Here is a 144,179-nt window from a genome sequence, read left to right on the forward strand (position 1 = left end):
TTTAATATATAAACATCAATATTAATAATCAATATATTTATTTGTCTTTGTTTTGTATCCCAGACCCGTTACAAAAGAAACACCTGAATTCAACGTGTCCACATACGTCTGAGTTAATTATAATATGAGGATAACGATGTGTTTCTTTATTCATGTTGTTTTTAATTTGCAGCTGTTTTTCTGATAATCTGTCCTTTTTATATGATGAATGAACTCCAGTGTTTGGTCCAGGGTCAGTTCATATCACGTCCGTTCACATATTAAAGTGGACGTTTGGGTGAACATTTTCCCACGTTACTGATTCCAGGGATTTGTTTCCACTTCAGATGAACTTTCACCTGTTCTTTATAAACATCTGTGGTGGATCAGACTCATATTACATGAAGCCTTTTTTCAGTTTCCCAACGTTTTCAACCTGAATTCTGTCATTTTTTCTTAAGATGAAACATGAAAACTTCTTATTTTTCTATTTTGTCATTTTGTTTTCACTACATCTGAAGAATAAAAACTCAAACCAGAAGGAACCCATCGATACAAGAAGGATTTTAGTTCCACATTCAGACAAATAATAACCTATAAATAATAATCCAAATTTTACTTTTCGTTTTAGTATGAAAGTTAAATAACAGAATGAAAATGTGAAAAACCCGAACATCCATATAAAACCTGGAATATCTAAAAAAAAAAAAGTGCAATTTCAATATTATGTCTGATCTGCTTATTAACACAGTGGATCAACAAATGCAGAAAACATTCATTAACAGGCAGAATATTGTTAAATTATACATATAATTAAGAGATTTCATGTTGTTCATATTTGTTCAGGTTAGTCACATTTTATTTTTAAAGGATAGTTTGTACATGTAAAAATTTTCATCATGTAATTTTACTTTTTTCATATTAAACTGAATAGAAAATGTGGAGTTGTCATTATTTATAGGTTATTATGGTTATATATTATATTATTGTACCTATCGCGTTGGTCTGTATGTGGAACCTGAACACCTTTTAGCTGGTAATATTTTCATTGTAATTTTTAAACATTTGAGCCTGATTGGACCATTTGGTGTTAGTTTTGGCCCATGGGCCTTATGTTTGACACCCCTGCTGTAAATCAAGACCTTGTACACCATTATAACTCCACCGAAACACATTCACTACATAATAATAATAATAATAATAATAATAATAATAATAATAATAATAATCATAATAATAATAATTTTCATAATAATAATAATAATGATTTATATGGAATGTAAGAAATACAAGTGAAGTCTGTAAATGTAGAAAAGCATCATCAGGACATTTTAATGGACACATGATTCATAAAAGTCCATTTGAGACATTTTCATCCACATTAAAAACATGATTCTAAAGTCATACGGAAGAAATAAAACCCGTTTGAGTTTCAGTTGAAGGCGGGTCAGAACTGGAGTCCGACCGCTCAAAGCACCATAAACCCTGAGGACGGGACAGAGTCCATGTCTGCGTCCGTCTCAGCGGTCCTTCGTGTCCACGTCCACAGCTCTGCAGATCCAGAACCGTGAGGAAACGAGACCCGACGACCGCAGACACACGGAAAATAACAGAAGTGCAGAAGGCGGCGTGTGCACCGACTCTGACGCCAGTGGGTTTCATGTCCGACACTAAGAAAAACGAAAAACTGACACAGACCAGACACACGTCACGCACTGTCCCTCGGACCGCCACCGATGTCTGGGATCTGGTCTGTGAAGGACTGGGTCATCCACTGGCCGTCCGGGATCTGGACCGCCGGAGCCGGCTGGGACGAGGACGAGGACGCCCCTGGACCCCGGTCTGGAAGAGACAGAAAGAGGTCAGACTGGGACCAGGACCAGGACATGGACCCGGTCTGGAAGACATAGACAGAGGTCAGACTGGGACTGGGACCAGGACATGGACCCGGTCTGGAAGAGACAGAAAGAGGTCAGACTGGGACCAGGACCAGGACCAGGACCTGGTCTGGAAGAGACAGACACAGGTCAGACTGGGACCGGGACCAAGATGAGGACCCAGTCTGAAAGAGACGAACAGAGGTCAGACTGGGACTGGGACCTGGTCTGAAGGAGACAGACAGGGGTCAGACTGGGACCAAGACGAGGATGCCTCCAGGACCCGGTCTGAGACGCAGCTCAGACCTGACCCTGGTATCTGGTTCTGATAGACCTGATTCCACCCACCTGTGTCCTCAGAGCTGAAGGTGCAGTGTCCGTTGGTCTGGCTCTGGCCTGGGGGGTTTTCAGACCCCCCCTCCACATAGGCGCCTCCGTAGGCGTCTTCGTACCCGGGGTCGTACTGTTCCTCCTTGATGGCCATACGTTTGGCGTCCTCTGTAAGACAACACCTGGGTTTTAACAACAGGACTCCAAATATAAACTATGATGTCACAGGAGGAGGCGGGGCCGCAGCGCTCACCCTTGGCCAACTGCAGGTTGAAGGTGTAGTCCACCTCCTGGACTTCACTGGTCTTCTGGACTCCCTTCAGCTGGTCTCGCAGCTCCCTCAGTTTGATGTAGAAGTGGACTTTGTCCTGAGCCCGAGGGAACTGAGCACAGCGAGCGCTGGACGAAGGCATCAGGTACAGGGCCTGAAACCACAGAGGACTAAGACTGAAGTGGACTAAGACTGAAGTGGACTCAGACTGATGTGGACTAAGGCTGATGTGGACTCAGACTGATGTGGACTCAGACTGATGTGGACTCAGACTGATGTGGACTAAGGCTGATGTGGACTCAGACTGATGTGGACTAAGACTGATGTGGACTCTTCAGTTAACCCAGAATGCTGGTACCCGTGTACTGACTAGAACCAGTATCAGACCATATTTGTCCTGTGCTTCTCTTCTCCTCCTCTCTGCTCCTACTCCTGTCTGTTCCTCCTCCTCCTCTCTGCTCCTCCTCCTGTCTGTCCTCCTCTCTGCTCTTCCTCCTGTCTGTCCTCCTCTCTGCTGCTCCTCCTCTCTGCTCCTCCTCTCCCAGATACCAGACAGTTAATCACCTATACTGATCCAGTAAATTCAGTTTGAATCCAGTTAAATCCATCTGGACTACTTGATCATGACCACAGTCTTGGTAACTTTATCTCTTCCATTAGAACATGTGATAAATGTGTCGGTTCTCACCACGTCACAGTCTGGGATCTTATGCGGTTGCAAACCGAACTCCAGTTTGGTCGGTTTCTTCCCAAACAGTTCCCTGCAGAACATTTCATAGATACCTGGAAGCAAACACAGCACAGTCACCATGGCAACTAAGAAATAAATAACACATTACATTCTTTGTTTTCTTTATATTTTGTTTCATATGTGTACATTTTGTTTTTCCATCTTCCCTGAACTTTACTTCTGTATTTGCTGCTGTCAACTGTAATTTCCCTAACAGTGGGATCAATAAAGTGTTACCTTATCTTATCATATCTAATCTTATCTTATTATCTTATTTAATCTTATCTAATTTTATTTTATCATATCTTATTTTATCTCATCTCATCTTATTTTATCTTTTCTTATCTCATCTTATCTTATTTTATCTCATCTCATCTTATTTTATCTCATCTCATTTTATCTTATTTTATTTTACCTTATTTTATTTTATCTCATCTCATCTTATTTTATCTAATCTCATTTTATCTCATCTCATCTTATTTTATCTCATCTCATCTTATTTTATCTCATCTCTTCTTATCTTATTTTATCTCATCTCATTTTATCTTATTTTATTTTACCTTATTTTATCTCATCTCATTTTATCTTATCTCATTTTATCTCATCTCATCTTATCTTATTTTATCTCATCTCATTTTATTTTATCTCATCTCATTTTATCTTATTTTATTTTACCTCATCTTATTGTATCTTATTTTATTTTATCTCATCTCATCTTATTTTATCTTATCTTATCTCATTTTATTTTATCTCATCTTATTTTATTTTATTTCATTTTTTATTTTATCTTATCTTGTTTTATCTTATTTCATCTCATTTTATCTTAATTTATTTTATCTCATCTCATCTTATTTTATTTTATCTTATCTTATTTCATCTTGTTTTATTTTATCTCATCTTATCCTCTGAGGAACTAAAACACCCTCTGACAGTGAACCCCGATGACCTGCTGGACCTCATGGTGTGAACACACTTACATTTCCCGTTGAAAACGGCGATCAGAGGTTTGAACTTCTTCAGCTTCTCCACCAGGATTTTTCCTCCTTCTCGTAACTCTTTACTGAACAGACCAGAACAGACCAACGTTGGTGGAGGTTTGCACACATGTGACCGATAACGTGAAGGCGGGCGTGAGGACGTACCTGGACAGGTCTTTGCTGCCCGGCGTTGCCCTGGCAACCATGTTAGTGAAGCCCATCTTGTATTTAACGGGCAGCGAGGTGTCGTGCATGTGGTTCAGCTGCTCCTCAGTGAATCCAGACAGAAACAGACACTTCCCTGAAAACACACACATTCGTCTGGGTAATGGACCCGTAACACGGGGGGGGGGGGGGGGGGGGTCAAACATACGGCCCGTGGACAAAAAGCGGCCACCAAAGGGTCCAAAATCTGGTCCAGTGAGAGGAATTTGCAAAGTGTTCTTAGTTTTTCTTCACTGGACGAGGTCAAGGGAGTCACGGATGGACCGCCCACTACTTTGTGATTCATAACTTTTAAATCAGACAACTTTAAAACAAATATTACACATAATTGTAAAGGTCTAAACACCAGCTTAAATATATTCAAAGGGCAAAATTTAGTTTAAAATATTTTTAACTGAAATATATCAAAAACTACTGCGTCACATATGGACATTAAATTAACGTCTATTTTTTGCAAGAATTACAAAGTTCTCAAAAGTTAAGTTCCTCTGACATTTGCATCCTAAAACGTATTCAGTGTATACCTTCAACCCTCTATTTTACAACCTAATAATTGGTTAGAGGAAAAAAATATTTGATCAAACCTAAATAGAAAGAGTTTTGAAAAACGACAGCGTCCCAGATTGACAACAAAAGTAAATATAAAATTTAACTTTTTTTATTTCAATTATCAATATCATACACATTTTTTTTAACAATATTTACAACATACAAATAATATTAACATTATATTCGAATGTATTTTGCATAGATATATGTATTGAATACATGAATAATATAATAGTCAAATATTAATGTATTTGAAATAAATGTAGTTTATTTATGAGTTTATAAAATGAACCCAGAATGATGGCACTAAACTTCATCAATTTCCAAACATTCACACTCAGAAAACCTCTCAAACGTTTTCTCATTTCATAATACATTTTCCTGAAAATATTAGTAATCACCTACCCAAAAATATAAGTTTGGTGTAGATTATTGTCATTTAATTTTTTTGACCAGATGTTAATCTTCCCTTGACTTCCCCCCACTGTTTTTGGTTTTAAATTTAAAAAAAATTAAAAAACAAAAAAATTTGCTTTTCAACTGTACAGATTCATCCAGCTTTCAGTACTTTTTACTTGTCATTGAAACATCTGCAGGTTTTAAATGGTGAAAATGTAACTTTGGGCTGTTTTAAATTCTATACTATTTTATTTTAATTAGATTAGATTTGATTAAATAGAACTTAGAAGAATATAAAACAGTTCATCCACAGTTAAAATGATGCATCTGTTCATATGAAACTCACAGAAATGGTTTCCTGGCCCTGGAAACCAGCGTCCGATGAAAGCGGCCATCAGACCCGGGTTGATTCCAATCTGAAACCCAAACCAGATGTTTGTGAAAGTGTTCAACTCTAAATCCTCTCAGACCTGAAGCCGGTTCAGAGACTCACGATGACGTAGTCCAGGTTATAGTCCAGCAGGTCTGGCAGAGTCTTCTTCATCACCTCCTCCTCCGACATCCCTTTGAAGCGGTCCACTTTCCTCTTCACTTTCTTGAAGCTCTCGTCGATCTTCTCCTGTTTCCCGTCTCCCTGAGCTTCGGTTGCGTTTTTCTTCGGTTTCGGTCCCGGTTTGGCTTTGGGTGCGTTGGGGTCTTTAGGTGGTTTTGGAGCTTTGGGTGGTTTTGGAGCTTTGGGGACCTTTGGGGGTTTCGGTGCCCCTGGTTCCTTGGGTTGAGTTGGCCTGCCTCGCTTTTTGGGTGGAGCTAAAAGAAGAAAACAGAAGAAACCAGTCAGGTCTTTAACACTGGGTTTAATGTGTGATGTTGTGGGTCTGTGGGTGGATCGGTACGTTTGGTCAGGTCGGCGGCCTCCTGCTGTGGTTGTGGGTTCACCATGGCGGACTCTCCTGCAGGGTACGAGTACTGGTGGTTCTGGTTCAAGCCTGAATACTGGGCCTGCAGAGCGTGGAACTGCTGCGTAGACTGGATCCTACAGACGAGGAAAAGCAACAGAACACATGAAACGGCAGTAAAACCTGCAGCAGAACACGGACATGAGGAGCAGAGTTCAACGACGGAACCAGGAAATAAATGCATATTAAATCTAAAATTAAATCTATCTAAAATGAAAAAAAACAAAACATTAACCTTCCAGTATCCAACATATAGAGGTCCTTTAATCATCAAAAGGACAATATGCACAGCGCAGTATTAATGTCAAAATGTTTTTCATAGACTTTTTTGTAACTTTTTAAAAAATCATTTCATCACCTTGAGAATAAACTAAAATACCAAATACTGAATAACATATATATATATATATATATATATATATATATATATATATATATATATATATATATATATATTTTAACCCTTTAAATGTCACGTTTCTAAAGTAAATAAACCATCTTTTTTCATGCAAAAAAATATTTTTTTTTATTTACAATATTCTATATAAACATTGTAGGAGTTTTTTTTTAAATCCTGTCATATGTCAATGATTAACACCAACATTTATTAATAGACATTATTTATTGTACTAGGTCAAATGATAAATGCTAAAATGTGTCAGTGTGCATTCAGTACTCACTTGGTAGAAGGGTGTTAGTGTAGGAATTGTTTACAATGTGCTGATTTTAGTGGATGGGTCACAATTTTAAAAATCATGCAAAAATTACTTTTAAATTCTAACCTGAAACAAATTGAGAGAAAAATAATACGACCTTTTATAACATGAAGTACAAAATGTGCATAATATGCTCACCTGGATACTGGAAGGTTGACCACTCTCAGTCTAATAAATAATAACTGAATAATCCCTGAAACAGGACACCTTTCATTGTTCAAACATCAGTAAAACATTATCTAATGGCAGAAGTGTAAATGAACAGAAGGTGAATTGGCGTGATGACATCAGCTGATGCACATGCGTTCATGTCACTTTGATCACACGGCGCCAATCGAATCAGAGTTCAGCTCATTTTTGTTTGTTTGTTTTGGAGGAGACTCACCACTGCTGGATGTATTCAGGGGAGACGGGCAGCGGTCCATTCAGCTTTTCTTCCATCGTTTGAGGGGGTTGGACTTAATAAATACATTGATAATAATGATTATGTGGATTTTTGGAACATTTGGATCAGTAATTACAGTAACTGGCAGTGTATCAAACTGAATGCATGTGCCAGGGCTTCATGGAACCAAACATTAACACAAGTGAGAAATAAAATGAACATGTCAAAACCAAAGAGTCAAAGAAAACGCATCTGTTTAAATGAGCAGCTTCAGATTCAGGGTCATTTAACCACCATAACATGATGCATATTCTCAGTTTTTGTACTTTTTATATAAATGAGAGAATAGTTTGGACATCAGTTCTGTTTTTCAGCACAGATGTAGACCCACTTATGTGTTTGCAAAAAGAAAAATAAAAGTATGTAAGATGATTTCCCATTCCACACAGCATTAAACCAGCTCTCACTACAAAACCCAGAACTCAGAGACAAAAAAAAAAAAAACAAAAACAAAAAAAAAACAGAATTGTCAGACATATGAAACCTTCACTTAATTAGAGAAAACTGGGAAAAGACTTGTTTATTGTTTCCTGCATTTAGTTCACTTTAGATGACTTTATTTTTCCTAAATGGCCAATTCATTTGCAGCTTTCTCACATGCAAACAACAACAATCCCTAACAGTAGAGGCATAAAATCCTCAATCAATCAATAAATAATAAAATTAATAGTCAGTTTCATCTATAATGGGTGAGATCTGTGTTTAAGAACATAATAGCACATATAATAAAAGACTTTGCGTATCAGTTTATTGGCAGACTGTGGTATAATTGGTTAATAACACTGTCTACAATAATGTATAAATAATCTGCCTCAGATTAAATGAATTTCATATATATATTTAATATGATGACTGTAACACGATTGACCAAAGTGCTGGTTATCTGGTGTATTCGATGTATATGGTAAAGTGTGATTCCACATATATATTGGTACCTGTCCCTTTATCCAGTAGGGACAGTAAACAGAACCTGTAAAGCAGGGGTGTTAAACTCATTTTAGTTCAGGGGCCACATTAAGACAAGTGTGATCTGAAGTGGGCCAGACCAGTAAAATAACAACACAATATGTACATAATGTCAACTCCAAACTTTCTTTTCTGTTTTAAAGTGAAAAAAAGTAAAATTATGTGATGAAAATGTTTACATTTACCAACTATCCTTTAAAACAATGTGAACAACATGAACAAACTGAAATTTCTTAAGAACACAAAGTGCAGTTTTAACAATATTATGTCTCTGTATATCATTTACACATGTAAATTACAGTTTTGGAATTGGGAGTATTTATAGGTTATTATGATAGTATTTTACTGATCTGACCGACTTCAGATTGAATTGGTCTGTATGTGGAACCTGAACTAAAATGATTAATATCTTCAGTGTAATTTTTGCATTTTACAAATTCATCCCACGTGCCAGACTGGACCCTTTGGTGGGCTGGATTTGGCCCCCAGGCTGCATGTTTGAGACCTGCTGTACAGTGAATGTATTGAATGTACAGACAGTGTTTTCCTTTGGACTCAAACCCATTCTATCATTAATTCACATGTTTCTCATTTAGTCATGGACTATATCTATGAGACTACAGACAACCAGCATTTGGACCGTTTCTTACATTTATTAGTGGATCAACACTGGTAAAGTTCCACTGTTTTTGTCCTGGATGTTGTTAGTTGTAGATGTTGGTGATGTGGAGCAGATCCCAGACAGACGAATGAGAGCATGTCTAATGATACGTGAACAATGGAAATGAAATAAACACTATTTTTCTTACGTTTTAAATACAACTTTTTTCTCTGTACAAGACATTAAAACGGGTCTAAAACTGTGTGGGTAGATACGGGTGGTTTTCACATGTATTAATGGTGCAAAGACGGAGAATCGGACACTTTACTTCATCATTTAAATGTCCACTAACTCTGCTGATGCTAATTATTTGCTGAAAGTGATGCTAACTTAGTCCAAAACACACAACAGCAGTTTTCTTTCCAGTTTGATTAAATCGGTTTATTTTATCACAAGACAATAAAAACGAGCATTCTGAAAGATATCTTCTTATTTAAGCGTTTTCTTTTTCTGAGAGGATAAACATTGTTCTTAGCTGCTACCTGCTAACGTTAGCCTCCTGCTAACCGCTTTGCTAACTTAGCACTGATGAATGAATCCGCTTCATTCCGCAGTTTAATCACAAGCAAGTCGGACGGATAAACCCGGTATCAATAAACCCAACGGTACCTGCTGATGTGGAGTTAAAAGCTGCTCGACGTGGTGTAATAAATGTTTACTCTTCCATCTATTCCACTCTCATTCAGCGTAAACAGGCAACAAAGACTTGACAGCGGAGCACCAGTCCATTCAACTCTGACACCGGACTGTACCAAGACTGAGGCCGGGGGGGGGGGGGGTGACGGCGAAAAAGACAACCTAATACTTAAATTAAATAAAAGTAATTGGTTATTTTAGACTGTTAAGAACAAATGTACAAATAAACACATATTTCGACCGATCTGGTAACTTTAACTTGTCAACAGTCAATTTCGTACACCCCTATTTTAGCGTTGGTCCACACCGCTGGACTTTTAAACTCCGTGAGGTTGTTTCCTATTGGCTGAGAGTCTACAGTCAAAACACTGACCCCTGGTGTCTGTTCTTGGGTATTACAACTGAGGGAAACAGTTTTTACTGGTGATGGAGAAACAGAAGCTTTCACTGAATCAGTCTGAAGCAGTTGTGTTGAAATAGTTCAGTGTTTTGATGCATTTGATACAATTAAATGTGGTGACATCTGCTGGATAAAATTATACATTGCATTCACATTAAACAAAAAGCAAAGAGTTGTGAAACAGTAAAGCACTGTTGTGTTTGTTTAATAATAAAGGATCTACAGCACAGGTGTCAAACATGCGGCCCGGGGGCCAAATCCAGCCCGCCAAAGGGTCCGGTCCGGTGTTCTGTCGAAGTAAGCTACCAGTAGTTTATATCGACAGCGACGTCTATCGATTGACACTACCCTGTCAAAACATGCTACCTTACGTTTCGACACGCCTATTTGAAAATGAAATAATGCTTCGACTGTAGAAAAACACTATTATTTACTTATTCATCTGAATATGGGTAGAGGAAGCTCATTTCGACAGGCTTATAACTTCTAACAAATAAAGCTCCCACTACAGGTAACATATTTATACAGGCTCATAACTTCTATACTCAGTGCCAATGAAAACGCAACACTTGAATGTGTTTTATTGTTCCTGAGCTGCATCAATATGTTTAAGTTTCACCTGTATAAGATAATCCCAGACAATTTCTTAACAACCTGAGATGGGTTGAGCTATTGTCACGCTTGAATAAACTTGTCTGCATTCATAAGACTTGTTTTTCTCATTGCTCAGCAATGAACTGCTCAACTTAAGGAATTGTGGTCAGTTAAGGAGTGGTCATGTTCTGTATATAAAGGCAAGCTGAAAAGCACCAAAATCATTTGCAATAACTCAGCGATGCCAAGACTGACACGTGACCACAGATGCCATGCTATGGGGCTCCTGGAGGCCGGAATCTGTGCTCGGCAGGTGGCGCGCTGTTTTGGATGCAATGTGTCCACCATAGTCAGGATGCAACAGAGGCATGAAGAAACTGGCCGTGTTGCCAGTAGGACTCCTGCTCCACAGAACAGACAGGAACTAGTTACGGCTCTGGAGGAAGAGTGGGTCAATATACCCCAGGACAACATCAGAAGGCTTGTGGGGTCCATGAGAAGGCGCATTACAGCCTGTATGAATGCAAACGGAGGTCATATTCCATACTGAATTCTAGAAATGAATTTTGTGACTTTTGGTTTTGGGGGTCCTTGAGTTTCTTTCTTTATCCTTATTTTTTGTCAACAAATTTGGATGTGATTTTTTTATTTTTACTGTATAGAAATGGCCTTTGATTAATCCCAAAGATCTTATGGAATAAAAATCCTCATCGATTTAAAAAAATATAAGAATCTTCAAGTGTTGTGTTTTCATTGACACTGAGTATATTAAATGAAGCTCCTACTATAGAAACACCATTATTTACGTTATTATCATCTCACTTCAATATTCTACGTCTATCCTTTGTGCACATGTAATTGCTTACAGGAATTGTTAACATAGATTTAGTCAGTTAAATGGTAGGCTACCATTATTGGCTTCTGTTAAACTAACTTAAACAATAATCTAAATGCCATTAACACCCACCTGACTCACGTACTTAACGCTATATCATACAATGAGAACTTCCTTACGCTATTATCATCTAACGTCAATATTCTACGTCTATCTTTCGTGCACATAATTGCTACCATGCTTACTGCTCAAAAGGCACTATTAAAGAAATATACGTACAAACTATGACTCACTTCTGCCTGGGGGAGCACAAATCGATGGGCATTTAAACTGTGAAAATGCTTCGGGGCATGCACATGCTAAGTAGTGCTAGGTAGCTCAACTTGACAGGACACCTGCCCTGGGATGAATTTGTGAAATGCAAAAATTAAACTAAGATATTAACAATCCTTTGAGTTCAGGTTCCACATTCAGACCAATTCAATTTCAAGTAGGTCAGACCAGTAAAATACTATTATAGTAACATAAAAATAACGACAACTCCAAATTTTTCTCTTTGTAAATGTAAATATTTTCATGTATTTACACTAAAACAAAGTATAATTTTGGTTTTCCCCTGTAAGTCGCTTTGGAAAAAAGCATCTGCCAAATGCATAAACATAATTTTGCAAAAAAAAAAAAAAAGTAAATAACCTGAACAAATATGAACAACCTGAAATGTCTTAAGAGAAGCAAGTACAATTTTAATAATATTCTGCCTGTTACTAAATGTTTTGTGTATCTGTAGATCCACTGTGATCTGTACGTTATAATGTACATGTGTAAATGATCAACTGAGGCAGAATATTGTTAAAATTACACATTTTTTTTGTTTGTTCATGTTATTCACATCTTTTGAAAGGAAAGTTTGTAGATGTATACCTTTTCATAATGCAATTTTACTTGTTTTGCTCTAAAACATAGAAGAAAGTTTGGAGTTGACATTATTTATATATTATGTTATTTTATTGGTTCGGCCCACTTCAGATCAAATGTAGCTGAAGGTGGCCCCTGAACTAAATGGGTTTGACACCCCTGATCTACAGGATATGCAACTGGAAATGATTGATTTTTTGTTTTATAGAAAATAAAAATATACTTGTATGATTGTGTCATTATATAATACTGTATGTGTCAAGTTATATACAGTTTTTATTACAGCTGCAACCGATTAATCGACTCAAAGTGATCCAAAAAAATCATTCAACCACAATTCTCCTGAATCAAAGCTTGGTTTCCTATCGAGGTGATGTTAGCAACGGGTTGGATATTTGATGGACATTCAAAAGCCATCGCCTTAGGGACTATCAAATTACTGCTCTGAAGGTTTTTCTTCAGTAGTTTCAGTCATGTGACCCAGCGACTCCAAACCAGTCTGAAATTATACTAAAGAGGACCTTTAGGAAACACCACTTAATATTTCTCTCCAGTCTATATTAATATTTTTTAAATGAGTATTATTCATATTTTTATGATTTTTTTTGTCCCCCCAATAGCCTCTCAGTCATGTGACCCAGCGACTCCAAACCAGTCTTAAATCATTATAATTAAGAGGACCTTTAGGAAACACCACTTATTATTGCTGTCAGGTCTATATTAATATTTTTTATGTATATTATTCATATTTTTAGGAAAAAATGTCTGGTTTTCTTCCATAGCTTCTCAGTCATGTGACCCTGCAACTCCAAACCAGTCTCAAATTATTATAATTAAGAGGACCTTAATTTCTCTGCTGTTAAACATTGGTTCCACTGTTGTGTTTCACACGGACGCTTATTATGATGCACAAAGAAGCTTCGATTCAGGAAAACTGCAATAGAATATTTCCCTTCAATCAGTTCGAGTCGATTAATTAAATCGTGAATTTTTGCATTCGCTTCAAGAACCTAATCGATTAATCAGTTGCAGCTCTAGTTTTTATATCATTCAGCTCCTGCCCAAACTTGAAAACGGCCTGGCAAACTATGAAAGATCAAATGGCTCAACTCTTCTTCCTTTTAGCTTTTATTTAGAGGAATATTAGGTTGAAAATCTTTAAACAAAACAGAAATATACAGACATCACTCATCATCAGTCATTTTTGCACAAACAATACGTCACATGCTTTTAAATTTTTTTCTAGACATTTCAGAGTCCTTCATTTATCAAATATTTTAACTTAGTTTTAAAGTAACATATTATTCACATTTTCTCATTTTAACTTAACATTTTAAAGAACCTTTTATGCAAATATTTTAACTTAAAGTTTTTAAAGTACTCTATTACTCAAAATATGTTAACATTAATTTAACTTTTTAAAGTGCAGGACTGTCAAATACACATCCATCATTAACATGATTTCACTAAACAAAAAATACTGTCGTCCATTCATACCAGTAGCCTTCCATAGTTTGCCCAGGCTGAACAGTCAGCTGTGTCTCCTCCAGTGTCTGAAGCCAAACTGAAGCAGTGCGTCCTCTTCCTCACAATCTGCAGCAGGTGTCTTCAGTTCAGCTCATCATCTGGAGTCAGACTAAGGAGGAAGTGCACTGCTTCTGTCCTCCTACAGGGGGCAGGTTTGTGCTGATCTTGACAAACTGACAGACTTAGACTCAACAGTATGTTTTAGATACATGTTTTGTAAGAGTGATAAACACAAAAATATATTTACAAAATAAAAAAAAAAGTGAAATGCTGCAACTGGGAACTGTGATGACATTATATGTGTGTATGCATGTAAATCAGTGTATAGTGTGTGAATGTCTATGTGCCAATGCAAGTTAATCCAATGTTCTACTAATCTTACTTAAACCTCATTCTCCCCTTGTTCTAAATCAATGAAACTTTGTAATGCAGGCAAAACCCTCCTCCTCTCAAAAACCCACAACATTTTAAGGGACTGTGCCCATTTACAAGCATTTTGAGTTTGGCGATCCCACCCTTCATTCAAAGCTAGAGTGATACGTCACCGGTGACGGCTGATACACATGTGACGTAATGAAGCTTCATTTGGGAAATCACGTGAATTTTCACCTGATTGAGCGAGGTAGTGATGGGTCCGGCAACACCAATGCGTCGGCGCATGCATCAAGCTCATAAAGCAAAACCCCATGTCGGTGTGTGTATCGCTTCAAGAAAGTCACGCGACCATACAGGAAGTGTTTGGAACTGACACTGATGCGCCAAACTGTGTTTATAAGGAAGCGCATCTGTCAACGGGATGCATCTGTCAAAAGAATCTCTGATCTTTTGCGGTTCATCATCAAATTCATCAAGAATTCTGGAGCAGCCTAAAGCCAAAAGAAAGGTTTCCGCCATGTGGGACCATTTGGATCTCATATCAGAAAATAAGGGATTTGTTTGAATTTCCTTGTTGTTTCATCCTGTTCCTCTCAGAGTTTCCACTTGATCTATCTGAATTCAAATTCATTTCAAAGTGACTCTTAGTTTACTATTCATATTATTTTTCTGCAGGTTAAATGTCGCATTTGTTGGACAGAACTTTCCTATTTAAACAAAAGCACCTCTTCAATGCTGAGGCATTCTAGGGCCAGGCATGAGAATGAAGTCCAGATCCACCAGGACAAACTCAGCTATACAGCCATTCTACAACTTAGTCAAAGTTGCTTTATTGATTATTAATTCCTATTAATTTATTCTTTACTTCATTTTTAACCATCAAGCTCAAAACGTTGGAAAAGCTTATTTTTTTGAATAAAAATTTGTTAAAAAAAAAAAAAATAAAAAAAAAAAAATCCCAGTCCACAAGCATCCTCATTCACAACACGTTCACTTAGATTTTCACGTTATGATACATGTTTACATTATTTATTGACTGTATCTAAAAATATCAAAGATATTTTAAATTTAAATGAAGATATGAAATAATACAGTATAAAATACAATGACTTAAATTATATTACTGTGTACACTAGGTCATCAAATCAATGTCAGTTGAGTCTTGTCAACTAAGTTGCCTGTAGGGATTTTGAAGGTCCAGCAGGTGTCAGTATTCAGTGACACAGTATCGACACAGTATCAGTACAGTTTGGCAATGTGTCGAAATGCTTCATGACGCCTCATCTACCCATCACTAAAGCGAGGCATTGAAACATCTTGTTGCGAAAGCTCGACACAGAGGTGAGCGTCTGCTTCGAGCAAAACATCACTAGTTTTTACCCCCTCAGCCACTGAACATCTGTGGCTTTGTGCTGCATGCTACAAATGCACATTTTAGAGTGGCCTTTTATTGTGGCCAGCCTAAGGCACACCTGTGCAATAATCCTGCTGTCTAATCAGCATGTTGATCTGCCACACCTGTGAGGTGGATGGATTATCTCAGCAACGGAGAAGTTCTCACCAACACAGATTTAGACACATTTGTGAACAATATTTGAGAGAAGTAGGCCTTTGTGAACATAGAGAAACTTGTACATCTTTGAGTTCAGCTCATGAAAAATGGGAGCAAAAACAAAAGTGTTGCATTTAGATGTTTGTTCAGTGCATATCAGGGGTGGCCAACCCTGGTCCTGGAGAGCTGCTATCATGCATGTTTTAGATGTGTCCCTCTTCCAACACACCTGATTCAAATGATAGGCCTTTCATCAAGCTCTGCAGAAGTCTGATAACGACTGTCAGGTGTGTTGGAAGAGGGAAACATCTAAAACATGCAGGATAGCAGCTCTCCAGGACCAGGGTTGGCCACCCCTGGTGTATATTATGACATTTGCAGGGGGCAAGCCCAGTTTCATAGAGTAAAAGTCCTGCCATGTATTGGTTCTACTTGTTCACTTAACACAGGGGACAGGCTTAACACAGGACCTGTTGATCCACTAATCTTATCAATCCGTTTAAATAATTAGTGTAAAATGCAGTTTGTCATCTTGTCATGGTCATCAGATATGACCCATTTGGATGTTCAGAGACTCCGTAGTTTCCATGGAAACACCGTTATCTTCTACAACAGGGGTGTCCAATCCTGGTCCTCGAGAGCTACTATCCTGCATGTTTTAGATCAGGGGTGTCAAACTCCGGTCCTCAAGGGCCGGTATCCTGCATGTTTTAGATATTTCCCTCTTCCATCACACCTGGAAGCCATTACATCGTTATCAGGCTTCTGCAGAGCATGTTGATGAGCTGATCATTAATTGAACCAGGTGTGCTGGAAGAGGGAAATATCTAAAATCTGCAGGATAGTGGCCCTCGAGGACTGGAGTTTGGCACCTGTGTTTTAGATGTTTCCCTCTTCCAGCACACCTGACGGTCGTTATCAGGCTTCTGCAGAGCTTGATGATAGGCTGATCATTTGAATCAGGTGTGTTGGAACAGGGATACATCTAAAACATGCTGGATTGTGGCTCTCGAGGACCAGGATTGGACACCCCTGTTCTACAACAGTGATTCACCGATAAAACCCATGGAGTTGGATCAATGACAGTGGATGGAGACACTGGGTTTATTTTCAATTAATGATAGGTTTTACGGAAAAAGTCACTTTTTGTTCACTTTTCTGTAATTTGATATAATAACTCTTAAGTTTAATTTGAGCTTTAATGAACATCTACATGATCAGTGAAATAAATATAGGAAAAAATCATGATTTACACAAAAAAAACCCTCAAACTAAGATGATCATTTTACAATAAATGGTGATACATTACTGAAGAAAAGTTTAATATAGAGAAAAATGAATTTGGGAACTGCCACAAAAGGACCACTGGGTCTTTATGGGTTAAGTTTGACTTTAACTTTCTGCATGAATCCTGTTATTACCTCCGCCAAGGAGGTTATGTTTTTGCCAGGGTTGTTTGTTGTTTGTCTGTTTGTTTGTTTGTTTGTTTGTCTGTCCGTTAGTGTGCAACATAACTCAAAAAGTTATGGACAGATTTGGATGAAATTTTCAGGGTTTGTTGGAAATGGGATAAGGAAGAAATGATTAAATTTTGGTGGTGATCGGGGGTAGGGGGGCCCACGGGGGGGGCCACTGATCAGCCTTGGCGGAGGTCTGCGTTCTCCGAGTGCTTCTAGTTGATCTTTAATTAAGCGTCAGTTTTTCACCACATGTAGATTTGACAGCTGTACAATTACAATGACTTTTCCAGAACATGTTGTAATAAATCAGTTACATGAAAATAGTTTAATAAAGATGCAGAACATGAAGCATGGAACAGCAGTGCAGTGCTTTACAGATGGAGTAAACTGTCTGGATCAGAGGTGTTAAACATACGGCCTGTGGACCAAAACAGGCCAAGGAGTCCAGTCCGGCCCATGGGAGGAAGTGCAAAAATTACACTGAAGATTTTAACACTCACAGGTATCAAACTGGTTTTAGTTCAGGTTCCACATTCAGACCAATATAATCTAAAGTAAAATAATAAAAATAATAACCTATAAATAATGACTCCACATTTTCTTCTTGGTTTAATGTGAAAATAATATTACATTACGTCTATAAATAATGAAAACTCCATGTTTCTCTTTGTTTTGGCGCAAAAAATCACATTAAATTATGAAAATATTTACATTAACAATCTATCCTTTAACAATAAAATGTGAATAACCAGAATATGAACAACCTGAAACGTCTAAAGAAAATTAAGTGTAATATTGTAATAATTGTTAATTAATTTTTTGTGCCTTTGTAGATCTGGTTTGAAATCCACATGTAGAAATGATAAGATCAGTCAGAATATTAGTAAAATTGCACTTATTTTTCTAAAGCGTTTCCTGTGTTATTCATTGTTATTAGTTTTTGTTCATTTTTATTCATTTTATACATCATTTGTTTTTTCATATTGTTAATGTCAGTCACATTTTTAAAGGATAGATTGTAATTCCAAACATATTTATAATATAATTTTCCTTTTTCGCACTAAAACAAAGAGAAACAGTAGTATTTGTCATTATTTGTGTGTTATTGTGTTATTGTTTTCCTAGTCTGATCCACTTTAGATCATACTGGTCTGACTGTGGAGCCTGAACTAATCTGAGTTGTAGATGATGGCGTTTGTAGATTTGTGGTGGACGTGTTGATCTGTGACGTTCTGCAGCGTCCGGTTCTCAGCGACAGAGTCCGATGAGCTGCAACAGGAGGAGGAACAGCGACACGATGTCCAGATACAGGCTCAGAGCAGCGAAGACGTACTCCTCTGGAGAAATCTCGTACTTCCTGTGTTTTCCACCCAGGATGAGCTGAGTGTCGAACACCAGGTACTGGATGGAGGAGGAGATGATGAAGATGATGAAGAAGAAGGAGATTAGATCAGATCAGATTAGATTAGATTACATTACATTAGATTACATTAGATTAGACAGAAGTTTATTGATCCTTCAGAAAATTAACCCATAAAGACCCAGTACTTCTTTCGTGGCAGTTTCCAAATGAATTTTTCTCTCTATTTTAACATTTCTGAAGCAATTCATCACTATTTATTACAATATTATCCTCTGTATTTTGTGATTTTTCAGTAAAAAAAAAAGAAAAAAGTATTTTCCAATATTTAATTCACTGATCATGTAGATGTTCATTAAAGCTCAGATTAAAGTTGAAGGTTATTATATAAAAAACAGAAAAAAATGAAGAAAAAGTTACTTTTTCAGAAAAATATATCAATAACAAAATAATAAAAAGTGTGTCCATCCACTGTCATTGATCCAACTCCATGGGTTTTACTGGTCAATCAAAGATGACAGTGTTTCCACGGTAACTACGGAGCCTCTGAACATCCAAATGGGTCATATCTGATGACCATGAAAAGATGACAAACTGTATTTTACACCAGTTATTTACTTGGATTGATAGGATTAGTGGATTATTAAACATTTTAGATTAGTAGATGGTTTTGGTTGCCAGTGGCTTTTTGGGTTTTTATGGGTTAAGGTTCCAGAACCAACACAACACTGAATGTACACATATAGGAAATACTACAAGACAAAAAAGAAAGTAAAATAGTAATAAAGTAGTAAATAATAAAGTACTACTACTGCTAATAATAAATAAGAATAAAAAGGACTTATGTTATAATATGCCCTGTGTGTGTGTGTGTGTGTGTGTGTGTATATACATATATATATATATATATGTATATATATATATATATATATATATATATATATATATATATATATATATATATATATATATATATATATATATATAGTCACAAAAAAAATTAGACCACTCTTGTTTTCTTCAATTTCTTGTTGATTTTAATGCCTGGTCCAAATAAAGGTCCATTTGTTTGGACAAATATAATGATACCAACAAAAATAGCTCATAGTAGTTTAATTTCAGAGCTGATATCTATCCATTTAACATGTTTTCTTGATAACCAAAATCACTTCAGTTCTTACATCAATATCTATGTCATTGTACTGACAAAAACAGTGCTTTTAGACATTCCATGTTTTCTTTTCTGTCTGTTTTAGTCACATGACCCACACAGGCGTTGGCAATTGATTCCATAACCGTTGTTTTTGATGACTTTGGATGGTCTAATAATTTTTCTCGACTGCATATATATTCTAAACTTCTTTATCTGCATACGTCGTTTCAGTAAAACCATGAAAAGAGGCTGAAGTTTAAATATTTTTCTGATCTGCATGAACAGAAATAAACCAGATAAATTTACAATCATTGACACGTTAATATCAGACGTTTCTTAAATGAACTGAGGTCAAAGGTCATGAACACGAGTCCAGGTGAGTAACAGTGAACGTTCACCTGTGGATTCACAGACTGTGACTGGACTGGACTCACCAGTGAAAACAGCAGCGTTCCCAGACAGGCGTAGGTGATGTAGACAAACTGAGGAGAGGACATGAGTATATTTATTTATGTCACAGCTGAAAACGGAAAAAAACAAAGACATAGAAAAGTTTATTTACCTCTGTTCGAAGAATGGCACAGAGCAGAGCGAATGAAAACAGAGTCCAGGCGAAAACCCAGAGGGCGCCGCTCGCCATGGTGAAGTCCCACTGAGGAGGGAGGGGAGGAGCCAGTGAGGAACGAACGCCATTAACAGAGGAGGGGAGGAGCCAATGAGGAACAAACGTCATTAACAAAGGAGGGGGAGGAGCCAGTGAGGAATGAACACCATGAAAGGAGGAGGAGGGGGAGGAGCCAATGAGGAATGAATGCCATGAAAGCATGGAGGGGGGAGGATTCAGTGAGGAATGAACACCATGAAAGGAGGAGGGGGAGGAGCGAAATGAGGAATGAACAATATGAAAGGAGGAGGGGGGAGGAGCCAGTGAGGAATGAACACCATGAAATAGAGGAGAGGGAGGAGCTAATGAGGAATGAACGCCATGAAAGAGGAGAGGAGGAGCTAATGAGGAATGAACGCCATGAAAGAGGAGAGGGAGGAGCTAATGAGGAGTGAACGCCATGAAAAGAGGAGAGGGAGGAGCCAATGAGGAACGAACCCCGTGAAAAGAGGAGACGGAGGAGCTAATGAGGAATGAACGCTATGAAAAGAGGAGGGGGAGGAGCCAATGAGGAAAGAATGTCATGACAGGAGGAGAGGGAGGAGCCAATTAGGAATGAACGCCATGAAAAGAGGAGGGGGAGGAGCTAATGAGGAATGAACACCATTAATGGAGGAGGGGGAGGAGCCAATGAAACCATCATTAAACAAGGAAGAGGAGGAGTCAAAGAAACCGTAATAAAAAGAATGCAGAGGAGGAGCCAAAGAAACTGTCAATAAAGGAGGAAGGGGAGGAGCCAATGAGACACAAACATTAGTTATTAAACATTGTGCAGGATTGTTACTCAGAACTAAATGTGTTAGCGGTCATACCACCGTAAATTCAACAGAGTCCACAACCACGAAACAAACAAACAAACAAAACAAACAAACCCAAATCATAATAATAGTTCATTCATCTATTTCGCCTCGTGTCTTTTGCATCGTTTTGATTTTGTTATAAATGTTGAATCGTTTTCTTTATGTTGTCCATGTTCGCCTTGCGTTGTTTTCATCTTATTGCGTCATTTTCAATCTGTTGCGTTATTTTAAATTTTTCGCTAATGTTTTGATTGCGTCACTTTCTTCTTAATGTTTCTTGTTGCACCATTTTTTTCTCATCTTGCATTTTGTCTTGTGTCATTTTCATTTCAATTGTGTTGTTTACATACAGTTGTGACTTTTATTGTTTTTTTTTCTTGTGACTTTTAAACAAAACACTGAAAAACCTCCCAAACCAAACCTTTTGTGCCATCATTACATCTGAGAATGGCTTAGTTTTGATGTTCTTCACATTGATTTGACTGAACCTGAGACTTTAGAAGCAAAGAAAATCTGATAATCGTCTTCTGATGATGTTATATAATTGCAATAAACATAAAGTCTGAGATGCACCAAAGGTGACAGTTTAGAAACGCTGACGGGAAAACCACGTCACTTTGACCATTTGATAAGATTACTTAAACTTTATCAGCGTACACTTCCTGTTGAACAGACTGATCTGATTCCACAAACATTCATGTCAGAACCATGAGAACGTCCTCTGGTAGAACATGAAGGTCCATGTTTATGAACAAGAAACACTTTTATGTACAAATAAGGTTGGTTTGATCTGCTTTAGTCTGGGTTTTAGTCTGGTTTTATGTCCTTTTAGTTGGTTTTAGTCTGGTTTTATGTCCTTTTGGTTTGGTTTTAGTTTGGTTTTATGTCCTTTTAGTTGGTTTTAGTCTGGTTTTATGTCCTTTTGGTTGGGTTTCATCTGGTTTTATGTCCTCTTAGTTTGGTTTTAGTCTGGATTTATGTTCTTTTAGTTTAGTTTTAGTCTGGTTTTATGCCCTTTTGGTTTGGTTTTAGTCTGGTTTTATGTCCTTTTAGTTGATTTTAGTCTGGTTTTATGTGCTTTTGGTTGGTTTTAGTCTGGTTTTATGTGCTTTTGGTTTAGTTTTGTCTGGTTTTGTGTCCTTTTGGTTCGTTTTAGTCTGGTGGTTTTATGTCCTTTTACTTGGTTTTAGTCTGGTTTTATGCCCTTTTGGTTGGTTTTAGTCTGGTTTTATGTACTTTTAGTTGGTTTTGGTCTGGTTTTACGTCCTTTTGGTTTGGTTTTGTTAGGTTTTATGTCCTTTTAGTTGGCTTTAGTCTGGTTTTCCGAAGTCTTTGACTGACATGTTTCTTCATCCACAATAGGTTTAGTTGCTGTTTCTATTTAATTTCATCTCTGTTTCTTGTCACATTAGTTTCATGACCAAACCATTTATTCACTACATCTGTAAACATTTATTTAACTCCTATCATTACAACGGTTTCATCTTTCCTCTGTCCTGTTTGTCACTAATATGTCCAGCGTTCCCTTGGCTGTAGCCCCACCACCGACTGTGTTACTACATCAGGACAGTTCATGAAGCATCCTGTTGGACTTGTTTTACCTTTGACTGCATTGCGAACAGCGTGAGGGAGAAGGCGACGAGTGCCGTGGCTCCGATGGCCCAGAGGACGGCTTCGGCCTCAAAAAGCCTGAAAAAGAAGATCAGACTCATCAGACCAATGACCAGATTTTTGGACTTGTTGGTTTGATTAAGAGAAAACAGCTTGTCTTTCATATGGTTTTCATTTTGTTCCACCAGGTAATTTTTGTTTTGTCTTTTTTTCTACCTGATCTGAACTTGGAAATTCATTAATTTACTGTATTTTGTTTTCTTTGAAACCTTGCAAATGTTAGTTTTCTTTCCAGACATGACTCCTTCGTCCTGCCTTTACAAATCATCTGAAGGTTTTTCAGTTGTCAAAACAGCATCTCATCAGATTCGATGCTTCATCAGATATGATTGAATTGAGGTATTTCCAGTTGTGTGGATGTGGATTTACTTACGCTGCCACAGATCCGAGCATTAGACCTTCAACGATTGTCTGACGGAGACAAACACAAGGAGAATAAAAGGAAAAACACTGGAACTCAGACGACGGTGGTTCATAGTTTCACGGTTTTATAGTTTCATGGTTTCATTTGACGTCTCTACTCACAAACAGACCCAGGGCGATGAAATTCAGAGGGACTTTGCGCCGTACGTTGTCACAGCAGGCTAAGACCATGATGAGGACGAGCGTGGAAACCCTGTCCAACAGACAGACTGTGAATCCACTCATTTAGACAGAACATCGTCTCTGATTGGTTCATGTCTCCATCAGTCCAAACTGGACAAAACGACAGGCTTTTAATTCTTACATCATGGAGTAGGTGAACCAGGGGTGGTGCCAGCTCCAGATCCTCAGAGTCCTCCTGGAAAAGACAAATGGAGGTTATTGAATATTAACAGAGGACTATGATGGACGCCGTGTGGACGGACTGAAGCGACAGATGAATGTCTAATGTGGACTGGAGTCTCACCAATACAGAAAAGCACAGATGATCCCGACCGTCACCAGGAGCTGGATCATCAGTGTCAGGTAGACTTTCCTGATGAAACCTGTTCAGGTACAAAGATGGACATGGAAATAAGATCAGACGGAAACAGACACAGGACAAACCGATGGACGTAGAGACATCGGCAGTTCGTTATGGCTCTATGAGGCTGATGCAGAGGTGGAACCGGTCCAGATACTGCAGGTACCGAAACAGAAACACACCGAACCGATTCAGTAGAAGTGAGGAAGTACAGACTCTGAAATGAACTCAAAGTCCAACGGTTTGTTTGTCATTTGTCTTGGTCTTGTTGCGTCTTCTACATCTATAGCTTCATATGTGTTCAATGCTTCAATCTTGTGTTTTTTTATACAATGACAATAAAGTATTGAATTTAATTATCATGTTTGTGTTCTTGCATCTTTTACATCTTTTACGACATCGTCATCTTGTGTGTTTTACATGTTTTGCGTCATTTTTGTCTTCTGCATCTTCATCTGGTTGCATCTTTTTCAACTCATTGCGTCTTTTATGTTATTTTTGTCTTCTGTCTTTTACGTTCTTTGCTTTTTGTGACTTCTATGTCTTTTATAATTGCATCCAGTGAAGACATACGATGATGCAAAGTATTAAAACCTGTTTAGGAAGGTACAGGAGTAAACGTAAAAATAAACCCAGTAAAGTACAAATACTAAAAACTTGCAGTATTGAAGTATTTGTGTTTTGTCTAACTTCCTCGTACAGACTATTTGTCTCAGGCTTCCGTCCATTTGTCTTTGCGGTCACCTCGTCGTATGGCGCCGTCGCTGAAGCCGCTGTCCTCCAGACCAAGGGTGTAATCAGGTGGAGCTCTGAAGTCCTGGACTCCGCCTCCTCCTGGGGCTGATGGATGACCTTCAGGATGGACCATGTTGTCGTAGGAACCAGGGGGCGAGACCACGACAACGTTCCCCTTCCCCACCTTCATCCAAACACACAAAAATCAGGGCACGCTCAGACCAACAGCAATGAGTTTAATTAAGAACCCACCTCATAGGACATCCCAGTGAACTGGTTCTGGTTCTGGTTCTGCCCATAGGCCTCAGGGCTGTATGGAGGAGGACGAGCTCTGTCACTGTGGTCCATTCTTCTGGAAGTTGATGGATGAAGAAGAACAGGAGAACTGACAGAACAAAAGGAGACAAAGTTGGAGGTTAAAGGTTGTGGAAAACATTCACTACCCTGCCAAAAGTATTGGGACACACACATGGACTTTAATGACATTCTGTTCTCAGTTTGTGGGTTTAATGTGTTCCACCTTTTGCAGCTACAACAGCTTCAACTCTTTCCACCAGGTTTAGGGTGTGTTTACTGACTGTTGGTCCATTCTTGTAGAAGTGCATTAATGAGTTCAGGTCTTGATGTTGGATGAAGGTCTGGATCCCAGTGTCCACTCGGATTCATCCAAAGGTGTTCTATCAGGTTGAGTCCAGCCCGGTAGACCACAGCCATTGGTCCATGTCCTTATGGATGTTGCTTTGTTCACTCGTGTCAGTCATGTTGAACAGGAAGGGGCCGTTATCAAACTGGTCCATGAAGTTGGACTATGAAATTGTCTAAAACGTCTGGTCCCGCTGAAACATTAAGAGTCCCTTTGACTGGAACTACGGTGCCAAGTCCAGTCCCTGGAAAACACCCCCACACCATAACCCCCCCTTCACTAAACTGTCCACTGGCCCAATACAGTCAGTTCAGTACCATCCTCTTGGACCCTCCAAATCCAGATTGATCCATGGGATTGGTCCATCCAGAGTAGGGATGCACAGATCTGATTTTTTCAGTTCTGATGCCGAAACCGATGCTGGGGCCTTGCGTATCGGTCCATACCCAATGGACTCTATGCACAGCCCCATTACTTCCTGAACTTCAGGTGGGTCCTTTATTTCCTGTCTTTCATTATTGGACACTCTGATTAATCCAGGTATGCCTGCTGCTTCTTGTTGTGACTACTGAATAATTAGACACACCTGGATTAATCAGTTTGTCCAATAATGAAAAACAGGAAATAAAGGACCCACCTGAAGTTCAGGAAGTAGTAGGGGTGTGCATATAGTCCATACCAACCTGGTATTGTTGATTTAGAGCAGAGGTTCTCAAGTGGGGAGGGACACTCACCGGGGGGGACACGATCACTTGGGGGGGGGTGTCACCAGTGACATAGTCTTGTGCGCATGCAGGCATGCTAGCGACTGCTGTGGCACATCACAACAGTATAAATCACTTGACACATACTCCCCTCCCCCCACAGTCGCAAATTTGTTTTCGGGGGGCAGCAAGTAGTCAGTGATAAGGTGAGGGGAGCTCACTTTCACTTTCTCACAGCTTTATCTACAGAGTTATAAAAACCCACCACGTCCTCCACATATGGGATTGTCCTGTTAGTTTTAGAAATACGTTCTGCATTCATGACGTAGCCCATGTCACAAAAATTTAAAGGGGAAGGATCGGTTTTACGGATCAGTTGCTTTTACAGATCCCCGATCCAGCTAAAATGTTAATATTGAGACCGATATCTGATCCTAATATCAGATCGGTGCAACCTTACTCCAGAGGACAGTGTCCAGTGGCTGCTTTACGTCGCTACATCCCAGGCTTTGCATTGACCTCGGTGATGGAAGGCCTGGATGCAGCTGTTCAGCCGTGAAAACCCATTCCATGAAGCTCTGTACGACTGTTCTGGAGATAATCTGAAGGACATGTGGAGTTTGGACGTCTGGAGACACTGACTCTGTCAAAGTTGTGGACGTCTGGACATCAGGTTCCCTCAGCATGAACTGACCCTGGTCTGGGATTTTACATGGGCGTCAACTTTGTGGCTGAGTTGCTGTTGTTCCAACTTGCTTCCACTTTGTTATAAAAACTTTAACAGTTGACCACAGAATATTTAGTAGTGATGAAATGTCATGAATGGACTTATTCCACAGGTGGTATCGTATCATGCAAATCAGGGGTGCCGCTACCCATGAAAGGTAAACATTCATAAAACTCTGAAACTTAACAGAATTTCAACGTCCAATTCCCCACTTCTATGCCTTTCTTGCACTGTGGATCTTACACGAAATTTTCACAACTTCTAGTGTTCGTAGAATCAGTCTGTTTGTCCAGGTGATTGATTTTATTCACCTGTGGACATGGAAGTGATCAGAACACCTTTATTCAATGATTCAGAGAGGTGTCCCAATACTTTTGGGGATACAGCATTATTACAGGGTTATTACCTTTGAGCAATTAATGACTAACATCCATGACTGTGACCTCAAGCTTCCATTTTACACAGGTGGGTGTATTTTTAATAGATAAACAGGCCGTGGTTGATTGATTTCACACTAAATGTCGTTGTAAAGACCAACGATAAACATCCTTGGAAAGTAAAGACAAAACTATACGACAACAATGTAGAAGACACAAGATAAAAACACCACATCTGCTTCATCATGGACCAACAGCTACTTAAATTAACAGCAATAAAAGAGTTTTAACCCTCATGGAGCGACCCAGTTGAGTCCATGACCCAACAGATGGAAAACCTGCATCGAGTGGAGCTGAACATTTGTTAAATAGATGAATCAGTGATGAAAGTGACAGTAATTATGAAAATCATTATTAAAGACTGAATGCAGCGTCCGATTAACAGTAGATGTGTGGATTAATCATCAACCACTGACAGAACCATAAAACCACAAAACTGACTCTCGTCCTTATTTAAACATCAGAAAAAACCTGCGATGACGGAACAAACCCAACATTATTTCACTTCGTTTTCCACAGTTTGAATGAATGAAGTTGTTGAAGTTGAATGAAGATGTTTTTGGTTACAGAAACATCTCCTCCAATAGGTGAAAAAAGAAGTGTCACAACAAACGTACGAGTATTGAGCTGTTTTTTCTGCGTCTGACTGAGGTTTCCACATAAATCCTTTTAATCTGATCTGTTTAAACGGTCTTACCTCCACTGTGTTGGTCCGGAATCTGTGTCTTGTGGTGTCGCTTCCTCGTCAGGTCAAAGTCTACCCGCTATCAGTTGGTTCCCACGGAGACGGGACGGGATGTGATGCCTGAAAACAACCAATGAAAAAGAACCTCTTTACCTTCTACTTCCTCCTCCTATTAAGTCCAAGCTAAATAAGCTACTGTCTAGGACCTCACCATTAGTATTTACACTCAACAAAAATATAAACGCACCACTTTTGTTTTTGCTCCCATTTGTCATGAGCTGAACTCAAAGATCTAAAACTTTTTCTGTGTACACACAAGGTTTATTTCTCTCAAATATTGTTCACAAATCTGTCTAAATTTGTGTTAGTGAACACTTCTTCTTTGCTGAGATAATCCATCCACCTCACAGGTGTGGCATATCAAGATGCTGATTAGACAGCATGATTTTTGCACAGGTGTGCCTTAGGCTGGCCACAATAAAAGGCCACTCCAAAATGTGCAGTTTTATCACACAGCACAATACCACAGATGTCAGAAGTTTTGAGGGAATATGCAATTGGCATGCTGACTTCAGGAATCTCCACCAGAGCTTTTGCCTGTGAATTGAATGTTCATTTCTCTACCATAAGCCATCTCCAAAGCTGTTTCAGAGAATTCATGAAGAAGACTGTGCAAGGAAAATGGTGGTCACACCAAATACTGACTGGTTTTCTGACCCCCCTGGACCACCCAATACAGTAAAACTGCACATTTTAGAGTGGCCTTTTATTGTGGCCATCCTAAGTCACACCTGTGCAATAATCCTGCTGTGTTATCAGCATCTTGATATGCCACACCTGTGAGGTGGATGGATTATCTCAGCAAAGGACAAAGGAGAAGTGCTCACTAACACAGATTTAGACAAATTTATGAACAATATTTGAGAGAAATAGGCCTTTTGTGTACATAGAAAAAGTTTTAGATCTTTGAGTTCAGCTCATGAAAAACGGGAGCAAAAACAAAAGTGGTGCGTTTATATTTTTGTTGAGTGTATTTACTCACTGTGTTGTCTTATAATTCAAATTTATCGAATGAATCGTCTCTAATTGTGTTGACTAGATAACTGATGTGTAATATTTACCATCAATGTTCCTTGTGTCAGTAGCAAATAGATAATTTATGGAATTAAAGGGGATATAATTGTGTTTAACTCTTTACACCCTGTTGAGCCGCATTACGTAATAAATTCCCATTATGTAATAAAAGTTCAAAATGTAATAAAAATGTCACATCATCTTGTAATAAAGCCGCATTATGTAATAAACCGACGCATTTTGTAATAAAATACCTCAGTGCATTATGTAGTAAATTTTTTCGCATTATGTAGTAAGTTATTACAATTTGAGAAATTTATTACAAAATGCACTTGACACATTTTTATTTTCAGGAAAATGTAATAACATGGTTCATTATGTAATAACGACACTCAAGTAGATTTTTTTGCCCTCTTTAATTGAAGTAGCCCTGCAGATTAGTAGTTGTAGTAGTGGTAATGATAGCCTACCTATTAGCATTACATTCACAATTAGTACACACACTCCAACATGCACACACAAAGTAGAAAATGCTGATGTTGAACAATAAATGGATTTATTTCTAAACAGAACCTTTCTAAGGCAAATTAAAATATTTTGATCAATATAAGGTGTCTATGCCAGTTGAAAAAAAAAAAAAAACCTCAGGAAATTGTCTTTAACAATGTAAACAACATTTCTGGATATAAAAAAGAGTTAAAGCGTCACACCTTTGGTGGCTAACTTGCAACTAAAATGTATTTTGCCAATAAACACACACTAATCAGTGCCAAACACGTGTCTAAATGACAATTTCCAAAAGACATCTTTAATTTTAAATTGTCCATGACTAGTATGCTCGATTAACAGCCATGCCATAATCCACTTGGAATTTTTGCTAAACAGCTCCTTAAGTCTTATTGCCACACCACTGCTGTCATGTCGGCTTCCAGACTGTGTCTGGATTTGTCTCTTTTCTGTGTTGTCTGTCATTTCCTGTTTTATTTTGTTAAGTTTCCCTCATGTGTCATGTCTGGTGTCTTTACTTCCTTTCCCTGATTGTGTCCACCTGTGCTGATTACCTGGCTCCTCCCTGATTGTCTCCACCTGTGTCCAATTGTCTTCCCGCCCTCTTGTGTATTTAAACCCTGTGTCTTCCCCTGTTTGTTTGCCAGTTTGTGTTCTACAACTTGTTGTGCTCACTCACCAGCGTTTTTGGATCTCGTTCGTTTGTCTGCCGTGTTTGACCCATTTTCGTCCTCCGACCACTGATTCAGCCTGTTCCTATCCTGCCTGCTCGTCATCGACCTGGTTCGTTACCCGACTCTGTCTCTGCCTACTCCCTTTATCACCTCAGCCTCCACCGATTACCTGTGCTTCGACCTTCGCCTGGATTACTACCGTGAGTTCTGCCTGTCCCCCATGTACCGTTGCTTGTGTGACTTCTTTTCCGTGTATGACCTGGCTTGTTTTTTGACCACCCTCTGTTTGTCCCTAGTGGGGATTCCGTTGGGGTTTTCCCGGCTCGGCCAAGCTGGTCGTCTGCCGTATTCACCCGCAGCCCAGACGTTTTTCCCCGGATCCGGTGGCTTCACAGAAGTTGTATTATCTCTGTGTTGTATTTTTACCCCTGTTAAAGTGTTTAATAAAAACACTAAGCCTTACTGGATTTTTGTGGTCTTGCTTTTGGGTTCAGCCTTTGTACTTAGCCTATCACAGTACAAACTGGCCAACAAAATGAACCCAGCAGACCTAGACCAGGTCCGGGAAGCAGTCCGCTCACAGGGGCAACGACTGGGAGGACATGAGCAGATCCTGCAGTCCCTTATGGATAGAATGTCTCAGTTGTCCACCTAGATCTCCCAACTATCCAGTAATCAGGCGTCCGCTCAGAACCCACCGAGCAAACCTGAAACTACCGACCCACCTGTGAGAGTCCCGGAGGAGCCCAACATCCCTCCTCCCACTAAATACTCAGGTAACCCGGATACCTGTCGAAGCTTTTGCACTCAGATACGACTCATTTTTGATTCGCAACCCCGACGTTTTTCTTGTGAGTCAGCTAAGATTGCATATATAGCTAGTTTGTTGGAAGGACCTCCGTTAAGTTTTTTCAATTCCCTTATGGAGCAGAACTCTCCCCTAGCTCAGTCGGCGTCTTGCCTGTTGACCGAATTAAAAAGAATATATGATCATCCTGTCCGAGGACAACAGGCTGGACAGAGACTTATGAGGCTGAGGCAGGGAGACCGTTCCATCAGACAATATGTGAGCGAGTTTCGCTCTTTGGCAGTGGAGTCGGGATGGAACGAGAGGGGATTAATCTCTGCTTTTCAGACAGGACTGAACCGCACTATTGGACGTGAGATGGCGCTTCGTCAGGAGCTGCACTCATTAGATGACGTCATCTCAGCTGCCATTCTGGTCTCGGACCAATGGGGCATATGGCAGTCAGAACCGCCAGGGGTCCATCAGTCACCTACAGCTGGTCGTGACAAGAAGTCTGTGGATCCTCCATCTCCTGTACCGGATTCTGGCCAAAGCTCAAGGGAAGAGCCGATGCAGTTGGGCCGCACACGTCTGTCGGCAGAAGAGCATCGTCGTCGTTTGACGTCCGGGCTGTGTCTGTACTGTGGGCAAGAGGGACATCGGGTCGCCAGCTGTCCGCTGAGGCCCAAGACTCCGGTTGGTGAGGGCTCGCTGTTGAGCCGGACGGTGTGTATGGTTAACTCATCTCGTGTGCAGCCTATGGTCTGTTTGTCCTCTGATTCTGTCTCTCTGCAGCACACCGTCCTGATAGACTCCGGCTCAGACGCTAATCTCATTGATGAGAGACTGGCTAAACAGCTTAACCTGGATCTGGTACCGGTGCAGCGCCCCCTGGAGGCACGGGCTTTAGACGATCACATCATCTGTCGTGTGGTGCTGCGCACTCAACCAGTCTCTCTCCAGTTCGATGATGGCCATTCAGAGAAGCTTTGTTTCCATATATATCACTCTGACTCCCAACCCCTCATTCTGGGTCATCCGTGGCTCATTCTGCATAACCCTCGGGTTGATTGGAAGACAGGAGAGATTCTGTCTTGGGGTGAGGGTTGTGCGAACCACGGGGAAGAAATCCGGTCCCGGGATCTCCCGTCCATTCCTGTCCAGTCGGTTGTGGCTTCGGTGGAGGCCGTGAAGGAACCAGAGACTGATTTTCCTGCCCTGGATAAGGTACCTGAATGTTATCATGACCTCAAGGAGGTTTTCAATAAAGCCCGTGCCACTTCGTTGCCTCCCCACAGACCGTATGATTGTGCCATAGACCTGCGCCCTGGTACCAGTCCCCCTAAGGGAAGGCTGTATTCCCTGTCGGACCCGGAGACAGCCGCCATGAAGAAATACATCGACGAGTCATTAGCGGCTGGTTTAATTCGGCCCTCTTCATCACCAGCAGGAGCAGGTTTTTTCTTTGTGGACAAGAAAGATAAGAGTCTCCGCCCCTGTATTGACTACCGTGGTTTAAATGATATAACTGTCCGTAACAGATACCCATTACCACTCATGTCATCGGCATTTGAACTTTTACATGGGGCCAAAGTCTTTACCAAGTTAGACCTCCGTAATGCCTATCACCTAGTCAGAATCAGAGAAGGAGACGAATGGAAAACGGCTTTTAACACCCCTAGTGGGCATTATGAATACCTGGTGATGCCATTTGGGCTCACCAACGCCCCCGCTGTTTTCCAAGCTCTAGTAAATGATGTATTGCGTGACATGCTCAATGTCTTTGTATTCGTTTATTTAGATGACAACCTGATTTTTTTCCCCGGATGTCGAGTCACATGTTCAACATGTCCACCAAGTACTCCAAAGACTCCTTCAGAATCAGTTATTTGTTAAAGCAGAAAAATGTGAATTCCACCGGCCGTCTGTGTCTTTTCTGGGGTTCATTATTGCTGAGGGAAGTGTGCAGATGGACCCGGACAAGGTTAGTGCTGTCAGGGATTGGCCTACTCCTAAATGTCGGAAAGATGTCCAGAGATTTCTTGGCTTCGCCAATTTCTACAGGAAGTTTATTAGGGGGTTCAGCAGCGTGGCTGCCCCCCTGCATGCTCTAACCTCTCCTAAGTCTGTTTTTAGATGGGGTTCCGAAGCAGAAACAGCCTTCAGAAGCCTAAAGGACATCTTCACTTCGGCCCCTGTTCTGTCAGTCCTGGACCCTACTCTCCAGTTCGTCGTGGAAGTGGACGCCTCTAACCTGGGGGTTGGTGCGGTCATCTCGCAACAGTCGCCTAAGGATAATAGGCTCCACCCTTGTGCATTCCTGTCCAGAAGATTAACTAAGGCGGAAAGTAACTATGACATCGGCAACAGGGAGCTGTTAGCCATTAAGGTCGCGCTGGAGGAATGGCGACATTGGCTGGAGGGAACGGAGGTGCCATTTCTAATATGGACTGATCACAAAAACCTTGTTGGCACAACAGGTTGATTGATTTGATGAGGCTGGACAGATTGGGCGTGCAGGTCAGGAGAGACGGGTGAAACAGGTGGGAGAGGTATTGTTGAAGAAAAATCACAAAACGTGGTTCAAAGTTTGCTGCGATGAGTGTAGCTTTATTTAGTGTTCCGGAGCACGGTGAGAGTACCGATGCAGACAGAGTCTGTTTCAGTAGTCTGACCCCGAATCTATGTTTTCAGATGGTATTTATACAGTTACTTCAAAGCAGTCAATAGAAAACAAAAGACAAACAAAGTAATAAAGAAAAGGGGGTTGTACTTTAGGAAGGAGACAAGAAAATTTACATTCAGGTGAAAGGGGAGGGGGGTCGCACTCCAGGAAGGGGGGGGTTCACACCAAGGGAAGGGAGGGTAGGTCTCTCAGACCTGGTGGAGGCATCTTAACATATAATCAAAACATCACTGGTTAATGCTAAAGAGGTTAGCTCAACAGGGGACATGAAACAAAAGGGTGCCGTCTGTGCTCTCAAACAATAAGGGTGCCGTCTGCATTCACAAATCACAAATTTTCTTCCTCAGTATGTTCTGCAATATAGTCACAGACTGAGGGTGATCTGGGTGACAGTTTTCTTCCCATAAAAGAAGTTCTGTGTAAAAGTGGCTAATGTCTGATGGAAAGTAATAGTTCAGGAGAAAGATCATTTTCACAGCTAAAGAGAATAAAAAATAAATTGAGACCAACTATGTCCCAAGAAAAATTGTCAGCACTTTTATCATGTGCATAGAAATCCATAAGTTATGTAGACTCTTTTGATGACCTAATCAGTGATTTTGCTTTTGCGAAATCAAGGAAGAAAATGTTTTAAGTTGTAACTTAGAGGATTCGATAAATAGAATTTTTGTGATTTTACAACATGATCTTTATATATGAATATAATAACAATAATAATATAATTAACAAAAATTCAAAGGCATATATTAGACCTGTAACGGTACACAAAATTTTCGGTTCGGTACATTTTTGGTTTTCAAAGCCACGGTTCGGTTTTTTTTTCGGTTCGGTACGGGAAGAAAGAAAACCCCTCAAAATGTCTTTCATACATTTATGAATTTTTAAACATTCTTCCCCCAATTTTTGGACACAACAGAATATAGGAAAACAGGAATAATATAATTCTGCTGCTATAAATCAAATAGAAAATAAAATACTACAAAATGTATTTTAAACATTAGTATTGCACTTTTCCCTGAAAGGGAGTTTTGAACAAGCAACAAAAATCTAATCACAGTTCTGTCAGTTCACATTCTGCTTTAAAATAACAAAAAAAAAAATTCCACATGAAGTGCAACATTAACAAGAGAGCAAACTGGTATTGTGTTTAAACAAACTGAAGAGCAACTTCAACAAATATATTAACCTAATTATTTATTTTAGGACAGATAAACTGTTTACACCACTTTGTGTACGTGTGTGTGTGCAGGGTGCAATTTGTCAAAAACAGAGGGGGGGGGGTTTCTTTTTTTTTGTCAGAGGTGGGGGGGGGGGGGGGGACATGGGGGTTCAGTCCATAACTAACGGTGGCGTGAAACGAAAATGAAACTTTACAAACTTTCAACTCCTTTACAACTTCCAACTCGGGTTCTATTCCTCTGTTACACAGTTAGAGAGAGAGAGAGAGAGAGAGAGAGAGAGAGAGAGAGAGAGAGAGAGAGAGAGAGAGAGAGAGAGAGAGAGAGAGAGAGACAGTCAGTCAGTCAGTCAGTCAGTCAGTCAGTCAGTGTTTAAGAACTACCATAGTTCCTAGGAGCCAAACAACGTCCGTCTTATCAGCGTCTCTTTCCTCGTTGTTGTCTTTCACCTGAACCCGTACTGATCCCAAACAGGACTGTAATGATGGTGGAGGGTCTCCAGTCCCTTCCCTTCAGGTTCACATCATATTTTTTGTTTTTTTTTAACCTTATGGAAGCAGCTATTTCATATTTCGAGTCATTGTGCGCTAGTTCCATATGTCCGTGTGGAACTTGCGTGGATTTAAAGTTCCACATCGAACGACGCCTTTCGTTCCTTTTTCTTTTTCTCAACATTCTGTGCTGTTTCGGAACAGCTGTGTACCGAACCGAACAGGTGTGCACCGAAACGGTTCAGTTTGGTACGTGTACCGTTTCAGGCCTAGCATATATATTTTAAAGCTTTCTGAGACCAGCTGGGGTCATTTAAAGGGGGGGGGGGTGCAGGGCTTTAAATAGCTTAGGGCCCCCCGAGTCTAAATCCGGCCCTGGTGGATCCACAGGTCATGGGAAAGGAAACACTTCATAGTTGAACTCAGCTTTGGCGGGAAATGAACCCCGTATACGTCACACCAAACCACCCCTAACCTCCTCAGACCCAGCTATGGGTTTTCTGTCCACGAGTTTCACAACTTTATAAGAAAACTGTCCACCACAAAGGACATTCCATAAAAAAATTGAGAACTGCATCTGAAAAAACTGTTGCATCATGATGTTTCCAATATAGGCACTTATTTAATAAAAAACAAAAAAAGCTTGTACTTTGCTGACACTTCCTGGGTCTCAGGAGGTTAAATGTGAAAAGTATTCAAATAAAATGTAATCATCATAAAGTTATAATCTGCTTATAATCAACTCAAGGTTTTCTTTCTTTTTGTTGAGTGTAAAAAGATCAAAAGGTCCAAAATGATTCATCTCATTTCATCTCTAACATCATTTTTGTCTTTAACATTTTTCATCAGTTTCATCTTGTTTCATTGTTTGTCTGTTTTCTTGGTGGTTTCTGTCAAATTCAAGTTCCACTTCATCGTCATGGCAACCACATGGTTCTGCACAGACGTCCTGGATCAGGTGTGGGTTCAGCAGAACTTTACCAGCATCTCTGAACAAACACTAGGGGGCAGCAGAGGCAGGTTCAGGTTCCACATTCAGACCAACATGATCTAAAGTGGATCAGAACAGGAAAATAACAGAACAATCTATAAATGATGACACGTACAAATGTTTCTATTTGTTTTAGTGTAATTTTTATTTTTGTTTGTTTTATAATTTTGTTCATTTTTGATCATTTTGTTCATTTTATGATTTTGTACATTTTTGATCATTTGGTTCAGTTTGTTTTTTGTTTTTTTCATTTTGTTTTTTTTTTTATTTTGTTCATTTTATTATTTTGTCCATTTTTTAAAATTATTTTTTTCATTTTATTTTGTTCATTTTTGATCATTTTAATCCTTCATTTTGTTAATTTTTTTGTTCATTTTCATTTGTACATTTTAAATCATTTTGTTCATTTTATTTCATTCATTTTGTAAATTTTTAAAAATCATTTTGTTCATTTTATGTTGTTCATTTTTATTCATTTTATTTTATTATTTTGCTCATTTTAATATTTTATTCATTTTATTTTTTTTTTCATTTTGTTCATTTTTATTATTTTGTTCTTTTTTTCATTTTGTTCAGTTTTTTTTTTGTTCATTTTTTACAATCATTTTGTTCATTTTTATTTTATTATTTTTTTCATTTTTGATCATTTTGTTCATTTTATTATTTTGTTCATTTTAAGGTTGCGGAGCCATTTATCATTTATGAGAAGAACATGATGAGGATTTTCCTCTTTTAATGATGGAATGATGATCAAATTGAGGTAAAATTTGTAAAACAATAAACTGATGTATGTGATGGACTGTTACCACAAAGATACACAACATCTGAATTCTTCGTAATATCTTCAATTCATCTGCGACACTTTGACACTTTCAGTCAGATTGTTCTTGAAACAGTTCAGTTCTGACAGTGACTTAACACAGGTTTTCATTCATTTATTAAAGGTGGAACTGGTTCAGGATCAGATTTAATATGAACTTTATTTCTGATCAACTCCTTCTTCTTGTTCTTCTTCTTCTGTTTTTTTCGGTCCTTGTGCAGTCGTCCAGCCCGTGGCGTGGTTCAGACCAAAACCCAACCCTGAGAGGGCGGGGCTAAAGGTGGGTGTCGGGGGCGGAGTCAGGGGCATGTGGTCCCAGGTGAAGGCGAGGCTGGAGGTGGGCGTGGCCTCTGGGGTCATGGGGTGGGGTTCTCTGTGGTCCCACAGGTTCAGGTCTGATGGTAAACTGGAACAGCGACGGAGAAGACGAACGCTGAAGGAGAAAGAGACGGACGCAGGAAAAGATGAAACGAAAATAATAATAATAATGATGAAACACAGAAATGTAAATGTCAAAACAAAGACATAAAAGATGAGAACAACATAAAAGACAGAACAAAAGATTTGAAAGATGAAACAAAAACATGAAACTAAAATGACATAAAAGACAAAACAATAACTAATGTTAAAGACAAAAGATATGAAACAAAAATAACAAAAGAGGAACAATAAACATTAAAGACAGAACAAAAATAAAGACAAAAAACTTGTAAAAGTCGAAACAGACATAAAACATGCAATAAAAGATTCAAAAGATGAAACAACAAACTGTAAAAGACAAAAAAGATGAAACAAAAATGAAGATAAAACAAAAAACATGTAAAAGTGGAAAAAAAGACAAAAGATATGAAACAAAAATGACAAAAGACAAACAATAAATGTTAAAGACGGAATAAAAAGATGTAAAAGACTAACAAAAAATAATAACAAAGACAAAAAAACATATAAAAGTCAAAACAGACATAAAAGATGAAACAAAAGATTTAAAAGACAAAACAATAAACTATGTAAAAGACAAAACCAAAAACTTCAACAAAAACAAAGATAAAACAAAAAACAACGTAAAACAAAAAACATATAAAAGTGAGACAGATGAAAGGTGAAACAAAAAAGACATAAAACAAAAAAAACATGAACGACGAAACAAAAATGAAACGAAAACGCTGTAAAAGACAAAAAATGTAACAAAAAAGATGAAACAAAAAATTATGCAAAAGATAAAAAATACATTAAACATGAAATAAGACAGAAACAATGTAAAGACAGAAGACAAACGCAGCTGCTGACCTTTGACCTTTGTCCTCCTCCTTGTCTTCCTCTTCATCCTTGTTTTCCTCCTGTTTTTTTCGGGTTCTTCTGAAAACGTCTCCTGCGAGTCCGTAGACGTCTGGGATCCAGTCCATGAACCTGAAACAGTTACAGCTCAAACACCCAGAACACCTTCAAACTGAACCTGAACCTGGAGCCGACCTCTGACCTCTGAGCCAGACGTGATGTCATCGGAAGAGCATGAGGCGTTCGCAGGTACGAGGACACATTGGACAACAGACCGCCAGAGGAACAGCTGCGTTTACAGGCGTCGCACAGAACTGGAAAAAACAGACACGACAGTTAATGTGGATCAAAGAAGAAGAACCACTGACTCCAGTATCTGTAGGAGAACACATAGGACATGGAACGGAGAACACAGAACATAGGACACAGAACAGAGAACACAGAACATAGGACACAGAACAGAGAACACAGAACATAGGACATGGAATAGAGAACATGGAAAAGAAAACACAAAACATAGGACATGGAATGGAGAACATGGAACACAAGACACGGAACAGAAAACACAGAACATAGGACATGGAATGGAGAACACGGAACAGAGAACACAGAACATAGGACACGGAACAGAAAACACAGAACATAGGACATGGAATGGAGAACACGGAACAGAGAACACAGAACATATGACACGGAACAGAAAACACAGAACATAAGACATGGACCTGAAAACATGGGACATAGGACACAGAACAGAAAACACAGAACATAGGACACAGAACCGAGAACACAAAACATAGGACACAGAACGGAGAACATGGAACATTGGACACAGAATGGAGAACACAGAACATATGACACGGAACAGAAAACACAGAACAGAGAACATGGAACAGAGAACAAGGAACATAGCACACGGAACAGAGGACACAGAACGGAGAACACATAGCACAGGACATTAAATGGAGAACACAGAACATAGGACACTGAACAGAGAACACAGAACATAGGACATGGAACATACTACATGCAACAGAGAACACAGAACATACGACACGGAACAGAAAACACAGAACAGAGAACATGGAACAGAGAACACGGAACATAGCACATGGAACGGAGGACACGGAACATCGTGACACTGAACTGACAACACAGAACGGAGAACACAGGACACGGAACGGAAGACATGGAACGGAGAACACTGAACACAGGACACACAACAGAGAACACAGAACATAGGACACAGAACATACAACATGGAACAGAGAACACGGAACATAGGACACGGAATGGAGAACACAGAACAAAGGACACTGAACTGAAAACACAGAACGGAGAACATGCAACATAGGACACGGAACAGAGGACACGGAACGGAGAACACGGAACACAGGGCACGGAACATAGGACGTGGAAATGAAAACACGGAACGGAGACACGGAACACAGGACATGGAACATAGGACGTGGAAATGAAAACACGGAACGGAGACACGGAACACAGGACATGGAACATAGGACGTGGAAATGAAAACACGGAACGGAGACACGGAACACAGGACATGGAACATAGGACGTGGAAATGAAAACACGGAATGGAGAACACGGAACATAGGACTGAAGACATGGAACACAGAACATGGAACTGAAAACATGGAACGTAGGACATGGAATGCACATGTGTACGATGACACCAATCAAACAATAGATTCACATCATGACATCAGTTCAGTTTTTCTTCATTTTACTGATTCATTTCTTTATTTTTTGATTCATTTCTTCATTTTTTGATTCATTTCTTCATTTTTTGATTCATTTCTTCATTTTTCACCATTTGAACAATCTGCTAAATTTCGCTTCAGAGCTGAAAAATCCACACTTTGACGCTGAGGTTTTATTTGATTGGTTGACGTGTTCAGATCCATGGAACATACATTTAATCCTCAGTCTATTGTTTGTATTTTTTCAGATGATCCCAGCGGTGACGTCTGTGTTTTTCTTACTCGTCCTCAGGTTCAGAGGCAGTTTCTCTATAAACTGTGGATTCAGCCACTGGTGGTTCTGGTGGTTCTTCTGGGTTTGATCTGGTTCAGTCTGATCCAGAAACTCACAACATGGTCTGAATGGGTCTGGATCCACATGGGTCTGAGGGCTCGGACTGATCAGGTCTGTGGAGGAACCAGACTCACACTGAATAAAAACAGGTTCTTCTGTTTCAGCTCCGTTTATTCAGACTGGAGGAAAACTTCAGCTCTTACTGTTTTTCTGAAGGAAACGAAGCGCGTCCATGAAACCGTTCTGACAGATCTGAGCCATGGCCTGGAAAACAAGCACTGCATTAGAGTCCAGTCCACCCAGAACCACAACCCTGACCCAGAACCCTGACCCAGAACCCTGATCCACAACCCTGACCTACAGCCCTGACCCAGAGCCCTGGCCCAGAGCCCGAGCCCTGACCCACAACCCTGACCCACAACCCGAGCCCTGACCTAGACCCTGACCCACAACCCTGACCCACAACCCGAGCCCTGACCTAGACCCTGACCCACAACCCTGACCCACAACACGAGCTCTGACCCAGAACCCAGACCCCTGACCAAGAGCCCTGACCCACAACCCGAGCCCTGACCCAGAACCCTGACCCAGAACCCAAGCCCTGACCCAGACCCAAGCCCTGACCTGGAACCGAGCCCTGACCCAGAACCCAAACTCAGAACCCGAACTCTGACACAGAACCCGAGCCCTACCCCAGATCCTGAGCCCTGACCTGGACCTCAGCCCTGACCCAGAACCTGAACCCTGACTCCGAACCCGAGCCCTGACCCAGATCCTGAGCCCTAACCCAGACCCGAGCCATGATCCAGAACCTGAAGCCTGACCCAGAACCCGAGCCTTGACCCAGACCCTGAGCCCAGACCCAAAACCCGAACCCAGGGCCCAGACCCTGAGTCCTGACCTAGATCCTGAGCCCTGACCCAGAACCCGAGCCCTGACCCAGAACCCGGACCCAGACCCTGAGTCCTGACCCAGATCCTGAGCCCTGACCCAGACCCAGACCCAAGCCCTGAATCAGATCCAGAGCTCTGACCCAGAACCCAAACCCTGACCCAGAACCTGAACCCTGATCCGGAACCCAAACCTTGACCCGGAACCTGAGCCCTGACCTGGCCCTGAGCCCTGACCCATAACCTGAGTGGACCGAACCTCACCTCAGCGTCTGGAGGGAAGAAGGTGTTGGCGACCCTCCTGACGTTCTCCCAGTTCACCTGGATGCTGACGTTGTTGAATCTGACCTCGTGGAGGTTGAGCGCACTCATTGGAGGACAGATGTCGCTCTCTCCGGCGTACGCTGAGAACGTGATGGTCTTCTTCAGGTGACAGTGAGGAAGGTTATCGCTGGCGGCGCCGTCCACGTAACGCTGATGGTGAAACGGAGACATTAAGGTCAGACAGAGGACAGTAGGGGTCAAACGGAGACCATCTGAGATCAGATTAGGCTTAATGTCCAGGTTCTGTTCAGGTTCATGTCCATGTTCATGTCCAGGTTCTGTCCAGGTTCTGTCCATGTTCATGTCCATGTTCATGTCCAGGTTCTGTCCAGGTTCTGTTCAGGTTCATGTCCATGTTCATGTCCAGGTTCATGTCCAGGTTCTGTCCAGGTTCTGTTCAGGTTCATGTCCATGTTCATGTCCAGGTTCATGTCCAGGTTCTGTCCAGGTTCTGTTCAGGTTCATGTCCATGTTCATGTCCAGGTTCTGTTCAGGTTCATGTCCAGGTTCTGTCCAGGTTCATGTCCAGATTGATGTCCAGGTTCTGTTCAGGTTCATGTCCAGGTTCTGTGCAGGTTCTGTTCAAGTTCATGTCCAGGTTCTGCCCAGGTTCTGTCCAGGTTCCACTCACCACTCCGCGGTACGTGGGTGGAATCAGTCCACAGTAAAAAGGGATGAAGCAGCTGCAGATTAAAGCCTGAAACCACAGATTATTACAGTAAATGACAGTGGAACCAGTTCATGTCCAACAGAACATTTTCGGTAATCAGCTCAAAGTTCGGACATATTTTCAGTTTTTACTACAACCGCTGCTGCTGATAAACAATTATGGCGTACTCTGACAAATGTACATTTAAAGTCTGGACCTTATATGTGCAAATGTCGTGACGTAAGTAGTTATAGACGTAAAAAATTAAGCTGGAATTAAAACAGGTTGTAGAAATCCACTAGATTTTAGCCAAAATAAATATAAAGATAGTTTTGCAGCAGCTGGAGGGTTCGAATTCAAACTTTTTGAATGATTAGGGTCCAAATACACAAATAAATGAACTACAGACTAAGAAAAGTGGGTTTAAATAAATATGAGCCCTTTAATATATCTAAAACCAAGTGATTCCATTTATTGTCGTTTGTCAAATGTCTGGTTCCTTCAGTTATTTTATCGTAGTATTTATCGGAATCGTCTGATGTGTCCTGATGTTTCATGTCCAACTGACCTGGATGAGTTCGTCTTTGCTGTCGAACTCCGACACCAGGACGTTTTTCCCATCAGCCACTCTGGTGAGGGACACGCCCAGTTTTCCAGTCGCGCGGATGTGGGCGTCTTCGGGGAGGTGGACCTTCAGAGCGTCCTGGACCAGCTGGAGCAGGTTAAAGGTGGGGTGGAGGGGGCCCAGGCCACGCCCCCTCGCCTTCTGAGCCATGGACATCAGCTCTGCACAGCATTTGTCTGTGAAAGGAGGTCAAAGGTTAACAGGAAGTCCACAAGAACAGAGGTCAAAGGTCAACAGGAAGTCCACAAGGACAGAGGTCAAAGGTCAACAGGAGGTCCAAAAGGACAGAGGTCAAAGGTCAACAGGAAGTCCACGAGGACAGAGGTGAAAGGTCAATAGGAAGTCCAAAAGGACAGAGGTCAAAGGTCAACAGGAATTCCACAAGGACAGAGGTGAAAGGTCAACAGGAAGTCCAAAAAGACAAAGGAGAAAGGTCAACAGGAAGTCCACGAGAAGAGAGGTGAAAGGTCAACATGAGGATGAAGAAAATGTTCATAAAGTCATGGACGACCTGCTCTGCCTAATAACAAACTGATCAGATGAGACTCATCACGTGTTCTATGGAGGCATGTCTAATGATCATGTGACTAAACTGATGTCTTCAACACATAACAACAATTAGACAACATCCTGTTAAATTTCTCCTATATTTTCACTTTACAAATGAATAAGAGTAATCAACTCTATATTTTCTCCTGCATTTCTGTCTTTCATCCACAAAATAAACAAAAGGAACAAAAATAAACAACATAATCAACAAAATGAAAAAACAAACAAAATAATCAACAAAATGAACAAAAATTAACAAAATAATCAACAAAATGAACAGAAACAAAATAATCAACAAAATGAACAAAAACAAACAAAATAATCAACAAATTAAACAAAAATAAACATATAATCAACAAAATGAACAAAAACAAACAAAATAATCAACAAATTAAACAAAAATAAACATATAATCAACAAAATGAACAAAAATAAACAAAATAATCAACAAAATGAACACAAACAAAATAATCAACAAAATGAACAAAAATTAACAAAATAATCAACAAAATGAACAGAAACAAAATAATCAACAAAATGAACAAAAACAAACAAAATAATCAACAAATTAAACAAAAATAAACATATAATCAACAAAATGAACAAAAACAAACAAAATAATCAACAAATTAAACAAAAATAAACATATAATCAACAAAATGAACAAAAATAAACAAAATAATCAACAAAATGAACACAAACAAAATAATCAACAAAATGAACAAAAACAAACAAAATAATCAACAAAATGGATGAAAATGAATTAAAATAAAATTTTAAATTCCTATTTTCCAAAAAATCCTTTCGTTTCATGATTAATTTACTTTTATTTTTGATATAAAGGTGTCCAGTCTACATTTTATATATATTTATAGTATTTTATTTTATATACTCCACTCCTCTGGACCCGTATGATATTTTTCAACCACGAATTTAAGAGTAAAATACAATTATTTTAAATCCTAAATCATCTGAATTCTTTATATTCTGTTTCAGTGGATTAAATAAATCCCTCTGGACTGTGAAGTTTTTCTCTTTGTAAATAAACTTGGATCTTTTCTGGTCAAAATAAGAACCTGTGGTCGAACATGAAGAACCTGGGTTCATTCAAATCCGCTTCTATTCATCAAGTCTTTACTTGTTCAGCCTGAACCTGCTGAATTCAATAAACCTGGTTTATTAAAGTTGATCTGAACCAAGACCGGGTTCCCAGCAGGTCCGGGCCGGTTCTGGTCCACTGACCCAGGGGGGTTCCCACCGCCAGCAGAGCCGCCACCACAGACCCGCACGAAGCTCCGCAGATCCGGGAGGCCCCGGTGAAGAGGCCGGGAGCGCGCTCCAGGACGCAAGCCGCGGCCCCGATGTAGTAGACCGCCATGAACCCGCACCCGGCGAACGACACACTCCAGTCCGAGTCCAGGTCCAGGTCCGGGCCCTGGTCCGGCACCTGTGCGGGATCCAAGTCCGGGTCCGGCATCAGTCTGGGGTCCGGGTCCGGGTCCTGCATCTGTCCGGGGTCCAGGTCCGGGTCCTGCATCTGTCCGGGGTCCAAGTCTGAAGGGGGGTCCAAAGTCCAGAGGCGGATCCACCTGGACCTGCACCTGGGACCTGCTGTTTTTTTTTTTTTTTTTTTTTTTTTGTTTTCAAACCTTTATTAAAAACCACAACAATCACACATTATAGATCATATATAAACAAACACAGCCCAGTTTGGGTAATTAGTCTAATTTATAGAATTCTTGGTTCATTTTAATGGTTTCGTTGCTTTTTAAAGTTCTTCAGAAAAATAATTAAAATAAATTATGGAGTCACACCTGAAAATGTTAAAATCTGTAACTGAAAATGTCCCTGATCTAATAAAAGTTCTTTTAGTCTGTGGTTAAAATGTTTGTGTAAATTCAATGGAATTAATGTAATTATTAACAGAATAAGGGCAAGAATAGAAGAAATGACTCTGATGAGTTTAAAATAGAATTGTATTTTCTATATTTAGCTGAAATATTCAGAACCATTTTTTAAAGTGTTATAATAAATGGATCCTGAGTTAAATTCTTTATTAATGAAGAGAAATAAACTCGAATGAAAAAGAATAAGATCTGAGTTAAACAGATTAATAACATAACTGATCGATCGACCTGGATCTGGATCTGGATCTGGATCTGGACCTGGATCTGGATCTACACTTGGACCTGGACCTTGGCCTGGGCTGTGCGTCACCATGGACTTGAGGTGATTGGCCGGACCGGGTCACGTGGGTTCGGGTCTCCGGGTTTCCGGTTTTCCAGTTTTTCTGAGTTTCGGACCAGGATCAGGATGAGCTCTGTGATCCCGGTGGTGGACTTCAGCGCCTGGAGCCTGGACGTGGACCTGGTTCCGGACCAGAACCCGGAGGCTCTGGGCCGGACTCTGGAAGAGGCCTTCACCAGGGTCGGGTTCGTGTTCCTGGAGAACACGGGGATCCGGCAGGACGAGGTGAGGAGAACCGGATCAGACCTGGGTCCGAGGGTCCAGGTCCACCAGAGTCCAGAACCCTGACGAGGATAGAACCTGGATCCAGTTGATGAAGGAGAAGTTAACGCTGATCCAAAATCTGGACGATAAATAAATAAATAAATAAATAAGAAAACAAACATCTACAACCTCATGTTTGTTAATTTTATTATTATTATTATTATTATTATTATTATTATTATCATTATTATTATTATTATTATTATTATTATCATTATTATTATTATTGTCATTATTATTATTATTTTTATTATTATTTATTTATTTATTTATTTAAACTTCATTTTAGAGGCTTTTTAAAAAAATATTTTGTCACGTTATGTTTTGTAAATTTTCTTATTTATTTTTGCTCATTTTATTTATTTATTTATTTATGTTTGTTTGTTTTACGTTATTTTATTTGTTTTTGTTTTGTCTGTTCAATTGATTTATAATTTTGTTTTTGTTCATTTTGACTATTTTGTCTATTTTCCTTCATTTTATGTGTTATTTTATGTGTTTTTTTTATTTTGTTGCCTATTTTATAATTTTTTTCTTCAAATTTGTTCAGTTTGTGGCTTATTTTGATTTTTTTTTTTTTTTAATACATTTTTTTCATTCATTTTTGCTCATTTTATTGCTTATTTTATTGTTTTTCAGTTTTCGGTTTAGTTTAAGTTTTAGTTTTGAGGGTTAAAGCATAGAAATAAAAAAAGCTGTATTAAAACTCATACGTTTGTCAAATCAGTGTCAAACAGGATCTAAAGAGAAGGATTGCACTGAGCATGTGCAAAACATCAGTTCCTCTAAATAAAATCTAATCACATGTGATTAATGCTTCACTGACTTCAGGAACATTTCCTACAGTATTTAAACAAGCGCAGGTAACACCACTACTCAAAAAACCTTCCCTCACCCCCACTCAAGTGGAGAATTATCGACCAGTCTCACTCCTCCCATACCTTTCTAAGATCATCGAAAGGGCTGTTTTCAAACAGGTCACAGAATTCCTCTCCCAAAATAACCTCCTGGACATCAACCAATCTGGCTTCAAAATCGGCCACTCCACTGAAACGGCTCTGTTGTCTGTGACAGAAGCCTTGAAAGAGGCTAGAGCAGCAGCCAAGTCTTCAGTACTCATTCTACTGGACTTATCAGCAGCATTTGACACTGTCAATCATGATATCCTGTTATCCATACTCTGGAACATGGGCATCACAGGCCACGCACACTCCTGGTTTCAATCTTACCTTACTGGTCGGTCCTTCAGTGTGTCCTGGCTAGGGCACACATCAGCAGTTCACCGCCTCACCACGGGGGTCCCCCAAGGCTCTGTGTTGGGCCCCCTCCTTTTTGCCATATACACCACCTCACTCGGTCAGATCATCCACTCACACGGCTTCTCATATCATTGCTATGCTGATGATACCCAGCTCTATCTGTCATTCCCACCTGATGACTCCACAGTCTCAGTGCGGATCTCAGATTGTCTCTCTGACATATCTGCATGGATGAAAGCCCATCACCTTCAGCTGAACCTGTCCAAAACTGAACTGCTGGTCTTCCCAGCTAAGCCAACCATACAGCTGGACATCTCCATCACTATTGACTCCATACCTCTGGCTCCTACCAGTGTAGTACGTAACTTGGGAGTCATGATTGATAATCAGTTGACCTTCACGGATCACGTTGCCTCTGTCACCCGATCATGCCGTTTCACTCTGTTCAACCTAAGAAAGATCAGGCCATACCTAACCGAACAGGCCACCCAGCTCCTGGTGCAGACTATGGTTATCTCCCGTCTTGACTACTGCAATGTTCTTCTAACGGGCCTCCCAGCTTGTGTTGTCAAACCACTACAGATGGTCCAGAATGCAGCAGCGCGTCTGGTCTTCAATCAGCCTAAAAGGGCACATGTCACCCCCCTTACTCATTGAGTTCCACTGGCTACCCATAGCTGCCCGCATCAAATTCAAATCTTTAATCCTAGCCTACAAAATTCTCCGTGGGTCTGCTCCTGTCTACTTAGGTGCACTAATAAAAGCTTATGTCGCCCCACGACCACTCCGCTCGTCTGGGGAACGTAGTCTGGTGGTCCCCAGACCTTGTACAAGACAATCCAGGCTCTTTTCATGGGTCGTTCCACGTTGGTGGAACGCTCTACCAAGTGCTACAAGAACAGAGTCATCCCTGCCTATCTTCAAGAAGCTCCTGAAGACCCAGCTCTTCCGAGAGCACCTCCTGTCCTAGCACTTTCAAACATTCCATTTTAAATATTCTAATAAGGTTTTTTCCCAGGACAACCACAGATTCTTTCACGATTATCTCTGGACCTGCTGCGGTGGTCCGGCCTCTTCCCTGCCCTCATCATCACCACTCACTTATCCTCAACCGCCTCCATGTGTCTCCCCCTACTCCCCCCTTCTCCCCCTCTCCCCCAGTCCCTATCTCTATCGCTCTCTCTTTTTCCCCTCTCTACTCTCTCTCTTTAACCCCAACTGGTCAAGGCAGACGGCCATCCTCCAGGAGTCTGGGTCTGCTCGAGGTTTCTGCTGTTAAAGGGAAGTTTTTCCTTCCACTGTCACCAGTCACAAGTGTTTGCTCCTGGAGGATTCTGTTGGGTTTCTGTAAATTGACTTAGAGTCTGGTTTTGACCAACTCTATATATAAAATGTCAAGAGATAACTTTCTTGTGATCTGGCGCTATATAAATAAAATTTGATTGATTGAGTGATTTAATTGGTTTTCCCCTGTAAGTCGCTTTGGAAAAAAGCGTCTGCCAAATGCGTAAACATAAACATAAATGCGTAAACATAATCAAAGCTACGTTTTAACACATAAAACTCTCCTGTTTCTTCAGGTCGATCGGGTCATGGACGTTTCTCTGAAGTTCTTCCATCAGCCTGAAGATGAGAAGAAACCGTTCAGCAGGAAAACCTTCAGCAACAACCTGAACCACGGCTGGGTTTCCATGGAGACGGAGAGGTACCAGCCAATCATCCATCCACTCTGTTTCAGATCTTTGTATTTTTACATCAACTTTCACCAAAATTTGTCCAAGTCAGATGTAATTATATTACAGTGTAAAAAAAAATCTGTAATTTAACAGAATTTTCACTGTTTATTTTACAGATTTTTCCTGTATTTTTAAGATACAGTAAAATATTAATGAAATGACAAAAATAGGCTGTGATTTTACATGTTAAATGTAAAATAACACGAAAAACTGTAATTGTTAATAACCAAAAAATTTAAATTTTTTAAAAGAAATTTTTTTCTTTTTTCACAGAAAAATACAGTTAAAATACATTTGCAAATGCATCATAATTTCACAAATATTTCTTTTCTATTCATGAGATTAAACTGTTAATTTAAAGTTTAATACTTTAAAAAAAATAATAAAACCAGATAAAATTACAGATAATTAACTGTAAAAGAAGCATTTGTTCTGTAAGTTTAACAAGACTTGTTTGTTAATTGACAAATATCTTGTGTAATTACAGGAGGTTTCACAACAAAAATGTTGAATAAATGTATTTTTGTGAATGTATAACATTTATAAGCACTGATAAACTGTCCAAATACAGTTTTTATCAGTGGATTGTACAACTAGTCTCATTGAAAATTATTTATATCTATATATATTTATTGGTAATTTGATTCTTTTCATACATGTAAATATTCTTTATTAAACATTAAAAAGTCAAAAAAATATGACAATTCTTATGGAATTATGGAAAATTAGCGTATTTTTATGAGATGGTTATTTTCTGTTATTTTACAGTATTTTTTGGCACCCCTGCTGCCGGAATAATACTGTTTTTGTACGTTTTTTTTTTTTTTTTTTTTTTTTTTACAGTGTATATGAACTGGATTTAACAAAAACATCTGGACCAGTGGTGTCAAACATATGGCCTGTGGGCCAAAATCGGCCGGCCAAAGGGTCCGATTTGGTCCGGGGATGAATTTATGAAATGCAAAAATTACACTGAAGATATAACAATAAATGATTTTAACCCATAAAGACCCAAACAGCCACCTTTAACCTAAACCATCTACTGATTTAACTGTTTAATACCTGTTGATCCACTAGTCTTATCAATACATGTAAATAATTAGTGTAAAATACAGTTCTTCATCTTTTCATGGTCATCAGATATGACCCATTTGGATGTTCAGAGGCTCCGTAGTTACCGTGGAAACACCGTCATCTTCTACAACATTGATTCACCAGTAAAACCCATGGAGACAGTGGATGGAGGTGCTTGTTTTATGTTCAACTAATGACATGTTTTGTTCAAAAAGTCCCTTTTTCTTCAGTTTTCTCTGTTTCTGATGTAATAAAACACAACTTAAATCTGAGCTTTTATGAACATCTACATGATCAGTGGATTAAATATGGAAAAATACATGATTTACAGTGAAAAAACTGCAGTGGCCCAGATGTGCAATAGCTTAAAAAATTATTCATATAAGACAAAAACTGAGAACAGCCCAAAAAAGCATCCACTATAAGAAAAAAAAAGAGAACAGCCCAAAAAATTATCCACTATAAGAAAAAAAAAAGAGAACAGCCCAAAAAATTATCCACTATAAGAAAAAAAAAGAGAACAGCCCAAAAAATTATCCACTATAAGAAAAAAAGAGAACAGCCCAAAAAATTATCCACTATAAGAAAAAAAAGAGAACAGCCCAAAAAATTATCCACTATAAGAAAAAAGAGAACAGCCCAAAAAATTATCCACTATAAGAAAAAAAGAGAACAGCACAAAGAATTATCCCCTATAAGAAAAAAAAGAGAAGAGCACAAAAAATTATCCACTATAAGAAAAAAAGAGAACAGCCCAAAAAATTATCCACTATAAGAAAAAAAGAGAACAGCACAAAGAATTATCCACTATAAGAAAAAAAAGAGAAGAGCACAAAAAATGATCCACTATAAGAAAAAAACAAACCATCATCCACCTTTTCAATTAGGGGGCGCTGTTTACCCAAAAGGTCTCTTGCTTTAAAATTAAGGCCACCACAAAAAATAAAAGCATAGTCTGAAAATGTTTAAGGCCTTCAGATGTTTTTTTTTTTTTTTTTTTTTTTACTTATAGTAGATAATTTTTTTTGGCTGGTGGATAATTTTTTGGGCTGTTCTCATTTTTTTTTCTTGTAGTGGATGATTTTTTGGGCTGTTCTCATTTTTTTCTTATAGTGGATCATTTTTTGAGCTGTTCTCTTTATTTTCTTATAGTGGATAATTTTTTGGGCTGTTCTCTTTTTTTTCTTATAGTGGATAATTTTTTGGGCTGTTCTCTTTATTTTCTTATAGTGGATAATTTTTTGAGCTGTTCTCTTTTTTTTCTTATGGGGATAATTTTTTGGGCTGTTCTCTTTATTTTCTTGTAGCGGATAATTTTTTGTGCTGTTCTCTGTATTTTCTTATAGTGGATAATTTTTTGTGCTGTTCTCTTTATTTTCTTATAGTGGAAAATTTTTTGAGCTGTTCTCTTTATTTTCTTATAGTGGATAATTTTTTGGGCTGTTCTCTTTTTTTCCTTATAGTGGATAATTTTTTGGGCTGTTCTCTTTATTTTCTTATAGTGGATAATTTTTTGGGCTGTTCTCTTTATTTTCTTATAGTGGATAATTTTTTGAGCTGTTCTCTTTTTTTTCTTATAGGGATAATTTTTTGGGCTGTTCTCTTTATTTTCTTGTAGCGGATAATTTTTTGGGCTGTTCTCTGTATTTTCTTATAGCGGATAATTTTTTGTGCTGTTCTCTTTATTTTCCTATAGTGGATAATTTTTTGTGCTGTTCTCTTTATTTTCTTATAGTGGAAAATTTTTTGGGCCGTTCTCTTTTTTTAAATTCTTATAGTGGATCATTTTTTGTGCTGTTCTCTCTCTTTTTTTTTTCTTATAGAGGATCATTTTTTGGGCAGTTGCACCTCTGGGCCACTGTAAAAAAAAACACAAAATACAGAGGATAATATTATAATAAATGGTGACGAATCAATTAAGAATGATTAAATAGACAGAACAATACATTTGGGAACTACGGCTGAAGAAACACTGGGTCTTTATGGGTTAAATCATTTTAATTCAAATTCCACATTCAGATCATGTTGGTCTGAATGTGGGACCTGAACTAACATGACTGCGGGTCATTCCTGAGTCGTGTGGCGTTCGAGGGGTTAAACAGGTACAAATACTGCAGTAAAAGTTCGTCTGAGTCTGTAAACGTGCGTCTGTTGTTTTACAGGTTGAATCCTCGTCGTCCCGGAGACTTAAAGGAGTCGTTCAACGTGTCCTCGTTTCATCCTGACATAGTAAGACCTGGTTCAGTCCACCTTTGACCTTTGTATCAGTTCAGTGTAATGATCAGCCTGATGTCATGGCTGGTTGGACTTAACCCTTCGATGCCTCTGTGTGTGGGTCCTTCATTGGCATAAACAGGTCTAAATGACCCTAGTTCAAATCCGTGTGTTTTTATGACACTTGTGACATGTTTAAAATAATCATCTGTATTATATTTTAGTCCAAAAAAAGAATGATTTCATGTTTGAATTTTTTTTTATTTTTCAATTTTACTAATTTTTAAAAAATATTTTGAAAATATTGTATTTATAGTAAATGTTATATAAGATATAATAGCAATAGAATAGTTTCAGCATCCAGTGTGTGTGCGTGTGTGTGTGTGTGTGTGTATGTATATGTGTGTGTGTTTGTGTGTGTGTGTATGGTGTGTATATGTGTGTGTATGTACGGTGTGTATGTGTGTGTTCATGTGTGTGTGTGCATGTGTGTGTGTATATATATGTGTGTGTGTGTATATGTGTGTGTGTGTTTGTGTGTGTGTATGCGTGTGTGTGCATGTGTGTGTGGTGTGTATGTGTGTGTGTGTTTGTGTGTGTGTATGTGTGTGTGTGCATGTGTGTGTGGTGTGTATGTGTGTGTGTGTGTGTGTGTGTTTAGGTGTGTGTGTGTGTGTGTGTGGTGACTGTATGTGTGATTGTATGTGTGTATGTATGGTGTGTGTGTTTATGTGTGTGTATGTATATGTGTGTTTATGTGTGTGTGTGTATGGCGTGTATATGTGTGTGTATGTGTATATATGTGTGTGTATGTGTGTGTTCATGGGTGTGTGTGCATGTGTGTGTGTATATATGTGTGTGTGTGTGTGTATGTGTGTGTGTGTATGGTGTGTATATGTGTGTGTGTGTGTTTGTGTGTGCATGTGTGTGCATGTGTGTGTGGTGTGTGTGTGTGTGTTTGTGTTTAGGTGTGTGTGTGTTTAGGTGTGTGTGTTTATGTGTGTGTGTGTCCTTTGGTTTTACTGTCCAATGAATCAAAGGTTCAGATGTGATTCTATTGTAAATGAATGTCGGTCATTTTCACACACACACACACACCCCCCCCCCCATGGAAGCCTGGGGTTGTAACAAAAACTACAATTGAACTGGCATGAAGACTTACCGGGGGGTCCCCCCCCGGTAAGCCTTCATGCCCCCCCCCCCCCAGGGTGCCCGCCCCACAGTTTGACAAACACAGGACTACACCATCAGCTCGTCAGTGTTGTTTTCTGTTCTTGTCTGTGATTGGTGGGTTTGGTTGCAGAAGTGGCCGTCGTCTGCAGATCTGACCAGTTTCCAGCAGATCCAGACGTCCTTCTTCAATCGATGTAAAGATCTGAGTCTCCGGGTTCTGACCGTCATGGCCCGAAGTCTGGACCTGGACCCGGAGGTTTTCCTGAACGCCCACCGTCTGATAGGGAGTAGGTATCCAAAAAACACTGGGAAACTGGACCAGAACCAGAACCCGTTCAATAAACTGAAGTTACACAGTCATCTGATGGTGTTTTAATGGAAAGTCTATGTCAGTCCATTCTGTTTCATTATTTATATAAATACATGGATATAATATGTATACATGTAAAACTATATTTATTTTATTTTATTGTAATTTTAACCTCTTTTTTTTTACCCTGCTGCCTTTTGTTATTTTTTTCTAATGACATTTAGTGTTTTTCTACCTGTTTGAATCAGGTTCTGCTTTGATGCTTTTAAGGAACATTGTTTTGTGTATGTTTTTATTTGACTGAAATTTCTATTTTCTGTGACTTCTGCTGCTGTTGTATGGTCCAGGACACCCTGCAAAAGAGATTTTTAATCTCAACAAGTCTTTTTTTCTTGGTTATATAAAGGTTAATAAATAATAATAAACATTTAATCTGATTCAGGTTTTACTAAAATCAGACGCTTCAATGAAAAAGACAAAAAGTGGAGAATGATGATGAATTAAAGGCCTTTTATTAGTTCAAACAGAAACCAACTGTTGTTTCCAAATGGGTTCTAATTGGACGACAGGCTGATCTCAGTAGATTTATATTATTTTGAGGTTCATTACCTCCGCCAAGGAGGTTATGTTTTTGCCAGGGTTTGTTTGTTTGTTTGTTTGTCTGTCTGTTTGTTTGTCTGTCCGTTAGTGTGCAACATAACTCAAAAAGTTATGGACAGATTTGGATGAAATTTTCAGGGTTTTTTGGAAATGGGATAAGGAAGAAATGATTAAATTTTGGTGGTGATCGGGGGTGGGGGGGCCCACGGGGGGGGGCCCACGGGGGGGGCCACTGATCAGCCTTGGCGGAGGTCTGCGCTCTCCGAGTGCTTCTAGTTTTCCATAGTTTTATTTATTATTTATCAAGTACGAGCAAATTCAGACCTGCTCGTACTTGAAGATAGATTCTGTTCTTTTAAATGTCATTTTGTTTTGGTCTTATTTTGTTTTAGTTTTTTGTTTGTTTGTTTGTTTCTTTGCATGTTTGAAACAATAAAGAAATGAAATAAAATAAAGAAGGAAATTAAATTATTTGTCCAATAATTTCAAGTATTCTGGTTCTGGTGCTGAAGAAGCAGAGCATTAATGTCCAGTCAAACTTATGGATGAAACAGTGGTTTGTTCAGCTGAGTTCTTTGTTCTCATGTGAAAATCTGCTAATGTTCTGTGGTTTGGCTGCAGCCGACGCCAACGGTTCCACACTGCGTTCCCTGTTCTACCCTCCAGTGAACTGTGAACGGGTTAAAGACGGTCAGCTCAGATGTGGAGAACATTCTGACTACGGCAGCATCACCCTCCTGTTCCAGGGTTCTGAAGGTCTGCAGGTCAGAACCCAACACCAGCTGACACTTCCATTCACCCTCCATGTTTCATCCAGTGGCATCTGGGAACTGGTTTATTCCATTTACACCAGATTCACTTGGTTTGTGTTTTGTGTACACCAAAATACACAAAAAAATATGGTAAAACACAATAAAATACACAAAAAAAATGCTAAAATACACTAAAATATACAAAAATATGCTAAAATACACTGACATACACAAGAAAAAAAATGCCAAAATATGCATAAAATATGCTAAAATGCAATAAAATGCACTGAAATACACAAAAAATATGCTAAAATACACTAGAATACACAAAAAATATGCTAAAATACACAAAAATATGCTAAAATACAATAGAATACACAATAAATATGATAAAATACACAAAATATATGCTGAAATACACAAAAAATATGCTAAAATATACTTACATGCACAAAAATATAGTAAAATACACAAAAATATACAAAAATATACTTACATACACAAAAATATGCCAAAATACACACAAAATATGCTAAAATACACTAGAATACACAAAAAATATGCTAAAATACACTAAAATACACAAAAAATATGCTGAAATACACAAAAGATATGCTAAAATATACTTAAATATACAAAAAATAGGCTAAAATACAAAAAAAAATGCTAAAATACACCTAAAAACGTGCTAAAATATACTTACATACACAAAAAAAATGCCAACATACACACAAAATATGCTAAAATACACTAAAATATACAAAAAATATGCTGAAATACACAAAAGATATACTAAAATGCACTTAAATATACAAAAAAATAGGCTAAAATACATAAAAATATGCTAAAATACACCTAAAAATATGCTAAAATATACTTACATACACAAAAAATATGCCAAAATACACATAAAATATGCAAAAAGGGACTGAAATACACAAAGAATATGCTAAAATACACTAGAACACACAAGAAATATACTAAAATACACTAAAATGTACAAAAATATAGAAAAAATTGCTAAAATACACTAAAATACACAAAAGATATTCTTAAACACACTAAAACACACAAAAATACAATAAAATGCACTGAAATAAATTGGCGGTAATAAAAGTTCCTGGAAATGTTGGTGGGAAAGGGTTTGATAGGGTTTAGGTCAAAGGTCATTACTCTGTCCTTTCCTTGTCCTGTCCTAGTCTGTCCCAGTCCTGGTCTGCCTCAGTCCTGGTCTGTCCTGGTCTGTCCTTTCCTTGTCCTGGTCCTTGTCTTGGCCTTGGTTTGGTCTTTGTTCTGGTCCCTGTCCTAGTCTTGTCCGGTCCTGGTCTTTACTTGTCTCGTTCTGTCTCAGGTTCGCAGTCATTCAGGTGAGTTCCTCTGCGTTCCCACAATCCCCGGCGCCGTCCTCGTCAACATCGCAGACCTGATGCAGCGTTGGACCAGCGACCGCTTCATCTCAGTGGTGAGTTCAGATCCAGATCCACAAGTGGACCTGGTTTTCCTCAGATCTGGATCCAGTGGTGGACCTGGTTTCCCCTTGAACCCTGCTCTTCTTCTGTGGGTTCCAGGTCCACAGGGTTCTGCTGCCCCCTGCTGGCGACTCCAGAACCCGACAGTCACTGGCGTTCTTCGTTCAACCGGACGACGACGCCCTGATCTGCTGCTGCAACGGATCCGATAAATATCCTCCGGTTTTATCGTCCGATTACCTCAATGACAAGTTCAACGACTCGTACGGACGAAGCTGAGGATTAAACCAAGGTTTAATTTAACGGATCCAACAGTTTAATGACGTCTGAACATCAGCTTTTAACGATCATCACTGTTTTCATCTGAGATTAAATGAAGATCATCAGTGAAAAACAAAATCTGAACAATCATCAAATTACAACAAGAAACTCAATAAAACGAAAGATTATTGAAAGAAATGTCACTTTTATTCCTTCACACTTTAAAGAGACAAAAAAATGCAATAAAAACATGAAAATGACCTAAAAGACATGATAGAAAGACGAAAAAGGTGTGAAAAAAAAACCAATGAAAACACAAAGATGATCTAAAAGACATGAAAAAAAGATGAAAACAATGTAAAAGATGCCACAAAAAATATGAAAATGACAAAAAAAAAGACAAAACTGATGTGAAAGATGAAACAAATGATGTATGAAAACAAGAAAATGACATAAAAGATACGACAAATAAATGAAAATGACGTGAGAGATTGAATAAAATGAATCAGTATGGCAGTAGAGTTGAAGAATATTGTGTATTTTTCTGAAGGGACACATGAATCCACTGAAACTGAACTGAAGCTGATAAAGCCACATTTACACTTTGTCCAGTCACTGCTGTAATACTCAGACCCACCACAGGGGGTCAGTGTCCATCTGCACTGTTCATCTGGGACATCTGCATCCACACTGGTCTGTTTATTTAAGGGGACATTGAGCTGCTACTGTCCCCTTCTGTCCCCTTCTGTCTCGACTGTTGTTCTTAACGACTTAACGTCCTGTCGTTCACCTCCATAACAGCAGGTGGTGCCATCAGTCCATTCAGATGCACATGTGTTTGTACTCAGTTCAGTCTAATTCATTTCTATCAAACACTGAATGTCCTGTAAGTGTTTTCATTAAGTCTGAGGATCCATTAAAGGTTTGAACTCTGCTTTACACCAGCGCCACCTGGTGTCGACCAGTGGAACCACAGGACATTTCACTGTTTGAAGAAGAACTTCAATGGAAACTAATAGGAGACAGAGGACATAAGGGCCTGTCCCTGCAGACTGTCCTCTAGTGTCTCCTGGTGTCTCTACTGTCTCCTGGTGTCTCTACTGTCTTCTAGTGTCTCTACTGTCTTCTGGTGTCTCTTTTGTCTCTACTGTCGTCTAGTGTCTCTACTGTCTTCTACTGTCTCCTGGTGTCTCTACTGTCTTCTAGTGTCTCTACTGTCTCCTGGTGTCTCTTTTGTCTCTACTGTCTTCTAGTGTCTCTACTGTCTCCTGGTGTCTCTTTTGTCTCTACTGTCGTCTAGTGTCTCTACTGTCTTCTACTGTCTCCTGGTGTCTCTACTGTATTCTAGTGTCTCTACTGTCTTCAAGTGTCTCTACTGCCTTCTAGTGTCTCTACCGTCTTCTACTGTCTTCTATGGTCTCTACTGTTTCCTGGTGTCTCTACTGTCTTCTAGTGTCTCTAGTGTCTTTTACTGTCTTCTAGCGTCTCTACTGCCTTTACTGTCTCTAGTGTCTTCTACTGTCTTCCAGTGTCTCTACTGTCTCCTAGTGTCTCTTCTGTCTCTACTGTCTTCTAGTGTCTCCTGTTGTGTCTTTTGTCTCCTGCTGTCTCTAATGTCTTCTAGTGTCTCTATTGTCTTCTGGTGTCTCTACTGTCTTCTACTGTCTCCCGGTGTCTCTAATGTCTTCTATTGTCTCTACTGTCTCCTGGTGTCTCTACTGTCTTCTAGTGTCTCTACTGTCTTCTAGTGTCTTTACTGTCTTCTAGTGTCTCTACTGCCTTCTACTGTCTCCTGGTATCTCTACTGTCTTCTAGTGTCTCTACTGTCTCCTGGTGTCTCTACTGTCTTCTAGTGTCTCTACTGTCTTCTACTGTCTCCTGGTGTCTCTACTGTCTTCTAGTGTCTCTACTGCCTTTACTGTCTCTACTGTCTTCTAGTGTCTCTACTGTCTTCTACTGTCTCCTGGTGCCTCTAATGTCTTCTAGTGTCTCTACTATCTCCTGGTGTTTCTACTGTCTCTACTGTCTCTACTGCCTTTACTGTCTCTAGTGTCTCTACTGTCTTCTAGTGTCTCCTGGTGTCTCTACTGTCTTCTACTGTCTCCTGGTGTCTCTACTGTATTCTACTGTCTCCTGGTGTCTCTAATGTCTTCTAGTGTCTCTACTGTCTTCTACTGTCTCTACTTTCTTGTAGTGTCTCCTGTTGTGTCTTTTGTCTCTACTATCTCTACTGTCTTCTACTGTCTCTACTGTCTCCTGCTGTCTCTTTTGTCTCTACTGTCTTCTACTGTCTCTACTGCCCTCTAGTGTCTTCTACTGTCTCTACTGCCCTCTAGTGTCTTCTAGTGTCTCTACTGTCTTCTACTGTCTCTACTGTTTCCTGGTGTCTCTACTGTCTCTAGTGTCTTTTACTGTCTTCTAGTGTCTCTACTGCCTTTACTGTTTCTAGTGTCTTCTAGTGTCTCTACTGTCTCCTGGTGTCTCTTTTGTGTCTACTGTCTTCTAGTGTCTCCTGTTGTGTCTTTTGTCTCCTGCTGTCTCTAATGTCTTCTAGTGTCTCTATTGTCTTCTGCTGTCTCTACTGTCTTCTGCTGTCTCTACTGTCTTTACTGTCTCTACTGTCTCCTGGTATCTCTAATGTCTTCTAGTGTCTTTACTGTCTTCTAGTGTCTCTACTGCCTTCTAGTGTCTCTATTGTCTTCTACTGTCTCCTGGTCTCTCTACTGTCTTCTAGTGTCTCTACTGTCTTCTGGTGTTTCTACTGTCTTCTAGTGTCTCTACTGCCTTTACTGTCTCTAGTGTCTTCTTGTGTCTCTAGTGTCTTTACTGTCTTCTAGTGTCTCTACTGTCTTCTAGTGTCTCTACTGCCGTCTAGTGTCTCTACTGTCTCCTGGTGTCTCTACTGTCTCCTGGTGTCTCCACTGTCTTCTAGAGTCTCTACTGTCTTCTAGTGTCTCTACTGTCTTCTAGTGTCTCTACTGCCTTTACTGTCTCTAGTGTATCTACCGTCTTCTAGTGTCTCTAGTGTATTTACGGTCTTCTAGTGTCTCTACTATCTTCTAGTGTCTCTACTGTCTTCTACTGTCTTCTAGTGTCTCTACTGCCTTTACTGTCTCTACTGTCTCTAGTGTATCTACCGTCTTCTAGTGTCTCTAGTGTATTTACGGTCTTCTAGTGTCTCTAATATCTTCTAGTGTCTCTACTGTCTTCTACTGTCTCCTGGTGTTTCTACTGTCTTCTACTGTCTCTACTGCCTTTACTGTCTCTAGTCTCTCTACTGTCTTCTGATGTCTCTTTTGCCTCTACTGTCTTCTAGTGTCTCCTGTTGTGTCTTTTGTCTCCTGCTGTCTGTACTGTCTTCTGGTGTCTCTAATGTCTTCTAGTGTCTCTACTGTCTTCTACTGTCTCTACTTTCTTGTAGTGTCTCCTGTTGTGCCTTTTGTCTCTACTATCTTCTAGTGTCTCTGCTTTCCTGTAGTGTCTCCTGCTGTCTCTGCTGTCTTCTAGTGTCTCTACTTTCTTCTACTGTCTCCTGGTGTTTCTTTTGTCTCTACTGTCTCCTGGTGTCTCTACTTTCTTGTAGTGTCTCCTGTTGTGTCTTTTGTCTCCTACTGTCTTCTAGTGTCTCTACTTTCTTGTAGTGTCCCCTGCTGTCTCTTTTGTCTCCTGCTGTCTCTTTTGTCTTCTACTGTCTCTAGTGTCTTCTAGTGTCTCCTGTTGTCTCTTTTGTCTCCTGCTGCCTCTACTGTCTCCTGGGGTCTCTAATGTCTTCTACTGTCTCTAGTGTCTTCTAGTGTCTCTACTTTCTTGTAGTGTCTCCTGCTGTCTCTACTGTCTTCTACTGTCTCTACTTTCTTGTAGTGTCTCCTGTTGTGCCTTTTGTCTCTAGTGTCTTCTAGTGTCTCTACTTTCTTCTACTGTCTCCTGGTGTTTCTTTTGTCTCTACTGTCTCCTGGTGTCTCTACTTTCTTGTAGTGTCCCCTGCTGTCTCTTTTGTCTCCTGCTGTCTCTTTTGTCTTCTACTGTCTCTTTTGTCTTCTACTGTCTCTATAGTCTTCTAGTGTCTCTACTGTCTTCTAGTGTCTCCTGTTGTCTCTTTTGTCTCCCGCTGTCTCTACTGTCTCCCGGGGTCTCTAATGTCTTCTACTGTCTCTAGTGTCTCTACTTTCTTGTAGTGTCCCCTGCTGTCTCTTTGGTCTCCTGCTGTCTCTTTTGTCTTCTACTGTCTCTAGTGTCTTCTAGTGTCTCCTGTTGTCTCTTTTGTCTCCTGCTGTCTCTACTGTCTCCCCGGGTCTCTAATGTCTTCTACTGTCTCTAGTGTCTCTACTTTCTTGTAGTGTCTCCTGCTGTCTCTGCTGTCTTCTAGTGTCTCTACTTTCTTCTACTGTCTCCTGGTGTTTCTTTTGTCTCTACTGTCTCCTGGTGTCTCTACTTTCTTGTAGTGTCTCCTGTTGTGTCTTTTGTCTCCTACTGTCTTCTAGTGTCTCTACTTTCTTGTAGTGTCCCCTGCTGTCTCTTTTGTCTCCTGCTGTCTCTTTTGTCTTCTACTGTCTCTAGTGTCTTCTAGTGTCTCTAGTGTCTTCTAGTGTCTCCTGTTGTCTCTTTTGTCTCCTGCTGCCTCTACTGTCTCCTGGGGTCTCTAATGTCTTCTACTGTCTCTAGTGTCTTCTAGTGTCTCTACTTTCTTGTAGTGTCTCCTGCTGTCTCTACTGTCTTCTACTGTCTCTACTTTCTTGTAGTGTCCCCTGCTGTCTCTTTTGTCTCCTGCTGTCTCTTTTGTCTTCTACTGTCTCTAGTGTCTTCTAGTGTCTCTACTGTCTTCTAGTGTCTCCTGTTGTCTCTTTTGTCTCCTGCTGTCTCTTTTGTCTTCTACTGTCTCTAGTGTCTTCTACTGTCTCTAGTGTCTCTACTTTCTTGTAGTGTCTCCTGCTGTCTCTGCTGTCTTCTAGTGTCTCTACTTTCTTCAACTGTCTCCTGGTGTTTCTTTTGTCTCTACTGTCTCCTGGTGTCTCTACTTTCTTGTAGTGTCTCCTGTTGTCTCTTTTGTCTCCTGCTGTCTCTACTGTCTCCTGGGGTCTCTAATGTCTTCTACGGTCTCTAGTGTCTTCTAGTGCCTCTAGTTTCTTGCAGTGTCGCCTGCTGTCTCTTTAGTCTCCTGCTGTCCCCTGTTGTCTCCCGGTGTCTCTCCGTCTCTGTGTTCGCTCTGAGTTTGCGCACTGGGCTCCTCCATTGTCTCGCCAGTCGCGGCGGCGGAGCGGAGCAGAGGAGCGGAGCAGAGCGGAGCCGAGCGCCGATTCGAGCGCAGGGGAGCGGCTTCACCGTGACCCCGATCTCCGGGAACGTCAGCCGCCGCTCGGAGCCACCGGAGCGCACAGACCGTCGGACCGACACGCACCGTGAGCCGGACAGACCGCCGTCCGTGGGCCAGACACGCAGCAACAGTTGTCACGATGCGTGCGCGGAGATGAGGCGGGAGCGGGGAGCAGACTGCGGCGGCGCTCTGATCCGGGGCCAGGCGGGGTAAAGCGACCCGCCCGCGATGATCCATCCGTCCTGATCAGCTGGGACCGCCGGCTCATCTGCGTGTCATTCCGGGTTTCGGCGTCATCCAGGCCGCCTGCCGTCCCCGGTGGAGTCGCGGTGAATCATCCGTCAGATCTGGCTCATGTTCGGCTCGACGCGGGCTGTTGCGTCTGCGGAGAGTCGGAGCCGCGGAGCCCGGTGCTGAGACACGGACAGACAGGCAGGCAGACAGACAGGCCGGCCGACAGACAACCAGGACCGAGGGGAGGGAGGGGGGCGACCGCCTGCTTCGGCTCTCTCGACCCTCTGCGGATCGAGCGGAACCCCCCCCCTGTTTCCACCCACCGCCCCCTCCCATTCCACTTTGGATGGGGGGAAAGCAGAGCACGGCGGGCCGGCCCCGGGGTGCTTTTCCCGGCGTCTCTACGGATGACAGCGCGGTGCCACCGTCGGCCCACTTCGGCCACTACCGGCCCAGCGGCACCATGGGCCTGCGGAGCCGCTCGGTGAGCTCCGTGGCCGGGATGGGCATCGACCACAGCGCCGCCGTGCCCTTCGGCTTCTACACCCCGAGAGGAACGGACTCGGACCGGGCCGGAGGGGGGTCGGGGGGCACCACGGCCGCCCCCCACGGTACCGGCTACCAGGACACTGGGGGCGGAGGGCACCATACGGACGGGGTGCTGTATCTGGGGTCCCGGGGGTCGCTGGCTGACACCTTGCCCCTGCACATCGCGCCCCGCTGGTTCAGCGCACACAGCGGTAAGGGCGCACAACACGCACGACACGCACGACACGCGCACCGTGTCTGGGTGACGCTGATGGATTAATCATGCACAGGCTCTGTTCCTCCAGACATCAGCTCCACACACACCTCCAGTCATGCACAGGTAGAATCAAACCCATGCAGATCACAGTAAATCCACCATGACAAGTTCAGGATGTGCAGGAGTGTACACATTCAAATGACCTGGATGTCAAACACCGTCAGGTTGGTGGAGGTGGAGGTGGAGGTGGAGACCTGCAAGTCACTGGAAACCATCAGGGTCTGCATTTAGATGTGTTCCACATTTTTTTCCAGAATTGAAAATATTCATCATGCATTCTCAGTTTCCATAGTGTTTTTGGATGAAAGGCTTGTGATGGGGGTGGATGATAATGGTGCAGGTGGATGGTAACAGTTCAGGTGCGGGTGGATGACAGCAGGGTGGTACAGGTGGTACAGGGTGGCTCAGCATGGTACAGGGTGGTGCAGGGTGGTACAGGGTGGTGCAGGGTTTTGCAGGGTGGTAGAGGGTGGTACAGGGTGGTGCAGGGTGGAACAGGGTGGTGCAGAGTAGTACAGGTGGTACAGGGTGGTGCAGAGTAGTACAGGGTGGTACAGGGTAATACAGAGTGGTGGAGGGTGATAAAGGGTGGTCCCGGTGGTGCAGGGTGGTACAGGGTGGCGCAGGGTGGTACAGGTGGTACAGGTGGTGCAGGGTGGTGCAGAGTAGTACAGGTGGTACAGGGTGGTGCAGGGTGGTACAGGTGGTACAGGTGGTGCAGAGTAGTACAGGTGGTACAGGGTGGTGCAGGGTGGTACAGGTGGTGCAGGGTGGTGCAGAGTAGTACAGGGTAGTACAGAGTGGTGGAGGGTGATAAAGGGTGGTCCCGGTGGTGCAGGGTGGTACAGGGTGGCGCAGGGTGGTACAGGTGGTACAGGTGGTGCAGGGTGGTGCAGAGTAGTACAGGTGGTACAGGGTGGTGCAGGGTGGTACAGGTGGTGCAGGGTGGTGCAGAGTAGTACAGGGTAGTACAGAGTGGTGGAGGGTGATAAAGGGTGGTCCCGGTGGTGCAGGGTGGTACAGGGTGGCGCAGGGTGGTACAGGTGGTGCAGGGTGGTGCAGAGTAGTACAGGTGGTACAGGGTGGTGCAGGGTGGTCCAGGTGGTGCAGGGTGGCATCGGGTGCAGGGTGGCACAGGGTGGATAGGTCACTGCAGGTGTGTGAAATAACACTCGTAAGCCTGTTGCCAAATCTGGCTGAGTCAATTAGCCAGCGATTAGAGAGGAGGAGGAGGAAGGAGGGGGGGTGGAGAAAGGTGAAGCAAGGTAGCAAAGGGAAGGTGTAGGTAAAGGGGTGTGGGGGTGAACACAGCTGTTTGTTTCATTCCAACTGCATCTCAAACCCTGAGCTCATGAGGTGTATGAGGATGTAAACACCCCCCCTCCACCCCCTCCTCCCCCCCCCCCTCTGTCCCCAGGCCCTCATTACCCAAAGCAGGAGAACATCATCCAGTCAGACGTCAACATCTCACCTGTTTTTCCTTCCATACACTGCCTAGCGACTCGGATGTGCCTTTACACTGGGGGGGGGGGGGGATGGGGGAAGGATGGGGGTGCTGAGACAAGCTCAATATTTCAGGCCTTCAGGGATTAGAAGGAGTTTTTAGCTGTACTTGTGGGAGTAGAAGGTCTGTTTGCAGGTTTATAATACGGTCCAGGTCAGTTATAGAAACATAATGATGATGGAGGTGAACGGAAAAAGAACAAACATGTGGATAAATGGTTCGATTTCCAACAAACACACACCTGTAAAAATAAAGATACAATAACCCGAAAACAATCATCAGCACGTTTCTGTTTGTTTTAGTGTGGAAAAAAGAACAATTACACGATGAAACTGAATAACCTCAACAAACATGTACAAGCGGAAATATCTCAAGAAAAATAAGTGGAATTTCAACAATATCATGTCTGTTTATCTGTTTATCATTAACACAACTGACAGATACAGTGGATCTACAGAGACATATGCCAGGATGAAAAAAAAAACTAATACAAATTTTATGTAGAATATTGGGGGAAAAAATCTGAAAATATGGTTTGTTTACATTACAAACATGGCATTTAAAGGATTAAAATATGACAGTTACTGGACGCTTTTCCATTGACCCTCAAATTGCGTGAATATAACTTATGCATAAATATTTACTGAATGGAAAAATGACAATTTTGCCAAAAGTCTCATTTTTTGATTAAAAGTTTTTGCGCTGGTAAAAGGTGGTTTTTCAGGCGTAGCACAACCGGTATATCATGCAAAACTGCAATGGGAAGACCTTTATCCACAACTAAGTCACGTGAATAAAAAAAACGGATGTTGACAGACGTTACAACAAGCGAAGAAGAAGAGTTTTAAAACAAACATGTCGCAGTATGTGTGGACACACCAGGAAACTAATCATTTTTTAATTTAGTATGAGATAGAGGGGTAATATATAACACTGGTCAACAACAAATTTATTGTTGAAGTTTTTTGAGCTGGTTTAGGATAATTTTGGTGTGCTGAATCCAAAAATCACATTAATTTTGCTCAATCAGGTCAACTTTCTGAACTATGCTACATATTGGCTTTTTAACATTTTTGCTTACATTTATGGGCATTTTCACATCATATGATACAAAATTCATTCATATTTCTTGCAATAAACGAGTTCTGAAGATTTTACTTTTGCCAATTTATGATTAATGGTTTTTTTTAATATTACAGGTGAATGAAATGGCGTCGACTAGAAGATCTTGCAAAAATAAGCCTGACGTATTCTGCTACATCTGCGGTGAATACACCATTGTACCTAGCAGGAATCAAGTCACAAGTTTCATAAAGTGTGCTTACCAATCTTATTTTGGTATTAATTATTATATTTTGTGAGAAGATCAAATTTTTCCAAATCAAATTAGCAAAAAACCCTGACCTGATTGAGAAAAACAGATGTCATTTTTGGATTTAGCGGTGCAAAATGGTCCTAATTCAGTTGAAAAAACCTAGACAACTTGCAAAAAACATTTTTTTGTAACCCAGTGTAAAAATAATGAATATATCTGTAAATCAACATGATATTTACGTTCGTCGCCATCTTTATGGAATGACTTCTCATATCATCTTACGATAATAAATAAACAAATCATCACATTTGTGATTTAATGTAAAAACCAACATTACGCACTTCTGTTTTGGATGGATGGATGGATGGATGGATGGATGGATGGATGGATGGATAGATAGATAGATAGATAGATAGATAGATAGATAGATAGATAGATAGATAGATAGATAGATAGATAGATAGATAGATAGATAGATAGATAGATAGATAGATAGATAGATTGATTGATTGATTGATTTACTTTATTAATCCCCAAGGGGAAATTCAAAATACAGTATGCTAATAATAAGTAGATGAAATACAAAAAAAAGTAAAAAAGTTCAAAAACAAACAATGAAAACATTTTAACATTATTATGACATTGTACAGATTATGTGCTTTATATGATTAGAGGACCACTGTGACACCGAGGGGTTAATACATTTGAGGTTGTTTGAAGTTATTCACTTTTTTTATTGTGAAAGGATAGTTTGTTATATAATGTAATTTTACTCGTTTCACATTAACCTTTAAAGACCCAAACAGCCGCCATCGACCAAAACCATCTACTACAATATGACCACAAAAATGGAATAAATGAATGTGCACAAGTGGCGTTTAGTCGTGTTAAACACAACCAAGTTGGCTTAAAACAACACATTTCTTCCCTTAATTAACTCATAAAGACCCAAACATTCACCTTTAACCAACACCATGTACTGATCTAAACTGTTTAATACCTGTTGATCGACTAATTCTGTCAATACATGGAAATAATTGGTGTAAAATACAGTTATGCATCTTTTCATGGTCATCAGATATGACCCATTTGGACGTTCAGAGGCTCCGTAGTTACCATGGAAACACTGTCATCCTCTACAACACTGATCCACCAGTAAAACCCATGGAGTCAGATCAATGACAGTGGATGGACACACTGGGTTTATGTTCAATTAACAAGAGATTTTGCTGAAAAAATAACTTTTACCTCCATTTTCTCTGTTTTGATCTAATAACCTACGAATTTACTCCGAGTTTTCATGAGCTTCTAAGTTAAGTTTGGGGAATTAAATATAGGAAAATACATGATTTATAGTAAAACGTGAAAAATGTATTGGATAATATTATAATAAATGCTAATAAATGACTTTTGAAAGGTTAAATAGAGAGAAAAATTCATTTGGGAAGTGACTCAAAACTAGTACTGGGTCTGTATGGGTTAAAACACACAAACGTGTAGTTGTGATTATTTCTAGGTTATTATTGTATGATTTTGCTGTTCTCTGTATGTGAGTCCTGCTCTGAGTGTTTCATAGATCAAACTTGTATCTCCGTTGTATCTGTTGTTGTGTTTGTAATGATAGAATGTGTGTCCGGTGGAGGGTGGAAGGCAGATAACCCCCCATGACACGGTCACAAGTATCTGATGAAGGTCAACTAAATAACACAGGTTCCATGCTCTAGTAAAAAAAAAAAAAGTACAAAAAATTCCTGCTGTTTGTGTTTCAGTGAGTTCCACCTTCATCCACCCAGACCCAACACCACCTTTCATTTCACTGGTTTAAATGTTCGTACACCAGTGGTTCTCAGTCTTTTTCTGTCATCCCCCCTTTGGAGAATGAAAAATCTGCAGGCCCCCCTCAACCCCAACAACACTGTAACAGTGGTGCAATTATAACTTTTACTGAAAGAAACGTCAGTATTGTAACTATACTTTTTGCTTTTCCTTGAATGATTTGTTGTGCAAATTAGAAATAACTTAGATTTTTGCTTGAATAATACACTTGAATGATACAAATAAACTCTACCAGACTGCCCCCCTGAGACAAAATTTTTCCAAATAATGCGCAATTATCTCCCAACTAGAGATGTAACGATTACTGGTATAACGATAAACCACGGTAAAATTGCAGACGGTTAGTATTACCGTTTAAATTCTAATTATCATGATAACTGTCTTTGATTATCGCACTTTTAGGGGAAAAAACCCTATGTGAAGATCTGCTTTTATGTCAAATATTTGAGTATAGTTTGAAGTTATTACAAATTTGATATTATATAGCTAATATTTAGAACCAATATTCACTTTTAAAGTCTTTAAAAAGGTTCATTAATAACCCCTTTAGCCCTATCAGCCTGCCTGCGGGCTGAAAAAATTATATTAATATTCATCTACTATAAAAATATAATAAATCAGAACAATTGATGTTTTTTTCAACTTTTGCTCAAAGTTTAGAACCTAATGTTAATTAAAGTACATCAAAAGTGTATTTTAGTGCAAACTTTAATGTTCAAACATGATTTTAATCTTTGTGGTGTGAAATATACGCTATTAAAAATCTCCGACACAAACAATTAATTTATGCATATCATCGTCAATCCAGTCGAAAAAAAAACAGGCGATGATAAAAAATTCTAATTTCTCTTTTAGTTTGTTACAGTTTACTCAGGCATAGTAACAGATACAATATTTTAGACAATGGGAATAGATTCTGTGAGGTCTGTAAATGTCCACAGACACCAAGAACATCCATATGAACCTTATTATAAGTATTATGAGTAATTCTTCATTTACTTTGGGTATGTCTTTTTAGGTGTTTTTTCCCCTCAAAATATGGTCAGGGTTAAACAGGTTAAGCATCTTTGTGCTATTAATGCAATAAATTATATACATTTTTCAAATCGGATTTTATATGTTTTTGTGTTTTTTGCCCTTTTATGTTGATGTAGTAGATTAAAGTGAAAATATAATAGGCAGATGATATAGATGAAGTTGTGCTGAAAGAAAAAGATCCCAAACATGGGTATAGTAAACATTTGTTTCTATAGTATATAAAGGTAAAATCAAAAGGACTGAAAAACGGACAAAATAGGCTCAGACCACTAAGGGTTAAAACAGGAACGTTTCTGCCAAGAGAAAGTACATTGTGCCAATTATTTATTTATTTATTTTTAAAAATACAACTTGGTTAAATTATTTCAGTGTGTGTATAAGTATTTTTTGAACATTTTGAGCACAATTTCAATAATACCGCGATAATAATGATAACCGTGATATGAAATTTTCATATCGTTACATCCCTACTCACAACTATGACAATAAAGTTGCTTTTTATAGAACAGCAAACTAATTTTGGTAACAAAGATGAACATTTTAATAATAAGAGTGGCAGGAATGAGCCCATTTACAGTAAACATCTCAGAACATTAACTCATAAAGACTCAAACAGCCACCTTTAACCAAAACCATCTACTGATCTAAAATGTTTAATAACTTCTGATCCATTAATCCTATTAATACATGTCAATAACTGGTGTAAAATACAGTTCTTCATCTTTTCATGGTCATCAGATATGACCCATTTGGATGTTCAGAGGCTCCGTAGTTACCGTGGAAACACCGTCATCTTCTACAACATTGATTCACAAGTAAAACCCATGGAGTTGGATCAATGACAGTGGATGAACACACTGGGTTTATGTTCAGTTATGACATATTTTATGGAAAAAGTCAGTTTTCCTTCAGTTTTCTGTTTGATATAATAGCCCCCAACTTTAATCTGAGCTTTTATGAACATCTACGTGATCAATAAATAAAATGTAGCATAATACCTGATTTTCACTGACAAAATGCAAAATAAAGGAGACAGTATGACAATAAATGGTGATAAATTAAATAAGACAGTTTAAATACAGATACAAATTCATTTGGGAACTGACACAAAAGTAGCACTGAGTCTTTATGGCAGTGTTTTTCAACCTTGGGGTCGGGACCCCACGAGGGGTCACCTGGAATTCAAATGGGGTTGACTGAAATATCTAGTAATTGATAAAAAAAAAAAAAACAACAAAACAAAACTTCCTAATAAAAAATATATGAGTTGAGAGAGACAATCCCAACCCATAAAAGACAAACTGTAGTTGTGAAACTGCAGCACTGTGGTTCTGTTTATCTGTCAAATGTTCATTGTGGTCAGTTTCAGATGCTGCAGCTCTTTCATAATTCATAGTTTGAGTTCTTGTTTGTTCAGTATTAATTGTCAGCCAAACTGGACTGACTGTACATATCCTGACCAAGGAAAATCCAATTCTCACTTTGTGCAGTAATCTACACCTGGATTTACTGCCTCTGTCCACAATAATATACATTATATAGACTAAATGTCCTCTAAAATTAACATTTATTTACAGCGTATACCAAACTATTACATGATCAAAAACAAATTAATTTTAGCAAAAAAAAAAAAAGTCTCCTTTTTGAATTTCTGGGGTCGCCAGAAATTTGGGATGTTAAAATGGGGTCACAAGCCAAAAAAGGTTGAGAACCTCTGGATTATTGGATCAACAGGTATTAAACAGTTTAGATCAGTAGATGGTTTTGGTTGCCAGTGGCTGTTTGGGTCTTTATGGGTTAAAATGAACCATAAATTATGTCAGAAAATATTCCAGCTAAGTCCAATCAGTTCATCTATGTCTTCAGTAAAACACACTTTAAACCTGGGGTCGCCAGAAATTTGTGATGTTAAAATGGGGTCACGAGCCAAAAAAGGTTGGAACTACTGGGTTATGGGTTGAAGTGCAAGCTGTCCCAACTGTGTAAAAACAGAAACATGTCCCATATTTCTTTTCCGGTCCAATCCTTGTCCATCCTTCAAACCTAAACTCTTTGTCTAGTGACAGATCACCATGGCAGTAGATGGGTTTGGTGTACGTCCCTAAAATGGCTCCAGGGTGCTCCAACACTAAAACATTAGTTCCACCTGCTACATGTTCTAACCCACAGGTGTCAAACATGCGGCCCGGGGGCCAAATCCGGCCCGCCAAAGTTTCCAATCCGGCCCGTGGGATGAATTTGTGAAAAATTGCAAAAATTACACTGAAGATATTAACAATCAGTGGTGTCAAAATCATTTTAACTCAGGTTCCACATACAGACACATACAGTCTAATTACATCTAAAGTGGGTCAGAACCAGTAAAATATTATCATAATAACCTATAAATAATGACAACCCCACATTTTCTCATTGTTTTTTGGTGTAAAAAAGTAAAATTACATGAAAATGTTTACATTACCAAACTATACATTTACAAAAAATGTGAATAATCTGAACAAACGGAAATGTCTTAAGAAAAGTAAATGCAATTTTACCAATATTCTGCCTGTTACTAATTGTTTTGTGCGATTGTTTTTTTTTTTTCTTCTTTAAAAAAAAAAAGGGTTTGTGCGATTGTAACGCACGTGTAAATGATAAACTGATAAACCGAGGCATAATATTGTTAAAATTGCACTTGTTTTTCTTAAGACAACTCAAGTTGTTCATGTTATTCAGATTTTTAAGGAAACTTTGTAGATGTAAACCTGATCAGAATAGAATTTCACTTTTTTCGCTGTTATTATTTTACTGGTTCAGCTCTCTTGAGATCAAATTGGGCTGAATGTGGAACTGAACTAAAATGAGTTTGACACCCCTGTTCTAACCTGAAGAACAAAAAAAACCCACCCAGTAGTGATCCCATGCCCCCCCCCCCGTAAGCCCACCCCACAGTTTGAGAAATGCTGGTCTACAGGGTTTGCACTCGGTGAATGAAACTGTGCTTCAGGCTGTTTTCAGACGATATTAGTGTCAAAGAGTCACAGGCCCTGGTTCATTTCACCAGGTCTGTGTTCAGAATGAGCAGAAAACTCTCGTCTGTGAAAGATCTGGAGTACGGACGCTTCTGTGGAATGAACAACAGCTGGTTCTGTGCACAGTGTGGAGTTTGAATAAAGCAGAAACAGACACAACGACAATCTGACCACAAAGATGGAATAAGTGAATGTTTAATAGAATGAATGAACTGATTAGGATCGCTGCAGGTGTGTGTGTACCTGTAGGGTCACACCTGGATATGGAGGCCAACTAGAGTTCTGACCCAAATCCTGTCTCAGAATCCAACCTTATGAATGTGATCTGACCTTAAAGGATCCACTTTAAGCACATGGTCTGGGTATGTACTCGACTGAACTGTGCATGTAAACATAGACTGGATAGGATTCTGAAAGCTCTTGACTCTGAAATAAGGCCGTTCATCACAGAGGACACAGGTTCCTCTTCTTCGTATGGCCCTGGTGGGGGGTTTGGGAAGGAAAGACAAATGCTGCGACTCGACACGAGTACCAGGTCCTATTCCTGGAGACCGTTTCCATTACAGGATACTACCAACTTTACAGTACCTGGTTGTCATAGCGATGCGGCGCGTTACTTCTGTGTCGTTGTCAATAAACTCACTTGTTGCGTGTTGTCTCATCAAGCTCATGCTGAATTTTTACGTCTGAACCTCCTCGACAAACCATGGTGTAGTTTTTTGGGCTGTCATCATGTGGATTAACCTACCGCTATTTTTACTGTCAACTTCCACATCTGTTTTTTGTAAAACAGCAGGTCACAGAGACGACTCTGACCAATCAGTGTCTGCAGTGTTTACACGTCACCTTTCAGTATCTGGTCCCCAGTCCTGGAACCTCGGCGGAGGTGATACCAAAAAAGTAGTACCTGGTACCAGATTCCAGGTCCTTTTTCGTAGTGGAAATGCAAAAAGGCCCAGTCGAGTCGAGTTGATATCACGCAGTGGAAATGCGGCATTAGGAAACCCTCTGAGGGGTCTGGGCTCATCAACTTCAGGTCCAGACTAAGGCCAGTGCTGGTGCAGAGTTCCTGTACAGATGTTCAGGGTTGTGTCACTAGGTTAATTTAATCCCAGTACAGACCAGTTGGATCCCAGCAGCTGCACTGGTAATGTCTCCACACATGCTATGACCTGGACACTCCCCCCTGACCTCCTCCCCCTCCCATGTCCAGTGCAGGTGGGGGTCCAACAGACCTGTGGATGGTTCAGGTCTGAACCCTCCTTCATGCTCCTCCTGTGCCTGAACATCTGACCTCGTACATGTGTGTGAAGCAGAGCTGCCAGGGTCCTGTCACTATTATGGGAGGTTCAGTCAAAGGCACCGTCCTGTCATTATTATGGGATGTTCAGTCAAAGGGGCCATTGGGTCTTTAATATGCGGCACCATAATTGGTCATTAATTCGCTTTTTGTTCTTTTTAATTAAAAAATGTGGCAGGTTTTTATTGTCCTCAGTTTGTTCCCTCGGCCAGGAGGGATTGTGATCACTTTGCTTTGTGTGTTTACGTGTGTGCATGTATGTTTGTTTGTTAGCAAGATAACTCAAAAAGTTATGGATGGATTTGGGGGGCGGGGGGGCAGGTTTGTCTTGGTGGAGGTCTGCACTCTCCGAGTGCTTTTCTTGTTAATTGTGTTTTCTCTGAAATCTGCAAACTCTATATGCATATAAATTCTATATGCATATAAACTGTATATGTATATAAACTTTATATGCATATAAACTCTGTATGTATATAAATTGTATATGTATATAAAGTGTACATGCATATAAACTACACTCTATATATATATATGAACTCTACACACATACAAACCCTATACGCATATAAACTCTATATACATTTAAACTCTATACACATGAACTCTGTATACACATAAACTCTATATACATATAAACTATATACATATAAACTCTACATACATATAAGCTCTATATGCATATAAACTCTATATACATATAAACTATATACAGATAAACTCTGTATACATAGAAACTCTATATACATATAAACTATATACATATAAACTCCACATACATTTAAACTCTATATGCATATAAACTCTATATACATATAAACTATATACATGTAACTCTGTATACATATAAACTCTACATGCATATTAAGTATAAACATATAAACTTTATATACATATAAACTCTATATTCAAATAAACTCTATGTACATATTAATTCTATATACATATAAACTCTATATAAACTATATACATATAAACTCTCTCTATATAAACTCTATACACATAAGGGTATATTATGGACTTGTGTACAGTTTTAGTGCAGTTGTTTACTGATGTGTTCGTAGAATTGAACTGAATGTGTTTCCAGGTGAATTTGGAGCCAACTCCAGTTTTTCTTTAAAAACGTTTGTTTGATTTTTTGTGCGAGACGATTCATGAATGTGACTGTGTTGAATGGTTTTTAGAATGAAAGGGTGGACATTGAGAAAAAGGGTTTGAACCTGGAGTGTCTGTAATTATGATGTCAAACTCAGACCGAGGTGACAGGATGAATGGGCTGAAGCAGACGCACACACAGACAGAGTGACTGAAGCCTTAATGGAAACAGGAGCATAAATCTGTCGTCATGACCACCAACCACTGATGTCACCAATAAAACCATGGAAACTGGATCCAGGATTGAGCCAACACTAGGGGTGTTAGAAAATATCAGTTCTGCAATATATTGCGATATTTCATTTCACAATACTATATCGATATTAAAAAGTACTGTATCAATATTTTTAGGTATTTATTCAAATGCAGAGATGGTGGAGGTTAATTTTTGCTTTTGTTTTTCTTTATTTTTTATATCTTATTTATTATTCTTTAACACTGTTTTATTAAATAATGGTTATTTCAGTCATCCTAAAAGCCCTTTCTACTGTCTGAGAGGCAGATGTTAGTTTCTTTGGTTGGATTGCACAAAAATAATGTTCTGATGTTAGTTCTGAATATGAACATTTGAACAGGATCTTAAACTGTAATGTCTGTAAAACGTAATTTAAGTTCTAACAACAGGAAAATGTTGTGATATAGCATTAGATCCTGTTGTGATCAAATAAAAATGTGCTTAGTATTTGTTCATATTTCTGCTGTAATTCAGTTCTTCCAGGAAATAATCATTTAAACAAGTGTTCAGAGAACGCAAACCTTCACCAAGCACCCCGAACGGTGTCCATGTGTGGATCGACTATTTCTTTTAAATTCAACAGTTTCCAGGTTGTTCCATACAGCAGAAAAAGTTGAAGCTTGGTACCAGTCATGTGTATGTCAAATTATATTCAATTCCAATCAATATTTGTTGAGTTATAATGAAAAATGTGTGGTAAATGGGATTTTCAAAGTTAAATGTAAATATCCACAGACTCCACATTCCACAGTGGATGTGGACAGTTTTGTACCAGATATAAGATATTGTTCTAAGCTTCGGGTGTATCACACTGGAGGCTAATCGGAGTCATTTTGAATTTTTTATGAATTTTCCAAATTTGCTCAATGATGAGCGATAGGAAAATTGTAGATTTTGTGACCTTGCTGTGACCTTGAACTTTGGCCTACTTGGCCCAAAATTGAATGGGTTGGTCCGAGGGCCTAGGCCTATCTGTGGGGAAGATTTGGTAAAGATGGTTGGAATAGTTTTCCCGTAAAGTTGCTAACAAACAAACAAACACAAAAACAAACACTCAAAGCAAAGTGATCACAATACTTCCTGGTGGAGGTAAAAAAAGAAACAAACAAAAATGGGGGTGGCCATGGCTCAGGTGGTAGAGCGGGTCGTCCAATAACTGAAGGGTTGGTGGTTCGAATCCCTAGTCAGTCCGTTGTGTCCTTGGGAAAGATACTTCACACTCCTTGCCTCCAGTGCCACTCACACTGGTGTATGAATGTTTGGTGGTGGTCGGAAGGGCCGTAAGCGTGAATTGGCAGCCACGCTTCTGTCAGTCTGCCCCAGGACAGCTGTGGATAAAGATGTAGTTTACCACCACCAGAGGGAGGATGTGAGAGTGAATGAATAATGGATCAATAATGTAAAGTGTTTTGGGTGTCTAGAAAAGTGCTATATAAAATCCAATCCATTATTATTATTACAAAAAATTGCCTTTTTACCAGTATCATGATATATCGTGATATATTGTATTGTAATCCTAGCATTGCGATTTGTATCGTATCGCCAGATTCTTGACAATGCACACCCCTACCCAGCACAGGTGGATTCTGGGTTCAAACGGATACACAGACCTGAGTTTACTGTACAATCCAGTATTTGAGTAAACCCTCGGTGGTTTCCCATCAGTCAGAGTGTCCCCCCCCTTAACCCCCGCCTCTTTATCGACGCTGTCTGTCAATACAACATCAGTGCTTAATCAATACAGCATTTGCACTCTTTTTCTGACCAACAACTTTAATCCCTGTCGACCTTGGCGGCACATCCCCGGCGCTCCGTCGCCACTGGAAAAGCATGTTTAATGCTTAATTACATCAGCTGTTTGAACAGAGAACAATAGAACACAGTGGAATTCAGCCGACGGACTGTGGACGCTTTAGAACCCACCAGAGACCAGGAGGAACACAGTCCACAGCTCAACCCCACAACAGGTTTAACTCACACTGGGTTAGTCTGAAATATAAGACAACTAACTAACAACTAACTACGCCGTGTGTTCTAGTGTTCTAATGTTCTAGTGTTCTCATGTTCTAGTGTTCTCATGTTCTAGTGTTCTCATGTTCTAGTGTTCTAATGTTCTAGTGCTGCAGAACCATGAATGTGTGGAGGTGTGGAGGATGATTAGAGGAGTTAGTGTGAGTCTGCAGCATCATCAGGGTTAGGATTAGAACGGATGAATAGAACCGACGACAGACCATGGAGATTATAGAACCAGAGGAGGAACCAAGGAACCAATAGGAACAGGAGAAGAGAACAGGAGTAAACCAGCAGGTCCTCCTCCTTCTCCTCCTCCTCCTTTTCTTCCTCCTATTCTTTTCCCTCCTCTTCCTCCTTCTCTTGCGTCTCCTATTTTCCTTCTTATTCTTTTTCCTCTTCCTCCTCCTCTTTTTTCTTCTCTTACTCTTTTTCCTCCTCTTCCTCCTCCTCCTCTTCCTTTTCCTCCTCTTCCTCCTCATCCTCTTTTTTCTTCTCTTATTCTTTTTCCTCTTCCTCCTACTCTTTTTCCTCCTCTTCTTGCTCCTCCTCTTCCTCTTCCTCCTCGTCCTTTTTTCTTCTTATTCTTTTTCCTCTTCCTCCTCCTCCTCCTCTCCCTCCATCTCTTCCTCCTCGTCCTCTTTTTTCTTCTCTTATTCTTATTCCTCTTCCTCCTACTCTTTTTCTTCCTCTTCTTGCTCCTCTTCCTCCTCCTCTTTTTTCTTCTCTTATTCTTTTTCCTCTTCCTTCCTCCTCTTCCTCTCTCTCCTCCTCTTCCTCTCCCTCCTCCTCTTCCTGCTCCTCCTCCTCGTCTTCCTCTCCCTCCTCTTCCTCCTCCTCTTCCTCTCCCTCCTCCTCTTCCTCCTCCTCCTCTTTCTGCTCCTCCTCCTCTTCCTCTCCATTCTCTTCCTCCTCCTCTTCCTCCTCGTCCTCTTTTTTCTTCTGTTATTCTTTTCCCTCTTCCTCCTCCTCTTTTTCCTCCTCTTCCTCCTCCTCCTCTTCCTGCTCCTCCATACTGTTTCCGGGTGTTGTGTCTGGCTTTCAGGGATGGCGCTTTGGTGAACAGGGGGATTGTGGGAACATCTGTGCTGAACTGTCTGTTCGTGGGATTGGTGAATGTAGGTCATCCTCTGCAGTGGATTTCAGTTTGTTTCTCTGTGGACGGGAGGCGTCTGAGGACACGCTCTGATCACGTGCACCAATTATACGACGGAGGAACAGCCACCGAACACACCAATCAGATGGGTCTTTTGTGTTGTTGCTGTTGCCGTGGTGACGGCGCATTGCCCCCTGTCATAGCTGTTTTTCTGCACATACAAAAATGAACACATGCAAAATAACCCACAAAATAAAGAATATAACTAACAAAAGCAACAAAAACAAAGAAACAATCAATAAAATGCACAAAATAATCCAAAAAATGAACAACAGTTTTTAAAATAATAAAGAAACAGTCAGCGAAATTAACAGAGATGAGCAGAATAATCATCAATAAAGAAAATAATAAACCAAAAATGGACAAAATAACCGACAAAATGAAGAAAATAACCAACAAATGCAACAAAATGAAGAAACAATCAACACAATGGACAAAAAAAAGGGTAAAAATGAACAAAATAATCAAAAAATGAACAATAATTATTAAAATAACAAAGAAACAGTCAGTGAAATTAACAGAAATGAGCAGAATAATCATCAATAAAGAAAATAATGAATCTAAAATGAGCAAAATAACCAACAAAATGAAGAAACAATTAACAACATGAACAAAAGTAACTAAATAATCAATAAAATGAACAAAATATCCAACGCAAAGAACAAGAATGAGGAAAATTATTCAAAAACATCACAGAAATGAACAGAAAATGACCAAATTAATCAACAAAATTAAGAAATGTATTATTATTATTATCATTATTATTATTCCAGGATGATAATTATTGGAACCAGAGGTCAGAGTTCACCAACTGTCGACAGATTCAGTGATTATTGTGATTTTTTTTCCTGGTTTGTGATTAGTGGGATAAAAGTCTTTTAAATCGTTTAACCTTCCAGTGGGTGAGCATATGATGCACACTTTACACTTTATTTTATTAAAGGTCATATTTTTTGCAATTTGTCTCAGGTCAGAATTCAAAAGTTGTTCATTTTTGCATGATTTTTAAAATTCTGACCCATCCACTAAAATCATCACATTGTAAAGTTTGTTCAATTCCTACACTAACACCCTTCTACCAAGTGAGTACAAAATGCACACTGACACATTTATACATTTAACATTTGACCTAGAACAAAAAATAATAATGTATATTAACCAATGTTGGTGTTAATCATTAACATATGCCAGGATGAAAAAAATAAAAAAAACTAACAATTTATATGCAGAATATAAAAGTTTTTTTGTTTTTTGGATCAAAAAAATATGGTTTGTTTCCATTACAAACGTGGCATTTGAAGGGTTAAAAATATGACAGTTATAGAGTATTTGGTATTTTTGTTTATTGCTCAAGTTGATGAAATATATTAAAAAAAAAAAAAAAGGTAAAAAAGTTCAAAACAAATTGTATGACAAACATTGTGACGTTCGTTCTCTTGTGTGCAGATTCTGTGCTGTTGTTGATTAGATGGACGTCTGTGGCACAAACCAGAGGGTTATTGATCATTCATAAAGCTGGTCATTCTTTCAGGTTTGGAGGCTGATGTTTGAACTGAACATGACCTTTATTCTCCAGTATCTGAAACAGTCAGCCTGGTAAAACTCCTCCTCCTCCTTCTTCTTTTCCTTCCTGTTTTTCTTATTTTTCTTCTTGTCCTCCATTTTTTCTTCTCATTCTTTTTTTTCTCCTTTTTGTTCTCCTTCTTTTCTTTTTTTCTTCTCCTCTTTCTTCTCCTCCTTTGTCTTTTCCTTCTTTTCCTTTTTTCTTCTTTTTTCTTCATCTTTTCTCTTCTTTTTCTTCTACTCCTTTTTTCTCCTCCTTCGTCTTTTCCTTCTCCTTTTTTCTTCTCCTTGTTCTTTTTCTTCTTCTCCTTAATCTTCTTCTTTTCTCCTTTTTCTTCTCCTTCTTTTTCTTCTTCTCCTCATTCTTCTTCTTCTCCTTTTTTCTTCATCTTTCTCTTTCTTTTTCTTCTACTTCTCTTTTCTCCTCCATCTTTTCCTTCTCCTTTTCCTTTTTTCTTCTACTTCTTTTTCTTCTCCTTATTCTTCTTCTCCTTTTTCTTCATCTTTTTCTCTTTCTTTTTCTTCTACTTCTCCTCTTTTCTCCTCCTTTGTCTTTTCCTTCTCCTTTTCCTTTTTTCTTCTTCTACTTCTCCTTCTCTTTTTTCTCCTGTCTTTTCCCTCTCATTTTTTCTTCTACTTCTCCTTTTTCTTCTTCTTCTCCTCCTTTTTTCTTCTTTTTCTTTTTCTCCTTTTTCTTCTACTTCTCCTTTTTCTTCTCCTTTTTTTGTTTTTCTTCTTTTTTTTCTTCTCCTCTTACTTCTTCTTCCCCTTCTTTTTCTACCCCTTCTTTTTCTTCTCCTCCTCCTTTTTTCATCTTCTTCTTCATGTGTTTAATCTCAGTCGTTGTGGTTTTGTTCCATGTGTTTGTTGTGAGTCTGTGTTTACGTTCAGTCTATTAGTCTGTCAGTGTATTAGTGTGTTAATGTGTTAGTATTATCTGACATATCAGCTGCAGATTCAGTGTAATGATGACGCTGGCAGTGGCGGCGGCGAGGGCCCAGCGGTCATTGTGGTCGTCTGGGGTTCACGGCAACTGTTGCTATGGACGACGCCTCCATGTCGTCAGAACGCTCAGACGTTCTAAAGATAAATGTGTGATTTGTGCAGCGGTCGATACAATGGCAGCTTCCCAAACCCAAAAACACCTGAAAAGACCCAAAAAAAAACCTTAAATCCATCTGTTCACTTCGGTCCAGATGATAAACGGGCGCCATGGTTTTGATTATGGGATGGATAAACACAGACAGTGTCATTACAGTGGCTGTTACACACACTGTTAGAATGACAGAAATACTGATGATAAAACAACAGATAAATCTACATGTGACGTATGAACAGCAGGAAAACCTACAGTTCAATGGATTAAACAGTTTCTATAAACCACAGGGAGTGTACGAAAGTGACCTTCGACCTTTACATGTCTTGAACTCTTTAGTTCAGACAAGATGAGGTTCATGGCATAATTTACTGATGTTTTATACCAGGAACAAACAGAATGAAAGTACGCAAAATGAAGCAAAGATGAACAAAATAATTCATAAAATGAGCAAACAAATCAATAAAATGAACAAAACAATCAATAAAATGGACAAAATAATCAATGAAATGAACAAAAACAATAAAACAAACAAAAGAATCAATGAAATGAACAAAAACAATAAAACAAACAAAAGAATCAATAAAATGAACAAAAATGATCAATAAAATGAACAAAACAATCAATGAGATGAACAAAACAATAAAACAAACAAAAGAATCGATAAAATGAATTAAAGAATTAATAAAATTAACAAAACAATCAATGAAATGAACAAAACAATGAAACGAACAAAAGAATCAATGAAATGAACAACACAATCAATAAATTGAACAAAAAAATCAATAAAATGAACAAAAAAAAATCGATGAAATGATCAAGTTAATCAATGACATGAACGTAATAATCAATGAAATACCCAAAAATATATTGGTCTGAATGTTGAACCTGAACTGAAATGATTTTAACTCCACTGATTGTTAACAGCTTTTGGCATTAACTGCAGTTGTTGTTGTTGTTGTTGTTGTTGTTGTCATTGTTGTCAGTCATATCTCCTTTTTCCATCTGAGTTGTGTATTTGTTGTGTATTTTTTGTGCATTCATTGTGTATTTGTTGTGTTTTCAGTGTTGTGTATTGCCTGTATATTTTTTGCAAATTTCTGTGTTCATTGTGTGTTTTTGTGTATTCATAGTGTATTTGTTGTGTACGTGTTGTATTAGTTGTGTATTTGTTGTTGTGTACTGCTTGTGTATTTGTTGTATACTGGTTGTGAATGTGTTGTATTGGTTGTGTATTTGTTGTTGTGTACTGGTTGTGTATTTGTTGTGTATGTGTTGTACTGGTTGTGTATTTGTTGTGTACTGGTTGTGTACTGGTTGTGTATTTGTTGTGTATGTGTTGTGTTGGTTGTGTATTTGTTGTGTATGTGTTGTATTGGTTGTGTATTTGTTGTGTACGTGTTGTATTGGTTGTGTATTTGTTGTGTATGTGTTGTATCGGTTGTGTATTTGTTGTGTACGTGTTGTATTGGTTTTGGATTCGTTGTATTGGTTGTGTATTGGTTGTGTAGTTGTTATATTGGTTGTGTATTTGTTGTGTATATGTTGTATTGGTTGTGTTTTGTTGTGTGCATGTTGTATTGGTTGTGTAGTTGTTGTATTGGTTGAGCAGTTGTTGTATTGGTCATGTAGTTGTTGTGTACATGTTGTATTGGTTGTGTATTTTTTGTGTCGTTGTTGTATTGGTTGTGTATTGGTTGTGTACATGTTGCATTGGTTGTGTATTTTTAATGTAGTTGCTGTATTGGTTGTGTATTGGTTGTGTCGTTGTTGTATTGGTTGTGTATTGGTTGTGTAGTTGTTGTATTGGTTGTGTATTTGTTGTGTACATGTTGTATTGGCTGTGTAGTTGTTGTATTGGTTGTGCAGTTGTTGTATTGGTTGTGTATTTGTTGTATTGGTTGTGTATTGGTTGTGTAGTTGTTGTATTAGTTGTGTATTTGTTGTGTACATGTTGTATTGGTTGTGTAGTTGTTGTACTGGTTGTGTACATGTTGTATTGGTTGTGTAGTTGTTGTATTGGTTGTGTATTGGTTGTGTACATGTTGTATTGGTTGTGTAGTTGTTGTATTGGTTGTGTATTGGTTGTGTAGTTGTTGTATTGGTTGTGTAGTTGTTGTATTAGTTGTGTATTTGTTGTGTACATGTTGTATTGGTTGTGTAGTTGTTGTACTGGTTGTGTACATGTTGTATTGGTTGTGTAGTTGTTGTATTGGTTGTGTAGTTGTTGTATTGGGTGTGTATTGGCTGTGTAGTTGTTGTATTGGTTGTGTATGTGTTGTATGTGTTGTGTATTGGTTGTGTAGGTGTTGTATTGGTTGTGTATTGGTTGTGTATTTGTTGTGTACATTTTGTATTGGTTGTGTAGTTGTTGTATTGGTTGTGTAGTTGCTGGTCTATTGTTTCCTCTGGGGTGAATCTGCTCTCAGGGTTAATTAAGTGCTCAGGGACTCATGGGTAGAAAAACATCCTCATTTAACCCCCAGTGACTCCGCCCCCTGGCCGTCCTCACACTACCCGTCTGCGTCTGCATCTCCGTCTGCGTCTCGGTCTGCGTCTCCTCCCTCTCTGTTTGTGTAAACGTCCTCCTCCTCTCCTCCATCTTCTCCTCGTCTGTTTCGTTCTCTCTCCTTTTCGCTCTGTCCTGTTGCCATGGAAACGGTCGGTCTAAGGTGAGGCGTTGCGCTAGTTGTAGGTTGTGATGTCACGTGACCGCTGGTTTCCGGATCTGCCATAAATGGTCGCGGTGGTGGAGGTTCTTCCTGTTTGATCCACGTCTGTGATGCACATGCCCAGTTTTACCTGAGTTCATCTGGAAGGTTCGGCTTTAAATATTTCATTCATTTATTATTCATTGAATCTATTTGTTTCATTCATAAAAGACACAGAATAAGAAACCCTGCTCTTACGTGTCAGTATTGTTTCTATAAATACGTGCGGCTGCAGCTGTGTCACTTCCAGTCCTTGTGCGTTCCGTCGTCTCTCAGACCGAGGCCTGCTGATGCTGTTGATGTGATGGTGTCCTCATGTGACCTCCTCCACCAGACTGAACTCTGTGCGTTTGTGCCGGGGATGCTCGGTCCTCCATGTTTACAGATAAACACGACAACCATATTTAACTACATGTACAATTTATCTGCACCTAAACCTGCACATTCCCTGTTTAATGATTTACCATATTTGTTTGTGTATTTTATCATATATTTTAGTGCATTTAAGTATATTTTATCATATGTTTTAGTGTATTTTATCATATATTTTAGTGTATTCTATGATATATTTTAGTGCATTTAAGTGGATTTTATCATATATTTTAGTGCATTTAAGTGGATTTTATCATATATTTTAGTGTTTTTATCATATATTTTAGTGTATTCTATGATATATTTTAGTGCATTTAAGTATATTTTTTCATATATTTTAGTGCATTTAAGTGGATTTTATATATTTTAGTGTATTTTATCATATATTTTAGTGTATTCTATGATATATTTTAGTGCATTTAGGTGGATTTTATTATTATATATTTTAGTATATTCTAAGATAAATTTTAGTGCATTTAAGTATATTTTATTATACATTTTAGTGCATTTAAGTGGATTTTATCATATATTGTAGTGTATTCTATGATATATTTTAGTGCATTTAAGTGGATTTTATTATATATTTTAGTGCATTTAAGTGGATTTTATTATTATATATTTAAGTGGATTTTATCATATATTTTAGTGTATTCTATGATATATTTTAGTGCATTTAAATGGATTTTATCATATATTTTAGTGCATTTAAGTGGATTTTATCATCTATTTTAGCCTATTTTATCATGTATTTTAGTGCATTTAAGTGTATTTTATTATTATATATTTTAGTGGATTTTATCATATATTTTAGTGTATTCTACGATATATTTTAGTACATTTAAGTGGATTTTATCATATATTTTAGTGAATTTAAATGGATTTTATCAAATATTTTAGTCTATTTTATCATATATTTTAGTGTATTCTATGATATATTTTAGTGCATCTAAGGGGATTTTATCATATATTTTGGTGTATTTTAGTGTATTTCATCATATATGTTAGTGTATTTTAGTGTATTTCATCATATATTTCAATGCATTTTATGGTATTTTATCATATATTTTATTGTATTTTATCATAAACAGGAAAACCATATTCAACTACATATACAACTTATCCTCTCCTCCGTACACTATATCGCCAAAAGTATTGGGACGCGTGCCTTTATGTAGCAGCTGTATTTGTGTGTTGTGTAAGATATGACAAAACTGATCTTTTTTGGACACTTGCTGTTTATTCCTGGCAGAAAAGCATACAGTCAGTGTCATTAGTAACACCCGAGCCTTGTTCTCACACTGCTAAGTCAAAATAAAAAAAATCAAAGTTAGCTAACACACCACATGCTAATCATGCTATGAACATATAATGAAGAATATTGTCATTTTCATTCAAGACTATGCTCAACCGACAGGGAGCTAAGCGTTACACAAATATAATGGTGTAATACAGTCATTTAGATATGAAATTAAAATAAAAAATGTAAAATAATGACAGGACTGACAGTGTGTGTACTTACCAGGTAGAGAGCACAGCCAAACTGTTACTGTCTTCCTGGGGTGCACGACCCTAGTCCGCAGGGGTGTTGCGTTCAATGGCGATAAAATAAAATTGTAATTAATACAATAAAACAGTGTGACATGGCGAGTGGAATCATGCACTACATACATGAACTCTGTTACATTTACACACATATGGACTTTAATACCATCCCACAATCCATGGGTTGAATATAGAGCTATTCCACCTTAAACAGCTTTAAGGAGGATGACACCACTGTTCAGTCTGGTTGATAACTTAACCCTAACCAAGTGTTTTTCAACCTTGGGGTCCGAACCCCACGTGGGGTCACCTGGAATTCAAATGGGGTTGCCTGAAATTTCCAGTAATTGATTAAAAAAAAAAAAAAAAAAAGTAATAAAAAAATATATGGTGAGTTAAGAGAGACAATCCCAGTCCATAAAAGACATGACAAACTGTGAGTCTGAAACTGAAGCACTGTGATTCTATTTATGTTTCAAATGTTCATTGTGGTCGGTTTCAGATGCTGCAGCTCTTTGATAATTATCACCTCCACCAGGAGGTACTGTGATCACTTTGCTTTGTGTGTTTGTTTGTTTGTTTGTTAGCAACTTTATGGGAAAACCATTCTAACCATCTTTACCAAATTGTCCCCACAGATAGGCCTAGGCCCTGGGACCAACCCATTCAATTTTGGGCCAAGTAGGCCAAAGTTCAAGGTCACAGCAAGGTCACAAAATCTACAATTTTCCTATCTCTCATCATTGAGCAATTTTCAAAAATTCATAAAAAAATTCAAAACGACTCCGATTAGAATCCAATTTGATCCACCTGTAGCTTATAACAATATCTTGTATCTGGCACAAAATTGTCCACATCCACTGTGGAATGTGGACTCTGTGGACATTTACATTTAACACTGAAAATCCCATTTACCACACATTTTTCATTATAACTCAACAAATATTGATTGGAATTGAATATAATTTGACAAACACATGACTGGTACCAAGCTTCAACTATTCCTGCTGTATGGAACAACCTGGAAACTGTTGAATTTAAAAGAAATAGTCGATCCACACATGCACACCGTTCAGGGTGCTTGGCGGAGGTTTGCGTTCTCTGAACACTTGTTCATAGTTTGAGTTCTTGTTTGTTCAGTATTAATTGTCAGCCTTGTAAATACAAGCTGGACTGACTGTACATATCCTGACCAAGGAAAATAAAATTCTCACTTTGTGCAGTAATCTACACCTGGCTTTTCTGCCTCAGTCCACAATGATATACATTATATAGACTAAATGTCATCTAAAATTAAGGTTTTTGTTTGCAACATATAGCAAACTATTACATGATCAAAAACAATTATTTTTAGCAAAAAAAAAAAAGTGGCTCCCTTTTGAATGTCTGGGGTCGCCAGAAATTTGTGATGTTAAAATGGGGTCATGAGTAAAAAAAGGTTGGAACCACTGCCCTAACCCTTAAACAGTCTTAAAAACTCATAAATTCAACTGAATCAAACCTGTAGATACAGCTGAGACGCCTCTATATTTAATTAGATTTATTTGTTTATTGTGTGTGAACAGTGAACATTAATGAACGTCTGACACTAACATGTGTTAATACTGAGGTCCCAGAGTTATTAACATGCTTTTAAGGCAAGACAAGTTTATTTATATGGCACATTTCAGCATCAAGGCAATTCAAGGTGCTTCACACAGGACACCGAAATACAACGACAAGGGAAAAAGAAACATATTTAAAATATTATAAAAGAAACATGTAAAAGGTGATTAAAAACAGCACATAAGAAAACAACACGTAAAACCCACAAATATAAAAACACACACATTAAAGTAAGAGTTGTAGTGCAGAGTTTTGAAGGAGAAAATAAAATTTAAAAAGTAAAAAGCCTTTTAGTCAATGGCAGCAGTGAACAGGTGAGTCTTTAACCTGGACTTAAAAGAATTCAGACTCTCAGCAGACCTGATAATGATTTAATTCAATTAAACAGCATTATTGAAACATGTGCTGTGTATTTTTTAGCCTTGATGAGCCTTCATCTGTTCTTAGTGTGACTTATTCCCTCTGTGTTAAATGTAAAGTATGTTCACGTTGGTCAACACTTCACCCACAACAAATATACGACACAAATCTGTGGAACATGAACCTCATCCTCATGTCTGATCCAGGTTCATGTCTGTCCTGGTCTGAACCCAGACCACCTTCATCCTCCACTCGTGTCTCCATCTCTGTCTGTGGACGTCCACATGGAGCAGCTGAAAATAGACCAGGAGGGAAATCTGGGTCAGTGGGGGGTGGGATGGGGGGTCGGACTCCAGTAAAACGGTCTGTGTGGAACTAACTGTCAACATTATCCAACCGCTGGGTCCAGTTTGGCTCTTAGTCCTGGTCCAGTTTGGCTCCTGGTCCTGGTTCTAGTTCTTGTCCTGGTTCTGGTTCTTGTCCTAGTCCTGATTCTGGTTCTTGTCCTAGTCCTAGTCCTGGTTCTGGTCCTGGTTCTAGTTCTTGTCCTTGTCCTAGTCCTGGTCCTGGTCCTGGTCCTGGTTCTGGTCCTGGTTCTAGTTCTTGTCCTACTCCTGTGTCTGGTTCTGGTTCTTGTCCTAGTCCTGGTCCTGGTTCTGGTTCTGGTTCTGGTTCTTGTCCTGGTCCTGGTTCTAGTTCTTGTCCTAGTCCTGGTTCTGGTCCGGGTTCTAGTTCTTGTCCTAGTCCTGGTTCTGGTTCTGGTTCTTGTCCTTGTCCTGGTTCAGGTCCTGGTTCTAGTTCTTGTCCTAGTCCTGGTTCTGGTCCGGGTTCTAGTTCTTGTCCTACTCCTGTGTCTGGTTCTGGTTCTGGTTCTTGTCCTGGTTCTAGTTCTTGTCCTAGTCCTGGTCCTAGTCCTGGTTCTGGTTCTTGTCCTAGTCCTGGTTCTGGTCCTGGTTCTGGTTCTTGTCCTAGTCCTATTCCTGGTCCTGGTTCTGGTCCTGGTTCTAGTTCTTGTCCTAGTCCTGGTTCTGGTCCTGGTTCTAGTTCTTGTCCTAGTCCTGGTTCTGATTCTGGTCCTGGCCCTGGTTCTAGTTCTTGTCCTGGTCCTGGTTCTGGTCCTGGTTCTAGTTCTTGTCCTAGTCCTGGTTCTGGTCCTGGTTCTAGTTCTTGTCCTGGTCCTGGTCCTGGTTCTAGTTCTTGTCCTGGTCCTGGTTCTAGTTCTTGTCCTAGTCCTGGTTCTGGTTCTGGTTTCCAGTGCTGGTCCCAAACCCAGGTAAATACAGAGGGTTGAGTTATGGAGGACATCTCTGTTCCACGGTGGACGACGCCCACGGTGACGAGTCGTTTATCACCTTTGGACATAAACGTGTCAGTGCTCACATCTCACTGTGATTGGTCCATTTTCTGTCTGTTGGTCTGAGTTTCAATGGTGCTGATTAAGCTCAATATGATAAAACACCACAGACTAACGATGGTTTGGTTTAATATGAAGCCTTTTGACCTGGTCTCTGTCCGTCCGTCTGTAGGATTCAAGTGTCCTGTCTGCTCCAAGTCTGTGGCGTCCAATGAGATGGAGGTCCACTTCATCATGTGTCTCAGCAAGCCCCGCCTCTCCTACAACGGTAAGACACGCCCCCATCTGACTCTAAACCAGGGGTCTCAAACTCATTTCCTTTCAGGGGCCACATTCAGTCCCATTTGATCTCTAGTGGGCCGGACCAGTACAATAATAGCATAATAATCTATAAGTAATGACAACTCCAAAATTTTGTCTTTGTTTTAGTGGAAAAAATCCCATTAAATTATGAAAATCCTTACTTTTATAAACTATCCAAATAAAAAAGACGTAAATAACCTGAAAAAACTGACATTTCTTCAGAAAAATAAGTGGAATTTTAACAATATTCTACCTCAACTTATCATTTCTACATGTCCTTTATGGATCGGATTTACAAAGACACTAAACACTGAGGAACAGGCAGAAAAATAGTTAAAATCGTGCTTAATTTTCTTTAGACATTTCAGGTTGTTCATATTTGTTCAAGTTATTCGCATTTAATTGTTACGGGATACTTTGTAAATGTAAATATTTCCATAATTTAATGTTATTTTTTGCACTAAAACAAAGAAAAAAATTTGAAGTTGTTAATTCAAGATTTTTTGCTTAATTCAAGATTTTTTTTGCTAAATTTAAGATTTTTTTGGCTTAATTCTAGATTTTTTTTACTTAATTGGAGATTTTTTTTTTGCTTAATTCAAGATTTTTTTTGCTAAATTTAAGATTCTTTTTAGCTTAATTCTAGATTTTTTTTTACTTAATGAGGATTTTTTTTTTGCTTAATTCAAGATTTTTTTTGCTAAATTTAAGATTTTTTGGCTTAATTCTAGATTTTTTTTACTTAATTGAAGAATTTCTTTTTGCCTAATTCAAGATTTTTTTTGCTAAATTTAAGATTTTTTTGGCTTAATTCTAGATTTTTTTTACATAATTGAAGATTTTTTTTGCTTAATTGAAGATTTTTTTTGCTAAATTTAAGATTTTTTTGGCTTAATTCTAGATTTTTTTTTACTTGGGATTTTTTTTTTTTGCTTAATTCAAGATTTTTTTGCTAAATTTAAGATTTTTTTGGCTTAATTCTAGATTTTTTTTACTTAATTGAAGATTTTTTCTTTTTTTTTTGCTTATTTGAAGATTTTTTTCCTTAATTCAAGTTAAATTTTTTCTTTTGCTTAATTCAATTCAAGACTGTGGAATTTTTGCACTTCGCAAATTCATCCCAGGGGCCAGATTGGAACCTTTGGCCCCCGGGCTGCATGTTTGAGACCCCTACTCTAAACCCTGCTTACCACCTTCCAGTCCAACCTGTGGACCCTGTGGACAATAAGCTAACACTTAGCATTAGCATCACCTAGCATCACCTTTGACCCCTCTGGCCTGCAGAGTTCCACCCCTTTTGTCCAAATATGGTCACTTCCAAAAAGCCAGAATTAACAAACTCCTGCCTTTAGATCAGTCGTCACAGTTCATCTGTCTATGGCAGCAGTGTCAAATATACAGCCCGCGGCCCAAAACTGGTCCGCAAAAGAGTCCAATCTGGTCCATGGGATGAAAACGACACTGACGATGTTAACGATCAATGACGTTAAAATCATTTTAGTTCAGGGTCCGAATTCAGACCAATATGATCTAAAGTGGGTCAGACCAGTAAAATAATAACAGAATAACATAGAAATAATGACAAACACAAATTTATCTCTTTGTTTTAGTGTAAAAAAGTTAAAAAACTACAAATAATCGTTTAAAATAACATCAACAACTTGAAACACCTTAAGAAAAATAAGTGTCATTTTAATAATATTCTGCCTCAGTTTATCATTTCCACATGTACATAATAACTTACAGATCACAGTGGATCTACAAATACACAAAACATTTAATAACAGACAGACTATTGGTACAATTACACTGATTTATATGAAGACATTTAAGGTTGTTCATACTGTATTTGTTCAAATTATTCATATTTTTTGTCAAAGGTTAGTTTGAAAATGTAAATATTTTCATGTAATTTTACTTTTTTACAATAAAACAACAAGAAAATTCATTATTGTCATTATTTATAATTTATTCTGTTATTATTTTGCTTCAGATCATATTGGTCTGAATGTGGAATCTGAACTAAAATGATTTTAAGTTTGTTTATTGTTAATATCTTCAATGTCATATTTTCATTCCATAAATTTATCCCACGGACCGGATTGGACCCTTTTTTTGGTCCAGTTTTGTTCCACGGGCCGCATGTTTGACACACCTGTTTTAATGTTTCATTGAACGATTTTTGACCAACACAAAACAGTTCCAAACAGTTCATACGTGTCTGTTTTTAGCCTGCGTTCATTAAATAAACACATTAAAACACTCCTCTGTGGACGTGGGTGGGGCTGAGTTTGACGGACGGCGGCGTTGGAGTCGGTAAACACCGCCTGTCGGAGCAGAATCCGGCCTTTATCCTTGTGCAATGCACCAACCTGGCGCCGTCTGCCATGTTTGATCTGCCGTCAGCGTCTGGGATGGAGTGTGTTGGTGCTGAATACTGATGGGCTGCTGTGTGTGTGTGTGTGTGGGTGTGTGTGTGTGTGTGTGTGTGTTTGTGTCACCTCAGATGATGTGTTGGCGAGGGACGCCGGTGAGTGTGTGATCTGTCTGGAGGAGCTGCAGCAGGGAGACACCATCGCCAGACTGCCGTGCCTCTGCATCTACCATAAAAGGTAACCGACGCTCCTGTCAATCACTGCTCATTCCATGGATAAGCCCCGCCCCCTCAGTGACTGCTGCTACCTTTGGAAAATCAAACTGTGGCACTGACTCACTAAGTAATACTCCAAAAAAAAAACAAAAAAAACGAACAGAAACTGGGAAAACTAGCTCTGAAATGTAAAAGGGATCCTTAAATGAGTCCTTAGTTAAGGGTTTAATTATCCCTAAAATTTATCCTTAACCCATAAAGACTCAATGCTACTGTTGTGGCAGTTCCCAAATGATTTTGTCCTCTCTAATTCACCTATCTTAAGTGGTTTATCACCATTTATTATAATATTATCCTCTTTATATTGCATTTTGTTTCAGTGTAAATCATGTCTTTTCCTATATTTCATTCACTGACCACGTAGATGTTCATAAAAGCTCAGATTAAAGTTGAGAGTTATTATATCAGAAACAGAGAAGACTGATGAAAAAGTGACTTTTTCAGCAAAGATATCATAAACTGAACCTAAACCCAGTGTCTCCATCCACTGTCATTGATCCAACTCCATGGGTTTTACTGGTGAACCAATGTTGTAGAAGACGATGGTGTTTCCATGGTAACTACGAAGCCTCTGAACGTCCAAATGGGTCATATCTGATAACCATGAAAGGCTGACAAATTGTATTTTACCTTCATTAATTCAACGAACTGATAAGTTTAGTGGTTCAGAAGTTTTTAGACATTGTAGATCAGTAGATGCTTTTGGTTAATAGTGGCTGTTTGGGTTTTTATGGGTTAAATCTCACATTCACTTCATCTTAAAATGTCTGAAAAAGTCAGAAATTCAGCATCATTAAACCTGCACATACGTACTCTGTTTAAGTATTTACCATATTTGTTTGTGTATTTATTATATATTTTAGTGCATTTAAGTATATTTTATCATATACTTTGGTGTATTTTATCATATATTTTAGTGCATTTAAATGTGTTTTATCATATATTCTAGTGCGTTTTAGTGTATTTTATCACATATTTTAGTGTATTTTATGATATATTTTAGTGTATTTATGACATATTTTAGTGCATTTAAGTGTATTTTATCATATATTTTGGTGTATTTTAGTGTATTTCATCATATATTTTAGTGCATTTCATTGTATTTTATCACATATTTTAATGCATTATAGTGTATTTTATCATATATTTTAGTGTATTTTACTGCATTTCATTATGTATTTTAGTGCATTTTACTGTATTTTATATATTTTAGTGCATTTTACTGTATTTTATCATATATTTTAGTGTATTTTATCATATATTTTAGTGCATTTTATTGTATTTTATCATATATTTTATTGTATTTTAGTGCATTTCATTATGTATTTTAGTGCATTTTTGTGTATTTTATATATTTTAGTGCATTTTACTGTATTTTATCATATATTTTAGTGTATTTTGGTATATTTTATCATATATTTTAGTGCATTTTATTGTATTTTATCATGTATTTTATTGTATTTTATCATATATTTTAGTGTATTTTATCATATATTTTGTGCATTTTAGTGTATTTTATTATATATTTTAATGCATTTTAGTGTATTTCATCATATATTTTAGTGTATTTTATTGTATTTTATCATATATTTTAATGTATTTTAGTGTATTTCATCATATATTATAGCGTGCTTTATCATATATTTTAATGCATTTTAGTGTATTGTATCATATATTTTAGTGTATTTTTCTGCGTTAGTGTATTTTATAATATGGATTATATACACTATAATACATATTTCCATTTGATGTTCAATGCAGATGTTCATTAATGTGCACCGTCCAAACCAAATAAACTAAATAACCCGTGTGTATTTTTTGTGCAGCTGTATAGACTCCTGGTTCGAGATCAATCGTTCGTGTCCTGAACATCCTTCTGACTGACGAACACGACGCCCAGTATCAGCAACGCTTAAGGTGAAGTAAAACTCAACAAATCCAACAGAACATACCAGCAAATATCACTGTTATCACCACAGGAACTTAAACTGTGGAATAATTTAAAAAATATCAGGAAAAGCTGAGGAGGATTCAGTTAAAAAGTGAGTGTTTGATTGTAATTATGTGAAGGATTCAGGTCTTTTAATTTTAGTGAATTGTGTATTTTAATCTCTTATCATATATTTTACTGTATTTTTCTGTATTTTAGTGCAGTTTAGAATATGTTTTAATCCATTTTAGTGAATTATTTGTGTATTTTACAGTATTTCATCATATACTTTAGTGCATTTTAGTGCATTTTAGCATGTTTTAATACATTTTAGTGAATTACTTGTATATTTTAGTGTATTTTATCAAATATTTTACTGCATTTTAGTGTATTTTTCTGCATTTCAGTGTATGTAGTGCAGATTAGAATATGTTTTAATCCATTTTAGTGAATTATTTGTGTATTTTACTGTATTTCATCATATATTTTAGGGCATTTTAGTGTACCATAGTGCATTTTAGTGCATTTCAGCATGTTTTAATGCATTTTAGTGAATTATTTGTGTATTTTAGTGTATTTCATCAAATATTTTAGTGCATTTTAGTGCATTATAGTGCATTTTAGTGCATTTCAGCATGTTTTAATGCATTATAGTGCATTATTTGTGTATTTTTGTGTATTTCGTCATATATTTTAGTGCACTTTTTTTTTTTTTTTTTTATACTCTTTATTTTAATGCTTTGAATCACTTTTACAGTGCATTAACAATGCTAAATAACAAAGAAAAAAAAATAAAAAATTGGGGGTGGAAACCCGCACAATAAAACAAGGGGGATGTTGTTCCTTATACATTCGACAGTTTTTCCATACTCAATCTGATATCATGAATTTCTGTCCTTGAATATGATCCATTTCTCCCATCTTCGCTTAAAAGTTCCCATCTTAATCCTCAGTTGAAATGTTAATTTTTCCATGGAGTATATTTCTTCTATAATGTCCAGCCATTGTTGTAGTCGTAGAGGGTCACTTTTTAACCAGTTCCTTGTGACTACCTTTTTACAGGCAAGAATTAAAATTTTAAATAAGTAAATGTCTTCTCTTTTAATTATGTCATCAGGTATTAGACCAAGGTAGATAGTCTGGGGGTCCATTGGAATTTTATAATTTAAAATATTCTCCATTGTCTGAAAAATATGGTTCCAAAACATTTGCATTTTTACACATGTCCAGAAGATATGCGAGTGATTGGCATTCATGTGTCCACATCTTCTCCAACATTGCTGCTGTTTTCCCAGTTGTTTGCTTTTAATATTTGGTGTAATAAAGAAGCGAATGAGGTTTTTCCAGCCAAATTCTCGCCAACCTTTAGAGCTGGTGGATGTTAGCTGTGTTTTGCACATAGAATGCCACTCACTTTCAGACAGAGTAATATCCAATTCAGATTCCCATTTCGATTTAACATAAAATGAATTCACACCATTACATTTTGTAGACCCTGATATAATTTAGACACAGTCTTAGTGGGTGTGTGTTTGTAAGCTCCTGTGAAGACCTTAATCAGTTCACTGCCCTCTGATAAGTTACTTTTAATCTCTCTGTCAAAAAAATGTTTTACCTGTAAATATCCATACTGATCCTTATCCTCCAAATTATATTGTTTTTTTATTTTATCAAATGATTTAAAAGTTTTCCCCTCAATGAGTGTACAAATGACTGTTATTCCCTTTTCTCTCCACCTCAGAAATCTATTATCAGATTTAGCAGGGGTGAATTTATCTGACTGGGAAGGCCATACCAGGAGCTTACTATCATTTTCCAAATTATATTTCTTAATAATCACATTCCATATTCTCAATTGTTCTTTTATGATGTCATTATCTCCCTTATATTCTGTGTGTTCTTTACCCCCTAAACAAGCCTGAGGTTGTGAAATGTCTAAATTTAAATCAATATGTTTCCATTTGGGTTGATACTCGGGGGAACACCAATTTACAATACACCTCATTTGGGCTGCGTAGTAATACTGTTTCAGATTAGGTAAAGCTAGACCTCCTTCCAATTTTCCCAACTGAAGTGTTTTAAGTTTTACCCTTGGTTTTGTCCCAGCCCAAATAAATCTAGATACTAATTTGTCCCACGTCACAAACTGAGAGTCAGGGATTCGGACCGGAAGTGATAAAAAGAGATAGAGTAGTCTAGGCAATAGATTCATTTTCACCACCTCTATCCTTGAACTCAAATCTAGTGTTAATGTTGACCAATTTATTATATCTTTCTGTATTCTATTATTTATTACCTTGTAATTTATCTCATACAATCTATACAAGTCTTGAGTGATTAGTATCCCCAAGTATTTTATTATTTTTGTGTCCCATTTTAATTTATATTTATGCCTGATAGTTTTGCTTGGAGTATAATTTATACCCAGTATTTGCGTTTTTAAAATATTCAGTTTGTAACCTGACATTTTCCCATAATTTTCTAAAACTGTCATAAGTTTAGGAAGTGTTGAGTTCGGGTTTTGAAGGAAGGCGATCACATCGTCCGCAAATAATCCAATTATATGTTCCTCTTTAGCCAAATTTATTCCTTTCAGTTCTTTAAGTTGTGTGATTTCTTGAGCTAACGGCTCAATAAACACTGCAAAAAATGAAGGACTCAGGCAGCACCCCTGTCGTGTACCTCTATAGAGTTTAAAACTGTCCGTAAGTTGTCCATTAATCTTTATCCTAGCAGATGGGTCACTATAGAGAGCCTGTATACACCTAATGAATTGGTCATTAAAGCCCATTCTTTCCAATACTTTAAAAAGAAAAGGCCAAATAACCCTATCAAACGCTATTTTAGTGCATTTTAGTGTATCATAGTGCATTTTAGTGCATTTTAGCATGTTTTAATGCATTTTAATGAATTATTTGTGTATTTTAGTGTATTTTATCATATATTTTAATGCATTTTAGCACATTTTAATGCATTTTACTACATTTTGGTGCACTTTATCGTATGTTCTTGTTAATTTTTGTGTATTTTTTGTTTATTTTTGTATAGTTCAATGCATTTTGTATATTTGAATGCATTTTTGTGGCGTAGAAGTGTAATATTTATCAGTTAAAATGACTTTTCATATAACTAACATTAAACCCTAACTTTAGCTGAATGAATATTAACTCTTTCTTGTTTGTGTCCAACTCCTCAGAGGACATGTCGTGGTCCCGCCGTGGACATCTGGACACAGACTGAACCAAATCTGATGAAACAATCAAAGTGATCGATCCATCCTTATCCAGACAGAACCAAGATTATTATTCCTCATGAACTGAACCAAAAAAAGCCACTGTTGAAGCTATCATCCATTATATCTGCTGAAGAGACTGCTTACAAGCCCCTCCCATCCCATCCCTTCCAGCCCCGCCCCTCCCCTCTCAAAGGGCTTCATTGGCCCCGCCTCCTCCCTGATGTGCTCAGGTGGTCCTGCCTCCAACAGCAGCTCATTGGCTGAGGCCTGTCACTCATCGGTGTCCAGCCTCCTATGGCCTTAACTGGGAACGAGAAGGAGTGTGTGTGGGGGGGTGGGGTCTGGCGAGGGGGGGTCGGGGGGGTGATGAACCCATATGTCCAAAGGATGTGGAAGAGGATGGAGGTGGAGCATGGTGACGGATGTGACATGGACTGGACTAACCTGTATATTAAACAGCAGGCGTCTCATCTCACCACTGGACTCGCCGTTTGCATCAACCCCCCCTGCCCCCTCCCCACCCCCCCACATCGCTGCGCCCCCTCCTTGCCAGTTTGACTAATAATAACAATAGTAATCAGAGAACTGTAAAAGTCCTCCTGAGTTCACACCTGGGCCAACAGGGAGCGGTGGAGGGGGGCTTCATGTGGGGTCTGATGGTGAGGGGGCGGGGGGGTGGGGGCGGGGCTTAGAGGGGAGGGAGGGGTCTCCGGTGTAGTTTACGCTCCTGTTGTGTTCATGTACGTGTGGAAATTCCAGCGTTGAGCTTCACCTGGTCTGTGCAACGACAGCTGAAGCCTCGTTTGTGTGTATGTGTGTGTGTGTGTGTGTGTGTGTGTATATGTGTGTGTGTGTGTGTGTGTATGTGTGTGTGTGTGTGTGTGTATGTGTGTGTGTGTGTGTGTGTGTGTGTGAGGTCAGAGGTCAGAGGTCAAAGGTTAGAGTGTGTCGCTGTGCGTATTGAAATGTTTACAGTGTAGATGTCCCATGTTCCGGTCCACCCTTTACTTTGCTGATGTTTACATGACTTCCTGTAACGTCGCTCGGTTTCATTTCATTTTATTTTCTAGATCTGTTTTTTTTTTTCAGTCGTTTTCTCATCAGAGCGTGGAATGTGTGCGACGTCGCCATGGCTACCGTCGGTTTCCCCTCGTGGTGTTTCGTTGCTAGAGTAGGTCTGGACGCCTGGACTGGAGACGAGAGCCCACCCAGACCCTAAAAGGACTCGTAGTCCCACTGTGGACCCACTCTACGGGGCTTATTTATTCATTTGTTCATATTTAACAATATTTGTTTAATATTCCGATCATGTGAGGTGTAACTCACTCTTCAGAATGCCAAGAGCTGATGTATGACGACTACTACAAACCAACTGCATTTACAAAAGCTACTGTAAACAAATGGTGGAATAAATTGTGCTAGATGACAGAGTCTATTATCAACATTTATTCACTGGAAACAACTGATTTACGTTTAAATCTTCACACAGTAAACATTAAACCGTTATGTTGATGCAAACTGGAGCTAAAGTAAAGTCAACACTGGCTTTAACCCTCTGGTATCCCACCCATGGAGACCCTTTATAATCACCTAAAATCGAAGTAATGTCAAGATATTTTTCATACAATTTGTTTTTAACTTCTTTTTTTTTTGTATTTCATCAACTTGAGCCATAAAGAAAAATACGAAATACTCAATAACTGTCATATTTTTAACCCTTCAAATGCCATATTTGTAATGTAAACAAACCATATTTTTTTATGCAAAAAACACAAAACCTTTTTTTTGTCAATATTCTTCATAAAAATTGGATTGGGTTTTTTTTTTTTTTTTTTCATCCTGACATATGTCAATGATTAACACCAACACTGGTTAATATACAATATTATTTTTTGTGTTTACAATGTGATGATTTTAGTGTATGGATCAGAATTTTAAAAATCTTTTTGAATTCTGATCTAAAACAAATTGTAAAAAATAGTATGACATTTAACAATATGAATTATAAAGTGTGCATAATATGCTCACCTGAATACTGGAAGGTTAATAGGTAACATTTACACATGCACTTTTTTTTCAATATTCTATGTCATTTTTTTTTTTTTAATTATTATAATTTTTTTGATTTTTTTCATCCTGGCATATGTCCATGATGAACACCAACATTGGTTAATATACATAATTAGTTTTTGTGCTAGGTCCAAAAAGCAGTTACACAGTCAAAACTCAGTAAAAACAGTAAAAAAAAAAAAAAAAAGAAAATCACTCTGACAGAATGTTGAACCTGAACTGTGAACTGGAACACACATGGAACTGTTCATTTTAGTTGGTTTTATTAACTGATTTTTTTTTTTTTTTTTTTCTTTTCACTCATTTTGTCAATTTTGGTTCATATTTGTTAATTTCTTTCAATTCTGTTGTTTAGTTTTGCTATTTTTTGATCACTTTCTTGATTAATTTGTTCATTTTCACTAATTTTTTTTTCTGCTAATTGTCATTCATATATTGATTATTGTTTGTTTAATTTCTTACACTTGTGAATATTCTGATAACTTTTGTTGACTGATTTTGTTTGTTTTTCTTTTTGGTTTTTTCTTTCTAATTTAAATTTTTTTAATACCTGGTTGAACTCCAAAAAGCAGTTACAAGGTCAAAACTCTGTGAAAACACATCAAAACTAGAAAAGCACTCGGAGAGCGCAGACCTCCACCAAGACAGATATGTCAGCCCCCCCCCCGCCGGTCACCACCAAAATTTAATCATTTATTCCTTGTGCCACTATCAACATTTCATGAAAATCCGTCCATAACTTTTTGAGTTATCTTGCTAACTAACCAACAAACAAACAAACCCTGGCAAAAACATAACCTCCTCGGCGGAGGTAACCAGATAGAAACATATATAAACCAGATAGAAACATATGTAAATGAAAAATGTGTCATAAATGGGATTTTCAATGTTAAATTGAAATGTCCACAGACTCCACATTCCACTGTGGATGTGGACGATTTTGTGCCAGATACAAGATATTGTGATAGGCTACAGGTGGATCAAATTGGAGGCTAATCAGAGTTGTTTTGAATTTTTTATGAATTTTCCAAAATTGCTCAATGATGAGAGATAGGAAAATTGTAGATTTTGTGACCTTGCTGTGACCTTGAACTCTGGCCTACTTGGCCCAAAATTGAATGGGTTGGTCCCAGGGCCTAGGCCTATCTGTGGGTACAATTTGGTAAAGATGGTTGGAATAGTTTTCCTGTAAAGTTGCTAACAAACAAACAAACCAACACACAAACAAACAAACAAACACAAAGCAAAGTGATCACAATACCTCCTGGCAGAGGTAAAAAAAAAAAAAAAAAAAAAAAAAGTAAAATCACCGCAACACTGTAAACAACAGTAAAAACAAAACAAACACACACGGAAAATGGTGTAAAAAAAAAAAAAAAATATATATATATATATACATATATATATATATATATATAACAAAAAGCCCAAACCGTCTGTTTATAGTGAGTCGGTCTCACTCACTGGTCTGTGTTTCACCCCCCATTCCACAGGTGGTGGGGGGTAAACCGAGCATGCTCAGATGTCTGTGGAAAGAACAAGATCTATTCTATCAGTATGTTTGGAAATCTGAACTATTGAACGAACAGTTGAACTTTTATGAACATTTAAACTAAGTCATACGTCCAGAATGCTCACCACAGACACGTCAGGGGTTAAAGGGTTAATGCCTCATGTGCTTCACTTCATACAAAGTGTTATGAGTCTGTTAGTGCTGAGTTCATCCAGGAACTGGGATCGACGCCACAGTAACAGTGGGCCATAAACATCCATATAATAATCCTAACCTCATTGACCCATTTATGTGACACACAATGTTCCGTGTGTGTTGGAGCCCAGAGGAGGGAACGGTTCCTCTGGGAAATGACGTGAGCTTCGGTCTGGTTTAAATATCTGCCATCATCCTGTTGAGCTGCAGGCAGGCTGGAGCTGCTGCCCACACAGCCCAGACACAAGTGAAACAACACAACATCCGCCACAGCATCAAGCACCCCACTCCATTCTGTTCACTGACTACCTACGGCCCAAACCAGGGGTGTCAAACATAAGGCCTGTGGGCCAAAACCGGCCCCCAGAGTCCAAACCCTCCTACGGATGAAAGCATTACACTGAAGATATTAACAACCAATGGTAAAATCATTTTAGTTCAGGTTCCACATACAACCCAACATGATCAAAAATAAAAATCATGATAACTTATAAATAATGACTCCAAATGTTCTACTTGGTTTAATGTGAAAAAAGTAATATTACATTAAGCCTATAAGTAATGACAACTCCAAATTTTTCTCTTTGCTTCATTAAATTAGGAAAATATTTACATTTGCAAACTATCCTTTAACAATAAAATGTGAATAACCTGAACAAATATGAACAACCTGAAATGTCTAAAAAAAATCGTAGAAATAATAAGTTGAGGCATATTATTGTTAAAATTGCACTTATGTTTCTAAAGAAATGACATTTTTTTCAGGTTATTCACATCTTTTTTGTTTGGATAGTTTGCAAATATAAAAATGTCCTTTTTTTTTAACACTAAAACAAAGACAAATTTTTTTAGCTGTCATTATTTATAGGTTATAATATTATTTCCCTGGTTCTGATCCACTTTAGATCATACTGGTCTGAATGTGGAACCTGAACTAACATGAGTTTGACAACCCCGGTCTGAGGACATTTAGGGTAGTTAATGTGGTCGACTTATGTCAAGGGAACAAACACTAGACCTTATTGTTGAGAAACACAAATGAAAATACATGATTCAATCATAAATCATCTGAATTATTCTTATTTTAATGGGGCAGACAGAAAGAAGAAGAGATTATTATTATTATTATTATTATTATTATTATTATTATTATTATTATTATTATAACAATAATAATAATAATAATAATAATAATAATAATAATAATAATAATAATAATAATAATCTGTCCTCTAGTGGTTATTTTTGTGATTGCAGCTGATTCTTGTATATGTTAAAGTAACTTCAGTTCAACTAAATGACTCTAGACATCATTAATGGAACTTAGATCAACGTTCCTGAGAGAAACGATGCAAAAACTGTAGAGTTTCAATAACCCTTGAATCGATTGCTCTGGTCTGGGGTCAGCAGCGCTCTGATTGGTCGACTCATCCTGGCGCCAAAACACCAAACAGGAAGCAGGAATTCTGAATCAAACACAGCAGATTTGTCTAAGATCCGAGGACATTGGTCCAGTTTTCTGGGCGTAGATCGGTCTGAGGTGGAAGAGAAGCAGCATGGACACGCAGTCGTACCTTCCTGTACAACCAGGAGTCGGAATGGAGGAGAATTTCCTCTCCCTCGATGATATTTTACTGTCCCATGAGCGGCTTCCTACCCGGACTGAGTGCGCTTTTCCTCGGCTTGGATTCCTGGAGAAGTCGAGCGACACCCAGGACATACCGGAGGTTAGACAACATAAACGAACTTACAGCAAAACCCTCCATATTTACAACATTCTACAATAATATGGTATAAAGTTAACTCTTTACACATCAACAGTTTTGAGGTTTTGTTTTACGTAAATGCCAAATTAAACCTGGCTAATTCATTTTATATTTCGAGGTAAAATAACCCAGAAAACCGACTAAACCAACACATGTCACTTGTATTTGTAAAACTTTTGTACTATTTATTTTACTCTATTGTACATTGAACTGTAATTTAGTTTATTTATTTCATTCCTAATATAAAAGAAAGGCAGAAAAAGAAAATCTGCTTTTACATGTCAACAAATTGACCACATTATAAATAAAAAGGAGCAGAAAGAAAAGCAATCTAGTATTTTCTGCCTCTTTAACAAAATACTTGGGCATTTACAGTATAATTTCAAACACATTTGTGAAATCACCCTCTTAATACAACACCTGTCATCACATTTGCCAAAAAAAGGGGGGGGGGATCAATTTATTCTTTAATTTCTCATTTTCTTTAAACTTAATGTAACAGCAAAGCCCTATAGAAAGAAAAAAACTGAACAAAAACGATTAAAATAAGGGTAAAACATAAAAGTTATGAGCAAAAATAACATTTGAGATCATTTTTAACATGCACATGAACTTTAACATATTAACACATAACTGAATATGTTCCTAATTAAATACCTCAAATTAATGAGGTTACTGTAGGTGATGAATCAGAAAACAATTTATTTACCGAAATATACATAAAAACACTTCTAAGCATTTCTGAAACCAAATAAAATCTACAGCACACAACTGAACCCATACTAAAATGACACAAAATCAACCCTGTTTCTGTTTGTGCTGATTTATAGCAGCCTCTGAAAACATCAATGAAAACCTAGTGTCAGGGGGTAAAAAAAACTAGATGGTCACAACACAACAGAATTTACAACGTAAAGCAGAGACGTCAAACTCATTTTAGTTCAGATTCCACATTCAGACCAATAGGATCTAAAGTGGATCAGACCAGGAAAATAATACTTATATAATTATAATAATTTTTTTGCACTAAAACAGAGAAACGTTTGGAGTTATCATTTATAGGAATAATGCAATATTATTTTTTCACATTAAATCAAGAAGAAAATTTTAGGTCATTATTTACAGGTTATTCTATTATTTTACTTTAAATCACATTGGTCTGAATGTGGAACCTGAACTAAAACCAGTTCGACACTTTATGTTTTCAGTGTAATTTTTGCCCTAAAGGGCTGGATTGGACTCTTTGATGGGCCTGTTTTGGCCCACGGGCCACATGTTTGCCACTACCGACAAATTAATTTGTGTTTTTTGTCTTAGGGAACGAAGATGGAACTTCCCCTGTGGTTGTCGAAGGGTCTGTATGAGAAGAAGAGGAGGGTTCTGTCGGTGGAACTTCCTAAGGTCTACAGAGAGGGTTGGAGGACTGTGTTCACCGCCGACCCCAATGTGGTGGATCTGCATAAGATGGGACCATATTACTATGGCCTGGGCTCCCAGATGCTGCACTTCGACAGCCCAGAGAACCCAGAGATCGCCCAGGCCCTGCTCCAGGTAAACACAGAGGAACAAGTGTTCACATAGTCTGTCAACTCACACACTAACACAAAACACACACTAACAGTGAATTCATCATCCTGGTTTATTTTATATTTATGTCTGCAGATGTTTAATAAATACATCTTTAAGTAGAAGCACTCGGAGAGCACAGACCTCTGCCAAGGCATATCAGTGCCCCCCTCCCCCCCAAATCACCACCAAAATTTAATCATTTGTTCCTTATGCCAGTGTCAACATATCCTGAAATTTTCATCCAAATCCGTCCATAACTTTTTGAGTTATCTTGCACACGGACAGACAGACAGACAGACAAACTAACCCCGGCAAAAGCATAACCTCCTTGGCGGAGGTAACAAACACCAACATGAACTGAACCTACACAGACTCAATCACACCCCAGTGTCATGTCAGGTCTTCACCACTAGGGGGTGCAATCACACCAGAAAGTACAGAGCTCTGTTACTGGGCAGATGGAATCAACAGTTAAAGTAATAAATAAATATTATTATAACTTACACAATAATAAGTTATAATAAAGTTACACTTTATTCTAAGTTTTATTCTGTGATTATTAAACACTACATACATATACATATTGTGCATACTGGAATATAATATTATAACATAATAAGATACTTATTTTTATTATTTTATTATTATTACTTTACTTGTTTCTACTAGTACTTTCCAATGTGCAATTGCAAGTTTTTGCTGCTGTTTTTAATATTCATTATTTAGTTTTTTTTTCTTGTGGTATTTCTTGTGTGTATATTCAGTGTTTGTACTGATATTGGAACATCAGTTTCCTGAGGACTCCGCCCAATTGATCAGTAAAGTTCTATCTAATCTAATCTGAAATAATCTAATCTAATGTTAGTAATTTCAGAATAACTTTCTCAGTCTGATGTGTGTAATAATAAAATCTGATATATTGACGCTTTCCACTGACTAAAGGTCTGTCAGTGTGACCCGACCAGACCATGTCCACACTGATTCTAACAGTCACATGACTGATGCAGACAGTTCCCAAGGTTGTTTTTTTTTTGTTTTGTTTTGCAAATATAAAAACCTAATGACTTAACTTTGTTCAGACCAGTAACCACTGCTGGACCCCCATGTGGGTTCTAGTACTTTTGTGATCAAATTTTTAGGATATCTGAAGTTGTGCCTTAAGGAAAGGAAAGTAAAATTCCCCATATTTGAAGTTCAACATCGCATTTCATATCAAACGCAGCAGCTCCTTCACTAAGTAGGTCAGTGTGATTGGAAACGTTGGCAGCATGTAAAACATTCAGTGCACACTGGACCTGTGCAATTCTCTGCAAATACACTCCAACATTTACACCAGACAGACTTAGAACTGGTTATGAAGATGCAAATATGACTTTTACGAATGTGTCATATTTACGGACAAGAAACACTGCTGCAGACTGATTCCAGGTTTTACAGCTACGGTTTTTGCAATTTTCACATATACTTCTGCAATTTAGCAGAAAAGAGATTAAAAAACATCTGCAGGGGTGAGAAAAGACAATCATCTACAGTGGGGACGTCAAATGATTTTATCAATAAAAAAAATAATAACAGTGAAAAAAGTAAAATTACATTATGAAAGTGTTTACATCTACAAAGTTTCCTTAAAAATGTGAATAACTTGAACAACTTGAAATTTCTTCAGAAAAATAAGTGCAATTTAAATAATATTCTGTCTCAGTTTATCATTTCCACATGAACATTATAACATACAGATCACAGTGGATCTACAAATACACAAAACATTTAATAACAGACAGAATATTGGTGCAACTACACTGATTTATATTAAGACATTTCAGGTTATTCATATTTTTGTTAAAGGATAGTTTGCAAATGTAAATATCGTGGAATTTTACTTATTCTTTTACACTAAAACAAAGAGAAACATTTGTATTTGTCATTATTTATAGGTTATTCTGTTATTATTTTACTGGTTCCGATCCACTTTAGATCATATTGGTCTGAATGTGGAACCTGAACAAAGATGAGTCTGAAACTAATGATTGTTAATATCTTCAGTGTAATTTTTGCATTTCATAAATTCATCCCATGGGTGGGATTGGACCCTTTGGTGTATGTTTAACACCTCTGATCTAAACAGTTTTCTTCTTCTCACGTCCACACGGTTCAGTCTTTGTGGTTAAATGCCAGAGTGCGTCGTGGCGGTTCCATCAGGAGGTTTTTCAGAGGTTGAGTAACGACCCTTGGTGTCGTCCTCCGTTTAGACGTTCATCGGGCGTTTCAGGCGGATCATGGACTCGTCTCAGAACGCCTACAATGAGGACACATCTGCGCTGGTGGAGCGTTTGGACGGTTTGGAGAAGGCTCTGTTCAGGTCGGGTCAGAGCGGCCTCAACGGCTTCCAGAGCTGGGAGAAGGGCGAGGCATCAACGCTCACTGCCTCCAGCCTCGTCCTCAACTACCGCAAAAGGAAGATCACCGATGTGCAGCCATGACGGCAGCCAAACCTACCCATGTCCTCTGGAGCGTGGACGCTTTTACTGTTACTGTCAACTTCTACAGACCAATAGATCCTCCACATCCACCACAGTCTCAGCTGGAATACAAAGGACTTTATTTATTTTATCATAAAAACACATCTATAACTATGTAAAAAGCCATGTCTGTTATCACTTATAAGATCAATAAAGTTTCTCCATATTTAAAATCCAATATTAGCCTTGAAGGCTCAGTCATTCACACACAGTCATGTAGAAAAGCTCAGTGACCGATGGATGGGCTGGTTTATTGAAACCAGGGGATCCATATTCAGTCCAAAATGATCTAAAACAGGTCAGACCAGTAAAAAAACTACCATAATAACCTATAAATAATAATATCTACAAAGTTTTAATGATGTTTGAGAGTGAGAAGAGTGAAAGTACATTATGAAAGTGTTTACATCCATAAACTATCCTTTAAAAAAATGTGAATAACATGAACGACCTGAAATTTCTTTAGAAAAGTAGGTGGAATTTTAATATTCTACCTCAGTTTATCATTTCCACATGTACATTATAACTTACAGATCACAGGGGATCTACAATTGCAGTATACATATAATAACAGGCACAATATTGGTACAATTACAGTGATTTGTCTGAATTCATTTCAACTTCTCATTTTTGTTAAGGGATAAATGTAAATGTTTACATTTACAAACTACAACAGAAACATTTGCATTTGTCATTATTTATAGTTTATATTATTTTACTCTCGATCATATTGGTCTGAATTTGGAACCTGAACTCAAACTATTTTAACATCCTTTATTGTTAATATCTTCAGTGTTTTTTTTTTTTTTTTTTTCATTTCACTAATTCAACCCATGGGAGGGATTGGACCCTTTGGCAGCCGGTTTTGGTCTTTATTGGTTTCTATGCAAGCGATTTTTTTTTTTTTTTTTTTAGTTTTTTTCAACCTAAGCTCTTAATATAAACTGAAATGAGTTCAAGTATTTCAATCCAACAGCCAGTATCGATTGCGTTGGATGTGAACTGACTCATATTTCTAATTGATATTCAGATAAATGAGTCGTGTTCATCGGTGTGATTTACAGGATTCACTGCCTGAGTCATGGGTTCGTCACAGATTATGTAACATGGGCAGATCAAAACCATGAAATACAGCGTATGTCGGACACAAAACTGTTAACAAAGATAAAATACATGACATGGGATGGATCAGTGACAAGAGATTGTGTTTGTTCCAGTAGTTGAAGTCCACATGTGCAGTAGTACAGGTGTGTGTGGTAAAAGTACATGATGTGTAAACAGGTTTCAGTCTCATCAGGATGTCTGTTCCCCAGGATTCTGTCTCCAGTTACTGTCTTTTATCTTCTCTTTGCATATCAGCTAAAATGCTTTATATCATTATCCTCATATCATAATTTACTCATACACAAATGGACAAAAGTATGTGGACACGTTGAATTCAGGTGTTTCTTTTCTAACAGGGGTCTGGGATACAAAACAATAATGACTAATGTCAGAGTATAGTTTTATATTATGGGATAAATATCATTGCATCGGTTAGTTTGGTTTAAATTGTTATCTTTGTATCCACAATACCTCAGAGACGGTTTGTACAAAATTTCTCTCAATACTGATTTGGTTTGTTATCCATGACTATGATTTTAAATGTTCTTCCTCTAAATTTCTAAAATATTTTTCCTGCTCTGACTGTAAATAATAATAATTTTCTTCCACAACTAGCCATCTACTTTCTTCATATCTCACTGAGGAAGAAAAATCTCCCAGTAAACTTTAAGGAAATATTGATGTTTATAAACTATATGGACGTAGGTATTGCGACACATCATGTCTACAGCTGTAAGATGTCCTGCTCATGAGGATCTGACATGGAAACATCAATATGATATTTATCCCAATATAAAAATTAATTATTTCATTAGTATTGTTTTGTATCCCAGACCCCTGTTAGAAAAGAAGCACCTGAATTCAACATGTCCACATACTTTTGTCCATTTGTGTGTGACTTAGGCAGTTATGATATGAGGATAGTGATATGTCATTTCATGTCTGGTTCATTATTTGTACTTATTTACTTCCCAGCTCCGTCTTAGTCCATGTATTTTGTACGTATTCACCTGCATGTGTTCATAAATATGGACAAACTGAAGACTGTGCCGTTTGGACAGACGTATGACTGATACAAAGACTAACGTTCACTAAATGAATACATGAAACAAACGTATGACATATTGGATTGAAAACAGCAGTAAAACCATGTGTGGAAATCTGCAGAAACTGAAGGCTGTGACCGTCACATCCCATGGTTAACTCTCCGGTGTCCAGGTGAGCGTATAATGCACACAAGTCGTCCACGTAGACATCAGTGCACAGGCTGTATGAAGACATGTAAGAATAGAAATGGACCAGCTAATGCTAGCAAACAACCAATTCCCAGAACACAATCATGTGCAAATGTTACATATTAACCCTCCAGTATCCAGGTGAGCATATTATGCACACTTCATGTTAGTGAAGGTCATATTTTTCACAATTTGTTTTAGGTCAGAATTCATTGTTTGTTTGTTTGTTTTTAATTCTGATTCATCCACATTGTAAACAATTTTAAATTCCTACACTAACACCCTTCTACCAAGTGAGTGCAAAATGCACACTGACACATTTTAACATTTAATATTTGACCTAGAACAAAAAATAATAATATATATTAACCAATGTTAAATTCTGTTTTATTTTATTTGTACAGCCCTATATCAAAACAAATTTGCCTCACACGGCTTCACAGAATTAGTTCGATATGAAAACAAACAGTCAAATAAACAGTAAACAAAGGAAATGGATTAATGTTTCGGGCATCCCCCGTCCTTAGATCCTCCTTCTCAGCAAAGAAAAACTCCAAAAAACCAGTGGGAAAAGAGAAACCTCAGGGAGAACCACAGTGAAGGACAAATCCACTCCCATGGACAGACAGACAGACTGTGGATGAAACCAGGACTGATGGACGTCCATTTGCAGATGTATTTCCAGTCTGTAATAGGGATGTTAGAAAATGTTGGTTCTGCAATATATCGTGATATTTGATTTCACAATACTGTATCGATATTAAAAAGTACTGTATCAATATTTTTAGGTATTTATTCAAATGCAGATATTGCAGAGGTTCATTTTAGTTTTTTGTTTTTCGTTTATTTTATAAAGTTGTGACAATAGTTCCAAACTAATAGAATAGGAACATTTGAGCAGGATCTTAAACTGTAATGTCTGTAAAACATAATTTAAGTTTTAACAGAGGAATATTTTGTGATATAGCATTAGATCCTGTTCTGATCAAATAAAAATGTGTTTAGTAATTGTGCATATTTCTGGTGTAATTCAATTCTTCCAGGAGATAATATTTAAAAAAAGAAAAAAAAACAGTAAAAAAAATGGCCTTTTTTAACAGTGTCATGATATATTGTGATATATCGTGATCCTAGTATTGCGATTTGTATCGTATCGCCACATTCTTACCAATACACACTCCTAGTCTGTAAAGATGCAGTCAGGTGTGGGCACATGAGGGGGTCCATCTGGTCAGGTGAAGGTGAGGGAGGAGGTCCAGGGTCACAGGTCAGGACAGGGCACAGATGATTCACCTCAGATCCTGTTGTCATTGGGCCCCAGGTGGCTCCATCATGTATGTATGGATCTGTATTTAGGCGGGACAGTGCACATTAATGAACAATTTATACATTCCATTTCAGTATAAACATGTAATATATGCCGGAGTTAGCATCAGTGCTAATGTTCATCTGCAGTCCCCACTTAATAAATAAATAACAGTGATCCGTGCGATACAGTGGAATAAGTGCAGTACAGTTCAATACACTACAATATAGTACTAAACATTTGTGCTTACATGTCAAACACTGAAGAGGGGTGATCTTCAGTAAAAAAAAAAAAAAAAAAGTGTGCAGGATCCCAAAAAAGTAGAAGAAAAAATGAAATAAGGTCTGCACAACCTGTAAGCTCCCAAAAATGTATTCACCACAAGTGACGTTTCGGGCAGATAATGTCACACAGCTGTTTATATACAGCACTTGATTACAGTGTCACGTAACAGGCAATGCACGACATCTCATACAATCAAACAAATGTACAATAAATCATATAAATTCAACAATCAAATCTCTTAAGTTAATACAAATACGGTGATCCAGCCACTTTAAGTTCATATAAATACAAACGTGTCAAAGACTAAAATAAACATTATACAATGTTGATGTTTATCATTGACATATGCCAGGATGAAAAAAAAACTAATATACTTTATATGTAGAATATTGGGGGGAAAAAATATAATTTTTTGCATAAAAAATATGGCTTGTTTATGTTACAAACATGGCATTTAAAGGGTTAAAAATATGACAGTTATTGAATATTGGGCATTTTTGTTTATGATTCAAGTTGATGAAATACAAAAAAAAGCAAAATTGATGAAATACAAAAAAAGTAAAAAAACGAAAACAAGTTGTGTGCTACCCATTTGGACAGATGCAGATTCCGTTCTTTCGTGGTTCTGTGATATCAGAGGGTTAACTGGAGTTGTGGACGTGGTGGCATCCTGGTCCTGTTGTGTTAATGTGGGTCACATGACAGACAGGCTGTTATCAGATAGGTCACCGCTGATGAAAGTATCGACGTGGCCTCTGGGCTGGTTCTATTGATCCTCATATAGGATTGTCCTGACATTTGTTCTTCATGGCTTCAAATTATCTGGGTGTCCTCCCCACTCTCCTGTTCAGGTCTGGGATTGAACTGAACCCTCTGGTGTCCGCCCACACAGTCCCTTGAATCATTTAAAGCACATCGTCTGCACAGTGTTGGAGTCATGTCCAAATGTTTTCATTTTTCATCTGCATTTACAAAAGCTACTGTGAACAAATGGTGGAATAAATTGTGCTAAATGACAGAGTCTATTATCAACACTTATTCACTGGAAACAACAACTGAGCCGCCCCTGTTTTACCCCCAGACATTTAAATCATCCCACAGTAAACATTAAACCGTCATGTTGATGCAAACTGGAGCTAAACTAAAGTCAACACTAGCTTTAACCCTCCGTTATCTCACCCACGGAGACCCTTATAATCACCTAAAGCGCATAATCTGCACAGTGTCAAAGTAATGTCAAGATGTGTTTAATACGATTTGTTTTTAACTTTGCATTTTTTTGTATTTCATCAACTTGAGCCATGAAGAAAAATATTAAATACTCAAAAGCTGTCATATTTTTTAACCCTTTAAATGCCATGTTTCTAATGTAAACAAACCCCTTTTTTAACTTATATTTTATCGTTCCATTTTTGAAATTTTACAACACAAACATTTAGAACATAATGTCAGTAGTCGTCCTGTATATTGTCCATTTTTTCCATCGATCTTCACAAGTTGCTTGCTGTAGTCTTATGATATTTGTAAGTCTCTCCATATTGTGAATTTCTTCCACAATGTCTCTCCAATTATTTAGGGTAGGGGGGTCCTCTTTGCACCACTTTCGTGTGATGGCTTTTTTAGACGATGCCAAGAGGATTTTAATCAAATATCCATCTCCACTTGGTATGTCTTTTCCTGTTAAATGACCCAAATATAACACAGAACATGTCCTTGATAGTTCGCATCCCAATATTTTCCCAAGTTCTTCGCTGATATTATTCCAATATTGGGACAGTTTTGTGCACCGCCAAAAAACATGCGCATGACCCACATCCTACTCACCGCACAACCTCCAACAGGGCTGAGGTAAAACAATCCCTTTTTTAATGCAAAAACCCCCACAAAAAATAGTTTTTTTTTCCCAATATTCTACATAAAAATTGGATTAGTTATTACCCTGCCCCCCAAAGGGAAGGGGAGGCAAGGGGTACTTGTTTGTTTGTTTTTTGTTTATTAAGTGAGCAGTACATAACAAAACATGCGAAAGACATGACAACAATAAGACAAAACAAAAACAGATACTAATTACATATTCATCATTATACATTAGTGTGTGTGAGAGAGAGAGAGATGAAGGAAAGAAAAGACAAAGGAGTTGGTAACAACAATAAACGATAAAAAAAAGAAGGGAAAAAAAATCATTATCATTAACAACAGTGTTTGTTTGTTTGTTTAACTCTTTAGCAGTAACAGTATTGGTTGAATTCATACTAAATTTGGTTTATAGATTGCCAGTGACCCAGAATAGATGCCACTAAATTATGGGAAGCGTAGGTCAAAGTTTACATTTTTTATGAATTTTTAAAAAACTTTTTTTCTTCTATTTACTTATAATGGGCGAAATTTCAAATGTCTATAAAAACAATTTTGTTCCAATTTACTTCAAACTTGGCACATATATAGAGGCAGTTGATATGACATCAGCACATGCAGACATGATGACGTCAGCTGGATCGAGGCCAAAATAAGATACAATACGTGCAAGGGGTGGGGTTTGTTGTGCCTGGAACCACTTGTTTTTTTTTTTTGTTTTTTTTTCATCCTTTCATATGTCAATGATGAACCCCAACACTGGTGAATATACATTATTATTTTTTGTGCTAGGTCAAATATTAAATGCTATGGGTGTTTCTGCCCATAGAGGTCCTTCTAATCACCAAAAGCACATAATCTACACAGTGCCGTAATAATGTCAATGTTTTTTCAGACATATTTTAACTTTTTTACATTTTTTTGTTTTTCATCAACTTGACCCATGAACAAAAATACCAAATACTCAATAACTGTCATTTTTTACCCTTTAAATGCCTTGTTTGTAATGTAAACAAACCATATTTTTTAATGCAAAAACACACACGTTTTTTTTCCAATACACTACATAAAACTTTGATTTTTTTTTTTTTTTTGTAATCCTGGCATACAGTATATAGAGGCAGTTGATATGATGACATCAGCACACATAGACACGATGACTACACCACATAAAAATGTGATTTGTTATTTTTTAAACTTTTTCATCCTTTCATATGTCAATGATTAACACTAACATTGGTGAATATACATTATTATTTTTTGTGCTAGGTCAAATGTTAAATGCTATGGGTGTTTCTGCCTATATAGGTCCTTCTAATCACTAAAAACACATAATCTACACAGTGCCGTAGTAATGTACCGTAAATTTTTTTTCATTAATTTTTATTTTTTTTAAAAAACTTTTTACATATTTTATATTTCATCAACTTGAGCCATAAACAAAAATACCAAATACTCAATAACTGTCATATTTTTTTACCCTTAAATGTCATGTTTGTAATGTAAACAAACCTTATTATTTTATGCAAAAAACACACAACATTTTTTTCCAATATACTACATAAAAATTTGATTTTTTTTTTTTTTTGTTAATCCTGGTAAATGTCAATCATTAACAGCAACATTGGTAAATATATATTACACTCAACAAATATATAAACGCACCACTTTTGTTTTTGCTCCCATTTTTCATGAGCTGAACTCAAAGATCTAAAACTTTTTCTATGTACACAAAAGGCCTATTTCTCTCAAATATTGTTCATAAATTTGTCTAAATCTGTGTTAGTGAACACTTCTCCTTTGTCCTTTGCTGAGATAATCCATCCACCTCACAGGTGTGGCATATCAAGATGCTGATTAGACAGCAGGATTATTGCACAGGTGTGACTTAGGATGGCCACAATAAAAGGCCACTCTAAAATGTGCAGTTTTACTGTATTGGGTGGTACAGGGGGGGTCAGAAAACCAGTCAGTATTTGGTGTGACCACCATTTTCCTCACGCAGTCTTCTTCATGAATTCTCTGAAACAGCTTTGGAGATGGCTTATGGTAGAGAAATGAACATTCAATTCACAGGCAAAAGCTCTGGTGGAGATTCCTGAAGTCAGCATGACCATTGCATATTCCCTCAAAACTTCTGACATCTGTGGTATTGTGCTGTGTGATAAAACTGCACATTTTGGAGTGGCCTTTTATTGTGGCCAGCCTAAGGCACACCTGTGCAAAAATCATGCTGTCTAATCAGCATCTTGATATGCCACACCTGTGAGGTGGATGGATTATCTCAGCAAAGAAGAAGTGTTCACTAACACAAATTTAGACAGATTTGTGAACAATATTTGAGAGAAATAAACCTTGTGTGTACACAGAAAAAGTTTTAGATCTTTGAGTTCAGCTCATGAAAAATGGGAGCAAAAACAAAAGTGGTGCGTTTATATTTTTGTTGAGTGGATTATTTTTTGTGCTAGGTCAAATGTTAAATGCTAAGGGTGTTAGTGCTTTTTACTCTGTTTTATTGCTTGTTTTATACTGTCCTGTTTACTGTACAGTGTCTGAGGTTTCTATAAATAAAATATGTTATTATTATTGGTGGTAGTAGTAGTCGTCGTTGCAGTAGTAGTAATTGAACACTGTTTATAATGTGATGATTTTAGTGGATGGGTCAGAATTTAAAAAATCATGAAATAATGAACAACTTTTAAATTCTGACCTAAAAGAAATTATGAGAAATAATATGAAATTTAATAACATGAAGTGTAAAGTGTGTATAATATGATCACCTGGATCCTGGGAGGTTAATACTGTCCAGGGTTTCAGGTCCACTTTCGATCCTGATCATCTCTTGGTGTGTTAGAGATGGAAACAGACAGAAAATGAAATGAAGAAGGGAAGTAAACATGTGTTACGAAGGACACATCTCACTGATCAGGTGTGAGGATTAACTATCTGAGCCCCCCCCCCCCCCCCTCGCCCCCCCACTGCGTGTTGGCAGCAGTGCACCAGCTCATCCAATGATCCAGATCCATGTTGAGTCCAAGTGCCTGTAGGTCTGGTTCATTATCTGGAGCAGGTGGCAGCAAAAAATAGGCCTTTATGTGGCATGGCTGAGGTATGTGTGTGTGGATATGGAACCATGAAACCAGCACTGAACCAGAGCAGGGTTTGGTGACGGATCTGCACAGTAAACATTCACAGCGGGGCTGAATGAAAGTCCCACAAACTCATCTGTTACCTTCAGCTTCAGCTTTAATTACAGGATGAATTCAACGAGGCATCGTGTTGTTGAGTTTATACAGTGTCACGACATTTATTTTCGTCATTTTTAGACAAGAAACGACCAAAGTGCTGTTTTAAATGTACATGATAAAGTGTTACTACATTTATTGTATTCCAAGTTTTTAATTATTTTTAAGTTTATTGTTTTTTGTTAATTATTCTCTTTATTTTTTGTTTATTTTCTTCATCATTTTCTTTATTTTTGCTTATTTTAATGATTGTTTTCCCATTTTCACTACTGTTTTAATTTTCTCTACATTTTGTTCATTATTTTGTTAATTTTTGTTGATTTGGTTTAGTTTTTTGTGATGTATTTAACAATAAAATCTCACAGGTCTACAATTTTTTTTCTTTTTTTAAAATAAATGATCATAATAACCTATAAATGATGACAACTCCAAATTTTTCTGTTTGTTTTGTGCAAAAAAAAAGACATTAAATTCTGAAAAAATATTTACATTCCCAAACTAACCAAATAAAAATGATGAAAAATGGGAAATTTCGTTAGAAAACATATCAGATCTGCAAAGGTACAAAATGTGTAACAGGCAGAATATTGGTAAAATTACACTTATTTTTCTTTCGACATTTCAACTTCATATTGGTTCATGTTATTCACATTTTATTGTGAAAGGATAGCTTGTTAATATAAGTATTTTCAAAATTTTGTGTTAGTTTTTTTTGCACTAAGAGAACAATTTATAGGTTGTTCTGTTACTATTTTCCTGGTTCTGATCCATTTTAGATCATGTTGGTCTGAGAGTGGAACCTAAACTAAAACCAGTTCGACATCCTTGATTGTTAATATCTTTAGTGTAATTTTTGTAAATTCATCCCATGGGAGGGGTGGGACTCTTTGGTGGGCCGGTCTTGGCCCGTGGGCTGCATTCCTGATCTACTGTATCATTATCTAATACACACACTGTCACTGAAACCTGCAGAGGCCAATTTTTAACATAACACAGTGATGAGTCAGAATAATGAAAGTAGCTCAGACTCCCAGGGGTCCGTCTGTCCGTCCATCCGTCCATTGGCATGGACTCCTGTGGTATTACTGCACAGCTGGATCAAAGGGCTGGTCAGGGTCACATACACCAGAATAAGTGTTTAATCCTGTGTCTGTTTGTCTGCTGTGGTTCCTTTAAATGACATGTGAATGGGTATGTGTATGAGCAGGATCTGATTTACACACCGATACAAATCAGATTCCACTGGGGGACACCACACATGGGACTGAGTTATTTCAGGAAAGTTTAGACAGTTGAAACTAGTGATGTCCCGATCTGGATTTTTTTGCTTCAGATCTGATTTTTTTAGGATTAGTTTTGCCGATACCGATACCAACTTTTTACAATAAAATTTTGATTTAAATTTGGAGTCATTATTTATAGGTTATGCTATTATTGTATTTGAGATCACAATTGGGCTGAATGTGGAACCTGAACTAAAACAACTATGACACCTTTAACTTTAGTCTAATTTTTGCACTTTCCAAATTCATACTGTGGGACAAATTAGAACCTTTGGCGGGCCGGTTTTGGCCCATCGGCCGTATGTTTGCCACTGCTGTAGCACATCTATGGATAGGTCTGTCCAGGTATAGCATAGAGGTGCGTTCTGTGCTGTACATTATAGGGATGTCCCAATCTGATCTACAGATCGGTATCGGGTGCCTATCTGGCATTTTTTTTTAGAAGATTGGATCAGATTTAGTCACGAGATCGGGCCAATCTGGACCCAGTTCTGGGGAGGGGGTAAACACATGTCCTGCTCCCTCAAATTAAGTGGGAGGCTTAAAGGAATTAGTAAAATGCCTATAGGTTTCACTTGTACTTCAAGGTCTGGTAGTGATCCGCGAGTCAGACCCGCTGGGCTTTTGCGGAATTATTTGACCTGACTCAACCCACCCCCAAATAAACTGACATTCTTTTGACCCACCCCGACCCGCGAGTAACCCACTGATCCACACATCACTGACGTACGGCATGGAATGCACCCCCATATAATACCTGGACAGACCTGTCCATAGACATGCGACAGCAGTGGCAAACATGCGGCCGACGGGCCAAAACCGGCCTGCCAAAGGCTCTAATTTGGCCCACGGCAGGAATTTGGAAAGTCCAAAAATTATGCTAAAGTTATTAAGAGTCAAAGGTGTCATAGTTGTTTTAGTTCAGGTTTCACATTCAGCCCAATTGTGATCTCAAGTAAAATAATAGTATAACCTATAAATAATGACTCCAAATTTAAATCAAAATTTTATTGTAAAAAGTCGGTATTGGATCGGTATCAGATCGGTATCGGCAAAACTAATCCTAAAAAAAATCGGATCGGATTGGAAGCAAAAAGAATCCAGATCGGGACATCACTAGTACGTTAGTGATGCACGGATGCAGGTTACTCGCGGGTCGGGTTGGGGTGGGTCAAAAGAATGTCAGTTTATTTGTGGGATGGGTTCTGTTGGGTCAAATAATTCCACAAAAGTCCCGCATGTTGAGAAAAACTCGACTTGTGCATCACTACCATACATTCCTCATAATGAGTACGTGCAGACCTTAAAGTGAAAGTGAAACTTCCAGACACTTTACTAATTCCTCTAAGCCTCCCAATGTTGTGTGGCTAATTTTCCTTTTCTCTACCTTCAGAAACTTTAATTTGAGGGGGCAGGATGTTTGTTTACACACACACACACACAGAACCTGGCCTAAGTAAAATCACCACAACACTGTAAACAACAGTAAAAAAAAATTTTAAAAAAAAGCCACAAAGATAACCGTGTAAAAAAACAAAAGCCCAAACTGTCTGTTTTTATAGTGAGTTGGTCTGGAAAGAACAAGGTCTATTCTATCAGCACATTTTGAAAATTTTCTTATTGAGCAAACGGTTGAATTTCTATGAATATTTAAAATGAATCATTCAGAATGCTCACCACAGACACGTCAGGGGTTACAGGGTTAACCGATCACACATTGGTCTGTTTGGATATGTGTTAATAACGTTACATAACTGTCATGTTCAATCACTGCCGATGCCTCCACCTGCAGTTGAAAAGCTGGTCTTATGTGTTGCAGCTGAAGCAGCCTGTGAGAGAAAAACTATGTCTAAATTATTAGTGCACATGACGATCCCCACAGTCTGATCTAAATGTCTTTGACACATGTCACTAAATATTAAATGACTGTGGAAGACAGACTGCCAACTCCATGGGTTCATGGACAAAGCTCGTCTCGTCCTTCATGAATTCTCCCAAAGCTAAGACTTGAATGTGATTTTTTTATTTTTTTCTCCATGTATTCACCTTCCTCTACAGTAGATGCCCTCAGTCAACTCTGAAGAGTCTACAGTGAATTGCCGTACAGTGGTTTGTCCTGGTTCTTTAGCTGCAGGCGGGTTCTGCAGATACATGACTGCTGATGGACACTGTTGGAGATTGCAGTGATTGAGCCTGTGGTTGTCTGGATACAGAATAGAGCTTGTCTCTGACATCTCTGCATGGTGGCCCACTCGTCATTTGCGACAGTTCTAATGAAATTACTCTGTTCCAGCACATACCACAGGCCTCCGAGTCCTGAGAACCAGACAACAGCAAACCAACAAGTGCACTTTTGTTCCACACTGGTTTAACCTGTTACCATCCCACTGCTCATGGGATTCTCACCTCTTTGATGAACCCCCCCTTAAAAACCTATTAACCCAAATACAAAGAATTACATTTTACTGAGGAATCAAATATGAGTTACAAAAGCATATTTTGTAAATGATATTTGATTCAATGTGTAAAACCATTTTATTCCATTATTATAAAACAGTGTCTTATTTAAAATGTTTTTGGCACCAAAGAGAAAACTTAAGCAAAAGTTATTTTCTATTTTAGGTTCTGTTCACATGGATGGATGGATGGATGATAATGGGTGGATGGATGGAGTGATGATGGCTGGTTAATGGATGGATGGGTGGATGATGATGGATGGATGGTGATGGATGATGGATGACAATGAAAGGATGAATACATGATGATGGATGATGGTGGAAGGATGGATAAAAATGGATGGATGGATGATAATGAATGATGGATGGATGAATGAATGCATGATGATGATGGATGGATGGATGGATGGATGGGAAAAAAAGCAAAACTTATTTTCTATTTTAGGTTCTGTTCACATAGATAGATAGATAGATAGATAGATAGATAGATAGATAGATAGATAGATAGATAGATAGATAGATAGATAGATAGATAGATAGATAGATAGATAGATGCTAGTTTTAGTTTGGTCTTTGTTTTTCTGACTCCTATCATTTCCAGTGTCTGTATATTTCACCTCCAGTTCTACCTGTTTTATCCACCTTTAATGTCAATACTACACAAAAACACAGTCTAACAGACATGCATCTGATGTAGAAAATAAAAGTTATTATTAAAGCTAGAACCCAATGAACCCAACTCATCAGGTCTCCTTTGAATGCACCTACATCATTTAAAACAAAATCAGCAACATTTACTGTAGAAAATGACAAAAACATCTACATGATCAGTGAATTAAATACAGGAAATTACACTGACATATGGAAAACACAGACAATAATATTATAGCAGATGGTGATAAATGGCTAAGAAAAGGTTAAAAAAAGAGAAAAACTGGTTTGGAAATTGCTGCAGAAATAGTTGTAGATCGTTAAAGGTAAAATTCAGACAAAAAACGGCAAAAACCCACTGTAAAATAACAAATAAACCAATAGTACCAGTGAATATATAATCATCAGCTTGTGTAAAGACATTCATTTGTACACTCTATAATTTTAAATACTCATGTAATTCCTTAAACAGTTGTGTGTGAATTATTGGTGGTGTTTTGTGGCGTATGTTGGTCTATTGAAGGTCTGACTCATGCGTCTGTTCAAGTTTAATACGTTTTCATTTGATTAAGCCGGAGCGATTAAGTGCAGTTTGATCAAGACGAGTTAGAAAGCAGAGAGTGTTTTGGCCGCCTCTCCATCAGGCTGATGCTGCCGTCGAGTCAGTCAGTCTGTGTTAAGTAGGTCATACTGTCCACGACGGAAAAAACAGGGAGAGAGAAGGGAAACATGGTGGATTAGAAACCCAGGCAGGTGGATTTAGCACCACAGTCAAACCCACGAGGATGGAGTTCATGGTTTAAAGCCAGATTTTGGCTGTAAACTAAGAATTAAAGGTTCAACATGTAACCGAGACTCCACATCTGCATGGATGGCTAATAAATTAGTGGTATTTGTGACATTAAGCATATCCAGTTGGATTGTTGTAATATCTTATTTCTTTATCATAATATGCAGAAATTCATTAAACAGTGTTAATGGTAACCCTAACTTGGTCTGTCCTCAGTGTCATTTTCAGGCCTAAACGAGTTGAATTAACTTTGAAAGGCAGGAAACAGCTGCCATGGGTAAAGAAATGAAATTGACATGGTGTCCAAAGTGTTAATGCTGTAACCTGGGAATTTAGTGGAAAACAAGATGGCTGCCCATTGTCCCCTCCCATGACCTTTGATTGGATTTAAATCCCACCGCTACTTTGCGCAAAACCAGTTTTAACTTGGATCGCGCAATTTGCCCCTGCTCACTCATGCATGAAAACCTGGGTCTATAAATTTGGACAAATATCCACCAATCTCCTACCTACCGACGTTCATAAAAGAAAATTCCAAAAGTTATCAAATGTGGAACTGGGGGTAATTTTTCAAAATGTATATATGTTTTTTTGATACACCCTGTAGTGGATTCTACACATCGACAGTTGAACCTGTCATTATAGGTAACGCTTTAATATTTGGCAATGGCTACCGTCACAGTACTGTGGCACGAAATATTGGTTTGTCTATTTCCACAGAGCCAATCAAATGTTAGCATTTGTACTGTGACAATAAGCAGTAACGACATTTTATTTCCCTAGAGCCAATGGACACTGTTCCATGAACTCACTGTCCTCTTGTTGCCACAGTACTCTGGTGAGATATGGAGTATACGCCTCGTACACAAAACAAAACTATTTTAGTCCACAAAAGTTTAATATCGTTTCGGCCACATGACACCAGCGTTGTCGGTGCACTGAAACAGCATTTTTGGAGAAAGGGTCCTAGAGCGGAAAAATCTCACAATGCCGCCCTAGCATTGTCATATGGATAGGCAAAACACCAGTTTTTTGGAAACAGTGATGCCATAGTACCACGTGACCAGAAGAAGAAAACCTTGGACGTAACCTCATGCATATGCTCACTGTGTTCTTCTGTGATTTTAGTGTATCCTGCGTTTCTGTCTGTGTTTGTGTACAGTGCCACATATATGTGTAGCATAGGTATTACACTGTTTTAACCCAGTTTTCCCATTTTCACAGTTGGGGCGGCTGTGGCTCAGGTGATAGAGCGGGTCATCCAATAACCGAAGGGTTGATGGTTCGAATCCCGCTCTGTCCTAGTCAGTTCGTTGTGTCCTTGGGCAAGACACTTCACCCTCCCTGCCTCTAGTGCCACCCACACTGGTGTATGAACGTTTGGTGGTGGTTGGAGGGGCCGTAGGCGCAAATTGGCAACCACGCTTCTGTCAGTCTGCCCCAGGGCAACTGTGGCTACAAATGTAGTTTACCACCGAGTGTGAATGTGAGAGTGAATGAATAATCAATACTGTAAAGCGCTTTGGGTGTCTAGAAAAGTGCTATATAAATCCAATCCATTATTATTATTATTTTAACCTGGACACACAGATATTTCTTGAAATGATACGTGTATGGACGCAAAACTTTTAGAAACTGCAAAAGAAAAATTCCATGAACATTTTTGTTTGGATGTAGTCAACTCGTCCCCTATCCTTTTCCTGTAGCCGGATACACTCATGGCATGTGTTATGGTTCTGTTCACAGTACTGTGGCATCAGGGTGACAGGTTACCACTCTACACAGGATAGAACAAAGGCGCTGATTGGCTATGAGGTAATAGACTAATGAGAAAGGTAGTCCCACAGTATTGCAGACATAGACACTACATTAATATTTGTTTTACAGTTACAATGAGTTTTGCTACACACCTAAATATACAGATACTGTATGTTTAAGTTAGAGTTTTGAGATATTCAGATTTTTGAATTTTTTGTCAATTTTTTTTAAATATTCAAAACGTTCCTTTCCTTCTAATGGTCCATATTTTCAAGGTTAAAACATGTAAATGGTTACAGATATCCGTATAGTTCCTATTGATCACTGATAGAAGTATGGACTTAGATTGAATTAGTTGAGTTCTCCTCCAGTGAAAGTACCACCCACTTCTATTGGGAGGTATACAGACCACAGGACTCTAACATAGAACAGAACCTAACAACCTCACACATTTAATTGGGGATTGATTCAGATTGAACATGACACTGACATGCAGGGACATTGCAACTGTTTTTTTTTTTTTTTTTTTCCCCAACACTGACTTTTTTTTTTTCTCAAATAAAGTCCCATGGAGACGAAGCAGGGTGTTGGTTTTCAAAGTTCAAGGCTTTAATTGGGCGAACTCATCAGAAAAACACAGAGTTGGTGGATGTTGTATTGTTAGCCTCATAGCATAAATGCCTAATTCATATTTTTGGCCAAAATTGTGATATCTATGCAAAGTGAAGCAAAAGTGTTAGGAGAATAAAGTTATGCTGATTTCACAATGACTTAGGCTAATTATGCTATGAGGCTAACATTATGCTAAGTCTTAGCATGCATTAGGGAAGCATATTTGCATATTTCATTTCCCATCACTTCAAAGGTCAGTTCCTCTGACATAATCAACCAGACCAAAAAATAAATAAACATTCTGTGTTGATACAGAGGCATGTCTTGTCCAAACTGATTAAATAAACACAGGGCCATTCTTCTTTTTGTCAATGTATTATGAAACAGATGAGTAAAATGTAAGTTTTTAAAACCAGCGTCACCAATCCACTTCAATCTGGTCCAGACTTTCCTTCATGTGATCAGTCGTATACGTCGTCATGCTCTTCGTCTTCTTCTTTGTCCGTCACTTGTTTTGTGTCTGCGCTCTGCTGCATCACTGTGAAAGCCACGTGTTCTGTGTTTATCACCAGGAGAGGGAGGAGGAGGAGAACGAGGAGGAGGAGGGGGAGGGGGATGGGACTCTCTCTCTCTCAGTCTCTTTTTGTGTTGTGAACCCACAGAAGCAGCGACGCTCGGTGACGTTCAGTCCTCCAGCAGCTTCAACGCCACCACCACGGAGACTAAACGCACTGATCTACACCAGACTGAGACCATTGAAGACGCTCTGAACTCCACCACAGGTACAGAAACCCTTCATCTGTCAGGACAGCAGCATGATCTTATCATTGTATATGTGGGCATTTGGTCAGACTAGAGGGTCTTCATGCTCAGATTGAGTGTTTAACTGTTCTCTGGAGTAATATTCCCACCCCCGTTCAGAGGAGGAGGAGGAGGATGTTAAAATGAGAACAGCATTTTTTGGCACCGTCTGTGTGAATACTGTTGCCGGGGCTTTAGACTCTATATTTGTTGCCAGCCTCTGCATTGCGCGAATGTCGACAGGTTGAATTTACTGACCCTGTTGGAAGTAAAAGTGCGCCATTTACTGTAGAACAAAGCCAAAGTGTCTGTCAACACAACAAAAGCTTAGCATGTGTCTGGAAAACACTGTCCTCCTAGCCCCATAAAGTTGGGATGATGATGGGTCATTGAAGTTGCTGCTTCAAGAAAACATTTCAACACAGAGAAAGGAATGTTAGGTTTATGAATCTATGGTCGGTGGAAGTCGTACAAGTTGATTAAAATCAGCGCAGACTTGTGCTGGCACTGCCGCTGAATTTACTTGCATGTGTTTAGCAGGAGAAACACTAAAGATTAACACTAATATTCATGGCTACAAATTGCGTCTGCGTTGTGTGGAGCATCGGTTGCCTTTGGACTCCAGTGATATTTAACCCTTTAAGAAACCTTTTCTGTTACACCCATTGAGAAACCATTAAAATAGCGACACTGCCAATGCCCCAGTTTTGTTTGCACCTGTTACATAATTTCATGGTGGGATCCAGGACTCCACTCCCTGACTTGTTTATTTAACCCTCCTGTATCCAGGTGAGCATATTATGCACACCTTCCACTTAATGTGATAAAAGGTCATATTATTTTCCACAAATTGTTTTAGGTCAGAATTCAAAAGTTGTTAATTTTTGCCTGATTTTTTAAATTCTGACCCATCCACTAAAATCATCACATTGTAAACAGTGTTACATTCCTACACTAACACCCTTCTACCAAATGAGTACAAAATGCACATTGACACATTTTAGCCATTTAGCATTAGACTTGGAACAAAAAATGATAATGTATATTAACCAATGTTGGTGCTAATAATTGACATATGACAGGATGAAAAAATTTTTAAAAAATAATGAATCAATTTTTTGTGTAGTATATTAGGAAAAAATGTGTTTTTTACAGTAAAAAATGTAGTTTGTTTACATTACAAACATGGCATTTAAAGGGTAAAAAATATGACAGTTATTGAGTATGTGGTATTTTTGTGTATGGCTCAAGTTGGTGAAATACAAAAAAAATGTAAAAAAAAGTTTTTAAAAAAATGTATGAAAAAAAATTGACATTACTACGGCACTGTGCAGATTATGTGCTTTTGGGGATTAGAAGGACTTCTATGGGCGGATACTGGAGGGTTAAAAGGAGCATTTTTATTTTGTCCTTTTTTTTTAAAAAAAAATGTTTTTTACATTGTTTTTAACAAAATTAAACATCATTCTTTTCCACTCGGGTGCTGTGTCTTAGATCTGCCTCTTCCCTTTGGGAGCGGCTCTGTTTCTCAGCTCACGATTTATAAATAGATTTACAAAGAGCAATACACTCCTGCTTTTGTTCCTGCACGAGCTACATGGAGTCACACTGAAATGCTAGCTTGCATCTTATCTCTGCTGGAAGACGAAGAAGGATTTGGAGGTTTTGGATCGCAGTAGCCATCTGTTCACCACAACCTCCTAAAAGTATGAATATAGAAGAGAATCTGATTAAATCCTGAGCAGGTTTGTCTCATCACAGTCCCAGATATTTGGTCCAAATTCTAATTAGTGATCATCAGAACTGTGGGTACTGACCAACACCGACACCTGCAACACCTGTTAATACATAAAATATTATCATTTTTATTTTCTTCAGCCACGTAGACTCTTAATGAGACAAGCTGGTCTTCAGGGCTTTTAGCAGAAGGAGTTGGGTCAGGCCAAGTGCAGATGAATGGATTGGACAACAAAAGCAGGAGGTTTTCTGAGTAAAACCACAATATTTAGGCTTGGATTTATTAGACTGCAGTTACTTCATCATTTTCAAGTTTCAGTCTTGACTGGGTTCAGTTTATCGACCAAAACTATTTAGAAAAACGAACACAGTCCTTTGACTGAAGTTTAGGAAACAAGAAAAAACTTTCACAATGTGCAAATGATAACCATTCTAAGTCTTTATGATGCAACACCCTGAAAACACACTTTTCCCAGTTAACCAGCTAAGGGCTGATGCTGTTAGCTAGCACCATTTATTGGTAGCATATGAGGAACTTACATCTATTCAACCTGTTGCTGTGGTGAACAACTAACGCTACCTTTAGCCCTTATTTTGTGTAATGCAGAGAAAACACTACTCTCAATATGTGGAGCTCTTTATGACTGATTATAGTGACATTAGTTAAAGGCAATTTTAGACTAGCTAACTAGCTTGTTGAAGCTCATGACTGTAGCTTGTTAACCTCTACTTGTCAAGTGGAAACCACAGACTGTATGTAAAGATGGACACATCCAGTGTTTCCAAAGGTAAAGGAGAACACCTTGGTAGTTCCTGGTGTCTGGAATAAAACCTATATGCTACTGCTGCTGCTGCTTTAAGGTAAGGTTCAACGTGTGTTCAGAGATGCACTTCTGCAGACTCAGTTGTAACCAATGGTTATTGGAGTTGTCCCAGTTAGAACCAGTTTGACCATTTTGAGGCACTTTTACTTAGAGAACTGCCTCAGTAAACTGTAGAGAACTCTCAAAACACTAGTTTTACCAAAAACCACGCTACAGTCACTCAGTTAAATCACCGTTCTATCTTATTCTGATGCTCAGTGTGAACTTCAATAGATCATCTTAACCATGTCTACAGGCATGAATGCATTGATTTATGATTGCCTGTTTGATATTTGTGTGAAGGTGAACTGGTGGTGAATCTTAAGGCTCATGTACTCTCTACATCGTATGAAAGCAGTTGCATTTCAGTCACTGTAAATGTCACTGCATTTATTCTTCCATGCATCAACTATATTGGAATAAGTGTTTTAACCCTTTAGGCACCAGAGTTTTTTTCTTTTAATATTCAACTTTGATATCAAAATTCCAAAAATCTGTCCGTTTCATTCACTTATATTGCTTGTCACAATATTGTGTCTTTGGCACGTCAAGGGTTAGCATATTGACCAAACACCACAAAGAAGAGTAGAGTTGTTTTGAGAGAAGAAGACAGTTGATAATGGTGAACATGGTGATGGCAGAGAGGAGATTTTACTAATGTTGATATATAGGAGGAGGTACAGTCGAAGGTGGTGTTTTGAGGCCGTTAAACACCTCGAGGCAGATCGATGATCAATATTTTTTATTGGTATTAAATTATTAACTTCCCATTGGTTTGTGGTAGTACTGCTCAGTTTGAGTTCACATCTGTAAGTTCTCTAAAAACACACCAAAAAAATCTAACATTGAGCATAAATGAGCCTTTAGTGTTTGTAGATAGATTTGATGCCTCTGACTTATGTCCATTTTAATAAAGTATTTGACGCTAGAAAAAGAGCAAACGGTGGACACCATGACTCCACTGCCCTCAGGGTTTTGACTTTGCAACGTCCATCTTTATATACAGTCTGTGATGGAAACATTCACAGTAATTTTTAACTGGTCTTCCTGAAAAATGGAAAAGGTTGCACATCTCTGTGTGCTAGTAACTGATGGATAACTCCATGTAGATTTGTGTTGACACTTCATATATATTTCAGTCCTATGTTCCAGACGGTTGTTCATTACAGAAGCCGACAGTGAGTCTCCTAGCAACACCTCCCACCAAATGTCACTTAACTCCTGGAAACGCAAATGTTTGCATACGTCTATAGATGTAGTCATTCAGAATAAAAAAACATAAATGCCTACAGTGTGATGAGTTTGTTGGAACAGATTTCACATTTGAGGACAGAGGATCTTGAGGTGGAAAACTGATCCGATATGACTGTGATGATTCATACTGTCGTTGATCAATACCGATGAGGTTTCTGGATCTTTCTGCCCTGCAAAGCCAAGCTTCAGCTTCTGCTTCATTATGTTTGGAACAATGCTTCTTGCTATTTGGTGCCCCCCCACCCTCACCCCCACCCCCACCTCCATCCACCCATTCTGACTCCAACTGGCATTTCTACAGCTCAACAATGGAGGTTGGCTCTGGAAGAAAGCGTGTTATTACCATGTTGTGCATGCTGATACACTGCCTCCTTTTTTTCAGATGTTTTGGTTGGATCTTGGCTCTAATTTAGTCGCTAGGTAGCTCGTGGGAAACAAGATTCCAGTTTCATTTATGCAAATTAGCGTCTGTGTTGTTGCTGGGACAACTCCTAGCCTCGTTGATGCAGTTTAAAGAGCTCACACTGGCTGTTTTTGCCAGATTCAGTCTTTCACATGGGCGTAATAATAACCTCTTTTTTCAGTTTGTTGTTAACATTTACATTTCTCTGCCTTATCATATACTATAACTTTTTTCCATCTTAGTTACTGATACACTTTGTCTGCTCTTGTGTAGCTTTATTGCATGAAGTCTCCTCTGATTATTCTGTAAATCTTTGCTCGTGCAATGCACCAACACCAATACAGTAGACCTTGTCTCTTGTATTTTTATACCTGCTGCTAGATGGGACCTGGATTGTTTTGGAACTTCCCCCCCAAGGCTGGCTGCACGGTTCCACAGAGCCTCCTGCAGACCATGTACGTAGGAATGGAGAAGCCGCTGAGCTTCCATACATAACCTACCACATCGCCGCCACACAGGTCCGCCCTTTACCCGGCCTGTGTGGAATTTATCAATGGCATTTCCGTCCATCGTTCCATTTTGTCAACCAGTCAGTCCAGTGTTTCACATTGTCATTCCGTAAGCAGCGGGTCAAGGATGGCCCATGTTGTAAAAATGCAAAAATCCTATGAAAATGCATCATCTAATAGTCATTAAACAAACATGAACAGGACAGCGAGAGGAAGAGCAGTCCATCTGTCATCTCACAAATGTCTACGAGGGAATCATTTTTAAACCACAACAGATACTGGAACAGATACCAGGAATTAGACTGGGACCAAAGCCAGAGCCTGAAACGGAAAAATTCCCTTGACAACATTTGGTAGCAACCTGTTCCAGGTGACACACTGTGGTTTAGAGGCGATTCCAGCATGAGCCGCATTTCATATTCTACCTCTTAAATGTGGATGCAAGTCCAGATATCACAGCTATTGAGCATTTTGAACCTGGACCTGAAATGAATTGAAATTTATTTTTAGCATGAAGAATTAATCTTACAAAAAAGTGGAAATAGAAGAGAAAACAGTTTGTACAGGAAACATTTATAGAGGAATATATCAGTTTTGCAATTCAATATAAAAATTATAGTAATGTTCACACAGGTTATGAAGTGTAATTTCTCCTTTTCTTCTTAATTAATTTCATGTCAATATGGACCTGGTACTGGTTCTGGTTCATACTTGGTGCAATTTGTCGTCCGTCTATGGCCTCTTTGGTTTTCAGTTTTCAGTTGGTACATTCGTCAACAGCAACTCTAGAAAAAAGGAATCTGAGGCTACGGTTACACGTTGCCAGTATCTGGCAAAACAGAGATTTTTCTCTGCATTTGTGACTATCGTTTACATGACAATGATGGCCACTCCCACCAAAAACGATGGTTTCTAAAAACTCCGGCCAAAGTGGAGATTTCGGCAAATCTCTGTTTTCACATTTGTATCTATCTACAGGCTTGGCATGTTCTTGACGGAGTAGATATATGCGGTTGTGTAAACCAAGATTTTTCTGAAAACGGTCTTGTGTGCACAAGGTTTTTTGAAAACGGAGAGGGGGAAATATCCATTTTCCAAAGTACCCAGGTGCGTGTAAATATAGCCTAAAAAGTCCAATCCCACTCAGCTAGGAAGTTTAATCAGGGAAAGTTTGGGGTCGAAGCAAAGTTTTCACTGGATAATGTCCGTGGAAATGCACAGAGGTTTTCAACGTCCAGAGTAAAGTTGAACTTCCTGAGGTGGAAAACGGACTGATGAGTTAGAATTTCCTAAATACCATGTCATTGGGTCACAGAATGTAGTTTAGTTTAATCTTTTTCACAGATTACTGCCATGGCCATGATTACATGAGAATAGCTGTTGGTGTTGCTCTGAAGTTGAGCTGTTTATTCATAGAAAGAAACGGTGTAACAGACCAAAGTTTACCCCCAGTCTGGACTATAATTGGGGTTCAAACAGCCTAGGCCAGATTATAGTTATAAGACTAGTAAGTCCTCACTACAACATATACCCTGGGGTATATTCTGGCCTAGGTCCTCTTTAACCCCCGGGTATAGTCTGGTCTGGGGGTGAACTTTGGCCTTTTACCCTGGGTATAGTCCATACTGGGGGTAAACTATGGCCTGTTACCCCAGGTATAGCCCATACTCAGGGTAACCTTTGGCCTGTTACCCCAGGTATAATTTGGACTGGGGGTAAACTTTGGCCTTTTACCCTGGGCATAGCCCATACTGGGGGTAAACTCTGGCCTGTTACACCAAAATGAGATCCAGCTCCACCCTAAACCAAACCAGTCCTGGCATCGATAAAAAGGATTCATGATGGAACCGTGTTGTAATCAGGTCACTTCCAACTGAAAGCTGAGGACAGTGTTGATAACGTTGTGTATGTATGTTGATGGGACGGTCTTCAGTTGATGTGATGTGACAGGAGGAATCTTAGATAACTCTACTTGTCTTGATTTAATACTGGAGCGTCGCAGCATGGCCTGTCATCACACCTAACACACACACATTCCTTTTCCTGGGTGAGTGTTATTTATTACTGTCACCCGTCAGCTCTGAAATGCCAGGCTGGTGTCACAGTGTGAGTCAGGTTGGAGGGAACTGCACCATCCACACATTTCTACATGCATATCACTACTACATTGTTATAGGGCTCGGGTGTGTTTACACATTAATGCCTAGCTTCAGTATTTCACTGACCTGTGTTATTCTGTTCAGACCCAGAGCACATGTCATAGCGTGTTAGTGTCAGCATGTGTTTCAGTGGATGCTGCTAATGTATTGGTTATTGAATGTGCATGGTGCTGCTCTGTGGTCACTAATGGAGGTCTTGGATTAAAATGGAGGATGGAACACCAGGGGTAAAGGCCTCAGCCTCTGTGGGAACATGGGCTCTGAATCGACCTCAGGACCAGTGGTTATGTATTGATAAAACTGAGTGTCAACCCTTGGGCTTCGATCATTGTTAAACATGTCTGGTTTATACACAGATGAACTACTGGTCAGATTCATTTCTAATTTTATATGCACCTTCATTGGGACGATGTCTACAAAGTTTGTTCACAGTTTTGAGAAATTACATTTTTTTAAAAAGGTTGATGATTTTATTCAATATTACAAATGTTCCTTTCCTTCTAAAGGTCCATACTGGACTGGAAACTGACTGAATTGATCTCCTTGAATGCTTTTAAATCCAAACTCAAAGTGCTGGAGACTAACTCTATGACTTGCATTAGTTTTTGTCCTGTAAATTCTTGTAGGTTGTAACTGTGTTGTACTTCATGCTGCCTCTTGGCCAGGACTTCCTTGAAAAAGAGGTTCTTAATCTCAATGGGATCTTTTCGCCTGGTTAAATAAAGGTTAAATAAAAATAAAAATATTTTGATGGTTTATAACATGTAAATGGATACAGATATCAATATAGTTCCTACTGATCACTGATAGAAGTCATATATGGACTTTGATTGGATTAGTTGAGTTCTCCTCCAGTGAAAGTTCCGCCCACTTCTATCGGGAGATTGATGTGCATCCAGACCACAGGACTGGAACATAGAGACAGAACCTGACAACCTCACAAATTCAACTGTTATTGATCCACATAGAACATGATGCTGACATACAGGGACATTGGAACTATTTTTTTCAGATGGAAAAGTCATTTCACTCTAAAGGATTCAATGAAGAGCATCTTATTTCTTTAACAGCCATTAGTTTACAAGAGAGCATAATGGAAAGAAAGGCTGATGAAGTGATTACCCATCATGACTTATGACCAATTCAGCCATAAAACAAGGAAATTAAAAACAAATATTTACATATCTTTTTGTTGCCACCATACATAATATTTACAAATGAGATTTTTTAAAGTAATATGTGACAAATAAACCAAAAATGTCATGTGCCGAGCCGTCAGCAATATTTGATCCAAATCGACTCTGAAATTCTCCATCCAGGGGAGGATGCGCTCTGAGTTCCAGTGATATTTAAAACCCAGTGCTGTGGTTCTTTTTTTTTTTTTTTTTTTGTCCCTGAAGGAAGCGATGGTGGTGTGTTCAGGAACCATTCATCCTGTCGGTTCGGTTCGCTAAGCTTTGGTTGTTGACATCTGGTTGTCCGTTCGGTTCAGGACAGCGTCCGGCCCCTCGGTGGGACGCCGGTGGCCCACCACCGTCCACCCATCTGCCCTCTTGGCCCCCACCCAACTGCCCCGTGGACCAGCCATAGAAATACACCCATTAGAATGGACAGTTTTCAGTCCAACTGTGTCATTCACTAAGAGCCAAATGAACGCAAGGCCAGGGGTGTCTGGGACATAGACGTGGGCTAAAGGCGTTAGCATCCTATTCTTAAACCTTCAGAACTGTACGATAGGCCTCCAACGATTAGTCAACAGGTCGTTAGTGACATCATTGTTTGTATCTGACACCATGTTAACATTTACCTGTACTGGTCATGCTTATGACATTAACTGTTCTTTATGTTTTACTTATAATCTAGGAGGAGAAGCTAGGAGGTGCAAATTCAGTAAAAAATCACCATGAATGCACCACACTAGACCTTTATATTAGATGAATTATGGGCGGGGTTGTAACCTATGGGAGCTGCCACTGGCTGTTAGTGACGTACCATTGTAGATTCCAGGTGATCTGTGTGAGTAAACCAGTATCAGTCAGTGAGACAGACTGAGTTAAAGGAGTGTATGACTTTTGTCACCAGGTTTTCATCAAATCTGTAAAACCCCAGTCATATCCTAAGTATCATGAATCCGTAAGTCTTTCTGTGATTACTCACTTGAATCTCTTGCATTATGGTGAACAATTTTGAAGTGTACTCCACCATAAACAAACTATTTGTTTACAAACGGAGCCGGTAGGTCAATCGGGCATTTTGGGAAATTTGCCGCGATGTGCATTGTGGGAAGCGGAGCTCCGTGCAGCTGCATTATGGCCACAGTGGCAACAAACACATAAACAGCTTCATTTCCTCTCACTACTGCAGCTGTGTGGAGCTCTGCTTCCCACAATGCACATTGTGACAAATTTCCGAAAATGCCAGAGTGACCTACCGGCTCTGTTTGTAAACAAATGGTTTGTTTATGGTGGAGTACACTTCGAAATTGTTCACCGTGAGGGAAGAGATTCAGGTGTGTGATCACGGAAAAACTTAAGGATTTGTGATACTTGGGCTATGACAGGGGTTTTACAGATTTGATGAAAAGCTGGTGCTGAAAGTCATATGCAGATTTAAAGTACGTGTTGGTGTTTGTGGTTTTTCAGTCGTGACCTTTCCACTCCACCATTGTCCTAGAGACGTGACTCAGCACTGGGTGATACTGTGTCGTTTTAGACTGGTGTCTGCTGCACAGGGTCAGTGTCCAGTCCATCTCAGCCCAGGTAATGGGACAGTACAACCAGTCTGGGCCAGTACTGGTGCTGGAACAGCCCATGAAGGAGGCTTATATGTGAACTTTGAAACAGATACCAATGATAATTCACTATATAAGTACACTTTACACAATATTTGACCTTAGTCAGTCGGCATAGCTCAGAGGACCATGGGACCGCTTCAACTATGGATGAACGTTTACACAGGAAACAGGTTTAGGACGTTTCAGACACACCTAACAGAATTAGCTTCCATGCTAGTAGCATGACCATATCAGCCCAGTTTTAGCATCAGCTGACTGGGTCCTGGTTGGTTTCTGAACTGGTTTGAAAAGTCTTTTTTTTTTTTTTTTTTAAATGCCTGAGTGGTCTTGGTCTACAGTGTCTGTGTGACCCGGTCCAGTCGCACTGTTATTCAAACCAAAGACAAACAGGAAGTTGAAGGTGACATGTTTTTTCAGTCACTGATTCCAAAACTGGAATGAACGACCTTTACACATGAGACAGGACAACTGCATGTCTGCTTTTAAATCCTCTCTGAAAACTGGATTTTTCTCTTTGGCTTTATTTTGTACATAGAATATTCAAATAGTTTTTCTGCATTTTAGTGTATTCTATCATATTTTTCTGTATCTTCGTATATTCCAGTGTTTTTTGTGTATTTTAGTGTATTCTATTATATTTTTGGTGTTGTTTTAGTGTATTCTACCATTTTTTGTGTATTTTAGTGTATTCAATCATTTTTTGTGTATTTTAGTGTATTCTATCATATTTTTTTGTGTATTTTAGTGTATTCAATCATATTTATTGTGTATTTTTGTGTATTCTATCATATTTTTTGTGTATTTTATTGTATTCTGTCATATTTTTGTGCATTTTGAGCAGTGCAAGTGAGAAAATAAAGCAGCCATGTTCACAGTTTGAGCCCTAACGCTAACCTCTGTAGTTTTAATGAGTTGTTCTATTTGCATGTTTTAATTGTGATGTTTTTTTTCTTACCTGTGAAGGGACTATGGATGCAAATGAACATTTTCAGTATAATCCGACATATTTACATTGGACGTTGTTGGATACAGATGTTCATTAATCTGCACTGTTCCTATCTGATAAACTAAGAAATAAAATAAAGACATAAGACAAGCTCATCACGTCCATAGTAAAGCTTTTATGAAGCAGGATCTAATTTGTGAATGAGGAGCTGCTTTTCCATCTGTTCCTGGAGTAGTTGTGTTGTTTCGAGAAGGTGTCGCCTTCACAAACAGAGGAAACTTGGATGAAACCACGAATGAAAACTGTGGGTTTGTGGTAATTATGGAGCTCCATCCCATAAATACGATATACAATATTTATATAAATAAATACACATTAAACAGAGCCGTCATCCGGTCACATGAGGTTTAGTCTTATGTGAATATCTGCTCTCATGTGCTTAAAAATACAGTAAGTGGAGAAGACACTGTTGCCATGGTGATAGGAGTACAGTGGTTAGTGATGGATGGGGTGATTCAGATTACACAGATTATTATACAGGGAAAACTGACTCTGCTACCTCAGTGCTGTTTTATATATCTTAGTACATTATTCTACATTTTAGAGCATTTTAGAGCTTTTTAGTGTATTGTTAGTGCATTTTAGTGTAGTTTTGGTGTATTTCAATGTATTTTTGGTGTATTTCAGTGTATTGTTTGTGATTTTTAGTGTATTTTTAGTGCATTTTATTGTATTTTTGGTGTATTTCAGTGTATTGTTTGTGATTTTTAGTGGGTTTTTTTAGTGTATTTTATTGTATTTTTGGTTTATTTCAGTGTATTTTTGGTGTATTGCAGTGTATTGTTTGTGCTTTTTCGTGTATTTTTTGTGCATTTTAATGTATTTTTGGTGTTTTTCAGTGTATATTTGGTGTATTTCAGTGTATTGTTTGTACTTTTTTGTGCATTTTTTGTGCATTTTAGGGGATTTCTGTGTATTTCAGTGTATTTCAATGTATTGTTTGTGCTTTTTAGTGTAATTTTAGTGCATTTTAGTGGATTTTTGATGTATTTTAGTGTATTGTGAATGTATTTTAGTGGATTTTTGGTGTATTTCAATGTATTGTTTAAGCATTTTAATGGCTTTTTAGTGCATTTTAGTGGATTTTTGGTGTATTTTAGTGTATTGTGAATGCATTTTACTAGATTTCTGGTGTATTTTAGTGTATTGTTTGTGCATTTCAGTAGATTTCTGGTGTATTTTAGTGTATTGTGAATGCATTTTAGTAGATTTCTGATGTTTTTTTAGTGTATTGTGAATGCATTTTAGTGGATTTTTGGTGTATTGCAGTGTATTGTTTGTGCATTTAAATTTTTTTTTGTGCATTTTAGTGTATATTTTAGAGTATTTTTGGTGTATTTTTTGATGTATTACAGTGTATTGTTTGTGTTTTTTAGTATTTTGTTGTTGGTTTTTTTTGAGTATTTTAGTCTATTGTGAATGCATGTTATCATACCCTTTTGTGTATTTTTGTGCATGTTAGTATATAATAGCTATGAGGCTTGTTGGATTGTTATTTATATGAATGGAAGGAATGAAATTTGACCAAAGAGAAAAATGTCTGAAAAAGTCAGAAATTCAGCTTCATCAAACCTGCTGATACCCTGATATTGTATTTACGCATATTTGTTGTTTATTTTATCATATTTTCTGTGTATTGTAGTGTATTCAATCATATTTTTTGTATATTTTAGTATATTTTCATATGTTTTGTGTATTTTAGTATGTTTTTTTCATATTTTCTTTGCATTTAAGTGTATTTTATCACGTTTTTTTTTAGCATTTTAGTGTATTCTGTCATGTTTTTTGTGTATTTTAGTGTATTTGATCATATTGTTTGTATATTTTAGTATATTTTTTCATGTTTTCTGTGTATTTTATTGTATTTTATGATATTTCTTGTGCATTTTAGCATATTTTATCATACTTCTTGTGTATTCTAGTCTATTCTATCATATTTCTTGTGTATTCTGGTCTATTCTATCATATTTCTTGTGTATTTTAGTGTATTCTATCATATTTCTTGTGTTTTTTTGTGTATTTATATTACATATTTTGTAGTTTAGTGTAGGTTAGTGATGGGGTGATGCAGATTACAGCTTCACTGTGTCAAAGAGCACAGTTTCCTTTTCACTGATGATAATTTACCTGTAGATCATTATGATTACATGAAGAACATCTAAGAATGATGACCTGACGCTTCAATACTTCATATAAAACTGTCTCAGTGTTACATCCAAATGAACATGTGCAGGTCATTCATGTCCATATAATCACACATCTCTCTCTCTCTCTCTCATTTTAGATGTGGTTCTTTTTTTCGGTGTAATCCACTTGAGTGTTTTAGTTTCAGTTTCAGACATAATCCCTGAACATTAACACATTATAACCAGGGCGCTGGGTGGTGGATTTACAGAATAACTCCTCAGCTGCTGTGAGTGTGTTCAGTCGTATTATGAGTAAAAGCACAATTTAGCTGTGAGAGCTACTAACTATCAACTGGACTGGTTATTATTTAGCATATTTTTGGTCTTTTTTTTGTATATTTTAGTACATTATTGTATATTTTAGTGCATTTTAATGGGTTTTTGGTGTATTTTTACCGCATTTGACCATACTCTTGCTTAGTATTTTTGTGCATGTTGGTGTATAATAACTATGAGGTCTATTGGACTATTATGTGAATAGAAGGAATGAAATTGGACCAAAAATCAAAGAAATTCAGCTTCATCAAACCTACCGATAGATTTTTTATTTAGCCTACTTTTTGTAGTTTTTAAAAAATATATATATTTTAGTGCATTCCATTATTATTCTATGTATTTTTTGTGTATTTTAGCGTAGTTTATCATATTTTTTGTGTATTTTAGTGTATTCTATCATATTTTCTCTGTATTTTAGTGTATAGACTAACTATCATACTTGTTGAATATTTTTGTGTATTCTAGCATTTTTTAATGTATTATATTTTTTGTATATTTTTGTGTATTCTATCATATTTCATGGGCCTTTTAGTGTATTCTATCATACATTTTGTGTATTTTAGTGTATTCTGTTATGTTTTTTTGATATGTTTGTGTATTCAATCATTTCATATGCATTTTATTGTATTCTAGCATTTTGTGTGTGTTTTAGTGTATTTTGTCATATTCTTATATATTTTAGTGTATATCATCACAAATTTTTTGTATTTTCTATCATATTTCATGTGCATTTTACTGTATTCTAGCATTTTTTCTGTGAATTTTAATGTATTTTGTCATATTTTTATATATTTTACTGCATTCTATCAGAATTTTTGTGTATTTTAGTGTATTCTATCATATTTAATGTGCATTTTAGTATATTCTGTCATATTTGTTGTATATTTTAGTGTAATTTTAGTGTATTCTACCATATTTTTTTGTATATTTTAGTGTATTCTAGCACAATCACAGGCATCCACATTGAATTTACAGCAGTAGTTGAAGGTGGCAAATAGGAGAACGGTATCAGACCCAAACAGGTGTTTGAATTCTGTGATCTGTGTCATTTCTAAAACTGTGTATCGTGTTATAATGTCCAGTATTTTCTAAAGTAGAACACACTCTTATTGTGTGTTTTCAGAAGTCTCCATTCTGAGACTTGAATACATTCGTCATGTCCATATTGTGGACATTAGGCGTCATTTGTCCCTCTTCTTTCTGTTATTTCTGTGTAATCTTCCTGGTGATTCAGTGCGATGTATGCCATGCTTCGTTACACCAGATGAAAGCTGTTACCGTGGTTTCCGTGGCGACCGACAGACCACAGGGTGAACTGTGCACTGGTGCAGTGGTGCGTCATCCGCCCTCCAGGTGTCCTCGCACCGACCAGACAAATATAGAAAACCACTAAATCAGCATTTAAGGAGTCATCAGCCAGGCTGTAACACTGAACACCAACGGGCTCAGCTCATTAACGGGACCACGGGGGTCAAACATACGGCCCACCGGCCAAATATGAAAATTATACTAAAGATAGTAACAATCAGTTTAGTTCAGGATCCACAGTCAGACTAATAGGATCTAAAGTGGATCAGAACAGGAAAATAATAACAGAATAATCCATAAATAATGACAAATACAAATGTCTCTACTTGTTGTAGTGTCAAAAAGTAAAATTACATGCAAATATTTACATTTACAAACTATCCTTTAACAAAAAATGTGAATAACTTGAACAAATATGAACAGTATGAAAAGTCTTAATATAAATCAGTGCAATTGTACCAATATTCTGTCTGTTATTAAATGTTTTGTGTATTTGTAGATCCACTGTGATCTGTAAGTTAGAATGAACAAGTGGAAATGATAAACTGAGACAGAATATTGGTCAAATTACACTTATTTTTCCCTTATTTTTTAATGTAATTTTACTTTTCTTAGACTAAAACAAATACAAATGTGTATTTGTTGTTATTTATAGTTTATTCTGTTATTATTTAACTGGTTCTGATCCACTTTAGATCAGATTGGTTTGAATGTGGAACCTGAACATGATTTAAACATCACTGATTGTCAATATTTATCTTCAGTGTCATTTTTAAGTTTCATAAATTCATTCCATGTGAGGGACTGGACTCTTGAGTTTTGGTCCACGGGTCGTATGTTTGACACCCCTGGTCTACAGGTGTTGGGTTAAAGTTCATAAAACACAGGAAACTCTCCTGATGAAAGTGTCAGTTTGATGATTGAGGTTCAGATTTGACAGAACGTTGGAGATGTTTCTTCAGCTCATGTTTCGGATGAAGATGAAGCTGCAGGTTTTTATCTCAATGGCTGATAGGATATGAGGTGCTGTGGAGGGGATGTGTCCAACGTGGTCGTCACCCTCGTGGTCTTCATTGTTGTCATTGTCTTTGTTCTCACCTTCTTCGTCTTTTCGTCATCTTCTTCATCTTGGTCATCGTCCTCATCTTTTTGATCGTCTTTTTTGTCTTCATCGTCATCTTCGTTGTAATGTTCTTCGTCGTCTTTGTTGTCTTCGTCAGTGTCATGTTGCCGCCTTTGTCTTCTTTTTCTTCCTCATCATTGTCGTCTTCTTTGTCAACATCTTCTTTGTCTTCATTGTTGTTTTTGTCGTTATCATCATCATTGTCTTCATCGTCAACATCTTCTTCGTCATCTTTGTCTTCGTCGTCATCTTCGTCTTTGTTGTAGTCATCTTCATCGTCATCTTTGTCTTTGTCATTGTCTTCATTAGCAATTTCTTCGAACATCATCTCTGAAACTACTGGTCAGATTCATTTCTAATTTTATTTGTATCTCCCTCTGGACAATGTCTAAAAAGTTTGCTCGCAGTTTTAAGAAATTTCAATTTTTGAAAAATTTTATGATTTTTTTGAATATTATAAATGTCTCTTTCCTTCTAATGGTCCATGTTTGGATGGTTTATAACATGTAAATGATTACAGATATGAATATAGTTCCTATTGATCACTGATAGAAGTCACATATGGACTTTGAATTAGTTGTGTTCTCCTCCAGTGGAAGTGCCACCCACTTCTATTGGGACATTGATCTGCATCCAGACCACAGGACTCTCAGGACCTCAGGACTCAGAACCTGACAACCTCACAAATTCAACTGGGGATTGATTCAGATAGAACCTGACGCTGACGTACAGGGACACTGAGGTTATTTTTATTCTTAGTACACGTAATCTTATCAGACTTGGCTCATTCACTGTAAACTCTCTGAGCTGTGAAGAACGTCCAACAGAACTGATGGACTCATTAACTGAACCATTATCTTCATTTAATGTCAGATTAACGAGGCAGGATCTACATTTGACCCTGACCCTGAACCTGAACCTGAACCTGAACCTGAGCCTGAACCTGAGCTTCATCAAACCTGTAGATACCCTGTTTGTGTATTTTTTGTATATTTTAGTGTATTCTAGCCTTTTTGTGTATAGTTTAGTGTTTTCTGGGGGTATTTTAGTGCATTCTAGTCTATTTTTTGTATATTTCAGTGTATTTTTACAGTATTTTTGTGGTTTTACTAGCATAGTTTAACCATATTTAAGTCTGGTTTAATGTTCAAATAGTTTGGTTTTACTCTCTTTTAGACTTTGTGAACCTCGACCTGACCAACCAACTCAATCAACCTCATCATAACACTGTAGGCACTAGGCATGATGGGTAATCACTGCCCCCACAGGCTAGAACTGTAGACACAAGGCATGATGGGTAATCACTGCACCCACAGGCTAGAATTGTAGACACAAGGCATGATGGGTAATCACTGCCCCCACAGGCTAGAACTGTTGGCACTAGGCATGATGGGTAATCACTGCCCCCACAGGCTAGAACTGTAGGCACTAGGCATGATGGGTAATCACTGCTCCCACAGGCTAGTCGAGTTTAGTTGTGACCACATGACCTTTGAGCCCGTCCCTTCTGTCTGTATCTACATTCAGTCCAGTCTGATGTCTGTTGTCTGTTTAGGTTTTGGATGAGTTGTTGTTTATCTAATGTTTTATTAACTCTTCCTGTTCAGCAGCTACGATAAACAGTAGAACTTCACGTCCTTCAGGGGGTGCTGCAGTCACATTCTGACATAAACATAGAGCTGTGACTGAATCTGAACCCTCCACCGTGTTCCCTCACATCAGCTGGTTTTTCTCATCCTCTTTTTGTTTTATTTTTGCTTTATTTTACCTGTTTTTTCTCGTACTCTTTTCGTTTTATTTTGCCTTTATTTTACCTGTTTTTTCTCGTTCTCTTCGTTTTATTTTTGCTTTATTTTACCTATTTTTCCTCATCTTTTCATTTTATTTGTTGTATTTTACCTGTTTTTTCTCATCCTCTTTTCCTTTTATTTTTCCTTTATTTTACCTGTTTTTCTCATTCTCTTCGTTTTGTTTTTTCTTTATTTTACCTATTTTTTCTCATTTCATTTTATTTGTTTTATTTTACCTGTTTTTCCTCGTCTTCTTTTTGTTTTATTTTTCCTTTATTTTACCTGTTTTTCTCATTGTCTTCGTTTTATTTTTGCTTTATTTTACCTATTTTTTCTCATCTTTTCATTTTATTTGTTTTATTTTACCTGTTTTTCCTCGTTCTCTTTTCCTTTTATTTTTCCTTTATTTTACCTTTTTTTCCTCATCTTTTTTATTTTATTTTTGCTTTATTTTACCTGTTTTTCCTCATCCTCTTTTCCTTTATTTTACCTGTTTTTCCTCGTCCTCTTTTCATTTTATTTTTGCTTTATTTTACCTGTTTCTTTCTCATCTTTTTGTTTATTTTACCTTTTTTTCTCGTCCTCTTTTCATTTTATTTTTTACTGTTTTTTCTCGTCTTTTCTTTTTCTTTTTGCTTTATTTTACCTGTTTTTTTCTCGTCCTTTTTCATTTTATTTTTACTTTATTTTACTTGTTTGTTTGTTTGTTTTTTCCTTGTCCTCTTGCTTTTACCTGAACAGTCCTGCTTCCGGTAGTTAATCCCCTAATGGAACTCAAAGTGTCGATGCAAAAATACAATCCCAAAATGAGCCTGTTTTTTTTTTTCTACTTTGAGGCTTCAGATATAAAAGAGGTTTGACAGACTTAAAGCTTTTATCTGACAGAGCTGACGAGGAAGCTTTTTATGCCAGATGGAGGAAAAAAACAAACCTGCGGCTGAAGGTTTCAATCTGCCGCTGATCGCAGATACTTAATATTTAATCCTGCAGTTAGACACTAATATCTGTGCTCGGGGTAGATTCTCAGTCCTTTAGACATTCAGCAGCTATTAATAATTAAAAGTTTCATCTCAGACGGAAACAGCTGAGAGGAGAGTCACTGCAGTTTGACAGGACAGTGGACGGCAGTGGTTGTGTTGTCTGAAGACGTGGAACATGATGTGTACTTCTGTGGTTGGACCAATGTTATTTATTTGAATGGAAGTGTCTGAAATATGACCAAGGACGCCTGAAAAACATCTGAAAAAGACAGAAATTCAGCTTCATCAAACCTGAACATGGCCTGATTATGTGTATTTAGCATTTTTTTGGGTGTATTTTAGTGTATTATAGAATATTTCTTGTGTATTTTAGTGTAGTCTAGCATATTTTTTGAGCATTTTAGCATATATTTTAGTCCATTTTGGTGTATACGTTCAGGTATTTTTGCATATTTTGTTGTACTCTAGCATATTTTTTATGTGTATTTTAGTGTAGTCTACCATATTTTCCATGTATTTTTGTGTATTTTAGCATTTTTTGGAGTCTAGAATATTTTTTGTGTATTTTAGTGAATTCCAACATATTTTTTGAGTATTTTAGCAAATTTTTTTGTTTATTTTAGTGTTGTCTAGAATATTTTTTGTGTATTATAGTGTATTCTAGCAATTGTTTTGAGTATTTTAGTGTATTGTAGTCTATTTTTCATGTATATAAGTGTATTCTAGTGTATTTTTCATGTATTTGTGTATTCTAGCATATGGTTTGAGTATTTTAGTGTATTCTAGCTTATGTTTTGAGTATTTTAGTGTATTCTAGTGTATTTTTCATGTATTTGTGTATTCTAGTGTATTTTTCCATGTATTTAAGAGTATTCTAGTGTATTTCTCATGTATTTTAGTGTATTCAAGTGTATTTTTCATATATTTTAGTGCATTCTAGCATATGGTTTGAGTATTTTAGTGTATTCTAGCATATGTTTGAGTATTTTAGTGTATTCTAGCATATGTTTGAGTATTTTAGTGTATTCTAGCATATGTTTTGAGTATTTTAGTGTATTGTAGTCTATTTTTCATGTATATAAGTGTATTCTAGTGTATTTTTCATGTATTTGTGTATTCTAGCATATGGTTTGAGTATTTTAGTGTATTCTAGCATATGTTTTGAGTATTTTAGTGTATTCTAGTGTATTTTTCATGTATTTGTGTATTCTAGTGTATTTTTCCATGTATTTAAGAGTATTCTAGTGTATTTCTCATGTATTTTAGTGTATTCAAGTGTATTTTTCATATATTTTAGTGCATTCTAGCATATGGTTTGAGTATTTTAGTGTATTCTAGCATATGTTTGAGTATTTTAGTGTATTCTAGCATATGTTTTGAGTATTTTAGTGTATTCTAGTGTATTTTTCATGTATTTGTGTATTCTAGTGTATTTTTCCATGTATTTAAGAGTATTCTAGTGTATTTCTCATATATTTTAGTGTATTCTAGTGTATTTTTCATATATTTTAGCGCATTCTAATATATGGTTTGAGTATTTTAGTGTATTCTAGCATATGTTTTGAGTATTTTAGTGTATTGTAGTGTATTTTTCATGTATTTAAGTGTATTTTAGTGTATTTTTCATGTGTTTTAGTGTATTCTAGTGTATTTTTCCATGTATTTAAGAGTATTGTAGTGTATTTCTCATGTATTTTAGTGTATTCAAGCATATGGTTTGAGTATTTTAGTGTATTCTAGTGTATTTTTCATGTGTTTTAGTGTATTCTAGTGTATTTTTCCATGTATTTAAGAGTATTCTAGTGTATTTCTCATGTATTTTAGTGTATTCTAGTGTATTTTTCATGTATTTTAGTGTATTCTAGCATATATTTTGAGTATATTAGTGTATTCTAATGTATCTTTCATGTATTTAAGTGTATTCTAGTGTATTTTTCATGTGTTTTAGTGTATTCTAGCATATATTTTGAGTATTTTAGTGTATTCTTACATATGTTCTGAGTATTTTAGTGTATTCTTACATATGTTTTGAGTATTTTAGCATATTCTTACATATGTTTTGAGTATTTTAGCGTATTCTTACATATGTTCTGAGTATTTTAGTGTATTCTTACATATGTTTTGAGTATTTTAGTGTATTCTTACCTATGTTTAGAGTATTTTAGCATATTCTTACATATGTTCTGAGTATTTTAGTGTATTCTTCCATATGTTTTGAGTATTTTTGTGTATTCTTACATATGCTTGTAAACCTTGGTGGAGCTGATAAACTGGTGTCATGCTGTATAAATGTGAGTCGATGAGTGGCATCA

At 38.1% G+C, this 144,179-nt stretch overlaps 6 protein-coding genes across 7 annotated transcripts; 3 read left to right on the forward strand and 3 right to left on the reverse strand.

The window, feature by feature from the left end:
• Window positions 1-1,281: 1,281 nt before the first annotated feature.
• tdg.1 (thymine DNA glycosylase, tandem duplicate 1) lies at window positions 1,282-9,817 on the reverse strand. 2 transcript variants are annotated; one of them, XM_030136238.1, is made up of 11 exons: window positions 9,691-9,817; window positions 7,395-7,467; window positions 6,231-6,370; window positions 5,831-6,144; window positions 5,684-5,753; window positions 4,330-4,465; window positions 4,165-4,247; window positions 3,146-3,240; window positions 2,440-2,611; window positions 2,205-2,354; window positions 1,282-1,821 (listed from the first exon to the last, which is right to left on the reverse strand). In XM_030136238.1, exons 2-11 carry the CDS (start codon window positions 7,448-7,450, stop codon window positions 1,688-1,690), a joined length of 1,350 nt encoding a protein of 449 aa, XP_029992098.1. In that variant the 5' UTR covers window positions 7,451-7,467; window positions 9,691-9,817; the 3' UTR covers window positions 1,282-1,687. The 2 variants fall into 2 exon arrangements, with proteins under 2 accessions (XP_029992098.1, XP_029992099.1); XM_030136239.1 differs by lacking the exon at window positions 7,395-7,467 and having other exon boundaries at window positions 9,691-9,805.
• Window positions 9,818-18,623: 8,806 nt separating this feature from the next.
• LOC115420995 (protein lifeguard 1) lies at window positions 18,624-25,819 on the reverse strand. The gene is made up of 11 exons (XM_030136649.1): window positions 25,665-25,819; window positions 24,957-25,089; window positions 24,714-24,888; window positions 23,913-23,991; window positions 23,751-23,804; window positions 23,549-23,639; window positions 23,397-23,434; window positions 22,954-23,041; window positions 20,451-20,540; window positions 20,323-20,370; window positions 18,624-18,776 (listed from the first exon to the last, which is right to left on the reverse strand). The coding sequence occupies exons 1-11, from the start codon at window positions 25,817-25,819 to the stop codon at window positions 18,624-18,626; spliced, it is 1,104 nt and encodes a 367-aa protein (XP_029992509.1).
• Window positions 25,820-37,267: 11,448 nt separating this feature from the next.
• Window positions 37,268-45,697, reverse strand: LOC115420996 (patatin-like phospholipase domain-containing protein 2). Its single transcript, XM_030136650.1, has 10 exons — window positions 45,613-45,697; window positions 44,720-45,031; window positions 42,872-43,104; window positions 42,286-42,351; window positions 41,595-41,804; window positions 40,644-40,704; window positions 40,389-40,553; window positions 38,586-38,697; window positions 38,396-38,515; window positions 37,268-37,541 (listed from the first exon to the last, which is right to left on the reverse strand). The coding sequence occupies exons 1-10, from the start codon at window positions 45,695-45,697 to the stop codon at window positions 37,268-37,270; spliced, it is 1,638 nt and encodes a 545-aa protein (XP_029992510.1).
• A 56-nt stretch (window positions 45,698-45,753) lies between these two features.
• On the forward strand, window positions 45,754-57,145 carry LOC115420749 (UPF0676 protein C1494.01). Its single transcript, XM_030136250.1, has 7 exons — window positions 45,754-45,949; window positions 48,828-48,952; window positions 52,220-52,286; window positions 53,575-53,731; window positions 54,976-55,118; window positions 56,458-56,568; window positions 56,675-57,145. Exons 1-7 carry the CDS (start codon window positions 45,791-45,793, stop codon window positions 56,852-56,854), a joined length of 942 nt encoding a protein of 313 aa, XP_029992110.1. The 5' UTR covers window positions 45,754-45,790; the 3' UTR covers window positions 56,855-57,145.
• A 5,559-nt stretch (window positions 57,146-62,704) lies between these two features.
• Window positions 62,705-97,304, forward strand: znrf1 (zinc and ring finger 1). The gene is made up of 5 exons (XM_030136252.1): window positions 62,705-63,121; window positions 88,522-88,617; window positions 91,159-91,264; window positions 93,129-93,219; window positions 96,429-97,304. The coding sequence occupies exons 1-4, from the start codon at window positions 62,728-62,730 to the stop codon at window positions 93,184-93,186; spliced, it is 654 nt and encodes a 217-aa protein (XP_029992112.1). The 5' UTR covers window positions 62,705-62,727; the 3' UTR covers window positions 93,187-93,219; window positions 96,429-97,304.
• Window positions 97,305-101,481: 4,177 nt separating this feature from the next.
• On the forward strand, window positions 101,482-106,277 carry gins3 (GINS complex subunit 3). The gene is made up of 3 exons (XM_030136253.1): window positions 101,482-101,972; window positions 103,329-103,562; window positions 105,830-106,277. Exons 1-3 carry the CDS (start codon window positions 101,802-101,804, stop codon window positions 106,058-106,060), a joined length of 636 nt encoding a protein of 211 aa, XP_029992113.1. The 5' UTR covers window positions 101,482-101,801; the 3' UTR covers window positions 106,061-106,277.
• The last annotated feature ends 37,902 nt before the right edge of the window (window positions 106,278-144,179 follow it).

Source organism: Sphaeramia orbicularis, chromosome 6 (genome assembly GCF_902148855.1).
Source record: "Sphaeramia orbicularis chromosome 6, fSphaOr1.1, whole genome shotgun sequence".
NCBI classification, from domain to species: Eukaryota; Metazoa; Chordata; class Actinopteri; order Kurtiformes; family Apogonidae; genus Sphaeramia; species Sphaeramia orbicularis.

Bases quoted from the DNA above. Each gene is read 5' to 3' on its own strand.
- znrf1 (XM_030136252.1), top strand. From the start codon at position 62,728: ATGGGGGGAAAGCAGAGCACGGCGGGCCGGCCCCGGGGTGCTTTTCCC. The intron at 88,618-91,158 runs GTAAGACACGCC...GTGTCACCTCAG, and splicing joins GCCCCGCCTCTCCTACAACG to ATGATGTGTTGGCGAGGGAC. The intron at 91,265-93,128 runs GTAACCGACGCT...TTTTTTGTGCAG, and splicing joins CTCTGCATCTACCATAAAAG to CTGTATAGACTCCTGGTTCG.
- gins3 (XM_030136253.1), top strand. From the start codon at position 101,802: ATGGACACGCAGTCGTACCTTCCTGTACAACCAGGAGTCGGAATGGAG. The intron at 101,973-103,328 runs GTTAGACAACAT...TTTTTGTCTTAG, and splicing joins ACACCCAGGACATACCGGAG to GGAACGAAGATGGAACTTCC. The intron at 103,563-105,829 runs GTAAACACAGAG...TCCTCCGTTTAG, and splicing joins TCGCCCAGGCCCTGCTCCAG to ACGTTCATCGGGCGTTTCAG.
- tdg.1 (XM_030136238.1), bottom strand. From the start codon at position 7,450: ATGGAAGAAAAGCTGAATGGACCGCTGCCCGTCTCCCCTGAATACATC. The intron at 4,248-4,329 runs GTACGTCCTCAC...TGGTCTGTTCAG, and splicing joins GGCAGCAAAGACCTGTCCAG to TAAAGAGTTACGAGAAGGAG. The intron at 2,612-3,145 runs GTGAGAACCGAC...CTGTGGTTTCAG, and splicing joins AGATCCCAGACTGTGACGTG to GCCCTGTACCTGATGCCTTC.
- LOC115420995 (XM_030136649.1), bottom strand. From the start codon at position 25,819: ATGGGGCTGTGCATAGAGTCCATTGGGTATGGACCGATACGCAAGGCC. The intron at 23,042-23,396 runs GTAAGTAAATCC...CTTCTTTTTCAG, and splicing joins ATGCTCGGATCTGTGGCAGC to GCTTTTTGAGGCCGAAGCCG. The intron at 20,541-22,953 runs GTAAAACAAGTC...CTCCCTCCTCAG, and splicing joins TGTTCGCAATGCAGTCAAAG to TGGGACTTCACCATGGCGAG.
- LOC115420996 (XM_030136650.1), bottom strand. From the start codon at position 45,697: ATGGTGACGCACAGCCCAGGCCAAGGTCCAGGTCCAAGTGTAGATCCA. The intron at 42,352-42,871 runs GTCAGTTGGACA...CTGTGGTTTCAG, and splicing joins GCAAAGACGAACTCATCCAG to GCTTTAATCTGCAGCTGCTT. The intron at 40,705-41,594 runs GTGAGGTTCGGT...CTTGTTTTCCAG, and splicing joins TCTTCCCTCCAGACGCTGAG to GCCATGGCTCAGATCTGTCA.
- LOC115420749 (XM_030136250.1), top strand. From the start codon at position 45,791: ATGAGCTCTGTGATCCCGGTGGTGGACTTCAGCGCCTGGAGCCTGGAC. The intron at 52,287-53,574 runs GTAAGACCTGGT...GTTTGGTTGCAG, and splicing joins CCTCGTTTCATCCTGACATA to AAGTGGCCGTCGTCTGCAGA. The intron at 53,732-54,975 runs GTAGGTATCCAA...GTTTGGCTGCAG, and splicing joins CGCCCACCGTCTGATAGGGA to CCGACGCCAACGGTTCCACA.